The sequence below is a fragment of the Eumetopias jubatus genome, unplaced genomic scaffold, assembly GCF_037043125.1.
Source record: "Eumetopias jubatus isolate StellerSeaLion01/CBP00866 unplaced genomic scaffold, mEumJub1_p1.0 scaffold_1, whole genome shotgun sequence".
NCBI lineage: Eukaryota > Metazoa > Chordata > Mammalia > Carnivora > Otariidae > Eumetopias > Eumetopias jubatus.
The window spans coordinates 112,265,042-112,369,780 of NW_028274807.1; the positions used below are offsets into that span (position 1 = coordinate 112,265,042).

A 104,739-nucleotide genomic window follows, 5' to 3' on the forward strand; every position below is an offset into this window, starting at 1 on the left:
TACGTTTAGTGTGATTTAGTGAATGGAGTTGTAGGGAAAGGTAGTCAACTGCATTCATCTTAACAGGAACAGTCAAAGACTAAGAATGCATCAGAGGGATGTGTCTCCTGCACAACTACTGGAAGGTGCTCTCATTGTAATGATGAGTACTCATCATTTCAACAGAAATATTGTTAGTACAAAAAAATTTAAAAAAAGGAATATGCTTTAAGAATAAACACTCTTTTAGTCAAATTCTACACTTGCCAAGAAAATTTTGTTCCATGATATGATTTTCTAAGTAGATCTATATACAAATTTTTTAAAAGATCAATAATATATAGGGCACCTGGTTGATTCAGCTGATAGAGCATGCAACTCTTGATCTCAGGGTCATGAGTTCCAGACCCACGTTGAGTGCAGAGATTATTAAAAAAATAAAAAATAAATAAAAGACCAATAATATATACCTATTCTCCTTTACTTTTAAATGAATAAATTACTGTATTGACTGATTCTCCAAGTTTGCAAAATTCTCCAAAGGGAGCCCTCTAAACCTAATCATCTTTTTGTAAACTGACAAATGAAGGTTCTGGATCTGCCAACTGCCAACCAGACCCTGGCCTGAATACTTCCACAGCACAGAGAGACTGGGAAGCCCAGCCCAACTGTGGTCTGAAGCTGTGTTCTAATGCCCTCAGGATCATAGTGCATCTCTGGATGAGGGAGGCCAAACCTGAATTCTGGCTACTCCACTTACTAGTGGTGGGGTCCTTGACAAGGTATAAAATCTCTCTTATCCATAGTTTCCTCATCTGTAAAATAAAGATGATAATAATAATAATAATACCCATTTGTGCTATTCTGTAAACAAAATAACGGTCTCCTCCAAAGATGCCCTCATCCTAATCCTCAGAACCTATGGCCATGTTATTGTCCATGCAAAGGTGAATGAAGGTTGCAGATGGGATTAAGGCTGCTCATCAACTAACCTTAAAATAGGGAGATTATTCAGGGTTATCAGGGTGGGTCCTTAGCAGTAGAAGAGGGAGGCAGAAGAGGAGCAGAGTGATGCAATGTCAGGACTCGACCTGCCATTGTTGGCTTATAGAAGGGGATCACATGAGCCAAGGAATGTGGGCAGCCCCTAAAAACTGGAGCAGGCTAGGAAGTGTGTTCTCCCCTAGAGCCTCCAAAAAGGAATGCAGCCCCACCAACACCTTGACTTTAGCCCGGTGATGTAAGGGTCAGATTTCTGACATCTAGAACTGTAAGATATTAAATTTATGTTGTTTCAAGCTACTGAGTTAGTGGCGATTTGTTAAAGCGGCAATAAAAAAAATTAGAAAAAAACCCTAATATATCTGCCCAATTGGTTATTGTGAAGATTAAATGAAATAAAATTTATAAAGCTCTTGGCACTGCTCTGGCATACAGTAATCATCTAATTGATGTTAGTGACTGTTCCTATAGTTAACATTTATTCATTCTCTCGATTTTTATTAAGCTGTGTGTCAAGAACTATGCTAAGTGCCTGGGATTCAAGACAAAACAAGGCATAGTCATTGGCCCCAAGAAAGCCCAGTCTAATTGAGGAGACAGTCACATAAACAGATAATTCCAATATGAAATATGTATTAATCGTGTTTTTAATTTTCAATATTTTATCATGCTTTGACATCTTTGGGGACCTTGCTAGCTGGGAAAAGACTGCCCCTCCCAGAGCTAGCTAATTCCTAGAGATAGTGAACAGCTTGCCAGTGAGCCAGACTTTCATATGCAAACCAACCAATCCCTGAATCCATACCCCTAACCACCTCCTTTATGCAACTCACACACCAAGCCATAGTTCCTCTGCCCAAAATCAATCTGGAGCCAAGCACCAAACAACTAGAGACCGTTCCTATGCCCCAAAGCCCGCTGAGATTATTCAAACTAGCCAATCATAAGCTATTTACTCTGCCCTGCCTTGCCTTTCCTACACAAATTCCAACGAAGGTTGTGGCCTATGCTTCCCCCAGTATCTGCTTCTGCCTCCTCAACAATGCTGGCCCCGCAAGACACGCGTGCCTCTTGTGTCTAGGGGAATTGTAACTTTTCTTTCAATGGCATTGGCCTCTTTGTGTCATCACGGAGCCATCTTTTATAAATTAGGACCCAGGCACAAATCAAAGTGTTAAGAACTCTACAAAATGTGTTGCCCCAGCCTGGAATAAAAGCAAGAAGAAATGAAGTTAACCACAACAAGAGAGGAAGATGTTTCAAGAAAGTTGCACATTGGGGGTGCCTGGGTGGCTCAGTTGGTGAAGTGGTTAAACAACTGCCTTCTGCTCAGGTCATGATTCCAGGGTCCTGAGATTAGGCCCCCAGTCCAGCTTCCTGTTCAGCAGGGAGTCTGCTTCTCCCTCTGCCCCGACTCTCCCCTGCTCATGCTCTCTCTCTCTCTTTCTTCCAAATAAATAAATAAAATCTTTTTTTTTAAGTCCCACATTGAAGTTGTATGTAATCAAACTTGTGAACAGGCTATTCTTTAACCTTTTATAAAAATATTTCTACTGTTTGGGTTCCCTTTCATTGCTAACGAATCATATGCTTTGATTTCTACATTGTTCACAGTGTAAGAAAACAAGAATGGAGTAACTGGAATCCTTATGCCATTAAAAAACAAATCTCCTTTTCCGTTGTAATGTAGACCTCGACACCATCAAGGCTTTTGCTAGATGAGAGTCTAGGATTTTTTTTCTTCCCCTGTCTGCGACAGCTCTACCTGTCAGAATGTGCTGACCAGAACCTTGACCCATTAACAGGCAGCCAAAGGGGATGGAGCAACCAAAGACCAATTTGCGTGATTACCCCCTAAATAGTCATGAACTGAACAATAGAGAAGAGGATCAGCCAGGTTTGTGCTATACTAGTTCAAGTCAAGGCACTCATTATCAGAGCTCTGTATGTAACCACACTCACTGATAAAATTCCAGAGTTGCACAATTTCCTGTGAAAAAGATAGCATCGTGGTGGTCTGACTGGTCATGTAGAGAATGATCTGTGATTTTATACTGTTTCCTGCTGTCACAAAGTGAAAGACTGTCCTCGGCGGTTTGTTTCTTAGTAATTCTGACATATTATGTCAAAAGCCAGTTTTCATGGATCAACCAAAAAAGAAACTAGAGGGTATAAGCAAGAATAGTGGAAGTAAAGAGAGATTGAATCTTACCAGACAGAAATAAAGCTGAAACTTCCTTGATTTTAGCCCTTATCAGCCCCAGGATCTCTTTTTTTTTAAACCTTTTTTTTTGAAAGATTTATTTAATTGAGAGAGAGAGAGAAAGAGAGAGAGAGCACGAGTTGGGACGAAAGGGGCAGAGAGGGAAGCAGGCTCCCCGCTGAGCAGGGAGCCTAATGTGGGGCTCGATCCAGGACCCTGAGATCATGACCTGAGCCAAAGGTAGTTGCTTAACCAAATGAGCCACCCAGGCGCCCCCAGCCCTAGGGTCTTAATTGCTAAATGCAGCTAAGCCTCTCCAGAAATCTTCAAGACAACAAAGAAAAGAAATTATGGAAAGTGATTAAAACTTGTGGTATGTGACTCTACTCAGGTTACTAAACAGTTAGCTTGGCTGTGCAGTAATTATTTATAGCAAACTATAAAGGTGTACCCCAGAGTTCTGAGGTAGCAATCTTCTGACAGACGTAGTTAGGTGGATGAGCTATTTGGTCCCATCCAGGCTCCTCTCTTCTTTCTTGCGATCTCTAAGTCCGCTGAGCCTCTCCTGTGGGCCCCCTGCTCTTCTTGTCTCACCCCAGTTTATGCTGCTGTGACACATTTCTTGAGCACAGAAGGTTCTCAATTGCAACATTATTCAAAGTTCACTTTTGAGGTTCAACCCTGGAGTCACTGTAAGGAGGTTTGCCATAAACGACCCTGTCAATGGCTGGTTGCTTATTAACCCGCAGTGGCCTCTTATTGAGACTCAGATCATACTCCCTACTTCCCGCCATTCAGCAGCTATATGCCTTTTAATGGGGAGGGTAACTGTTACAAAACAGGATACTAATATGGACTTCATGACCCTTCCTGCATTGCAACATAAAATATTTACTCCCACTGGGCAGGGGTGTTACTCTTTAACCATTTCATTTCGCCCCCAATATATGGGATGCTATGGATATACATTCTGAAGCCCTCAGTAACTACCTGAGTGGTTTTTGTTTGTTTGGGTTTTTTTGTTTTGTTTTGTTTTGTTTTGTTTTGTTTTAGTGGGAGTGGGAGTGGGGTAGACTAGCTGAAAGAAGTGACAGGATTGTTGCTGCGATCAGATCACTGTCTTCACATCCCTCAAGGTTGAGTTTTGGCTTGGAGTAGAGGATGAGAAAAGAAGGAAACGTCTGGAAAGCTGCTGGCTCCTATAATGGCTTTGTGCCATTCTCCCTTTGGGAGAATGAACTGCTGAAAGATGTCCCCTCCAAGTAGACCATTTGGAAATAGGAGCCCCTCTAGGGCTCCAGTATTTAAAAGGAACAGCACCTTGCAAGGCACAGATTTTGGCCAGTAGTCCTCTCAGTGGGCATGAGGACACAGTAGTTAAATGTGGCTCTAGGAGGAGGTCTTGGGACATCCTGGGCAATGTGATTCAGTTGTCTGTATCAGGGCAATTAGTTAAGATTATTATGACCTGGTGAGAGAAGCATCTCTACTATGTGCCTTAACGTGGTGAGTCATTTTAATTACCATCTGGACAACAGTCCACTGAGACTGAGATTTTACAGGTGAGGAAACTGAGGCCAGGGTTAAATATCTTGTCTGATGTGACATGGTGCCATAGGATTTTGATTTTCATCTTGCTGTCTTCCCTGGCACTCATTATTGTCTTTCTCTGGTTTGTTTTTCTCCCTAGCACTTGCTGCTAATACTAGCTATTTCACTCTTCATTTATACATTGTCAGTCTCTCACAAGTAGAATGTAAGCTGATGAAGGTAGGGACTCATGTCTGCTGCATCCCCAGCACTTAGAACAGGACCTGGCGCATAGCAGGCTCTCTCGGTAACACTTACTAAATTAATGAATTGTACAAACATCAGGGTCCTTTCTCTTATACCAGTCTATTTTTATAAACAACTTCGGGCAAATAATAATGCATTGAAAGATTCTAGAGGAAAAGGTTATATTAACACAAAATGTGCAATGTTACAACCAGGATTTTCTGTTAATAAACTTCTATTTACTTCTGATAATAAACTTCTGTTCACTAAGACCAACCTTTGCCTTTGCAAACAGATTTACTTAGGTCTGATTTCTTTGATGATAAAACAGAATTATCAACCCCTGTTAAGCTGTTATTTGCATATGGTAATGCAGAATAATACGGTAAACTTTCTATGCAGATAAGTGCAGAGCATACAAAATAGATAAATCCTTCAAAATAAGATTCTTATTGTGGGGTACTTAAATCTGGCAAGCTAAATATCAGGTTTTGTATCAAGTTGCAACTAAGTATTGTTAGCCGTTTCAAAAGTAAAGAGTGACATGTTTTAAACCACTTTGCATAATTTCCTCCTGATTTATTAAGAGTTCACTGCGTGCAGGCCACTGTACTGTGGCTTATTGTTCAAGGAACAAAGGGAGCATTTAGAGATGATTTTTACCCTCCTGGAATTTACGCAATAAATGGAAGAAAGCAGAGTTATGCACACTCTAGTGGCTCCAACAGTAACTGTCGACTTTTTATTTGTCATCAGAGAAGCCTGGCAACAGAAAATTTTCTTTCTGGGTTTACGAGAACTGAGCTGAAGTGGGAAACGTTATTTGCTTTGACGAAACAATTTACTTTTGTGCAACATTAAGTTGTGTCAAACAAGCAAATAAAGGAAGAAGCTTAAAATTGCCTGCTTCTGATTTCACTTCATTGCTTCTCAGGCTCCAAGAGGAAAAAAAATGAAGATTTTGTGGCTGAGTATTTTTCTATTTTTACATAGTAACTCAGCCTGGGCGAAAGAGAAGCATTATTACATCGGAATTATTGAAACAACTTGGGACTATGCCTCTGACAATGAGAAGAAACTTATCTCAGTTGACACGTAAGTCACTATTTTTATTGCTTATAGACCAAATTTATAAACTATCAATTAAAAAATAAAGGCAATAAGATAAAATATTTTATTAATTTGTTGTAAATAGAAAGAGCAAAGTGTGGACTGGAAATCCAGGAAACTTTAATAAATCTCCTCTAAATTCCTGGGCATTTTTTGATGAGGGAGAAAGGCTGCCCTACTCCTTTCCCTTCGGTCCCAGGGGATCTGCGGGCGCTCCTTATTACCTCCTCTGGTTATTATTTTGTCTCTCATCAGGGTTGAGTCTTCTTGTCTGTTTATGCTGAGGATCCTTAATTTAAATAATGACAGTGTAAAATGTTATGTTTATCATACCATTTATTGATTACTAGTAGGTAAGAGTAAAATGTTTTTTGATCCTTTAAAACATCATTTATAGAAATCAAACACAATTTTAACAAATATAACTGTACCCAGTACTTGTTGGATGACTCCAGACAGTTAATTCAGTTTAATCGCTCTCAGCCTCAGCTTGCTAATCTGTAAAATGGAGATAAAGAATACCTCATAGGGTTCTTGGAAGAGTGGGTGCGTTTAAAGCTCTTAGTACAGTGCTTGGTCCATCACACATGTACAAAAAATGTGAGATATCTATTGTGATGGCCCCCCAAAAAACTCTGTGTAACTTAAACGTTTTCATGTTTTAGGTGAAAGCTCCCTTATTTCAAGCAATAATCACCATACAGAAAGGCAAGAGCGTAGTTCTCCTTGACATTTTTATAATGGAAGTTTATACTGAGGTCATCACTTTTAATAATGCTCATTAATTATTTATCACCACACTCAGTGTTCACTACTTCTAAAAATGTGTTTTAATGGTGATAAAGCACAAATGAACCCACTGACCATCAGCTGCTAAGATTATATCTTTAAAAATAGCTAAGCAAGTATGCCAATTTTCATAATCGTTGATTATGTTGACGGGTATATGCCATTCTCGTTCATTTTATGTATGTTTGAAATTTTTCACAGTAAAAAATAAATGCATTGCTGATAATATCTAATTGTTAAGTTATTAATTTAGTAATATACAATAAGAAAAGTTTCTGACCTAAAAATAACTGATTGTAAACAAAACTAATACACCTTGCAATAATTTTTTTAAAGCCTGGTTTTGAGGTAGAATTCTCTTCTTAGGAATATGACCTATTTTCATGACTTCACCAAGCTATTTTGTATGGTGGCAGTATTTTCCCTGATTAAATACAATGTAAATTATATGTGGTTTCTATAGGGAAACAAAACACTATACTCCATGCCCCCATCCACCATTCTTCTGCTCTTATTCATGATCAAAAATCAAATCAGCTTTACCGGACATAAACTAAGTGCAAGACATTGCCCCAAACATTCTTCAATAAAGAAGTCTGTAATTCCAGAAGTGAGAGAAGAGAGAGGGTGTTTATTAAGAATGGTTGGGGAGGGGAATTGGGGGACAGAGAATTCCTTTGGTTTTAAATGCTCTTGTGTCTTGTCTGGGCTTAGGGAGTTTGTACGGTTTGATAATCTGTGGTTTCAACAACAACCTAGAGTCATGCGAACTCTAAATGGCACTGCTCACTCTGCCGGTGATCTCTTTTTTTTTTAATATATCTGAACTGTGACTATTGAACACAGCTTTAGCAATTTCACCAATACTATACTAAATTTTTTGTAAAGATGAGTTTAGGTAGCAACTTGTTTCTCCCTTCTCTGTCTCTGATTACCAGCGTGTCCAGCAGTCTTAGTTTGTTCAGGCTGCTAGAGCAAAATATTACAGATTGGGTAGCTTACTAACAACAGAAATTTATTTTTCAGTTTTAGAGGCTGAGAAGTTCAAAATCAAGGTACCATCATGGTCATGTTCTAGTAAGAGCTCTCTTCCTGGTTCATAGCCTTTTCACTGTGTCCTCACATGGTGGAAGAAGCTATGAATCTCTCTGGAGCCTCTTTCAGAGGGCACTAATCCCATTTATGAGGGCTCCATTTTCATGACCTAAGCATATCCCAAAGGCCCCATCTCCTTATCCATCATATTAGAGGTGGTCTTAAAACTCCAGAACCCATACGTATGAAGAGCTAGCACTCTCATTGTCTATACTATATTCAATGGCACAGTTGGCTTTAAAATAGGGTGATGACTCAGCAAAGGAAACAGTCAACAAAACTAAAAGGTAACCTATGGAATGGGGGAAGATATTTGCAAATGTCTTATCAGATAAAGGGCTAGTATCCAAAATCTATAAAGGACTTATCAAACTCAACACCCAAAACACAAAAAATCCAGTCAAGAAATAGGCAGAAGACATAAACAGACATTTCTCCAGAGAAGACATGCAAATGGCCAACAGACACATGAAAAAATGCTCAACATCACTGATCATCAGGGAAATACAAATCAAAACCACAATGAGATATCACCTCACACCAGTCAGAATGGCTGAAACTAACAAGTCAGGAAACAACAGATGTTGGCGGGGATGCGGAGAAAGGGGAACCCTCCTACGCTGTTGGTGGGAATGCAAGCTGGTGCAGCCACTCTGGAAACAGTATGGAGGTTCCTCAGAAAGTTAAAAATAGAGCTACTGTATGACCCATCAATTGCCTTACTAGGTATTTATCCAAAGGATATAAACATAGTGATTTGAAGGGGGCACACGCACCCCAATGTTTCTGGCAGCCATGTCCACAATAGCCAAACTATGGAAAGAGCCCAGATGTCTACTGACAGATGAATGGAGAAAGAGGTGGTATTATATACAATGGAATACTACTGAGCCATCAAAAAGAATGAAACCTTGCCATATTGTATCTGAAGGTTGCCAGAGGGGTGGTTGGTGGTGGTAAGGGGTAACTGGATGATAGGCATTAAGAAGGGCACTTGATGTAATGAGCACTGGGTATTGTATGCAACTGATGAATCACTCAATTCTACCCCTGAAACTAAAAATATAGTATGTTAACTACATTGAATTTAAATAAATAAATAAATAAATAAATAAATAAATAAATAAATAAATAATAAAATAAAAATAGGGTGATGATCTGGGTGTGCCTAATCTAAACCAGAGAATTCCTAGGGGAAGAAGAGGAAGAAAAAGAGATTTGAGGTGATTCAACAAACTGCTGTTGACTCACATTTGGAAGAGGCCAATTGAGAAGGAATATGGGTGGCTGTGAGGAGGTGAGTAAGGTTCTCCACTTACAGCCAGCCAGGAAGTGGGGATTTCAATCCTACAACCACAGTGAACTGAATTCTGCCAAAAACCTGAATAAGTTTGGAAGTGGATTTCTCCAGCACTTCCAGATGAGTGCTCAGCCGCATCATCCGCACCTTGATGTCAGCCTTGTGATAACCTGAGCAGAGAAGCCAGTCACGCCGGGCCAGACTTCTGACCCACAGAGCTGTGAAATAATCAGTGGGTGTTGCTTGAAGCTGTTATGTGATAATTTGTTATTTGGCAATAGAAAACTAATGTTCTGTGTCTCCACTGATGAAGCCAAGAATCCAGAAACTTTTCCCATATATTACCCACATGTTAGTAATCATGTCTAAACATAAACCAAGACCACTCAAGTGCATTCTGAATTTATGGAAGGATGTAGCATTATTATTGTCTTACTAAGGCAGTATAAATTTTTTTAAAAATTCCACTACCATTAGAAACTCACTTCTGAGTGTGAATCTACCAGAAATTGTAAGAGTTGGCCACAGGATTCTAGAAGTTATTGGGGGTGGGTAAAAAAGAGGGATGTGATTACTGAGAGGGAGACAGTATCTATTGTAATGAGTTGAAAGGAGCATGTTACAATTGTCAACAGGAAGAACTACAATTAATATGAATTATCTGGTTCAAAGATCAACTATAATAGATTCTTTTGACTGAGTATCTGACTGTCAAACTTCCTGCAAACTGCCAGTAACCGACCCTTGTCCTCAAGCTGTGTTCTTGAAATTAAATAGACATCTTCTAATGACCCTTTGATATTCCTCTGGAGACAGAACATAATTAAATAGACCTCCTTTAGACTATCACATGATATGAAATATTTCCCAATTTGGTTAATTTTATTTCAAAAAAAAAGATAGGAAACATATTTCGCATATTGCTGTGTATATAAAAGGAATTCCAAATGTTAAAAACTCTGAATATATGTTATAACTTCAGTTCAATTATTTCAAAAGAAATTTTTGCCTCCCCCAAATCTCTGTGTACAAAGAGTGAATCCCGAGGCTGAGGCAATGCTCCTCCTGTATCAGGAGGTGATTAATACAGGGGAACTTCTGTGCAATGAAGGCATCCCACCAAAACTCACTGCATTTTATTGAAGTGGGATGGGACATGCCTCAAGTGTTTCAGAGTCACATTCAGAAAATAAAAATACACAGATTATTTGAGTGAAGCCTTAAAAATTTGAGGGCCAATGTAAAATGTGTATCAAGAGGGCATTTTAGAACATAGATTAGAATCTCGACTTAAATATCTCCAGGACAAACCTCCTACCACTAGGAGACACTGGAGAAAGTTTACGCTCAGACTTGGATGGGCCTGTGTAAGACTGAGTGCTGGGGTGACCAGAGAGGAATTCCATCTCCGCACTGCGAGCTGTGCTCTAACCGTGTGCCTGACTGAAATTGTACTCCCGTGAACCTCCACACAACAGTACCTTCTGGATGAATCTGCTTTTAATCTCAGTGGCCTTCAGTGCCTCAGAATTTTGCTGTTGTTAAAACATCTCCTGGGGTGCCTGGGTGGCTTAGTTGATTAAGTGTCTGCCTTTGGCTCAGGTCGTGATCCCAGGGTCCTGGGATCGAGCCCCGCATCAGGCTCCCTGCTCAGCGGGAAGCCTGCTTCTCCCTCTCCCACTCGCTCTGCTTGTGTTCCTTCTCTCGCTCTCTCTCTGTCAAATAAATAAATAAAAATCTTAATAAAAAACCTCCTTATTAGGACTCTTCCTGTTCATGTTAACGCTGCAGTGTTAGAGGAAGAATTCACCCCCCTGTCCGGCTGTTTTCCCATGCATTTTGATGTCCTTGAAGTCCCTCTGAGCCTTCCTGAATTCATTTTTCTATTTTATTCTAATGAAATGGAAACTCCAACACACAATTAGAAAATGAAAACAATCAGGAGAAATGAAGCAAAAGATGTCACTTCTTTGTGTTCTAACTTCCAGCTTGGCCCCCTTCCTATCAAAAGTGTTCATTTCTCAGTGAACAATCTGAGAATCCTGGAGTTCATGCAATCCGGGAAAAATGGCATCTTCGGTATATGGTGACAACGATGAGATACTCATTGTCAAAGTCCTCTGGTCAATCCAGGGCATGGTGTTCTGCTATTTGCAGCACCTGCTGCTGCTGCCCAAGCTCAGCCACCAGAACCACTGCTAAGCAGCTACGCTCACTGATTCCAGTACTCAGATTTAATCTGATGTCCTCATGCAACTATACCAACAGAGGTCTGGCCACTACCAGGCTAGGGTCTGGAAACAGAACCTGCCACCTTTCTGTCTCACTGTCCTAAGAAATCCCACTCCTTCTGGGATTAGGCAGCTCTCTTCCCCTTCACTTTGGAGTCTCCCATATTCAAGTTATCCATGGTCCAGCGCTGCCTGCCCCCAACAGAACACACCAACACACTGGGGTGTTTGTTAGTAACTACGGGTGCCTGAGCCCCAGCCTAGATGCACACCATCAGAATCAATGGGGCTGGGGCTCAGGAGTTTGTATTTCATCAAGGTCCTCAGTAGATTCCCATGCACATTAAAACTTAAGAAATATTAGGCTGCAAGCCTAGATTTTGGAAGAACTGGGCCTTTAAATTCTGCAGCAACATTAGTCCAGAGCTCCCAGAAAAGCCCTCCTCTTGTCTTGAAGAAAAGAAGGAAAAGTTTCTCTCACTCTTTTCAATGAGCTTACAGCTGAGGAAATAAGACGAAGTTTATTCTCCAGTCAGATCTTCCGGCTCCACGGGGACTGAGTAGAAACCGTAAGGCATCAAAGGTCACTGAGGGAAAAGCTGGCAAAACACACACACACACACACACACACACACACACACACACTCACAGGAAGAAATACAAACCTCAGATCATCAGCCTGAGCGTTAGCAGTTTTTTGTTCTACTGGAGGAGATCCCATTTGTGGTGGAGCTTGCCAAAGTCCAGGTTTTAAGTGGGTCCTCCAAATGGGCAGATGGTGTTACCCACAAATCGATCTCCCTGAGCTATTCAGAGCCTTCTGTTAAGGACTACATAAGAATCACTTTAAAAGTTTGAATACGAAACTCACTTCCTTCCTTTTCCTTTCTTGTCTTTCTTTCTCCTCTTCCCCCTGCTCCCCTGACCCAGTTATAATTTAATTTGCTCATATTTTTAGAAAAGTTTTGAGCAACTATGAATCAGCCACTAAGCAGAATGTAAACATTCAGTGTTCAAGTATTTTCAGTTGCAAAGGATTAAAAGAACATAAGGGTAATTTGAATCCAAAGGTAATTTTAAAACCCACATGTACTGCACGCATCAATTCCAATCTTGGTTTAGTGCTGCTAAAAGAAATACAAATGGTAAAATTAATTTAGCATCATTAATTTTATTTATATAGGAAAACAAAATATATGCACATGTTGAAGTCTCAAATATCCAGATTAGCTGCTTATAAACTCATTTTTTTCTAGTATTTGAAAGAGGTATACCATAAGTGAGTAATGTCTTAACAGCTTTATTTTAATATTTCACTTTAATTTTGTATTTTATTTCATAATACCTCTGGGTTTTAACATAAAAATCCTGCAGAAAAATACTCTGGTGGATCATAGGGGAAGAGAGGTAAAAATGAAACAAGACGAAATCAGAGAGGGAGGCAAACCATAAGAGACTCTTAGTCTCAGGAAACAAACTGAGGGTTGCTGGAGTGGTGGGGGGTGGGAGGGATGGGGTGGCTGGGTGATGGACACTGGGGAGAGTATGTGCTATGGTGAGCGCTGTGAATTGTGTAAGACTGATGAATCACAGACCTGTACCCCTGAAACAAATAATACATTATATATTAATAAAATATTATCAGACCACAGAAAATAATTAATTAATTAATCTCTAAAAAACCCCACAAAAACAAAAAAAGATAAATACTGTGGTACAATACACCATATTTTTATGGTGCCTTCACACATGATTCTCTACTACACACCTGATGTGGGACACCTCACTTAATTAAAATAGCAGGGTAAGTACCCGCTCACCTCTTCATTTTTTGGAAGCATCCGTACAACAGTAGGCAAACATTTAATGTGATGTGGTTATTAATCTCTCTTTAGTTACATGAGATGTTATAATTATAACGTTATCCCCCAAAATGATGGCTTCTGATAGAGTTGTCTTCTTTTCCTTTGCAGGGAACATCCCGATATCTATCTTCAAAATGGCCCAAATAGAATTGGAAGGGTCTATAAGAAGGCCCTTTACCTTCAGTACACAGACAAAACCTTTACGACAGTTATAGAAAAACCTGTCTGGCTGGGGTTTTTAGGCCCTGTTATCAAAGCTGAAACTGGAGATAAGGTTTATGTACACTTAAAAAACTTTGCTTCTAGGCCCTACACTTTTCATCCACATGGAATAACATACTATAAGGAACATGAGGGTAAGTTCAGCTCATATTCTAGCTGGAATTTCCTCTTAATTCTCAGTAGGAGTACTTTTTTAACTTCTAAGATTATGGCCTCCCTTCCTGGATAAGATCTATAACTTTGTCGTTTAGCTCTAAACGATTTTATTTATTAAGTATTCTGGTTCATCATAATAATGCTGAGTTTCTCTTGGTTGTGCTTGCTTGTGTGAAGTGTGAACGTGATGGGACTTCGGGGTAGACGGATGGAGTGAGTCAGGGGGAACTGGGACTTCCCTCCCAGCGCCCCCCACCGTGCCAGCCAAAGAGAAGGAGAGAACTAGGCAATGGGAATTAAGGCCTAGAAAAGGCAAACGTCCAGAGGGAGGAAACAGGACTTAAGATAAGGATCGTCTCACCTCTGAAGTTCTTACGTGTGAATATACCCTAGCCGCTGTCCCGTCCCATCCTAACTTAGGATACCCTGTCCCGGCTCAGGCAGTCTGGGTAGTCTCCTACATCAGCCAAATGGTACACATGGCTGCATGACCCCAGAGCCACAGCTGAGATACAATTAACCAAAAGGTCATTGGAATGTAGGACTTAGAAAACTTAAAGATGATACAGGAAGAACACAGATTAGGTTTGACGTCTCTGATTCATTTTTAGTATTTGATGACGGTAATGATAATGAAAAGAGGTGGTGTTTTGCTGTGGATAAGAGCAAGGGCTCTGAAAGTAATAGACCAAGTTTCAAGTGCAGCCTTGCCTTTCATTGGCTGCATGATCTTAGGCAAGTTACTTATATTCTCTGTGCTGCAGTGTCCTCACACATAAAAGAAGTACAATAATAGTACATAGTAATAGCTCAATGAATGTCAGGTATTATCATAAGCGAAAATGAGGAGGCCATGCTAATTGAAATTATAAGGATTAAGTCTAGAAATGAAGATTAAATCAGATTTTTTTAATTATTAGTTTTCTTTTTTAAGAGGTATTGCTTGAGAAGGTGATTGTTTTGACCATATATTTTTGTTTGTTCTTCTGAAACAAACAAATACCTTCATAGCATAGAAGTTGACTGCTGTCTTATTTCTTTTTTTACAATTTCATGTTATATTAGGGCATTACTCATTTTTAAGCTATGGTAGTTATACTGTGTTTCTGTTAAAAGAAAAAAGAGTTCTTATCCTCTAGAGGCACATATTCAAGTATTTATGAATGAAATGAGATGATGCTTTAGAATAATTCAATGGTGATGGAGATAAGAGTGGTGGGGGTAAGGATGAAACAGGATTGGCCTTGAGCTGATCATTGTTAAAGCTCAGGTGATGGGTACATGGAAGTTCATATTATTTTCTCAACTTTTACATGTTTTTGGAAATTTCCAAAATTAAAAGTACAAAATTTTAAAAAATCCATAGTTACTTCATGGGCAAAAATTTGATATCATATAAGATGTTTCAAATTATAAGAGAGAGTAGCCATTTTGCTCATGCTTCCATACCATGACCCCAGAGCAAAAGTTGTTCTTTAAATTGCAAACCAAAAGTCACTATTCTCTATTACTACTCCCTTAAGATTCAGTAAGTATAAAAAATAATAACTAAATTTTCTGTGAGGCTTCCAGACCCCCTAATCATTAGCCTCTCACTCCTTCATTCCTGTCTTTTCAAACAGTACATCACTACGTCCCCAAGGGGGCACATACTAGAAATTGACCAAATGTTTGCTGAAAAAATTAATAGACCATCTATTCTCTCATTTAAGTTCAAATACATTCACTTTGTAACTTTATCACATATTGCTTCCTAGGGGCCATCTATCCTGATAACACCACACATTTTTACAAAGCAGATGACAAAGTGTATACAGGCGAACAGTACACATACATATTGGATGCCAGCGAAGACCAAAGTCCTGGTGAGGAAGATAGCAATTGTGTGACCAGGATTTACCATTCCCACATTGATGCTCCAAAAGATATCGCTTCAGGACTCATTGGACCTTTAATAATCTGTAAAAAAGGTAAATTTTTTCATTGTTGATCTCAATGTATGACCAACAAGCAAGAGATGGGGCAGTTTGTTTTTTTTTTAATATAAGTCAAGTCTTCTGTGTTATGATTGAGTAGGTAAGGTTGAGAGGGAGTGAATCTAGAAAAAAGGAAAGAAAGAGCAGAGCAGGAAAAGAAGAAGGGATAAATGGAACAAGCATTCACACACATTGGTAAACTGCAAGAAACATGCTTTCCTGGAAGACAGTTTTGCTGTATCTAATTTCCAACAGTGGTGGTTGAAGAGCTGTGTGACTTTACTGAATGTGACTTCCTTAGCGGCACTCCGTGGTGATAGGTCTATAGTTATCTGTATTGTGTTGGTAAATATAAGATCACAGTATCTATTTCTAGCATCATGAAAAAGAAAACATAGCTCAAGAGCTTGAAATCTAATTCTTACTGGAATAATAATTTACCTGCAAAGACTTATTATCTCAGCTTATGGCTGTATGTACCAGAAGATATACACACAACTTTAGATTCCAACCTTCACATTTGCCAAAAAGTATCGAATAGTTATGTGGTCAGTGGACATCCAGATATATAAGGATCTCTAAGCCCAAGATACTGAACATAAAATTTCCTAGTATTTCCATGTCTGTAAAACAGAAGTGACTAATCCAGATTTGTGGTTTATAAGAAAAATAAATCTTTAAAGCTATAAATCACCTGCTAAAAATACACGCTAAAGATTAACTACTACTAAAATAGTAATTTTCACTTCAGATTCTCTGGATAATGAAAAAGAAAAAAATATTGACCAAGAATTTGTGGTGATGTTTTCTGTGGTGGATGAAAATCTCAGCTGGTACCTAGATGACAACATTAAAACCTATTGCTCTGAACCAGAGAAAGTTGACAAAGATGATGAAGACTTCCAGGAGAGTAACAGGATGTATTGTAAGATTATAGAAGATGTGTTAACTTTATCTTATTTTTCTTTATCCATTAAGTCTGCTAGGTTTATCCTTCACATAAATAAGTAGTGTGCTTCTTTATTTTTTTTTTAAGATTTTTACTTATTTACTTGTCAGAAAGAGAGACAGAGAGAGCACAACCAGGGGGAGTGGCAGGCAGAGAGAGAAGCAGGCTCCCCACTGAGCAAGCAACCTCATGTGGGACTCGATCCCAGGACCCTGAGATCATGACCTGATCTGAAGGCAGACGCTTAACCAACTAAGCCACCCAGGCATCCCTAAGTGATGTGTTTCTAGTCTGGCCTTGATAAGAAGGTATATTAAACATGCAACTTCATATTCAGCTAAACAGATCAAATCAAAACTCTGTGCCTGGTAAAACTGGATATACCAAATTGTTCCCAAACTAATAAGGAGAAAACACCATCAATTATGGTTTAATGTGTATGTATGTTATATTTATTTATACATTTGTTTATCCTCCAAACTCATTCCAAAAATTATTTGAGGCAGCCTAAAATTATTAAACTAAATGCTTAAAATTATACTTATATCATAAAGCATTGAACTGTATTTAGGAAAATAGTTCAAACCACTAGTTCTAAAAGGTATTTCTCTTACATTTTTCCTCTGCATCATTTTTTTCTATCTTTAATTCACTTTATTTCTTCTAGAAATGCTTTCTTTACTGCCTAGGCTTCTCCTCAATTCTTAATTGTGCCCCCAGACACAAAATAATGAGCTTAGTAAGGTTATCTATCACTCAGAATTTGCATAAGAAATCACATCTCTTAACACCAACTAGACCAGTAAGTATAGATTTTTGTTTGTGTTTAGCTTCTTCAAAATAATCTTTACTCAGAAATTGAGAATACAAAAATAACTACCAAAGCAGAAAAATAATTAATGAAATACAGTTTTTTTCCCCCTAACTTTTACTTATTTCTGGCTAGAAGGTCCTCTTTCTATACTTTAATCCTGCCTCTGTTATGCACTAATCAAAAATAGATGTTAGAAAAAGATCCTCAAACATCTAGTCTGGGTAGGTCTGGTTATACCTCTGTTGTATCAGGTGTATTCATGGTGCTTCCCAGAACCAATTTCCACCTTACTTCTAGGACCACTGAGTGTGAATAGTGATCCTAAGTTTCTTCAAAGGGTCTTAGATCATCCTGCTTTTGGACTTTTAGGGCTTTGTGGTTCTGGTACCAGTCTCTACTATCCTTCCCCTACATTTCTTCTTTCCTCCTTCACATCTCTTCTAATTTTGTCTTCCAACCCTTAAAAAAGAAAAAAAGAAAGCAAAAGCTTTCCTTGTGTTCTTATTACAAAGGTAATTCATAGTCATTGTAGAAAATTGGCAGAGTTCTGATAAGCAAAAAGAAAGCATTGAAATCATTCATATTGCCACTATCATCATGATACATGATTGATTACTAGATAACCTTCAGCCTTTAAAATTTATGTGTGTACATTTTGTATGTATGTATGTATGTATATATGCATATATATGCATGTATTTACAAATACACATACACATATACACATACTAATGTGTATAGCTTATAACAGAGAGAGAAAACAGGTTTCATCTTTAGTGTTGTGTTCATCTGCTAATGTTGTGTTGACAAAATTCCTGAGGCTGAATTCAGGTCTAAAATAAGAGTGCTGTGATTGATTAGCAATGTCTGATGTGGGTACAGAAGGGAAGAATAGCAGCAGGATGTATGCCAGGTATTTTCCATCCCAAAATCATTCAGTTTCTATAGAGGTGACTATTACTCTCCCAGGCACCAATGTCTGTGAGTCACGATCTCTGCTCTTGGCTTACAGCTGTGAATGGATACGCTTTTGGAAGTCTCCCAGGTCTCTCCATGTGTGCAGAGGACAAAGTCAGATGGTATCTTTTTGGTATGGGTAATGAAGTGGATGTGCACGCAGCTTTCTTCCACGGCCAAGTGTTGACTAATAAGAACTACCGGATTGATACAGTCAATCTCTTTCCTGCTACCCTATTCGAAGCTTTTATGGTGGCCCAGAATCCTGGAGAATGGATGCTTAGCTGTCAGAATCTAAACCACCTGAAAGGTAAGGCATTTTTACCTAAAATGAGCTGTCAGCTGAAATAAGCATCATGTCTCAGTTACACCACTAATGGGGTGATTATTGGTAATCAGGATATAAAAGTTAAATATCTTTAGAATAATCTGAGCCTTGAACTGGTAACTTAATTTCATTCCTATGACAGTATGCATCGTAATGTAATAAAAAAGACTGAAAGACTGGAATTTTATAAAGTAATGAAATCTGAAAACATATTAATTTTGGGAAAAGAACAACTGGTTCTGAATGTGTAGTCCTGTCCTAAAAGTATAGTTTTGTATATAACTTCTCAGCTTTGTAAAATACACAATATTGTAAACACCAGAAGATTTGCATGTGGTGTTGAAAAGTAGCTTTTTTTTTTTTTTTTTTACTTGGTTCCATCAGATATAACTAACTTTGTTCATGGAGTCTAGTTACTCCTTGGTTTAACTTGCTAAGTCCCTCCTCCATCTCTTCAATACAAGAACATTCTTAGTTCTTGAAAAAAATATTAGTTTGTAATATTGATCTCCTGAAGAAATTAACTTTAATCTGGGTCTTTTGGTATGTTAACTCTGACCTTCAAACATAACCTCACCTATTAAATATGACCTTGGCCTCAGAAGACCCAACACGCTGGGTGAATAACCATTTTGATTTTGTCTGAGAACAATAATTATGTATGCTCTTTCCATTCCTTCTCCTCTACTCCACCCTGCCCCTTAAAATATGGCCAAAGCCCTCTTCATTAATTATCTATTAATGTGTCTTTTTTTTCTCATCAGAAGACCTCCCAAGTGAAACTCCACAGAACTTGGTACCACATTTTTAGAAATACTAGTGTTTAATATCTCTTCTCTGTGCCATATAGAGAAGTTTTACTGCTTGAATTTTCTATCAGTAATTTATTTACAACTGTTTACTATAATTTGTAATATTGTTTTTCACTATTTCTTCAATTTCCATCTGTTATTTCACCAGCAATGTTTATGAGGCAATCAGAGGGAAAAACCATTGGCTGCATTAACTCATGTCTCCTTTCGTGTGGTTTTCAGCTGGTCTCCAAGCCTTTTTCCAGGTACAAGACTGTAACAAGCCTTCATCAGAGGACGATATCCGTGGGAAACATGTTAGACATTACTACATTGCTGCTGAGGAAATCATCTGGAACTATGCGCCTTCTGGAATAGACATCTTCACCAAAAAAAACTTAAGAGCACCTGGAAGGTAATTCAGAAAAAGGACTATTATTTCAAAATAAGACTCCTTAAAGAAAGAAAGAAAGAAAGAAAGAAAGAAAGAAAGAAAGAAAGGCCATAAAAGATGGATTCAGCAATTAACATTTTAATTGGTACCTGAAACTGAGTAACAATACTGCTAAATATTCATTAAGGTGTTTGGTATGAGTCCCAGTTTGAGAAATATGACTTTTGAGTTCATGAAAGAAAATGGTTTTAAAAATTATCAGAGGCTCAACAAATTCCTCAGAAAATACTGAAAACAACTAGACTGATCAATGCATTAGCTTTCCTTTCATGAAAACACAGCAATATACCTTGGCTAATTGAATTAAAAATAAAAAATAATTAATTAATTAAAGAGAAAAGAAAAGAAAATACAGCATTGTGCAATCCAGCAGCGTTAAGTACATTCACAAAGTTGTACCGTCATCCACACTATCCATTTCCAGAACTTTGTCATCATTCTGAATAGAAAGTCTGTATCCATTAAACAGTAGCTTTCCAATCCCTGATAACTTCTACTTTCTGTCTCCATGAATTTGCCTATTCTGGGCACTTAATACAAGGGACATAATGCAGTATTTGTCCTTTTTTGTCTGGCTTATTTCACTTAGCATCATGTTTTTACGGTTCATCCACTTCGTAGCATTCGTTCCTCTTTGAGGCTCAATAATATTCCATTTTATGCATTACCGTGTTTTATTTATCCACCCGTTGATGAAAATTTGGGTTGTTTCCACTTTTTGGCTATTGTGACTAATGCAACTCTGAACATGGAAGGACAAGTATTGTTTACATCCTTGCTTCCAATTCTTTTGTGTACATACCTAGGAATGGAATTGCTCAGTCATGTGACAATTGTATTTTTAATTTTTTGAGGAACAGCCTTACTTTTTTCCACAGTGGCTGTACCATTTTACATTCCCACCAGTAATGTACAAGGGTTCCAATTTCTCCGCATCCTTACCAATATTTATTTTCCATTTTTTTATAATAGGCATCTTATTGGGTGTGAAGTTGTATCTTATTGTGGTTTTGACCTGCATTTTCCTAATTAGTGATGTTGAGCATCTTTTCATGTTCTTGTTGGTGATTTGGCGAAATATCTGTTCAAGTCCTTATCCCATTGCTGAATTGGGTTGTTTGTTTTTGTTTCTGCTGGTGGTGGTTGTTAAAGTCTATGACTTCTTTATATATTCTGGATATTAACCTCTTATCAGATATATGGTTTGCAAATATTTTCTCCCATTCTATAGGTTTTCTTTTCACTCTCTTGATAGTGTCCTTTGATTCACAGAAACTACTCCTGTCCATGTCCAGTGCCTTCCAGAGCCTCCTAGCCATTCTTCCCTGCTCAGTCTTCCTTTCCTACTGTCCATCCTCCATAAAACACCCAAAGTAAGCTTTCTGAAAATGTTGATGAGATTATGCCACAGCCCTGCTTCAAATCTCTACTCAGACCTCACCTACTAAGAGAGCTATTTGCCACCCAGCTACTTGGAAAGGTCAGGTAACTGACTCAATGACACACAACTGCTCAGTAGCTGGGCCTGTGGTTTTCAGCTGGTCTCCAGGCCTTTTTCCGGGTACAAGACTGTAACAAGCCTTCATCAGAGGACGGTACCCGTGGGAAACCTGTTGGAATCACAGCTGGGTCTGTGAGTACTGAAGCAGAAATTTAAGTCCCAGTCTACACTGACGTCCAGATGCAATGACTCCAAAGCTGCATCTCAGCCCAGAAGGCTCTTGTAAATTGTAGATTTGCATTTCAAATTGCTTAAGAGACACCCCATTTGGATGAGGCCCTCTAAATCAGTATGTCCAAATCTGAACCTATGGTCTCCCCCCAGATAGCTGAGCTTCCTCCTCTCGGTGGATAGTATCACTATGCATCATCAGTCAAGCCCAAAACCTGAGTAACATCCCTGACTCCCCACTTCACCACTCCCTCCTTCCCTCCTTATCAGGTACTGCCTCATCGTATCCTAAATGTCTCCAACAGTTATCTACTTTTCCCCACCTGAGGGATGATCCTGAGTGCTCACATCTTTCAAAGCTTTCCTACTGCTCTGGGATGGAGCACTGAAACTTTAACTAGGTCCTGCTGCACGCCATCTCCCCAAGCCTCCTTCTCTCTCTTCTGCCTCTTTCTCTCTTGTTTGTCCTTCCCTGTACACTATGCTCCTGTCATATTTTGTAAAACGTGCTGTATTCACTCTTTCCTCCAAGCCTTCCATAGGGTATTTCCTCTTTGTAAACACCCTCTCCATTCTCCCCACCACATATACTTCATCTTTTTTAACTTGACTCTCCTCTAGATAATTTTGAAAAATCACTTTCTTTGGAAAGCCTTTGGGGCCTCTTCCCACCACTTCCTCCAAGCCCAGGAGAACTGCTCCATAATGCCCTGTGCTTATTGCATGTTATTATGTTGATCGGTTCATAGACTGTCTTCTCTGATTGGTGTAAAGTCCTTGTGGACAAGGATGGGTCCAGCTTGCTTATGGTTATGCCATCGACATGTAACAAGTTTCCTGGCAAAAAGCAGGTGTCCAATACATTCATCAATGGGAGAAGAGATGAATGGAATGACTTTGGCAAGTCAAATGCCTTTCTGAAATTTAATTTCTTCATTTGTAAAATGGGGAGAATAATGCCAACTTTGTTGCCTTATCATGTGAGTTTCAGATAACAAATGAAAGCTCCTAAGTACCTGACTGGTGCTGATATGCAATAAACAGTAGTTACTGTATTTTTAAACATTTCATAATTTGTTAAAAAGATTCTATTGTAGAACAATTAATAACTATCAGGAGTTGACATGGGCCATCTTACAATTTTTCACTTCACTTGAAAAGGTGAAACCTCCATACCATGATACCCCACTCATTAATTGAACATCCTTCTATGACGTGCCTAATACCATCTGCTTCCATTTGAATATTTGGCAAATCATAAATAAGAATTACCTTTGAGCACTGGCCATAATTTTGCTCTTAAATTTGTCCTATGTGAATGCCTGCTTTCTGTTCTGCTTTCAACTCCAGTGATAAACCCTTTTTCTTTTGGCAGTGCTTCAGAGGTATTTTTTGAACAGGGTTCTACAAGAATTGGAGGATCTTATAAAAAGCTGGTTTATCGTGAATACACAGATGCTTCCTTCACAAATCAAAAGAAGAGAGGCCCTGAAGAGGAACATCTTGGCCTCCTGGGTAAGTCCATGCAGAATATTTGTGACTGTTGTACCCTTGTCCTGTACTCTTTCTGTCTCAGAAAGAACAGAAACTTCAGGACCCGCAGTATGATTTCGACATAGAAACTAGGGACGTGGAAGGTCATTCAATAACTAAAGGTAGCAGCTAATTAATTTTCCAGTGTAAATTACCAATATTAAATCTTCATCACTGAAAACTCTGCTGACTTCAAATGATGTTTTTTTTTTTTTCTTCAAGAGGTAAGGAGAGGGGCGCCTGGGTGGCTCAGTCGATTAACATCCGCCTTCGGCTCAGGTCATGATCCCAGGGTCCTGGGATCGAGCCCCACATCGGGCTCCCTGCTCAGTGGGGAGTCTCCTTCTCCCTCTCCTCCTCACTCTTGCTCTCTGTTGCGATTTCTGTCTCTCTCTCTCAAATAAATAAATAAAATCTTTAAAAAAAAAAGAGGTAAGGAGAATTGTGTTTATGGCTTGGTTTAAATAGACAGCAGAGGTGTTAGCCTCTATTCTTAGCTGAATTACATTCCCCTGGAAATAAAATCCAGGCTACTAATGAAGAAGGCTGGGTCAATCTTAGAGCCTTGTGCACAGCCCAGAGACCTGTTCTCACTCAGACCTTCAGACAGAATATAGTGGGTGAGCACACAGAGTCTGGCTTCAGACTAGCCTCACTCCTCACCTATTAGCTGTGTGACCTCTGAGTACTTAGTTTGCTATGCCTGTTCTCTTTCTGTAAAACGGGAACAATAATAACAATAACAGTCCTGGGGCACCTGGGAGGCTCAGTCAGTTAAGCGTCTGACTCTTGGTTTCGGCTCGGGTCATGATCTCAGGGCTGTGGAATCCAGCCCTGCATTGGGCTCCGTGCTCAGCGGGGAGTCTGCTTCTCTTTCTTTCTCCCTCTGCTCCCCTGCCACGCGTTCTCTCTCTCTCTTTCTCTCTCTCATATAAATAAATAAATCTTTAAAAAAATAACAATAACAGTCCTTAACTCATAAAGATGCTGTAAGGATTAAAGGAGTTAATACACATAAACACTCAGAAAAGCACATGAGAAGCTCTCAATAAATATCATTTTATATATTCCATAAAATATGTACTATATATCTATGTTTCTATTCTATATTTGGTAACAATATTGATTTTTGTGACGGAAAATCCACAAAAATGTTACTCTTCACATCCAAGACCATTTAACTTACCCTCTTTGGGTGCTCAAGGTTTAACTAGCAGCCCCCTGACTCCTGGGACAAATATCACACTTCTGGCCAACAGAAGGCTAGGGTAAGGAGAGTATAGACGCTGGATAGTTTCTTGTCAATGTATAAAGCTGGTGAACCGACTGGGATCAAAATGCTAACAAATTTCCTTAACCTGAAGTTAAATCAAAAAGCCCTTCTTATCTCTTTCCAGCTTTGCCACGTCAAGTTGATACCAGACTTCAAAAAAAAAAAAAGATGTTCCATTTGCCATAAATAAGATGTTGCTTCCAGCAGTTTCTGCCAAAGGACAAGCCAAACAACTGTCTTATGTATTCTGTATGTCATATACCAAGGAAGACTAACAATGCTCTCTTTGTCCCTAGGTCCTGTCATTTGGGCAGAGGTAGGAGATACGATCAGAGTCACTTTCCATAACAGAGGAGCATATCCCCTCAGCATTGAGCCAACTGGGGTGAGGGTCAGTAAGAACAACGAGGGCACATACTATACCTCAGTTCACAACCCCCTGAGTGGAAGTGAGTACCACCTTCTGTAACCACACAACATTTAAGAATCCACTGTGCTGGTCAGCCAGGGAAAACTGCCCTGCAAAAACTGAAGGCGGGAACTTCCAAGGAAACCGCTCGTATATCATTCTTAGACATCACACCAGGAAGCAAGGACACATCTTCTCCTTCCATTTCCAACTGGTGTATGGAATTTTGTCCTGCCTTAATTGGATGATCTTTGACAATGCTGGTAGTAACTTATTGGGATTATATCAATTATACATTTCTGGAGTACGATTTGGGTGACTTTTAGATTTGAAAAATGTTCTTGCAATTACAAGATTAGATGCTCATTTTAGAATATTGGAAAAATATAAAAAGGTACAGCCAAAAATATTATCTACGGTTCTATAGATAACCCCTATTATATTCTTATATAACCCCCCACTCTTCCATCTGTGTACATGTAATATATATTTTGAATGTAGTTGAGAGCATAGTATATACTACTGGTCATTGTGTTTTTGTACTGAGTTTGCTTCCTTAGCATTATAAGCATTTTAATATAACTTTAATAACACAAATATTCCATTTTATGCATGCATTTGGGTACTTTTATATGTCAGGGTGACCGACGAAGATGAGTGCCTTTGCCACTTCTTGCAGCGTGACTGTGGGCAAGTTATTCACTCTTTCTGGTCTCAGTTTCCCCAAGTATAAAATCAGGATATTTGAACAGGATCATGTGCAGTTTCCTTCTAGTTCTGCAGTTATTTTCAATTCAGTTGTGTTCAATAGAAAATGTATGGATTACCCCCTCTTTTCAGGTGTTGTTCTAGCAAAGGAAATATAGAGACAATGCTTGCTTCAGGAAGGTTACGTTCTATTTGTGGGGAAATACACATAATCTAACATGAAAAGTGCTGGGGACATCATCAGGGACTGTGAGAGCAGCCCTGTCTTAGTCTGTTTGGGCTGCTGTAACCCACAGACTGGGTGTCTTATAAACAACAGAAATTTATTTCTCACAGTTTTGGAAACTGAAAGTCCAATATCAGAGGGCCAGCATGGTTGGATGAGGACGCTTTTCTGGGTCTCAGACTTCTTGCTGTGTTCTCACATGATAGCAGGGGTTAGGGAGCTTTGTGGGATCTCTCTTGTAAGGGCCCTAATCCCATTTAGGGGAGCCCCAGTCTCATGGTTTAATCACCCCCCAAAGACCCCACCTTCTAAGACTATCTCATTGGGCATTAGGATTCCAGTATGTGAATTCTAGGAGGACACAAACATTTGGACCATAGCAGGCACCAACCACAGACTGGTTAAGAGGAGGCTTCCTGAAGGAAATCACACCCATCCGTGACCTGACACAGGAGCACAAGGGGATGTCATTCAAGTAGGGTTTCATTCTAATTCATAAAAAGGAACTGAGAAATGGGTTGTCTCAGACGAAACTCAGTCCACTTGGTGGCTCAACTGACCACATTAGAAAGCATACTTAACCTCTCCAATGTGACATTTCTCACAGGTGTGCCTTCTCCTTCAGCTTCACACGTAGCACCCAAACAAACATTCACCTACGAATGGACTGTCCCCGAAGAAGTGGGACCCACTTACAAAGATCCTGTCTGTCTATCTAAGATGTATTATTCTGCTGTGGATCCCACCAAAGATATATTCACTGGGCTTATCGGGCCAATGAAAATATGCAAGAAAGGAAGTTTACATGCAAATGGGAGACTGGTGAGTCCAATGAGGGAAAATATAAATGATTTCCTGATCCCTTTGAATTATCATTATTATAAGGAAAATTCTGGGTTTTGAGACAGTGAGGATTTAACACCCATACTGTTTATTACAAATTTTTCTCCAGCTCATAAGAGCTCTACTATGCAGAGGTTCTCTGGCTAACATGATTATTTCAAGATGAGTTGGAACAGAGTTTCCTTGAAACCCAAGGTCTTTTATGATACATTTAGACTTCAACACACAAATAAAAAATAATCGGTCCCTCAACATTCACTAAGGAAAGTATTGTTTAAAGCATTTTTAGAAAGGAGGAAATGACCATTTGACTAGAAAAGAGAAATACTTAACTCCATCAAGTTTTTATCTCTAAGTATTGTAATATGGGCCTTTAAAAGATAAGGGCTCTTTAAAAAAATGCCTTCAATATAATTATCATACCTTAGAATCATCATCATAATAATGTTAGTATCATCAATTTTTAATCAAATTTTATCATCACATTTCCAATTAATGTTTCCCTTTTCCCAGCTGCCTCTTAATTGTTTCAAGTTTGTTGTTTGAATCAGTACCCAAAAAATGACACTCATTGCAACCAGTTGTTGTGTTTCTCAAGGTTATTTCCTTGCGTTTTTCTGTCTCAAGGGTCATCTATCCTATGGAAGTTTCCCACACCTGGATTTACTGTTCGTATTCCTGGGGTGTCATTCAGCAAGAAAGTTTCTTCCTCTTTCTCTCAATTTCCTATAAATCAGTAGCTATATCTATAGGTCTGATCAAATTCAGGTTAGATTCTTTTTTTCAATACTACTTCATGTGTAGTACTGGGTACTTCTATCAGAGAATATATACTATATAGTTGGGAATGTTGTCAGCCCCTGAGAACCATTTCCCAGATTCATAAACTAATCAGGGATTGCACAATGGTAACATCCTGATCTCATCATTCTTCTTTATTTATTAGCCAGTATACTTCCTTAAACAGAAACTTCCCTTAATGGATTATTTGGTTAGCCTGAGGTACATATTCTATAAGAAAGGAATGACAAATGCTTGATTCTTTCCCTTTATTTACAAGTTTTCAAAGTAATAGTTCTCTAACATACTTCAAAGATTCTTAATAATTTATTTTTTTGTTAAGTGCTATTGTGACCTCATGGATTTAAGAATATTTGGTGTGTTTGAATTCATTGACATTATCCCTATTGATGCCCCAAATATCTTACCTATTTTTTGCTACTAAGAGGATTTGTTCAGGTTGATTCCTTCATTTTTACATGAACTTGATAGTCTTTGAAGCTTCCTTGACTTTTGGTATAAAAAGCTATTTTAAGTTCATATTACACACTTTTTGAGCCAGACCTGAAATCAGCCATTTCTCCCAAGAAGCCCTAGTTCTTTTCAGGAAGAAATTATTTTTAGAACAACAATCTGGGCACTATGGGTACTCACTCATTTCTATTGGCTTCATCATTGTTTCTAGGCCTTTTCAATGGACAGAACTGGAGAAGGAAATTTTTTAAGATAAAATTAATCATGAGTTCATACTGATACCTTCCATTCAAAGGCAGGTCTAAGGATTCTTATTGTTTTTTACTTAACTTTATTAATCTTACATCTGTATCTCCCTTCAGCTACACTGAAAAATCTTAGTTCTCAATGATACCAACATAAACATTCACTCAATTCATCACACAACATACATACAACAGCCTCAGAATCACAATTACAACACTACAGCCAGCAATATAATTACTGAAAACAATTTAAGATTTGTTGGCAGCCCTTTTTGTCCTTAGAATAGATCCCACTAGGGATGTTCAGTCAAATTACAAAGTTAAAGTCACTGGGAATAGTTCCTCTCTGTGTAGTTTTGCCACCCACCAGATACACAGGTTTATTTAATTAATTTTATTTCTATTTCTTTTAGGGATTGCCTTTAAAATTGTAATATTATTTTATAATAATGTAAAATATTTACCTGGCTCCAACATCAAATCTACAAAAAGAGGCATATTCAAAGAAGTCTAGCTCCTATCCTTTCTCCCCTGTCACCTATTCCCTTACTACCAGCACCTTTCATTTTTAGCTTTACAGTTTATTTTTAATTTTTTTCATTATTATTTTTGTCAACTTAATTTTTCTGAGCACTTTAAGGTTAACAGCAAAATTAAGAAGAAAGTAGAGATTTCCCATATATCCCCTACCCCCCACCCCCCCACCCCCCTCCACCCCCCACCCCCGCTCCACCCAGCCTCTCCCAATATCAACATTTCCAACAGAGGGGTGCATGTGTTACAACTGATGAATCTACAATGACAGATTGTTATCATCCAAAGTCCATAGTTTACACTAGGGTTCACTCTTGGTGTTTACATTCTATGGGTATAGACAAATGTATAATGAAAGTATCCACCATTATGGTATCATATAGAATATTTTCACTGCCCTAAAAATCCTGTGTTCCACCGGTTTATCCCCTACTCCCCTAACCCCCGGTAACCACTGGTCTTTTTAATGTTTTATAGTTTTGCCTTTTTTCCAGAATGTTTTATAGTTAGAATCATACAGTATGTAACCTTTTCAGACTGGCCTCTTTCACTTGGTAATACACATTTAAGTTTCCTCCAAGTCTTTTCACAGCTCAATAGTTCATTCTTTTTTAGTGCTGAATCATGTTCCATTGTCTGAATGTACCAATTGCTTATCCATTCACCTACTGGAGAACATCTTGGTTACTTCCAAGTTTTGGCAGTTATGCATAAAGCTGCCATAAGTACCCACGTGCAGAGTTTTGTGTAGACATAAGTTTTCAGCCCCTTTGGGTAAATACCAAGGAGACCAATTGCTAGACTGTATGGTAAAAGTGTATTTCATTTGTAAGAGAACACCAAACTGTCTTCCAAAATGGCTATACCATTTTGTATTCCCATTAGAAATGAACAGGAGGTCCTGTTGTTCCACATCTTTGCCAGCATCTGGTGTGGTCAGTGTTCCAGATTTTGGTCATTCCGATTGGTGTGTAGTGGTACCCCACGGTTGTTTTAATGTGCATTTCCCTAATGATATATGAAGTGGAACATCTTTTCATATGCTTGTTTTCCATCTGTGTATCTTCTTTGGTGAGGTGTCTGCTAAGATCTTTGCCTATAGGTTAATTGTGTTGTTTGTTTTCTTAATGTTGAGTTTAAAAGTTCTTTAGTATTTTATTTTTTTTTTAAGATTCTATTTATTTATTAATGAGAGACAGAGAGAGAGGGAGGCAGAGGGAGAAGCAGGCTCCCAAGGAGCAGGGAGCCTGATGCGGCACTCGATCCCAGGACCCTGGGATCATGACCTGAGCTGAAGGCAAGACGCTTAAACATCTGAGCCACCCAGGCGCCCAGTTCTTTAGTATTTTAGATAACAGTTCTTTATCAGATGTCTTTTGCAAATATTCTCTCCCATTCTGTGGATTGTCTTCTCACTTCTCTGGACATTATCTTCTATGGAGCATAAACTGTAATTTTAATGAAATCCAGCTTATCAATTATTTCTTTTATAGGTTGTGTCTTTGGTGTGTATCTAAAAAGTTATCGCCAAGGTCATCTGGATTTTTCTTATGTTATCTTTTAGGAGCTTTATTTATTTTACGTTTATTTTATTTATTTTACATTTAGGTTTGTGATCCATTTTGAGTTAATTTTTGTGAAGAGTGTAAAATCTGTGTCTAGATTCATTTTTTTGCATGTAAACATCCAGTTGTTATGTCACCATTTGTTGAAAAGACTATCTTTGTTCCACTGTATTGCCTTTGCTCCTTTGTCAGAGATCAGTTGACTTAATTCATGTGAATCTACTTCTGGTCTCTCGATTCTTCCCATTGATCTATTGGTGTCTTCTTTTGCCAATGCCATAGTGTCTTGATTGCTGTAGTGTTGTAGTAATTTTTGAAGTTGGGAAATAGTCTTCCAACCTTGTTCTTCTTCAATAATATTTTGGCTATTGTGGGCCTTTTGCCACTCCATATAAACTTTAGAATCACTTTGTTGATAACCACAAATAATTTTCTGAGTTTTTTATTGGGATTGCATTGAATCTATAGATCGAATTGGGAAGAACTGACAACTTGGCAGTATTGAGTCTTCCTATCCACGAACATGGAATTTCTATTTAGGGTAATGGGATAGTGAACAGAAATCCTAGTTTAGATAAGGTGGATGTAATATTTGAGGTGAGATCTAAATTTTAAGGAGGAAGCCTTGCAAAGATCTGGGGGAAAGGGGAGGGAATAGCTAGTGCCAAAATGTATAATTTTATTTAAAAATTTTATTTAAAAATTTATTTAAAAATATTATTTAAAAAATTATTTTATATCTTTTCTCCTTTGACCTGTAGGCATGACCAAAGACATTAAGTATTTCCTAATGTTGAACCAGTCTTGCACTTCTGGGGAAAAATGTTACTTGAACGCCGTGGGGTTTTTTGTTTGTTTTCAAATTTTTATTTAAATTCTAGTTAGTGAACATACAGGGCAATATTGGTTTCAGGAGTAGAATTCAGTAGTTCATCACTTACCACAACACTCAGTGCTCATCACAAGTGACCTCCTTAATACTTATCACCCATCTAGCCAATCCCCCACCCACCTCCCTCCAGCAACTCTCAGTTTGTTCTCTATCATTAAGAGTCTCTTATGGTTCGATTCCATCTCTATCCCCCCAATATGTTCATATGGTTTGTTTCTTAAATTCCACATATGAGGAAGTCATATAGTATTTGTCTTTCTCTGACTGACTTATTTCGCTTAGCATAATACACTCTAGCTCTATCCACGTCATTGCAAATGGCAAGATTTCATTCTTTTTAATGGCTGAGTAATATTCTGATATAGGTCTATCTATCTATCTATCTATCTATCTATCATCTATCACTTATTCTTTATCCATTCATTAGTTGATGGACATTTGGGCTTTTTCCATAGTTTGTCTATCATTGATAATGCTGCTATAAACTTCGGGGTGCATGTACCCCTTTGAATCTGTATTTTTGTATCCTTTGGGTAAATAACTAATAGTGCAATTGCTGGATCATAGGGCAATTCTTCTTTTAACTTTTTGAGAAATCTCCATTCTGTTCTCCAGAGTGGCTGCTCTAGTTTGCATTCCCACCAACAGTGTAGGAGGGTTCCCCTTTCTCTGCGTCCTTGTCAACACCAGTTGTGTCTTGTGTTGTTGATTTTAGCCATTCTGACAGGTGTGAGGTGATATCTCCTGGTGGTTTTGATTTGTATTTCCCTGATGATGCGTGATGTTAAGCATTTTTCATGTGTCCGTTGGCCATTTGTATGTCTTCTTTGGAGAAATGACTATTCATGTCTTCCGCCCATTTCTTAACTGGATTATTTGTTTTTTGGGTGTTGAGTTTGATAACTTCTTTATAGATTTATCAGATATGTCATTTCCAAATATCTTCTCCCATTCTGTAGTTTGCCTTTTAGTTTTGTTGATTGTTTCCTTCACTGTGCAGAAACTTTTTATCTTGATGAAGTCCCAATAGTTCATGTTTACTTTTGTTTCCCTTGCCTCCAACAACGTGTCTAGTAAGAAGTTGCTGCAGCCAATGTCAAAGAGGTTGCTGCCTGTGATCTCTTCTAGGATTTTGATGGTTTCCTGTCTCACACTTAGGTCTTTCATCATTTTGAATTTATTTTTGTATATGATGTAAGAAACATTCATTCTTCTGCATGTTGCTGTTCAGTTTTCCCTTCCCAAGACCATTTGTTGAAGAGACTGTCTTTTCTCCAATGGATATTCTTTCCTGCTTTGTCGAAGATTAGTTGACCGTATAGCTGTGGGTCCAATTCTGGGTTTTCTATTTTGTTCTATTGACCTGTGTGTCTGTTTTTATGCCAGTTTAGTACTGTCTTGATGACTACAGCTTTGTAATAACAGCTTTAAGTCTGGAATTGTGTTGCCTCCAGCTTTGCTTTTCTAGATCAGGATTGCTTTAGCTATTTGGGGTCTTCAGGGGTTCCATACAAATTTTAGGATTATTTGTTCTAGCTCTGTGAAAAATGCTGGTGGTATGAGCACTGTGGTTTTTTAAAATATTTTTTCACTTATATTTGTGTATTGAATTTGATAGTGTTTTATTTAGAATTTCTCACATAGGCTGTAAGTTATATTATTTTAGATTCTGTGTGCTTTCTTAGGTCTTATATCATAGTTACACTATCTTCATTAAATAAATTGGGAAGAGTTCCATGTTTTGAATACTCTGGAACTGTTTAAATAAGTAGGAATTATCTGCTCCTTAGAGATTTGAAAGAAATTGCCTGTAAAATTATTTCAACAGTGTGACTTTTAAAAAGAAGTAGTTAGGGGTTTTACTTTTTCTTTTTTCTTTTTTGTCTATTAAAATATGTTTTAATCACATTTTATTTCACCTATGGATATTGGTCTATTTAGGTACCTTCTTATAAGTCAACTTAGAAGAATTATTATTATTGTACATAATGATCTTTTTTTCCTTCCCCATATATGTGGTTATATTCCTTTCTCAGTTCTATTGTGGTATATTTGGGTTATCTCTCATTTTTCTTTTATTAGACTTGCCAGAGATTTGTGTATTTCATTGGTCTTTTCTTTTTTTTTAAGATTTATTTATTTATTTGAAAGAGCGAGAATGAGAGAGAGAGTACATGAGAGATGAGAGGGGGGAGGGTTAGACGGAGAAGCAGGCTCCCCACTGAGCAGGGATCCTGATGCGGGACTCGATCTGGGGACTCCAGGATCATGATCTGAGCCGAAGGCAGTCACTTAACCAACTGAGCCACCCAGGCGCCCCTCATTGGTCTTTTCAAATAATACATTTTTAGGTTTAACCATTTTAATTTGTGCTCTAATTTATTAAAAAGTTCCTCTTTTGCCTTTATTAATTTCTTTCTCCTTTTTTTATTTTACTTTTCTAAAATTTTCAGATATTTACAAACATTTATTTTTATTTGGTTTTACTTAAAATAAAAAGTATTTCTGGGGCACCTGGGTGACTCAGTTGGCTAAACAGCCAACTCTTGATTTCAACTCAGGTCATGATATCAGGGTCATGAGACCAAGCCTCAAGTCAGGCTCTACACTGGGAGTGCAACCTGCTTAAGATTCTCTCTCCTTCTGCTTCTCCCCTCCCCCCACCCCTGTGCACACGTGTGTGTTGAGCTCTCTCTCTGTAAAAAAATTAAAAAATAAAAGTATTTCAGACTCTCAGTTTATATGTTTAGTGTATTCCATACATTATGCCTTGTTGTCATGGACGTTGCTTACTAAATACTTAGTAATTCATGTTTGCTTCCTCTCTAAGAGTTATTAGGATCAAATATGATCTTCCTTTATTAGTACTTTTTAGTTTTGTTGCATTATGATCAGAAAATATGACCTGTAAACTTTTCACTGAAGTTTTCTCTATAGATCAGAATACAAGTGACTGTAGCAGTCCTCTATTATAATCCCTACACATGTGAGAATGTATTTTTGTTGTTCTTTGCTAGGTATAGAATTTTTTATCGTAATCTTTTCCCCTCAAAAACATAAATGCTACTCCATCTTCTTCTGATATTTATTGTGCTACAGAAGTCCAATGTTTGTGATAACACTTTTAGAATGACTTATTGTAGAGATTTGTCTATGTCTGAATCTGAAAAATTTTGCCAGAATATTTTTAAGCATAGATCTCTATGACTACTTTTACCTTGTTTTCAGTGAAGCTTTTGAATCTAAATTTTCTCTTCATGGTGGTAAACATTTCCATTATTATTTATTATCATTATGTTTTCCCCTTTTATAATTTCTCTTTTTCTGAAATCATTACTGTGTACATATTTTTCATCTTTGAATCTTTTCTTCTGATTTATGGGAGCTTTCTTAAAATTATCTCCATCACAGCGGCCCCTGGGTGGTATAGTCAGGTAATTGTCAGATTCTTGGTTTCAGCTCAGGTCATGATCTCAGGGTCATGGGATCGAGTCCTGCATCAGACTCCATGCTCAGCGCAGAGTCTGCTTGAGACTCTCTTTCCCTCTGTCCCTCCCTCTGCTGTCTCTAATAAATAAATTTTTCAAAAAATTATCTCCATCACTGATTCAGTTTTCAATAGGATCTAACCTTCAGGTCTCTGCTTTTGTTGGATTTTAAAAAATTGATAATATTTTTCTTCTGAAAGAAAAATCTATCTCAGAAAAAAGACATGCAGTAATCTCTAAACTTTTCTTTGAGGGAGGATCTAGTTTTCAGGGGCTCATATGCTTTGATTTCTTAGACTGATTGCCTTCTTCTGAACTACTGAAACATTTCAGTAGACCGGACAGCATCTCTGCTTGCTTATGTTTCACCAGGGACAGGGGAGAGGAAGTGAGAATGTTTGTCCAGATGACTGGCAGGAAGGTGGGGAGAGGAGTCAGAACTTGTAGGTGCAGAGAGAAACTTAGATCATGTTGAACCAAAAACCTACTACACAGATAGTAATGAAAACTCTGGTAACCAACTGGGCTATTTCATGAGACCCATCTACAAAGAGGAATGGAAAGTTCTTATCCTTCCTTTGGTGAGTTTGTGCCCAAATAGTATTGTGTGCATGGAAGTCTTTCTACTTCACTTATCCTATCTTCACCTCATTGTTCTTGTTTTGATTTACAGAAAGATGTAGACAAGGAGTTCTACCTGTTTCCCACAGTGTTTGATGAGAATGAAAGTTTACTCCTGGATGAGAATATTAGAATGTTTACAACTGCACCTCATCTGGTGAATAAGGAAGATGAAGACTTTCAGGAATCTAATAAGATGCACTGTAAGTATACACCATCTGCCAATATTAAGTTACTCCAGTACTGCTCATGTAATGCTTTTAATGAAACCAAAATGCTAATAGCTTTGCCCATTGATTAATTTTCAACAAACGATTAAATACAACTCTGAGGGTAATATTGATATTTAAGGTATCAGTCAATTATTCTTCATTTTGCTTAATCTAGAATAATAAAACATATAAAATATATCAATTAGATGCATGGTCCTTAAAATGTTGTCCCTGGATCAGCAGCTTTAGCATGACGCAGGGACTTGTTAGAAATGCAAATTCTTGGGCCCCAACTCCTACCTACTGAACCAGAAACTTTATGGGTGGGGCCAGCAATCTCTATTTAACAAACCCTCTACGTCAGGTGATATATGCGTAAGTTTGAGAACTACTGGATTAGATGCTATTCTCTGTGGTTTAATAGCGACAGCCTCATTTTATTATTCAAAATGAAGAAAGATATGTTCTCTGTCGTCAATGAACTTCAATGATTCTCACCCTTGACTACAAATTAGGATCCCCTGGGTGTCTTGTTAAAACTGCTAAAACTATTTTTTAAATGCTCAGGGCAACCTCCAGAAATTTTTATTTAATTGAACCCGAGCATCAGATTTTCTCTTTTGTTTCCAGTGTAATTCCAGAGGTTTAGAGACAGTGAGCTAATTGTTCAAAATACCCACACTGCTAATGGACTGCATGTGAAAATCACTGTAGTAAGAGGAAACAAATGTAAAGTTGTGTTACAAACTGATGTTGTTTTTTAATTGAATCAATACTAGTAACAATCATGGTAACATTCCTTTTGAGTTTGCATTTTTTACATTTTGGAGAAGTCAAGACTATTACCTATTAGTAACAGCAGTGAGAGAAAACTTCCTGCATTCACTCCTCCCCATGATTCATGATGAATTGGAGAGTTTTCCATCCAGAGCAACAAACATGTGTCCAGTCTACAGTGCCCAGGAATAACTGTTATTATTCATTCATTTGGGTGCTCATAAATCTGACTCTTGAGAGAACTAAGAAGTGGCTAGTCCGCTTCCAGCCAGGGACTGCTCTGGGGGTGCTGGGTACAGCAGAGACACTCCTGACAAAGGGGAGGGGAAGGCATGAACGGGTCTTTCAAAAATTAGATCAACAAAGTTGGTTCTGGAAAATCTGGGAGGTTGTCATGTAGGAGGACAGATGATAAACCACTTTCAAAATACCATTTCCCAACTTTTACAGCCATGAATGGATTCATGTACGGGAATCAGCCTGGTCTCAACATGTGCAAAGGAGATTCAGTCATGTGGTACTTATTCAGTGCTGGAAATGAGGCTGATGTACATGGGATTTACTTTACCGGAAACACATATCTGTCAAGAGGAGAAAGAAGAGACACAGCAAACCTCTTCCCTCAAGCAAGTGTTACACTCCTCATGCAGCCTGATGCTGAAGGTGCATTTCTTTAAAGTCAAGACAAGTCTCCATTGAATGGATTCATGTCATTTTGGTTTAAAATCCTGTGTTGGGTAATAAACTCATCCCTTCCCCAAGCCCCCAAGTGTGTGCCCTTCCTTCGCTTGAAGAGCATGTCCGGGCCACTATTAGCTAAGTGTGTGGCAGATAGGTCTGTTTCCTGCCTATTTGCGGGGGGGGGGGGGTGGTGTGACAGGTGAAGAGTAGACTGTGGTTCCTCCCATTTCCACATAGTAGAATCCTCAGGATGCTCTCTTTTTAAGTTATGGTCCTTTTAAACATAGCTGGCAAATCAGACTAGAAAGGGAATGACTTCTGTAACAGCTCTGTCATCTCTCTGTAACCTTCATGTAGTGTTGGCTTGTTGGCTGTTCGCAGTTGAGTGTCCTATGCTAGAAGGATAGCCATGCAACCTCAGAGATTTCTGCAGGCCTGGTTCTGAGGGAGTAAAACAAACTGAAACAAAAAAGCAAGAACTTTAACCAAAACGTGAAACACACTAACTTGCTTCCGGCTTTATCTGGTTCATCATATGCCACTACAATGTAAGACAAGTCCACTGTCACCTCTTCCTTTATTCATTAGACAAGTATAAATACAACAGTCACCAAAAGACATAAAGCATCTGTTCTTGTGAAGTAGAAATTCTAACGCAGGGAGACAGACAAGCAAGTATACATATATATATATATACATATACATATATATATAGTGGTTATAAGTACTATAAAGGAAAACAGGGCAGGAAAAGGGGCTGGAAACTGATGGGGGAAGGTGGGTAACAATTCTCTGAGATGGTGACAATTAACAAGAAGCTTGAATAAAGTGAGGACATGAGCTATGTAGCTATTCTGGGGAGGAGTGTTCCAGGCAGAGGAAACAGCAAGGGCAAAGGCCCTGAGGCAGGCACACACTTGACCTGTTGTAAGAACAGCAAAGAAGCCTCTGTGACTGGAGCAGAGTGAGTGGTAGCTGATGTGATCATCCAGGTGAGCCACGTTAAGGACTTGGGTGTTGATTCTGAGTGAGTTGAGGAGCCATAGAAGGTGCTGAGCAAAGGAGTGATGTGCTTTCTTATTTACCATCCCAGGGACTTTTGAAGTTGAATGCCTGACAACCGATCACTACACAGGAGGCATGAAGCAAAAGTACATGGTGAACAAATGCAAGCAAGAGTCTGATGATCCAAGCTTCTACCTGGCAGAGAGGACCTACTACATCGCAGCAGTGGAGATGGAATGGGATTATTCCCCAAGCAGGGAATGGGAACGGGAGCTGCATCTCCTACAAGAACAAAAGTAATTCTCCAGACTCTGATTCCCAGTTTTTGTTTGTTTGTTTTTTTTTTAGTTTTCTCTTTCAGAGAATTAAGAATTATGCTAAATTTTAGAAAAACAAACAGTTGCATTAAACAGTAACAATGGAACAATAACAAAATGCTTCCCAGGAACCTCTCCTCATTAATTTCTGTTCTCGCAATTTTCTCACAGGAAAATTTCCATCTGTCTCATTTGATTCTTTGTAGTCACTCATCTTCCTTTCTTTTCTGTTGGATTGTCTTCTTATATTCACGTGCCCTATCTTGCTATTGATTTTCAAACTTGAACAAAAATTAATGCCTAAATTCAAAGCTAAAATATTATTTTCCTTATCAGCCATTTGCTGCTTCTCTTATTTTTCCTCCAGAGTTCCTTATCAGTTCAGTAATCTGTTCTTTCATATTCTTAAATCTATTATGTGTGAAGAATATTTTAAATTCTTGAGAGTAGGAATGCCTGCGTGGCTCAGTTGGTTAAGCGTCTGCCTTCAGCTCAGGTCATGATCCCAGGATCCTGGGAACGAGTCCCGCATTGGGTTCCCTACTCAGCAGGGAGCCTGCTTCTGTCTCTGCCTGCCGCTCCCCCTGCTTTACTCTCTCTCTGACAAATAAATAAATAAAATCTTTAAAAATAAAATTCTTGAGGGCAGTATAGTAGACATGGTCTCTGTTCTCTAAGAACTTATAGGAAAATACACTTCAAAACCACCAATAACGTGGACATTATGGAAATGTAAAAAATAAGTTCATTGTGAATAAGTATAAGTAAAGCATCATTGTTGAAGCTTCAGATACTGCATGTAAAGCAGTATCACCAGAGACTTCTTGAAGACTTTTCCAACCACTTTGCCCTCTATCATTTCACATGTCCCACACTAACCTTTCATGGATAGGATCTGAGAGATCAGGATGGACATGTGTTCAGATCTGGGGTGCACAACATCTCTGGTAACCTACAGCTAAGCAAAGCTTAGCTGGTTAGTTTGACTTCAATGGGAAGTATGATTTGCAGTATAAAGGAGTAAAAGGTTATTTTAAGAGGGGGTGGGGGGTAAAATAGTCAACAGATTACAAGAGCTGGGACACCTGGGTGGCTTGGTTGGTTGAGCAGCCAACTCTTGATTTTGGCTCAGGTCATGATCTCAGGGTCCTGGGATCGAGACCCACTTCGAGCTCCATGCTCTGTGGGGAGTCTCTGGGATTCTCTCTCTCCCTCTCCCTCTGTCCCTTTCCCTGCTTGCAATCTCTTTCTCTCTCTCTAAAATAAATAAATAAAAATCTTTAAGAGGAAAAGAAAAATGTACAGGGGCCATGAGGAGTCATTGCAAACTTAAGATAAAGGGAGTGGCTGAAAACACTGGGCCATTTCAGCTCTTATGAACCAGAAACACTGCAGGAATCAGAGAACACTTCATCGATGAAATCTGGGCTCAGAATTTTAGGGCTATAGAGAAACTTTAGAGATCATCTCATCTCATACTTCATTTTGGGGGTGAGGAAACTGAGGATCCACCAGGCAATGACTAGCTGGAGGTCATTTTAGCTAGCGCCAGTCAGCACAGGTCTTGGATGGCTTCACTCCCAGAAAGGAGCACTTTCTACCAGGTCTATCTATTTCTAAAGTCTTATTCTTTCTTGCTGGAAATCAATAGAATGCTATTAAAAATCAGCATAATTACTTGAGTGAAAACTATATTTTTATTCAAAATTTAAAACTCAATTTCCACTTTCATTAAGATAAGTACTAACCTTAGTTGTGTGTGTGTTTTGTTGAAGTGTTTCGAATGCATTTTTAGATAAGGAAGAGTTTTACATAGGCTCCAAGTACAAGAAGGTTGCATATCGGCAATACACCGACAGCACGTTCAGAGTTCCCGTGGAGAGAAAGGCTGAAGAAGAACATCTGGGCATTCTAGGTACGCTAATCATCGGGTGTGGGGTAGTGATGTGGGGCTATGTGCAGTGAGAGTACATGTCCAAGGGTTTAATTCCCGAGTTCATAGTCAAAGGTATTCAAACAAAAATAAAAGTTATGCAATAAAAACGAGAAGCCTGTGTTTACTGAAGAATATGACCAAAATATTGCTTATTTTTCTCAGAAACAATGTATTATCACACATACTAATGAAATTGTATGTATTTGGTGTTCATCAAATTGATGGCTGTCGTTTCGGTGAAATTCCTAGAAATTAGTTCTGATGAAAATCTTCACCAAATTCTCCCTGTTATTCCACCTTTCTCCCGGCTCCCGAATCATAGCTATTTGCTTTTAAAATTGCCATCTAGTGATTAACTCCAAGAGAAAAAAAGGTACACATAGACAAGGAAATAAAGAAAGAAAAAAGTGTTACCATACACAAGGCATGGGAAAAGTTGCTTTCGATTTTTCAGGAATCCTTTTAAGAGAGAATGTCTAAGAACCTGACCAACAGTGGTCTTGGGAATTTTCTTGAAAATCATCAAGTGCAGGGGACTTCCCTCCCAACCTCCCTGTATTTCCATACTAACAGAATACCTTGGTGTGTGTTATCCTCAGCCCCTGAAATAAGACACCCAAGGGGGAATGGCATTGTTGCTGGGTTGTAGAAATTCTTAGCAGCAGACAAGCTAAAATTGGCTAGAGAAGAAGGTAGAAATGGAAGGGGTGGCCCCACCCACCCTTCCAAATGCCACAAATTCACACTCAGGAAGGCCTGGAAGTCCAAATGCAGAGAAATGAGAGCAAGTGCTACCCAATGACTCTTGGCCAGGGTAGGGTCACCGCTGACTCACCAGGATTAGGTCATTGCCCTGCAGGGCACTTTCAGGCCAAAACCTCCCATAGGACTCTTGATGAGAGATACACCCCTGGTTTCCATTTATAGAGACAACCATTCCTCATACTTTTATTCTGAATCCTCCGAGACCGGGTATAAATCCAAGAGTAGTATAGTATGAAGCACACACACACTCCTGCCTTCATGCTAAGAAAGTTACCTGATCTTTGCTTCTATTACTGAGTTAGAACTTCTCATCCAATAGGTATATAAACCACTCTTCTTTTTTGCTCTTCCAGGTCCACAACTTCATGCAGACGTTGGAGACATAGTTAAAATTATCTTTAAAAACATGGCCACAAGGCCCTACTCAATACATGCCCATGGGGTGAAAACAGAGAGTTCTACAGTTACTCCAACTTTACCAGGTACTTATGGTAGGGCAGGATGGAGAGGGGGTTGGTATTTTAATAGACTTTACAGGCTTTCCACAAATGACTGTTATCAGAGACATATTCCTTCCAAATGAGTGTCTTAAGGAAGTGAAGAAGGAAGTGGTTAAGATGGTTAAGGTGCCTGGGTGGCTCAGTTGGTTGAGTCTGCCTTCAGTTCTGGTCATGATCTCAGGGTCCTGGGACTGGCCCTTATGTCGGGCTCCCTGCTCAGGGGGGAGTCTGCTTCTCCCTCCCCCTCTGCCACTCACCCCCAGCTTGCACTCTCTCTCTCTGTCTCAAATAAATAAATAAAATCTTAAAAAAATAAAAGAGGCATGCAAGGAGGTATATCTGTGTATACTTCTCTATGCACAAATAAGGAAAGGGAAGGGAAGGGAGAAAGAGAGAGAGGGCGAGAAAGAGAGAGAGACCCACAGGAGAACTGTAAGGAAAACATCTGCGAGTACTGGACATATACAAATACTCAAGATGGAGTGAGCAGAGATGATCTCTCCATGCCCAAACAACATTGACCGCACATTGTGTGTGGTTGAATGTTTCCATGACTGTAGCTGAAGGCAGGGTCCTAAGGGCAGAGACTGCCACGTGGAATTTTAAATCCCCCAATTCTAGCCCAGTATCTGGCATGTACTAGAAACTCAGTAACTTCAATTAACACAGTGCAAAAGCTGGAAGAGGTTAAATAGACGTGTGTATTTCCTTTAATTAAAACTATATTTTTCTTCTATTAGTTGGAAAGTTGGCTTCTAGGAAAGCACCATTTATTAGTAATTTAGCAGTTCCCCAATATGGCAATTGAGAAAAAATGGGTGAGAAAAAATAAATTACGCCATAAAGTTGCTCGTGTCAATTCAGGGCATTAGAAATAAAAAGCCCTGCCCTTGTGACTCACATTCTTCCAAAAGAGATAAACAAATTACATAGTATTAATTTATAAACAGTCCTATGAAAAAGATTAAAGCAGATGAGAGAGAGGAAGTAACAAGAGTGCTATTTTAGGTAGGGTGATCAAGAGGGCTTCTTTGAGGAGGTGCCACTTGTGAAGACACCTAAATAGTAAGTCATGAGCCACAGGGAGTTACGGGGGAAGAGCACTGCAGGCCTGGAAATGGGAACAGCAAAGAGGCCAGAGGCCAGAGCAGAGCAAACAGGGGACAGAATGTGAGATGAGATCCAGGGAGGGCAGGGGGCTGGATACAGTAGGAGGAAAGGGAACCCTCGAGGCCATGGTTAGAACCTTACATTTTATACTCTTAACCAAGCTGGAGGTTTATGATCTGAGGAACACTTTATAAAGTCCTCTTCTGGTTGACGTGTGGGTAAGTGACTGCAGGAACAGGTTAGAATCAAGGAACAGTTAGAGGACTATTGCAATAATCTGGGTTAAAAAAATGAGACGTGGACCAGGGTAGAAGGAGCTGGTCTTTTGGTGGTAAATTGTCATATCCTGGTTGTATTTTAAAGGTGGTGCTAACAATCCCTGCTGAAAGATCAGGCATTAGGGAACGTTAGGGAAGGAGGAGTCAAGGACAGCGCCAGGGTTTTGGACATCCACCATGGGTGGCAGAGCAGGTGGGGGAATGGAGAAGAGAAGGAAACATTATTTTTTGGCTTATGAGATGAAGAGTGTAGATGAAGAGATGATATGTTCAGGTGGTGAATCTACGCTTTATACTCTCAGTGAAAGATTCTGCTTAGAAAAAGGGTGACAGTGTAGGGGTGGGTAAGATGGAGGACTTGAGGAAAAAGGAAAAAGTCTACCACATCCCTTGAGACCATCCCTCCTGTCCTGCTTGATTCCCTAGAAAAGGTTTGTCAGAGTCTGGCTAATGAAAGTCTGACAGCATATGTAACAGTGAGGTCTACATAAATGGAGTGGATGGTGAGTGGCCACAGCTAAAAGTCAAGGTCTGGTGAGCTGCTGGACAGGAAACCCTGAGGTGACTGGAAGCAGAGATCAGCCCGGGCAAGAGCCCAGAGCACATGGAAGAGGGTCAAGGCCTTGGCAAGTTAGGAGGGTAGAGCAACTGGCTACCTTCAAAGTGTCAAGTTCCAGGGTGTGACAGTGTCCTGTATGTGACAGAGCTGGGACAGAACAGCGTATGGTATGACAGAATGGGACAGACCCAAGAAGAGGTCATTGTGACAAGTCAGTGACCCAGGAGATCCCAAGAGCTAATGGCTCCTCACCAGGAATTCTGGAATCACTAGGGATAATGGTAAAAAAGGAGAAAAGGAAGGCCAAGTTGAGGCCAAGGGAATGACACAGGGCATGCAGGTACAAACACAGAGAAGGCTTGGGGAAGGTGCTCACATTGGGGGAAATCACTTGACGGTTGAAAACAGTGTTTTACAGAAACAGACTTCAAGCTAAAAAAAGATCTGTTACAAAGTTCCTTCAAATTGTGATATTGGTATTGCCACATCCTGGCTTGGTGGTATTGCCTGTGTGTGTCGTGGTTAGTTAATTCATAACTGACAAAGAAGATCTAAAAGTATGTCTTACAGTTTGTCTTAACACTAAATCCCTGAAAACAATTTTGAGTGCTACTATTTTTAACACTAATTACCTTGACATTTCCAGTTTCTAGGTCACTGGTTATTAAGACTTAGTGTGTTGTCTGTGTGTGTATCTCAAATATATACCAAATATAACCAGATACATTAACACTTGATTTATTTAGGTGAAATTCACACTTACATATGGAAGATCCCAGATAGATCTGGACCTGGAATAGAGGATTCTGCTTGTATTCCATGGGCCTACTATTCAACTGTGGATCAAGTTAAGGTAAACTTTAAATCATTTGTTTTGTGAAAATCCCCAAATTAGACATGTAGTTGAAGGAAGATGAGATTAGAGTTTTCCTGTGATCCAATTCTATCTTAAAATCCCAGGAAAGGAAGCTTCTCTACAATTCACTTTGGTTTCATTTTTTGGTTTGTTTCTTTTTAAGGATAGAGTTATAAGTGTGTTAACCCTATGACTGCTGATTATGGGTAACACAGAATCAAATATTAATAAGTACAGTGTTTTATCTCCTTTTTGACATAAAAATACATTAAACCCAAAGAACTGAGGTACATGATCTCAGAGCTCTATTAATGATAATAAAAGTGTTGATCTCAGTACTAGCACAACTAAAGCTATTTTATTGAATATTTCAAAGCCAACAAAACACACTCAACAACTGCAAATCAGAACTTGTTCCAAGATTCTTTTGTAGAATTAAATCTCGAGTCCAAATCTCCCTCCTGAGCTCCAGACCTGTTTATATACCAGCCTACTGAACATCTCCATCAGCATGTCCCACCGGCACTGGAAACACAGCAACTCTAACATGGAATTGAGATCTTCCTCCACCTCTTGTATTTCCTATTACAATAAGTGGCACCACGAGTTCTAAATCTACTCATTTGTTCAAGCTAGAACCCTGGGTATTAGGTATCTAGTTCTTCCCCCCGGCTCACACAGGCGATTCACCCACCTACAGAGAGCTCAGTTTATTTCTTCTCTCTGTCTCCATAGATCGGGTCCTTGTGATTTGCCAAACTACTGCAATGGCCTCCCACACTCCAGTCTCCTCCTCCTTCAATCCTTCCTTCACTCACCACTAGGATGACTGGTCTAAAATGCAAATATGTTGCCATGCCATGTTCAAGTTTTCAATGGCTCCCTATGACCCATATGATAAAGTCTAAAATTCCTGAACATGATAGAGCTCAAAGACCCTTCCAGACCTAATCTGCCATTACTGACACCCCGCCAAACCAAATGTCTCATAGATTTGTCAGTTGTGGTCTTCCTCCTCTGCGTTCATTAGCACCTTATGTACCTCCATTGCAACAAGTGATGCATTTCTTCCTCCTCCACTTTTTCTCTACTAGACTGAGTTCCTGGAGGGCACGGGCTTTGTTTGATTCATCTCTGGATTTTTAGAGACTAGCACAGTGCTTGATTTATGGAATAGGCCAACCAACACCATTTGTTTGGGGTTCTTTTAAATTGCTGCTCATTTGCTGAGCCAATATTTGGCCCCTGCACACACTTCTGTTACTTCAGCATCACCCATTTGACCTACCTACTACTCACCATTAGTCCAACTTATCCACAAGTGTAAAGTGACTGACCTGACAGCACCACATTAGGCAAAGTCTACGACTTAAATCAGTCCCTCTGAAATTCCCGAGGTCCCAGTTCTCTGAAATGCTGACTTCTATCGCAAAGATGACCAAAGGTTTTGCTTGTTTTCAGGATCTCTATAGTGGATTAATTGGCCCACTGATTGTTTGCCGAGGACACTACACGAAAGTATTCAATCCCATCACAAAACTGGAATTTTCCCTTCTGTTTTTTGTTTTTGATGAAAATGAATCCTGGTACATAGATGACAACATCAAAACATACTCTGAACACCCTGAGAAAGTAAACAAAGACAATGAGGAATTCATAGAAAGCAATAAAATGCATGGTATGAGACATTTATTTCAGCCCTATGTTCCCCCTTTTCTTCTTTCAAATAAAATTAGTTTGGAGACTATTCATTTTATAATAAACCAGTTCTGCCTCACGCTGTATGTGAGGTAGACTTCTGTTCAAGGAAAAACCACCTATTAACTTCTCTCCCCATTCCAAAGTCTCATTCTCTTTTAAATTCACAATTAGGATTACAGCTTTTGGTGCTAAAGGACTAGAAAAGCAGTGTGATCTTATTGACCCTAAAGTATTCATTTCCCTGTCTATAGTGAAATAACTTCCAATACCTCAAAAAGATTCATATATTAACCTAGTAATCATATGCTCAGTGAAACAGCCATTGATTTAAAATATCCTTAAAAGTAATTTTAAAAAAAATCATGTGATTTCCCCAGCTATTAATGGAAGAATGTTTGGGAACCTGCAAGGCCTCACGATGCACGTGGGAGATGAAGTCAACTGGTATCTGATGGGAATGGGCAACGAAATCGACTTGCACTCGGTACATTTTCATGGCCACAGCTTCAGGTACCAGGTAAGAGTGATCCACGGTCATTATTCTTGCTCTATTGGAAAATGTTTTAATACAAATGAAGAAAATATTTCCTGAGACTCATGAAAAAAAAGTTTCAAGAGACAACTAAATTATTTTCAAAGAGTGTGCCACACAGCAATTTCAGTTGCTGTTACCAACCTTTGTTACAAATTGGGCTCTACATTGGATTTATAGTTTTAGTGGGTTTTCGTGGAATTCTGCTCACATATTGCTGGCCAAGGCATTTGAATAGAATTGTTAGCAGAGAGGTTAGGTATGTTCACATAATGATGGATCAGAGAGTAGAGTCAAGACTTCATTATAAGCTTTACCAGTTCTAACTTCTGAATCTTAAACAGCCTGAAGTGAACAAGTTTATCATTTTGGTGTCGGGCAACTGATCAGTCTCTAGATCTCGACGCTACTTCTGCTTCTCACCCAGTGTCGATTTCAGCAGGAGTCAAAAGCTCTTTTTCTTACCTTTGAGTTAATGTAGAAAATTCAGAAACTACCACAAAGCCCATTGCAGAAAAGGCCATTTTGTTATCTGTATTTGCTTTACGTAGATGTTATATTCTTAGCGGACTTTCAATTCTGTCCTTGCAGAAATACCCCCCAACTACTCTGTGTCTAGTCTAGACTCGACCTGAACTGCCTCTGGTTCTGGCTTCTCCATGGGCCTCCTTTCCTGCCCTGCGTTCCCCTCCCTGCCACAAAGTTTCACAGACCAGCTAATCTAGAAGAGCTTCAGCAAAAGTGAGATAGGACCAAAACGAGGCCACAGCTAAATTCCCTTGTGTAACTCAAGCACTCTGATAAAAGACAAACTGGATTTGAAGTGTTAGAGGGGCCAGGTGGTCCTAATGGATGAATGGACTCTCATCACATCTCCCCTTCACACCCACTTCGTGGCCCCTCCTGCCAGGCATTTAGCAGTACCAAGACCACATACCTGTTTGTTTCGGACACACAAATGTGCGGGGTCTCTCTCTCTCTTTTTTCTTTAACAGATGCATCCACTTTTCCCAATATCCCTGAGCTGGCCAATGAAAGATTATTTGAATGAACTCTCACATATAATAAACATTATATAATATTTGTCATTTTTCTAATTAAGCACAGGGGCATTTATAGCTCTGATGTCTTTGACATTTTCCCTGGGACATACCAAACTCTAGAAATGTTTCCAAGGACACCTGGAATCTGGTTACTCCACTGCCATGTGACTGACCACATTCATGCTGGAATGGAGACTACTTACACGGTTCTACCAAATGAAGGTGAATATCGAGTTAGTAATTCTAGAAGTCACACAGCATGACTATAATTAAGATGCACTACTTTGCCTAAATACTTCCCCCAGTATGAAGCATTCGTGAATTCACTGCCCTCATTTCTTCCTTTCCTACCTCCAAATAGGAATTTTTTTTTACTGCTAAATGGTGTGGGATACTGCTTATCCTCCAAAAGCTGGTACTGATAACAGCACCAGAAGTCTCTCAGCTAATACAAATGACACTAATTTAAGGCAGTGCAATTATTCCTAAAACTGATATAAGGGAGTGGTCGTGTCATTTACCAAAAGACTAACAAAAGACACATTTAGGGTTTAATTTCTTTCTTAATAGAAAACATTTAACTTTTTTCTAGGTCTGGTACACAAGAAACTCCTCCCCCCCCAAATCAATATAATTTTAAATAGTCAATCAGCAGAAACAATATCTTTCTCTACTTCTAGGGGTGAGGGGAAGTATTATTGATTATTGTTTGTCAGAGATTGTCTTAGTCCATTCAGGCTGCTCTAACAAAATATCGGACTAGGTAGTTTATAAACAGCATATACTTATTTTCACATTTCTGGAGGCTGTTAACCTGAGATCGGGTTGCCAGCATGGTTGGGTGACAGCCCTTTTCTTGGTTACAGACTTCTCATTTTATCCTTGCATGGTGGAAGGGACAAGCTAGCTCTTTGGGCCTCTTTGACAAGGGCACTAATCCCATTCACAAGGGCTCCACCCTCATGACCCAATCACCTCCCAAAGGCCCTACCAAGTTGCTGTCAACCATGGGCAATAGGTTTTCAACATAGGAATTTGGGGGGACACCAACGTTCAGACTATAGCAAAGATCCAGGAAAAAAAAATTGAATCTAAATTCCATGTTTCCCCCAGCCCAGCAATAATACTCCCTCCTGAAGCACAGGAAACACAGGAGAAGGAACAGCCCTTTCCTGGGTAAATAGTCACAAAATGTGTTCTACAGAGTGAAATCCTGCTGTGTGGTTGCAGGCTTTGGTGTTTCTTGGGTCTTCTGAGTTCAGAATTGTTGGAATTGGCGATGGCCAATCCAACAGGGGGAAATGATGTAGAGAAAACAATGCCTTTGTTTTAAATGTATTTCCTCTTTAAAACGGGCATTAAAGAGGACATATAAGTGGAAGAAAATATGGAAATAAATCTCTCAAAAATTAAAAGTCACTCAAAGATCAACCGTGAGTGCAAACGACAAGTTTTCATTTCTGCTCCCGGGTTTTACACAGACACCTCATAACGTGAAAAACGGCTCTCTTAAAGCCTTTATTACAAAGAGGGGGACTGGGAGTACCGGAACGCCAACGACTGGCAGAGGTAAATAAATCGCTGGGTTCAATGCCAGTCACTACGGAACAAGGTGAAGAGTCAAACATGAGAAAGAAAACTGCAGTGTTTAAAGAACATCAGCACACACGTAAGCCACCACACAAAACGATGGATCCTGCTCTGAGGGAGCACTGAGGGAGGCATTCTGGAAATACATGTGTGCAAATGCCTCATGTGCAGAGGATGCGGCTGCAGGCTAATCATGCACACCCGGACACTGTCAAGATTCCTCCTGGGGAATTAGCCTGGAAGGAGAGGGAGAGGATTGCTTGGTTAAGAGAAGGGAGATTGTTCTTAAAGCCTTAGAGAAAACTGTAGAATAAATCGCAAACGGGAAGGGAAAACACACATTGGGGAAAAGATTAAAGAGAAATCGACTTCTACAAAAGGAAAAGGTATTGTATAGACCGCAAGAAGGGGTAATGAACAAAAAAGATAGCTTGAACTATAAACAGAAAGATGGGGAGCCATGTTTACCAGTCTGAATTATCTTTAAATGAAAGTTTGATAAAGCTTTGGGTAAGTCTACATTAATTCTGAATCTTAGAAAATTTTCTGTCTACTCTGACACAGAAAAGGGAGCACAGAAGGTTAGAGTAAAATTGTTCAATATTATGCACCAGGAGACAGGCAATTTCCACCACAATGAAAAAAAATCACTAGAAAATAACTGTAGATATCCTGATATACTAAATGTAACGCTTCATTTCCCCTACCAGAGGAAGCGTAATAAAGACCTTCTCTGATAAATATAAAAGGTACTTTTTTTTAGACTGTGACATTTCTACTCCAGTCAGATAACATTTTAGGGGGGTCGGGAGGAAAAAAAGCTTGCCTAGCTTTCAGGTACTTTCAGGCAGGGACTGTATATTCTGTATTTCTAGTAACTACCCCAATCCAATCCAATACTCTGCTTGGTAAATATCTAACCACCTGTTAATTCAATGAAAAGGAATTTTTGAACTTTTTTGGACATAATTTCAGACTTACAGAAAAGTTGTGAGAATAGTACAAAAAATTCCCATATACCCTTCACCCAAATTCTCCAACTGTTAACATTTTACATAGCCATATTTGCTTCCTGTTCTCTCTCCTATCTGCCCCCGACCCTCTTCCCTCTCTAACACACATACAATAGTAAATATACATATATAAAGTTATATATAAAGTTAAATAAACATATATAGTAAATATATATTTCCTAAAAATAAGGGTATTGTTATATAGAAACATAATACACCTATCAAAATTAGGAAATTAAAGATGATTCAATACTACAGACCATTTTCAAATTTCACAAATTATTCTAATCACATTCTTCACAGAAAAAGAAAATCCCACTCATACCTTGTGTTCAGTTGGCTTGTCTTCTTAGTCTGGAACAGTTTCTTTGTCTTCTATAACTTTGACTGTTTTTTCAAGATTTACTTATCTATTTGAGAAAGAGAGAGCTGGGGCCGGGAGGAGAGTCAGAGGGAGAAGGAGAGAGAGACTCTCAAGCAGGCTCCCCACTGAGCATGGAGACCGACACAGGGCTTGATCTCATGACCCTGAGATCATGACCTGAGCCAAAATCAAGAGCTGGTCGCTCAATGGACTGAGCCACCCAGGTGCCCCAACTTTGACATTTTTAAAGAATACAGGGCAGCCACCTTGTATAATGTCCTTCAATTTGGGTTTCTCCAATGTTTCCTCATAATTAGATTCAGGTTATACATTTTTTGGCAAGATTCTTACAGAAGTGATATCGTTTTTCTCTGTACACATGTCAAGAGGCACAAGATGTTTTTTTTCCCTTACTGATTATGTTAACTTTGAGAGTTTGATTAAGGAGATTTCTGCCAGGTTTCTTTACTATAAAGTTACTATTTTCCCCTTTATAATTAATGAAGATCTTGCAGGGAGCAAAGTAAATTTTCTTTAAATAAAGCAGTACTAAAATGAGACATGTTTTTAAATATATAAAAAAATGGACATTGCTGCCAGGTGTCCATCGACAGATAAATGGATAAAGAAGATGTGATATATATATATATATATATATATATATATATATATATATATATATAATGGAATATTGCTGAGCCATCAAAAAAGAATGAAATCTTGCCAGTAGCAGTGATGTGGATGGAACTAAGGGGTATTATGCTAAGCGAGATAAGTTAGTCAGAGAAAGACAGATATCCTATGATTTCACTCGTGTGGAATTTAAGAAACAAAACAGATGAACATAGGGGAAGGGAAGGAAAAATAAAATGGGATGAAATCAGAGGAGACAAACCATAAGAGACTCTTAACTATAGGAAACAAACTGAGGGTGGCTGAAGGAGAGGAGGGTGGGGTAAGTGGTAACTGGGTGATGGGCATTAAGGAGGACACTTGATGTAATGAGCACTGGGTGTTATATGCAACTGATGAATCACTAAACTCTACCTCTGAAACTAATAAAACGCTGTATGTTAATGAATTGATTTTAAATAAAAAAGAAAACTAAAAAATGGAAAAACAGAAATGAATTAAGAATAATTAAAACAACTAATATTTAAAAATGAGAATACATTTAAACCGTATGACATATAGAGTAGTCACCCCACTTATCCATAGGGGATATGTTCCAAGATCCCCAGTGGATGCTTGAAACCGTGGATAGTGCTGAACCTATATATACTATTTTTTTCCTGTACATACATACCTATGATAAAGTCTCATTTATAAATTAGGCACAGTAAAAGATTAACAACAATAACAAAACAGAATAATTTTAATAATATACTGTAATAAAAGTTACATGAATGTGGTCTCTCTCTCTCTCAAAACATCTCATCCTGATCCTTCAGGATATAGTGATCCTTCTTGTTCTTGTTATGGTGTGAGATGATAAGACGCCGACATGATAAGATGAAATGAAGTGAATGACGTAGGCATTGTGACACAGCATTAAGCTACTATTGATCTGAGGAACACCTGCCCCTGGACTACATTGACCATGGGTAACTGAAGCCGTGGATAAGGGGGGACCACTGTATTGTTTATAATGGTCTTAAAATTTCTTTTTCTATAGAGACCAAGTCTGGCTGAAAGAAATAAATTGGTGATAAGTGGAAAAAAAAAAGAAAAAAACAATGATTCATAACAATGTACGTGAAAGTACTGAAGAAAAAGTTTACTTTGGAATGGCTATAAGCATAAAAAAAAAAGACTGAAAACATACACTTTCATGTATTTGTGGCGGAAACTGTTACTTTGTTTCATATGAAAAGATCAACAGACACATGACTGACTCTAACACAATTATTATTGATTTACATAAGTCCTTCATATCACCACCAGGACTTTATAAAACTGTATTCTCCACCCCCACCCCCAAAATCTGTGACCAGATGTTGTCCTTGATGGTTCTTCAAAGATTGCTATTAAGATTCATTGAAATGTTTTCAACCATTGGCTTCCCATCAATCCCTTTAACATGGTGCTGATATCATTCTTAATGAATCAGCGGACATGAGGGCATAGGTGTAGAGAAAGTAAAAAATTATTTTAAAATAATAAATTAAAAATTAAATTTTTTAAATAAAATAAATTTTTAAAATGAAATAAAACAAGGTAAAATAAAAAATTAAAATAATGCCAATCTATCTGGATTTTGTGAACCCTTGAAGAGATGGTCAAAAGGAGAATAATCTGGAACTGAAGAAAGGCAAAATTGACAAACAATTGTACAGATTAAATCCTGGTAAAGATGAACACTAACATCAGGAGAAAAGTTTGAAAATACAGTTGTGGCAGATGCTGGGTGAGTAGCTTTTGGCCAGTCTTAAGTAAAGTCAAAGCACACTATCAATGAGCTGAACTTGGACTCAAAATTGTTTAATAAGAGGCTGAAAAAGAAGACACAATTGTGAATACAATGATATATTTCTTTATTTTCACATATACTCTAGCTAAAAGAGAAAAAGTACACCAATAAAAAAAACAGAAACAAGGCTTTGGCTGAAAAACATGCATCCAACAAATTATGTTAATGGCCAGACAAGAAGACAACTAACTTTGTAAATTTCTACTTCATTGATTCAGGGAGAAACCACAGCATGAGTTTTAAAAGTAACAGAAAAGTAAAATTTGAAATCTTACTGTGGGAAAACATTAACCTCTTTCTCAAAGAAAACTATTCAAGAAGAAGGAGGAGAAGGAGGAGAAGAGACCTAATTGAGAAATCTGGAAAAATCAAGAAGACTAAATTTGGGACCACTTGGAGTGACATTCTTTCAAACATACCCACCAAATGTTTCTTTGTGTTTCTGGGGTGAAAAAGATTGTCACTTCTCTAACAACACTGATTTGATGTTCCTTGGAATAAAAGTCAGTGTCTACTTCTAAAAACATATGCCTTCTTTGAGAAAATTCTTAAGTTTTGTAGCTTTTTTTTTTTTACATTCTGGATGCAGGTCATAAAGTACCAAACTAATAATACCACTTCATGGTAACATAAGCAGCCTGAAAGCATCTGCAACCAATGTACATATTTGATATGAAAATCCTTTATTTACATTTTTACTAGACATTCAGTTGTTTCAGTCTTCCATGGCATTGTGGTATTTTTCAAATGATAACTTCAAGTCAATGATTTTTTCTTTCGACTGCAATAAAGAAGATATGGCAAGAAAAATGCTGCAGTGCCATCTTCTGGGAGGACATTCAGGAAATCCCTCAGTTCTAGCTCCACCGCAACAACTGACAACGTTTCTGTTGGTAGGACAGTATCTGAGTTAGAACTGCAAGCCTGTCTTTCATTCAATTTTCTTATCATTCAACCAATTGGAAGCGAGGTCAGGCAACAAAATGTTATAACTACAACAGGAAGAAAAAAAAGATTGGTCTTTTAAATCCACAGACTACTTCTTCATTCTTTCTAAAATGCTCTGAATTTTATTTTATATTAGATCCATGCAATTTTGATTTACTGCTTCATTGCATTATTTTTCAATATGCTTTTATTAGCCTCTAAAGAAAACTAAAATAATTTGGACACTGTCTTTAATGTTAGGGCTACACTGCAGCTAATTTATAAAGATTGCTGGGACAGGAGACACTACTAATTGATGGATGACATTTTCCTAAATCAGTTCCTCTCTACTATGAGATTTCATGGCCATTTTTTTCAAACTGTAAAATAAGGTACTCTCGTGTACATCCTCAATTACTAAGGGATTTAGGAAACATTTTTATAATTTTAATGATTCCACTGCTTCTTGATACATACATGCTGCCCTCTGCTGGGAAGAGAGGGGGTGACACTTAAGAACAGTGTTGGCAATAAACACCAGCGCCATTCCCTGTGTGATCCTCACCTGCCCACCACTTACTCTATCTGCAGAGTGACCAAAATATAAAATCTCTTGCTCAGATGTGTGTGCATCCATCCAAAGTCATCTCTCTAATATTCAGCAACCTAAAGCATCCCTTACACAAAACATGCCCATGTTGCTAAAAAGTTAATGAATGGGTCAGCCGTGATGTATGAGAAAGATCCCGAACTCTGGAATCAGACAGATTCTGTGACTTTAAGAAAGTCACTTAAGAGTCCCAGTTTCTTCAACTATAATGAGGGGGTACCAACTGCTAGCTTCTAGAGTCCTTTGAGAATTAAATAAAATACAATGATGCATATCTAAAATATTAATAGAAACAATAAACAATGACTACTAAATAGTTTGCAAAACTCGTATGAAAAACATGAATTATCAATACTTCCCTATCAAACCAGTTTATTCTTAGCCTAAATGTGGAGTCTATAAATAGTATCATAAGTTTAAAAAAACTGAGTTGGGGGCCAGTATTGAGGTTATAGAGGCAACAAAAATCTTGCCACTGCCCAATCCTCCTCTTCTGCCAACCAGTGAGGGGCTAATATAGGTTATAACTCCAAGAATAAGGTCAATATCTTAAATCTGTAGAGGAATTTAAATCCTCCAGTGTGTCTAGAAAATATTCATCAGATGATAAAAATAGTTATGTCTGGCTGATGGGATTTTAAATGACTTTCCAAACTTCATTTTTGTAATTTACTACAGTAGTAACATTTTTAATAATAAACACAGTCCATTACCACAAAAACAGTAACAAATATTTCCTGGAAACAAGCCAATCACTAGCCCCAGTTTCAATGGCTCTGCATTCGTGCAATGGTTCTCAACCAGCATGATTTTGCTCCCCAGGGACATCTGGAAATGTCTGGAGACATTTTTGTTCATCATAACTGGGGGAGTGCTGCTGGTATTTAGCGGCAAGGAATGCTGCTAAACATCCTAAAATGCATATACACAAAAGAATTATCAGTCCAAAATGTAAATAGTGCCAAGGCTGAGAAATGCTGTATTAGAGAGATAAGAAACCCAAGTTCCTAAGCATATTACATAGATTCCCAACCTCCATCTCCAATCTTGCCATCTTACGATTTTGCCTAACGTTTATTCTAGAGTCAATTCTGAACTTCTCATTAGTCTCAGGATACTAAAACATTGACCTGCTTCTGGTCACTCAGTAACCAGGTCTCCAGACTCTAGTCCTCGTCTCCTCTCAGTGCACTACAACTCCCTTGAAAATGGACCTGAAATTATTCAGGTGTCTTCCCTTCAAATCAATAAATAGAGAATGCTTCCTATGGACAGGCATATTGCTGGTAAGGTGGGCACAACAGGAAAAATGAGTAAAATGCTATACCAGCTCTTGAGGTTTTGGAGTCTAGTAAACATAAATCTCACCCAGCACTTAGTCTAATGAGCCACACACATCACACACATACATACATACATGCATATGTCTATGCACATGCACTGACATAGTTTGATGATACAGAAAAATGGAACATTTGGAGGAATGATTATGGGTAGGTTACGGGTAGAGAGGACATGGATATGGATGAGGAAAGGATGAAGTCCTTTGACTGAGATAATGGTGCTACTGAGGTATGAAGATGTGGGATAGCTGTTCTGCAAAGCGATCCACCCACACAAATAATCGGCTCCAAGTTATGTGACAAACGTGACGCAAGGGGGACAAGGACATAAAATATCTGACATTTCCACCTTCTGAAAAGCAAAAATTCACTCAGGGAGATGAGTAGGACAAAAAGTTAGTATCAAATCACAACATCTTCCCAGTCACAAGCATGCAACTTTACTTAAATGGGCATCTTCAGAAAAACACCCTCCTATGGCCACTGGCTCCGCCTAACACTTTAAAAACCAATCACGTCAGCTGGAAAACACAATTCCAGCACTGTCAATTTCTAATCTTTTATGCACAATGAGATCAATATAACCACACCCTTGGTCATCAGGCCAACAATTATCTAGTGATATTAACACATAAGACTAGAGAAATTGATAACCAAATTATAAGTGACTACAAATTATGCAAATTCAAACAATACCTATGCTGCAAAACACTGCATAATTTATAGTCAACTTTTATTTATTTTTTTAAATGTTTTATTTATTTATTCATGAGAGTCAGAGAGAGAGAGAGAGAGAGAGAGAGAGAGAGAGGCAGAGGCAGAGGGAGAAGCAGGCTCCCCGCCTAACAGGGAGCCCGATGCGGGACTCCATCCCAGGACCCTGGGATCATGACCTGAGCCAAAGGCAGACGCTTAACCATCTGAGCCACCCAGGTGCCCTGATAGTCAACTTTTAAATCCTTGAGAACCTTGTTATTCCTCAATACTGGCTTACAATTATAATTAATAATAATAATAATCTTAATTTTCTATATGAAATAAATTAAGCACTCAGATCATCAATAAAAAATGCAATTGGCTATTCAAGTTTTTAAAATACTGAGGTTGTGAGTTTCTATGACTATGATCATTTGCTAAGTGTTTGAAAAGATTGACTTAAAAGAATCAGCTCCATGGGCTAGAAGAGATAAATGAATATCCAACATGATGGGGGAGCATATCAATGCGGAAATAAACCCTTAAGATGATTCTCCTAAGACCCTCTTCACCTCATTTGAGAACCTCATGAAAAAAACAGAGAAAGCAAGCCTTTAGCAAATTATGGAAACGAAAATTAGGACTCAAATTTATAATCAAGCAAAAATGATCATTTTACCTTTTAATGATGACAGGTAAAGCTGACCTTTCTCTCCACCACATTTTATTCTGTGACAAAGTTCAGGCAGCAGTTTTTTCCACCACAAAGTCTATCTTAGGAAAAAATGAATACATTTTAAGTTTGATGCATTTTACATTCAAATTTCCAACGAGAGTAAGATTGTGCAGGAAAGCACAGGGCAAAAATACATCATGTTGGTTAAGGTGCCACACTTTGTGTTACAACAGAAGTTATATCAGCAGCCAGTCTTCTGTTTAAACTATACCATAAATCAGGTTTGTAACTTGAAAATCTAATGATATGTATGCTGTGCATATGTACTTTGTTATTCTCAAGAAGAAACACAGACATGTCCTGTTATCATCTTAGGTAACAAGAAGGAAGGGAGGAAGGGAGGGAAGGTGGGAGGGAGGGAGGAGTACTAAAGTTTAAAACTCTTCTAATTTCTAAGCTAAAGACCATATAGCCCAGAAAATATTTTCCCATCATCCGTTGTTTCCCAAATCTTCAGGTAATATCCTGCTTTATTTCCAAATGAGGTTTTTAATTGAAGATAACATACAATCACCACATATTTTAATAGCCTCTAACAGTACACAAAGCACGTAACATATTAAAACATATTTGCTCCTTTGCCCCATCCAGACCTGTGAGGTTGGACTGATAGAATTTGTCCCTGTTTTGCAGATAAGGCAACAAGATTATCAAATCTGATTATCACTAATCAAGCTTAAAAGACATAAGCTGAAAAAGCGTACCCGATTCTCTTCTTTCAGCTCGTGATTAGCATATGGAATGATCGCCTCTGGGCATCTTTCTAACAGTGTGTCTATACATTGTTCATACTCTTTCAAACGTGTTTGACACAGAACATGGACACTGAGGCCAGCGATAGTGTCTTCTGAGAGTGGCTCCAGGAATGGAATAATGGAAGCTATGTCAAATGAAGGACCACATATAAGAGACTATGAACAGAAAAGTGAAATGTTATGGAATGAGGCACCCAAAAAACTAAAGCACAATATATAGAATACAATTTTTTTTAAAAAGACCAAACAGCACTTGCCAAAAAAAAAAAAAAGGAAACAAAAAGATGAATGAGGTTTTAGAGCACATGCATACAATATTTATAAGTCTAAGTAGACTGAAGTATTAAATAATCTTGAAACCACCTCTAGTTTAAAGAAAAAAAATCCGTTTAATAGAAAGCAATCATTTCTAAACTAACATATTTTAGTTGCTTTGGATAGATGGCAAATTAAAACTAATGGGAATGTTTTAGGACTCTATCCTAAGGAAATAATCAACATTGTGGTCAAAGATTTATGTCCATTTCATTTCAGGAGTAATTGTGATATTGAACAACTAGGATCTATGTTAAATAAGGGATAAGTAAATTATGGTACATTCATATGGTGGAATATTATACAGCCATCAAAATTACTTTCAGAGGCTAGTTAATGAGCAAATGCTCATAACAGAATGATGAGTAAAAAATGTCAATACAAAATTATATTCAGAGCGGGATCAATTTTGTACAATCTACACAGGTACATACATGTACATATATGAAATGCCTTTGAAATTTGAAACAGAGATCAGCTCATTGGATGGAAGGACAAAGCCCACTTTTTATTTTTTCACACTTTCCTGTATCTTCCAAATGTTCTATAATAAACATGCACTACATATATAACCAAAAATTTAACATTTAAGAAAACTAAAGCAATTGTTAATAAACTAATAATTTGTATCAATACTATTTGCCACAAACTGAAAGACATAGAGTAGGTAGTATTTGAGTATTCAGAACTTTACGAGTGTTTTACTTTTAAACATTTAAACTATAAATACATTCCACAAAAAAAAAAAAAATCTCTGCTTTCCCTTTCTTCTGGATAAAGATGAGATGGTCATTTCCTGATTTTTCTTCTTCCTGTATCCTTTTTACTACAGCATCTTCTCAGACGCACAAGAGGATATGGAATGTGACCTATTCATTTACAGTCAGCTTGATTATTTTATTCCAAATATCTACCAAGGAATGGCTTGGAGTGTAAGGTTGGTCCCTTTCCTTCCTGCAAGTTTAATAGTCACCTTCATCGAAATAATTTCTGACAACAAGAGAGCAAACATGAAAATCTACCACTTGTAGGATCTCTCACATGAAAGAAAACACAGATTATTTCTATATTCCACTTTTGATTAATTTGGATAATGGGCAGGGTAGGAAGGATCAAGGCATGGGTAACCCAAACCATGGTTAAATGAAACTACTCAAAGTTTGGTACAAATTGATTACCCATGAACTTTCATTTAGTTTTATCCATATCATCAACAAGTTTAAAAATAAGAAACGCCAGACAACACATATGTCACTGAATTTAAAATGGCCCAAAGGTTACTCTTTAAATTACTCTTAATGTTACTTAGCAGAGTGCTCCTTAGCAGAGTGCTCCCTTTGTTTTCAGTATTGGAAATGGGCTCCTTTCCACACCCAACACATAGACATTTATTTCCTTCTGTGATCCCTCATTCTCAGCCAACTCTGCATGGCTGGAACCCACAGACTCTATCTTCTCCACCTACACAATCTAAGGAGTGGTGGTTGGCAAGGAAGTGGGGGAGGGGACCATGATGATTATGGCAAAAGGCAGGGCATTTACTAGTTACTGTGTTTTTCCAAATAGCAGCTTTTTGACATTAGATTTATAGATTGTTTTTATTTTAAGTTTTGCACAAATATACTATAACGGTGATTGAGGATAAGAGACAGACACTCATATCAAATCTGTGTGGTGATGGTGGGATGCGGGGCAGAGGGGAATCATACAATTTTGGAAAAGTTGTCCAGGTGATTCTGAAACTCCTATTCCTCTGGGTGAAAACAAATGAGATTTTTGTTTCTTGATGGTTATTTTTTATTTAATGACAACCCACAGATAATCTAGAAAAAGATACAATTAGGAAAATAATTTTTTTGAATTTTTATTTTTTTATTATGTTATGTTAATCTCCATACATTACATCATTAGTTTTTGATGTAGTGTTCCATGATTCATTGTTAGGAAAACAATTTTTAAAAGTATAGGTTGACTATATTTCTATCCTTAAACAGCAAAGATTCCCAGAAGAAAGTATTCTTTTTAAATACTTTAAAATGAATTTTAAAAGGTCACTCAATTATACTTTTTCAAGCAGTGATTATAAAAATTCTGTAAAGCTCTATCCGGTAAGATTAACAGCACTAGTTACAATTGTGATTTTAAATATGTAATATATCCTGGGAGGGCAAGGCCCTGCCTGGCTTATCCAATGCCACAGACCAAATTTACAGCACCTGCTTGAGGAATATTTGTTGAATTAATGTATCTGAGGCTAAGCCCTAAGGAGCCTCTGTATCATAAGGGTACTAGAGATATGAACCAACAAGAATTTTCTCCAGCAATTTTTCATGAATGTAAGTAACTCCATCTCTGGATTTATAACTCAGGCCTGTCTAAAGCCTGAGTCTAAGCAATATGGGCTTTTGAGCTTCCCTCCTTGACCCCATCCCCAACTTGAGATTTTGGTTTCTATAAGCAGTAACCACACTTATACCAGTTCCCAGGGTAAATCAGGGGTTGCAAACTCAAAAGCCTAAACAGGCCAAAACAGATTATGGAAATGAATGAAGGCAGCTGGGTATAAGGAAAATGGACACCAGACACCATATCTGGACCAGGCAGACCCAGAGATTCGAACTGTGGCAGACAGGACAACATGAGCACTGACCAAGGAGGGAAATCACTAGTTCACTCCAACTCTAAGGTCTCAGAGGCAGTGAAAGCCCAGGGTTACCAGTTCTGCTGAATTTTTCAAGAAAAAAATTGAAACTCAGAATTCTTCATTTGAAATTTCAATTTGTATATGTTGGCACTATATTGAGCAGACCAAACAAAGCAGATGTGGGGTTTATATTCAGTCCTTGGGCCACAGGACTACCTGAAATAAAATCATATCCACATCTAGCCCAGATTGGTCCCCCAAGTCAAAGGTAGACTTTATTTCTCATTTGTAGCAAAAACACTGTCATGGTCAGAATTCTTGCAGGATGATCTACATTTTCTGATCATACTTACTTTTTTTTTAAAACTCCTTCTGAGGAGCCAGATAAACTGGCTATTTTAACCTACTTTCTATAAGACAGATAGTGGTGGCCTTGGGCTAGAGGCCTAACATGAGTGAACACTAAACAAAAAATAAATGCCATCAATAAAAACACCGCTAAGCATTTGCCATACTTCCATTTCACAAAGTGTTTCCAAGCACATTCTGAAAATGAAGCAAGTCAGTCACGTGACCTGGTGAACTCACTCTCTGCAGGCAACAAAACCAGCCTTGGGGAGCCGGAACGGGAGCCGCCCGCCTCTCTGTAGTTTCAGGCAGAGGCAGGAATGTCCTCCAGAGTATGCCTAACTGTGGATTTTACCCACCCCCCAAAAAGTATACACTCTAGATTAACAGGACACCTGAGGTTTTACCAAATTTAAGTCTGATACTATATTGTAATATGCATATTCATAAAAAAAGGAGGCATTTTTATTTACCTGTAATTTTGAAAGGTCTTCTGTATAACTTTTATCCGCTAAGGAATCGGATGATATTAAGACATTAACCCATGGATAGATTAAACCATAATGACTACAGGCATTAATCTAAAATGTAAAAGAAATTTATCATAAACAAAATACAACAAAACAAGATTCTCTTCATCCATTCCAAAAAGAACAAGCAATTGCTAATCTTCTGCCTTGTCACAGAGTTAGGTACACACTTTCCTGGGAATGGGAACAGAAGTCTTTTAAAATATATGCCCCTGGAAAAGTCTCAGCCTTGCTGCTTCTCACTGAATAAAACTGCACCAAAAATGGGGGGAAAATGCACTAAATATTTCTTTATATATATTTTAAATTTTTTATTTATTTTTTTAAGGTTTTATTTATTTATTTGAGAGACAGAGAGAGAGCACATGCAGGAGTGAAGGGGGGAGCCCAGAGGGAGAGAGCAAGCCAACTGACTCCAGACTCCCCGCTGAGCACAGAGCCCAACAGAGGGCTCAATCCCAGGACCCTGAGATCATGACCTGAGCCGAAGTCAGATGTTTAACCGACTGAGCCACCCAAGTGCCCCAATAGTTCCTTACATTTTAAATTTTAAAATATTCCTAAGAAACACTTTCTAGCAAAAAAAGCAAAACTGCTTTTAAGCTAATTTTACTCAAAAAAAGTTAACAGTAATATTGGAATTTTTATTTCTACTACTTTCCTTGTTAGGCAAAATCTCTTCCATAAGTTCTCAAGACAATTCCCATAAAGCCCCCTTATTCATGAAGTCGGCAACTTTTCCAGTGAACCCACATTAGGTGTGGCATCCACGACAGGCATTAAGGGCTAGAGGGAGAAGGGGACAGGAAGTGGTAAAGCAGAGTTGTTAAGGCTCCTGCAAAGGCTACAGAATAGCTCTTGTGTGTGCAGCTGACAGGAAATGAGTCCAGTTAGAAAGTCTCCCTCCCACAAGACTTCTGCAGTTCCTCTCCCACCAGGGAGTCTGCAAATGTGTTTTTTCTTGTGTTCTACTTTGGAACTATCCCCTGAGGGAGTGCAGACATGTTTGGAGGGAAAGCCCCTCCTCTATGCTTTGTCTACTGAGGTACCACTGCAAGTAAGTAATATAGGAGCAGTAGGGGGCAGTCATTACAAAACAAAATTATTTAAAATGCAAGAAACTTTACTCATGGACAAGATTTAAGTGTATTTTTCATTCCTGCTTATAAGATATCTGTTAATATAAATTAGGTTTGATTCTAAGCCATTAAAAATCACAAGGTACACTACTATAATGTGTAGTGTACAAGTTTAATTTAATATATTATTCTATTCTCTCACCAGATCCTCTGATGTTCGCAATGGTATGGTGTCAGGGGGCTGCCTCTTGGATAATCTCCAGATGTACTGAGATGTGAGCTTAAAAAAGAGTTCCTGGAGAACCACATCTGGAAGACCTGCTACGAGCTGAGCTTCCCAAAGGTCTACCAAGAGCTGCGGGATGATATCTTCGTCCTTACCACAAAGCACCTTGAAAACAGTGAAGCCGCCATATCCCAGATAAATATATTATTGATCAAGTTATAGCTAGTCTGAGTAGCACTCCATCATGTAGGCCATGCATTTAATAATTTATCATTAGCATTAGTGCCATGGCAAAATAGATTGAAATATTTTAACAGAAAACAGATTCTAGGTTGCATGAATGGAATTTTTCTAGATACATCCTTTTAATGTGTACTTTTATATATTTGTTACGTGTCTTTTTTTTCAATAAACAAATGAAAACTCAGTCTCTTATTCTGCTTCCTGTCCCCCCACCAATTTTATCAGCCTACCCAGAACCATTGCATTTTGAAAGTGACAAACCTTAAAGAAGGAATCTGCTTCTTCAATTCCAATTTTGTTGTTCTTCTGTAAGCCCAGAACTGAAGCCACAAGCAGTCCAGGCTGAGTGTCCTTCAAGTGTGCTGCAAGCTCAGTTGGAACAATCTGTCCCTTTCTCTGTTGAATCAATAGTCGAGGTTCCAGAATGAAGCCACATACCAACTTCATCTTCAGATAAACAAGAAATTTAGGATCAAAATATACATTGTATTCATCTTGAAAATACATGCCAGTGCATTCAAGGTTCATGGGTAAACTATTAATACTCAATCTCAATTTTTCTTTAACTACAAGTTCTCACTCTAAGCGGGACATCATTGTTAACTGTCTTTGAAGAAGTTATTAATATTTAATTAAGCATCAGGATACCCCATTTTTGTAGAGAGCTTTATATTTAAGTCTACTTGTTTAAAAATAACATACCTATGGTGATTAACATAACAATAAAAAATTAAAAAAAAATAAAAATAACATACCTTAAGAATATAAAAAGAATATATCTTAAGAAAATTCATCTTTCTAAAACTGTACTCTTCAAAGCAAAGGAGACCTCAATGTTGACTCGCTCTCTTCATCTAACAAAACATGTCATTTGTACAATGATAAAACACTTCTGCTCTCTTGTTTTAGAAACTAACATCATACTGTGGGCATTTGTCCACAGGCAACAAAACAACAGAATAGGAGCACAGGATGAGAAGCCATATTGCCTGCTCGAAACCCTGGCTCAAACACTCACCAGCTAAGTGATCTTGGACAACTCATTTATCCTCTGTCTTAGTTCCCTCATCTTTATAACAGGTATAATAAAAGCATCTAACTTATAGCACTGTTGCAAGAATTAAATAAGATAGCATATACAAGGGGCTTAGAATAGACCTGGGACGTAATACGTGCTCAATTAACATTATCTTTTAATTTCCTCCCCTAATGATTAACATCTTTGGCTCATGACTCTAAATGGGCTCTCTTCGAAAGAAAAGCTACCTTTTCTTTGATATCATTCAAACGCTAATCTTCCATAACGTAATTTGTGATTTTCCCAAGTGCAGGCCATTTCCTCCACTACTAGACTCCTAAGGCTCATGGTTAACATCCCACTTGCTGTACTTGAACACACATCACTCTGTTCTGTTTCAGTGGACATACCATATCCCTCATGCTAGATCAGCCTGTCAGCTCAGGATAGAGCCTGTATATTCTTTAGTACCAAGTACTGTGCTCTAAAAGTACCTGACGCAAAGTTGAGAGGTCTTTGGATACCCATTGCTACCACTGATCATTCTTATTTTTTTTTCATTTACCAGATCCAAAGCCCAAACACTCCCACTTTGGGTCACTTCTTTTCTAACATTAAGTCTATTTTCCTTTACGACTAAGAAGAAATGAACTAGACAGAAGCCAGAAGAAAGCTAAACAACGTAGGACTACCAGGTCCTGTTTCAGCCTGCTGCTAATACCAGGCAGGGCACTGTACCTCTGGATGGCTTTTCATTTCATTTCTATGCATGTCAAGATCCCCCATTTTCAGAGCCATTGCTGCTTTGGTCAATGTCACTAAGATTGATGAAAACCCAGAAGTATCCAGCTTGCTTAGATAGCTCATGGCAGTTAAAGGATTAATATTCTTCATAGAAGGACTACAGAGAATATGGGGCAGTTGCTTTGGCTCAGCCACGTGGAACATCTGGACCACTTTTGCTGCTAATTCCTTTAGTGAACATGAATAAGAAATAAAAGGTCAGTTAACCAACAGAATGCAACAAAATCAGCAAAAATGAAAAAAAGAGATATAAAAGATATAAACTTCCAAATGAGACAAAAGTATAAGTATGACGTTTAGGTTAAAAAAGACAGAGTTCACGGTGATAATGTGGGAGACCTGAGATGACCTGAAGTGATCTCTTTGCTGAGGTATAATGAAGAAAAAACAGTGAAAATATGTACTGAGTTGTGGCTAGCATTTCTCATTTTAACAAGAGTTCAAAAGAAGACATTAAAGATTTGATTAAATTACACTTAAAAGTCCATTTAAAAATAACAGCTTAGGACAAAATATACTTAATGAGGTAATGTATACAAAAAAATTTCTTTTCTCTCAAAATCTTAAAACATTTGGTCTCCCAATGTCCAGCTTTGCATATTTGCACTCAATTCTTTTTAAAAATACATAGGGGCTAAAAATAAGGCTTAGCAATGTCTCAAGGTCGCTGGGTCAGGACTTCGTAAGTGAAGCTTTGGACACTTGGAATTTGGGAGAACTAGGGTTGTGCAAAGGGCTGCGGATGAGAAGGAAGGGAAGGCCCTGGGGTGGTATGTGTGTCATTCTTCTAAAGATATGCTCCTGTCACACTGGGCAGGTCACTCAACCACAATGGACCACATTCTTCTATCTATATAATGAGAAAGTAGGAGAAGGTGATTGATTATAAGTTATTTTCCAAGCTATAATTCTAGGATTATTAATGAAGAAAAGGACACATTCATTACCTTCTTAGGAAAAGAAGAAAATAATTCCAAAGAAAAATATTTGGAACCTGACTTCTAAAACAGTATCACATGAAATAAATCGCTAACATGAAAAGTTACGAAGGTTGATATAAGTAAATAGAAAACTATATTAACTTCACTTAATTCTTCATCCAGGTTTTCATAAAGTGAATGATTAATGTAAAAGATTAATCCCCTCTCGTATTTCTGCAATCCATCCTCTAGTACCCAGTCCGCTCGGGTTAGAACTTCGGCCATAGACAAACCAGACATCTTATAGTATGGCAAGGCAAGGTGGGAATGCTGGGTGTCAAGCCTAAAGGGAAGGAAGTAAAAAAACCTCAAATTTGTCATTTTTAAGCCTGGATGCCTAACGCATTTGATAATAAAACAGATAATGCTTTCCGGATGACATAAATCTCAAAATACTCCTACTTCCATTAGTAGTTGGAACAAGTTCTAAGTTTTATTCTGTAAAGTCATTCTAATTAATACAGTTTCTTTTTGTCTGCTCATAACAAAAATAGAAAAATAATTCATTAAGTGAATTTTAGGATTTTTAATGTGGCTCTAAAATAATGGTGTTAATAGGCACGAAAAGTCTGTTTTATTAATTTATAATCATTCCCGTGGGTCGAGTAAGCCTTTGAAATAATCATACACAAAAAAATCTATAAAGGCCATCTCAAAAAGTAAAACCACTATTCATCCCAGTCCTTTTCTGAAATCATAAAAGCACTGACTACTAAGATTAAAGTCACAGGGGCGCGTGGGTGGCTCAGTTGGTTAGGCGACTGCCTTCGGCTCAGGTCATGATCCTGGAGTCCCTGGATGGAGTCCCGCATCCTGTTCCCTGCTCGGCAGGGAGTCTGCTTCTCCCTCTGACCCTCCCCCCTCTCATACTCTCTCTCTCTATCTCATTCTCTCTCTCAAATAAATAAATAAAAATCTTAAAAAAAAATAAAAGAAATAAAAAAAAAAGATTAAAGTCACAGACCGACCAAACGGTATCTCCCTCTGAAGGCAAACAGGCAATAAACTAGTAATAACGGCTGTCTCTGGGATTTTCATGGTCATGAGCAGGCCTAGAAGGCCTGAAAGAAATTTAATTCCTAAATTAAGTGGAGGGAGACTCATGAACTGGAGAGTCATTGTTCATCTAATAAATTGTAACTCCTTTTGAAGGTAGGAAACCGTCATGTTCATCTTTGTGACTCTAAGCTTAGCACAGTACCTGGCACACAGTATGTGCTCAACAAATGCTGACGGAATAAATGAATAAATGAATCTCCTCCCCTCATTCATTCCCCCATTCATCAGGTAGCTACCAGAGATGGAAAAGCTAGTACCTACACCCAAAGCTCAAGATGGCTTCTCTAACAAGTTTCTAAGAAGCATCACCAACCTGCTGTAGCAGTCTCCAAGATGCCCACAGCTTTCTTTAAATGCTTCCAAAAGCTCTGTTTTTTCTCCAGGTTCCAACTGACTGGCATCCATCAAGGCAGCCCTCACTAACAGATGAGCCTCGCTAAGAAGGTGGATGCAGCTCTGGGTTTTTGCAGTCTTGTAGGTATTACTGTAGTCTACCTGAAACAAAAAAGGCCAGCAGCTAATATTGCTGCAGAAACACACCCAAAAGTTTCCTGGTTCTTAAGAATATCTATATATTTTGTTAGTAGAGTTCATATTTATACACATTAAATCCTAAAAAACTAAAAAGTGGTTATTTATCATTCTGATAGGTCCTATCATTCTGATAGGACCTATCATTCTGATAGGTTCTTTTCCCCCACAATCCATGAGCCAGCTTAATACATACATGACTGTAAACATTCCCTTGTTAAACAGTGCTAAGCACTAGAGAAGGTACAAATAACACTGTAATACTAATAACACTGTTAACTTAGCAATAATTTGTTCATAGTTCAATAAGGCTAACAAACATATGTGAAACAGTTAACTTTTTTCAGTTCTGTGATTTAAATCTTAAATTCAGACTGACTATGCTTCCTTTATTATGCTTCCAGTCAGTAAATTTAGGTTCTACTTGGCCTATTTCTATAACCCACAGTGAGCTTATTAAAATTATCACTAGCTAATCTGAGTCCATCAGCATTTTCAGATTCCAGCAAGCGAATCATCTACATTAAGTTTTAAGACTTTCAATTAAGCAAGATTAAAAGGACAGGGCAAAGCCAATATAATTATCAGCATTAAAATGCCAGGGACAAATCAGGCAAAACCTTGACCTGATGATCAAAATTAACATCACCAATGAGGGGCACAGATATCATGTGCCTCCTGATGTAACACCCTGAAAAAGACACAACGTCACCTATGTAATGTTCTGGCTGAGAATGAGCATACATAACCTGAATCTAAACAAGAAGAAAATAAATAATAAAAAATTTTAAAAGGTGGAGGGGCAAAAATTTATTTTCAAAAATGTCTATGCCATAAAAAATAAAGGCTATGAAGTTATTCTGGATTAAAGGAGGCCAAAGAGACATCATAATTAAATGCCCTACCTGATGTTAGACTGGCCCCTGTACTGGAGAAGGGAGATACTAGTAGGTCATAACTGAGTCAACTGCAACATTGGAATATGTGTCCTGTTAAATTTATTAAGCATTTGTCGGTACTTCAGTGATGTAAACAAGTACCCGGATTCTTAGGAAACATACAGTGAGGTATTTAGGGGCATTAGGCTCTGAAGCATGAAAATTACCTTCCAATGGATCGTGGCATGTGGGCTGGGGCGGGGGGGGGGGGGGGTGGGGGGGGAGGGTGTGTGTGTGTGTGTGTGTGTGTGTGTGTTTAGAAAGTGCAAAAGCACAAAAAAAGAGAGAGAAAGAGAGAAGCAAAAGGGGTAAAATGTTGACTATGGGTGAATCTGTGTGGAGAATATAACAGGGTTTTATTTCTACTATTCTTATCCTTGCAACTTCTCTGTAAGTTTTAAATTATTTCAAAATAAAGAGTTAAAAAAATTGCAAGTAATGAATTGGCAGCTGTCACTCTTAAAAAAGGAAGAAGGGTGCCCCCCTCTGGGCCACTACCCAACAGACAATGCTGCAGGTGCGCAGGCCCTAAGACAATCTGCTAATATTTCATAGAGTGAGATGGGGATAAATGATCTAAGATTTCTTTCAGCTCCATTTCCTGGTTCTCTTTGCTAGGGTTCAAAGTAAAGGTCAAAGGCTATTTATGCTTAGACTGGTTAATCTGTCCTCTTTGGAGGGTGGGTATGAATAAGGAAGTCTTATTTTAGTGAACGGAATTTCTACTGGCTCCTCAAATGTCAGGAGCTCTGAAAACGAGAAGGTGACTAAAGATCCACACTCTACTGCCAGACGGAGCTTGAAAGTTGGTTGGCTGTGGCACTCTGAATGTGCGATCATTAGAATCAATATGGGGGCATTGCTTTGACTCTAAATTTCTACAAATAAGAATTGGAAGTCTGAAAGGAGTACCATTTCTTTGTACAGTTGCACTGGTGAGATCGTATCCACAATATACAAATTCCACCCAGCCTCAGCTACAGGAGGTGTTTTAAGCTTACCACTGGTTCCTTTTCTAGAACTAAAAGCAAAACAAAAGATAAGAATTACAGGATAAGACACAGAATTAATAAATGGCAATCTTAAATGGTAAATATTGGACACCTATAAAGATTTATGCAATCATTTTCATTTAGTATTTTCTTCAGTGATTATCTGTACAGTGGATTTTTATACAACATTAGTTCACAATGCTACATAGGCCTACAGCATTTAAAATTCAACAGCTCTCATGTACTGACAAACCAATTGCTTCCAATTTATTCCACAAGAATTCTTAAATGGGCAAAATGCTCAAAGAACAGGCAAGACCCCTCAAAAGGAAGAAAGACTTGGCTGTGAGAGTGTCTGTGCCCAGTATCTCTCGTGCACATGGCCTGCAGGAGTCCAGCACGCCTATGTCACCAATCTAAGCAGAAGCTGCAACAGAACACGAGGCAAAACACTCAGGGTTGCTGGGAAAACACGCAAGACACATATAACCATGGGTTCAAGCACTCTCTTATCTCTTGCTTTCAATATGTGATGCATTTTCTTTAGTATACAATCTTTTAAAATGTAGACCTCTGACCAAAGAAACTTTCAAATAGGTTAGGATTTTTTTTTAAATCACTTAAAAATAGAATTTTTTAAAATGTCCAATTACAATAAAATGTCAATAATTTGCAAGATTGCAAATTGTTCTTCCTCTTGCCAGAAAGCTTTTAGAATCAGTCAGTCTCAGGCCATCCCGTGCATGCTCTGAGTGACCAGTTACCCAAATCAACCTCTGATTATTCCTGTTGGTGGGACAAAGCACAGGCACAAAAAATTTAAAAAAGCAAAAACTTATGTTAAAAATAAAAACCAGTTTGACTAGAAATACAGCTCTTCCTTGACCTACGGTGAGGCTACCTCCCAATAAACCCACGAAAAATTGAAAATACCATAAATCAGATACACCTAACCTCTCAAACATCAGAGCTTAGCCGAGCCTACCTTAAACTTGCTCAGAACACTTACAGTAGCAATCATCTAACACAAAGCCTATTTTATAATAAAGTGTTGAATATCTGACGTAATCTATTGACTACTGTACAGAGTGAAAAACAGAATGATTGTATGGGTACAGTATGGATGTAAATGTATTGGTTGTTCACCCTCACGATCACATGGCTGCCACTGCGTAGCATCACCAAAAAATACCATACCACATGTGGTATGACAAATTCAAAATCCGAAGTACAGTTTCTAGTGAATGGGTACTGCCTTCAACACCGTTGTAAAATCAAAAACTTGTAAGTCAAACTAACATAAGTATGGGACCATCTGTACACTAGCTGCTTCTCTTCCGCAGACGGATTTCTTTCCTGATTAAATTATTCATAGGAGAACATACAAATCATCATCATCATTATCATTTAATTCCTACTCATAAGTTCACAGAACAGAAAATGTTGAACAAAAGCATAACTAGTCTGGAACTAAGTGTTCTATCCCAAACAACGTAAAAGCAGAAAATCCGAGAGAGTCACCCAGAGATCAGTGTTATCAAAATGCAATTTTATTTTAAGATCGATCAGCACATATCTATATATCATGAATGTACTTCAAGGTAAGAAATGCATTATTAATGTCTTTTGAATTGAAATACCAGAAAATAATACTTGGATAAAAACATAACCACTGAAAGGTCAAAGAAAAAAAGAAAAAAGTGGTAAAGAGCCTTGTAGTTTGGATTAACATTAGAGGCTCTGTCTTTCCTATTAATTACACTTTAACTTCTCTAAAATTACACAGATTTTTATTGGAACTACTTTATAATCCATTTTCTTCTAAAATTCCAAGGTTAATATAAAGGATAGTATGGAGACCACTAGAACCTTCTTTTCCTTCTCTGGGAAAAAAAAAAAAAACAACATAGACAAACCATCTAATCATTCAAAGTTTTGTTTTGATTTTTAAAAAGATAAACTAGGACACGCACAAAATATACCAGTAACAGTTCTTTCCAGAAACGTTGGCAGGAATGTGTGGAAGTGTGGGGATGCTTACAGAAGCCTCTTGGGTGATTCTCTTCTCTCTGGAATGGCCTCAGGGTCTGCCTTGGTCAAAAGTATCAGGTGGTTTTTAAAGTGACAAATGGCTTTCAAGCCTATGAAAAGCTGTATTCTTAAAGCACAGACATCCATACTGACAGGTGGGCAAGCCTAGTAAAGGAAAAATCACAAATTTAACCAAGGAATAAATGTACATGAACTTTAACCTTCAAAAACCAGTCTGTTTATTTGTCCTGCTCCCCTGTCCACCCCCCTCCAAAAAAAAATCTGAATTCCTAACCTTATTAGAGCAGGAGGTTTTCCTGTCTAAAGTTATGTAACCAACTACCTGTTACATATGTGCCTGCCGAAGAGCTACTCAGTATTTGCTGACTGAGTGAATGCAGATAGCAGGTGCACTTGAGCCCCTTGCAGCTGTGGGAACTCCTGTGTGGCTTAGAGAGTGGCTCTCGGAGCACACCTGTGGGCTGGTAACCTGCACCTAGAGAAATCCCCACTAACAGTGGGCTGGCTCAGGGATATGGCCCAATGTGGTTTCTAGGAAAAATCAGACACTATAAAAGGTCATTCTATGGCACAGAGAGAACATAAATCGTTTCTTAGTGGATGGGTGTACAGGGAAGAGAAATGCTTGCATGTTCAGATGGCCCGACTGTTAGCTCCTTAGGTGGAAACATTGCCTGGAATGGATGACTGGCTGGGTATGTCAGGTAAAGGGGAGGAAATCCTGGCCGAGGAGCCAGGCTCCTGTCCCTGTAAGGGAGCACTAATCAAGTATAATGGATAAGGTAAGAGAAGAGCTGTTCCTGAGAGCTCACAAAATGATACTGTCAGGCCTCTCTTCCATTAACACTATTTGGGTTCTGAGGTCATCTTCACTGTCCTTTTGTGCAAAGCGATTGGGGCAACATCTCCATCTATTTTTTCATTCCTAAGAATAGATAAGATGGCCTTAGCTAGTGCTGAGGAGACAGAATCTCAGAGGAAAGGGAGGTAAGATGTACACTTTGGACCACATTCTGAGGTTGTAAAATCTTTCTCAGACGCCATGGCTCCCAAAGTCTGAGTCGGCAAGAGGGCTAAACGTGTGCTGGTTCAGGTTGTAGCTAGGATTTCAGAATGGTAGAGTCCCAGGAAAGGGGGAGCCATGAAGTGTGATCATCACTGTCCTTCCCTTTGCCACCTTCAAGAGGACTGGCCTCAAGGGCAGCATCCCCCACCAGCTAGCTGCCCATCTCTCTTCTTATCTCCCTCCCTCTCTTCCTTGTTCCTTCCCTCTGGTTTTAGGAGACTCTGAGAAGACCTACAACATGATTTAATTTCAAATGCAGATTGAACCTACCTCAATCTATTATGTATCCCTCACTGCAGCATCACCACCTATGTAAGCCTATGTCTTTCTGAGGTTTGAAAAACAGAAAACAAAAAAGCAAAGCAAGGTGTGGGGAGAAGGAGAGAGGGACAAAGAATCTGTTGGCTTTCCATTTTTACTAGGGAAATAACCTTTATTTCTAAAATACGCTCTTGAAAAGTCTATGTGTGGGGGTGCCTAGGTGGCTCAGTCATTAAGCGTCTGCCTTCGGCTCAGGTCATGATCCCAGGGTCCTGGGATCGAGCCCCGCATCAGGCTCCCTGCTCCAAGGGAAGCCTGCTTCTCCCTCTCCCACTCCCCCTGCTTGTGTTCCCTTTCTCGCTGTGTCTCTCTCTTTCAAATAAATAAAATCTTAAAAAAAAAAAAGGCTATGTGTGTATCTTAAACACAGATAGAAAGGCATGGGGAAGCTGTAAGTTGGGTTTCTTAAGAGGCTGAAGGTAGGCAGTATGCCTGGTCGGCAACAGAAAGCTACAGGCAGGCCATTGCATGAGTTACTGAGAACTCAGATCACGGAAAACACTATCACATGTCACAACTTGGGTGATGGTGATAGTGGAAGAGGACTTCAGACACATTAAGCACTACAAAGTGCTGGCTTATTAACATAACCATCAGTAGTGAACACTTACTTTTCCAGGAAAAGGTGTTCCAGGTGCCAGACAGACATAAACTAACTTATAAAATATAGGCCATCATGGGGCGCCTGGGTGGCTCCGTCAGTTAAGTGTCTGCCTTTGGCTCAGGTCATGAACCCAGGGCCCTGGGATCGAGCCCCACTTCTCCCTCTCTCTGCCTCTGCCCCGATCATGTGCTCTCTCTCTCTCACTCACTCACTGTCTCTCAAATAAATAAACAAAATCTTTACCAAAAAAAAAAAATATAGGCCATTATAATCTGGGAGTTTCCTGCAGCATGTAACTTTATATCAAACATCCATTCAAGTAGTTTATACCTGAGAAGTGGAATAGCATATGATGAATATCACACAAAGAATCGGTATATTTCTGAGAACAGAAATTCAAGATCAGAAAATACAGAATTTCATCATAAAACTGCCTATGGTTATTTTGTGGTCAAGAGATTTTCAGAGAATAAGCATATTACTTCTCACTCAAAATGAGGTTAATAACCTAGCTCATCCATTAACTCTTAGATTAAGACTACAGAAATACATTATAGACATATCTGATAAAACAAAACAAAAAAATATAAATAAATCATTTTCATGCATTTGTGTTCTTGAACACACCGATTTCTATAGGGCTTTGTTAATAGTTATATACAAGTGTCACCACTGTTTCCATTAAAAAAGAATAAAATTGTAGTACACTATAATTGTAAAGTACTCTCTCTGAAGTTCCACTACACATATTCTTTTTTTTAAGATTTTTTATTTATTCATCAGAGAGAGCAAGAGCACCAGTAGGAGGGAGGGCTAGAGGGAGAGGGAGAAGCAGACTCCCCACTGAGCAGGAAGCCCGATGCAGGGCTCGATCCCAGGACCCCAGGATCATGACCTGAGCTGAAGACAGACGCTTAACTGACTGAGCCACCCAGGCGCCCCTACACTACACATATTCTTTACCAAATTTTAAAAATTATGCACTACACCTAAATTCTGAGTGAAATGTTTTCAAAGTAATCTTAAAAATTGTCATCTAAACCATGAATCACAAAATGTTCACTATTTTACATCCAAAAGTTCTATTTTGATAAACAAGATCTTAAGACCTTTAATGTTCACCAATTTAGACCCAAGAGCAAATCTGCAAGCATTCATGTATCCCTTTTTGATCTTAAGATTTTGTTGTCATCATAAACCAGTTCTAACCTTCAGGGTGGTGTCCACATATGGGTCCTCCTCACGAGCTGCCGCCGCACTGCACCGCACTGTGAAACACTGTAGGTTGTTGCTAAGGAAGAGGAGAGACACCACTGAGCAAAGCAGAGGCCAATAACCAACATGCCCATAGTTGGGAGGATTTCACAGAAACAAACAGCAATGGTGGGGAGGGAAGACTCAAGTATTTGTCAAATGCTGATGATTAGTCTGCTTCTTAACAAAGAGAGCACCTCAGAATCCCCGTGGCGTGTTTGTAAAAATATACACCTGGTCCCCACCTCACCCATACTGAATCATAATCTCTAAGAGCTGAATCTAGACATGTATATTTCTACAAAGCTCCATGTGTGGCTCTGCTGTACACTTCTAGTTAAGAACCATGGATCTGGGTCAATATCTCACAGACAAAATGATGTTCCTAGGATCTGTTCAAGGTAAAAAGAGGTGATTATCAAAGCCAAGATTAGAACCTAAGTTTCCTATTATCTCTATCCCACTCATCTCAGGATGTAATTGAGCCTAGATTATGCTGGACAACAGACTTAGATTATGCAAACACATATCCAATGGTAGAACAGAAAATTACAGACTATCTGAAGGAATCTTGAGAATTATCTACTCCAGAAGCTTGTTTTAAAGATGAGGGCATGGAAGTCTTATGACTGGTCTAAGACATCTCTGGAGGATGGAGCCAAATTAGATCCTAGGTCTTCTTACTCCTCACACTCCTCTAGCTCTTTACACAACCCCAGGCTGCTTCTGCACTGGAAAATGACCCAGAGACCCCACAGTCAGTGCACAATGGATGCCTGGTGACTAGTGGATAAGTCAACACTCCAATACCGACATTAAAAGCAGTTAACTTAGAAATTGCTACAAAACCCATCTCGTAGTAGATTCACAGGACTAAATAATTTTTATTTTTTCCCCACAGGAATAATTTTTAAAAGCAAATTAAAAAGTAGGAGAATTAAAAATGAACCATGTTGAAATAAAGCAAACCTAGCATTGATCTTATAATAGAAGAAATAGTTCTTGGGGCACCTAGGTGGCTCAATCAGTTAAGAACCTGCCTTCAGCTCAGGGTCATGATCTCAGGGCACTGGGATCAAGCCCCCTCGTCAGGCTCCCTGCTCAGCAGGGAGTCTGCTTCTCCCTCTCCCTCCACCCCTCCCCCCACTTGAGCATGCACACTCGTGCTCTCTCTCTCTCTCAAATAAATAAATATTTTTTAAAAATAGGAGAAATGCTTCTTTATAAGGAAGGCATTCTGACATTTTCATAGTTGGGAGATTTTGCACAATGTAGGGTAAGAGGTATCACTCAGGGCATTCTCCCTCTGTTTTGGGAGGCTTCCATTGCAGCCTCAGCCCATTGCCATCTCTGTCAATTTCCGCAAGTCCATTTCCACAAATGACCTCTGGAGTCGTGATAATCGCTGGAACAGCAGCACCACCACTTAGAAATCTAGAATAGAGTTAGCACCAGGAAGTAAAATGAGTAGAAGGGACTCGGAGACAGTGAGAGGCAAAAAAGCACCTGTGATGGGGTCAGAAGGAAAGGTGAGAGTAGCTGTGACAATAAAGATAAATGACGGTCAGGCTTCAGAGATAAAAAGGTGGTCCTCTGGATCCCTTCCACCTATAGTAATCCAGCTGTTGGCTATCGCTGGGATACTAAGCAGTAGTATAAGAAAAGAATAAAATGAACTGAAACGTGTTGGCATGGAAAGATGTCCAGGATATGCTGCCAAGTGAAGCAGCAAGTTGCTGAACAGTGGACATCATATGATCCATTTCTATGAAAAACAAATCATAGCAGTAAATGTACTTTTTTTTTTAAGTTGGATGAATATGCACCAATTTTTTTTAAGATTTTATTTATTTATTTGAGAGAGAGAGAGAGAGAGCATGAGCAGGGGGGAGAGGCAGACAGAGGGAGAGAGAGACGCAGACTCTCCGATGGGCCCGGAGCCCGAGGATGGGCTGGGGTCCCGGGACCCTGGGATCATGACCTGAGCCGAAGGCAGACCCTTAACTGACAGCCACCCAGGCGCCCCGAATACACACCAACTGTTGCCATGGTTGACTCTGAGGAGTAGGATTATGGGGGGGCTTTCCCATTTATGTATTTCTATAAGGATGACATTTTACATGATTTTATATTGTTCTTAGATTCTTTAAAAAAATTTTTCTATTGCTTTTTTTAAAAAACGTACCAGGCTTCAAGAAACTTTTCAAAACAAACTTATGGGTCAAGATATTTCTAAAACATGTATTTACTGGGTAAAATAATATGTAAAAAGTTCAACCAATATAGGATTTTAAAAATAGGGGTGGGGATCCTTATTAAGAATCTGAACTTACATATAACAACTGCTATTCTAACGTCTAGTGCTTCCACAGTCAAGTTAATGATGTCAGAATGTAATTTGGTGCTGATATTAAGAAAAACTTCAATAATTTCTTATCTGGAGACAGGCAAAACCCACACATTTTAAGTCCCTTCAAATTCCCATAACTGTGTTTTCAGGACTCTACATTCCAAACTAATTCATGACTTATATTTAAGACAGACACTAAATTCTCAGTGCCCTTTATGCAACCAGATAAAGATTAATAGTCTTTTGCATCAATATTTTGGGACAGAAATTAATGTTTTAGGGGTGCCTGGGTGGCTCAGTCATTAAGCGTCTGCCTTCAGCTCAGGTCATGGTCCCAGGGTCCTGGGATCAAGCCCCACATCAGGCTCCCTGCTCCGCGGTAAGCCTGCTTCTCCCTCTCCCTCTGCCTGCCACTCCCCCTGCTTGCATTCCCTCTCTCGCTGTGTCTCTCTGTCAAATAAATAAATAAAATCTTAAAAAAAAAAAAAAGAAATATTTTATTCTTTCTCCCTCTAGTTTTCCCTTTGTTTCTTTTTCTTTTTTTTTTTAAGACTTTATTTATTTATTTGACAGAGAGAGACAGTAAGAGCAGGAACACAAGCAGGGGGAGTGGGAGAGGGAGGAGCACTCCCACTGAGCTGGGAGCCCGATGCGGGGCTCGATGCGGGGCTCGATGCGGGGCTCGATGCGGGGCTCGATGCGGGGCTCGATGCGGGGCTCGATGCGGGGCTCGATGCGGGGCTCGATCCCAGGACCCTGGGATCGTGACCTGAACCACAGGCAGACGCTTAACGACTGAGCCACCCAGGCGCCCCTTTTCCTTGGTTTCTAAGATGCTGTAGTTCCCTAGGTTCTTTCGATTCTTGAAAATCCTTCTGTTCTTTCTCTCCCTTCCTAAACATGACCTTTCACCAGAGTTTAGTTTTCCAACTACTTTTCTCTGCTGCACACTCTGGGGGCCATGCTCCCTACTTCGACAGCTCTTTTTTTATGGTAATAAAACATCTACGTTTTCCTTTCTTTTCTAATCTTCAGTTCTGTGTCCAAAAGCCTACTTAACATTTCCCCTTGATACTCTCTAAGCGCCTCAAACTTAAATGCCTAAACCAAACTTCCTTTTTGCCCCACACTTCACCCTCCTCCACTCTTTCATAAGAGCAGCCTCAACACTCTGGCAAGGTTTCTCATGCCTCCTGCATTCCCACCATCCCAGCAGACACCAAGTCTTGTCATTTTCTTGCCGAAGCCTCTCCCATCTATTCTTCCTTGTCCTCTCTCTGCTACAACCCCTGGTTATCCTTCCCCGAACCATTTCAGTAGCTTATTTACCTGTGTTCAATCCATCCTGCATAACAGCCACCACTAATTTTCTTAAAGCAGTGCTCTTATCACATCACTTTATTGATCAAAACGTTAAAGAAGTCCTTAATTTTCAAAGCCCTGAGCTCTCTCTTGAGCATTATTTGCACCACTTCTCTGCATTTCAGCTTCTTCCTAAAGAACATCACTATGCGCAACATGTTGGAAATTGAGACTAGCTACTTCCACAGTGTTCACTTAGGAAACACACAACAGCATTTCTCCTTACATCAAGACAATGGGGGGAGAGGGCAGCAACCACACTATGAGTGAGTAGCAGAACCTTCAGGTGAGTTTTATGCTGTCTGAATATATTCCAGCACCTACTGTAGCTTCTGATACTATCACTCATTTGAAAAAAATTAAAAATCACTGTCCTATGCAATTAATTATTAGATGCTCCTACAAAACTAGACATAGCCTTTGTTTATTGTCTTCCCCGTATCTATAATGCCCTTCTCTTCTAATCTACATCTGTAGACTCTAACCAGCTTTTCTCACTTCAAGCACAAAAAACTTTCCTGTATGACTCAGCCAGAAGTAATTTTCCTCCTTGAAGTGCCTACACCACTTTCACAAAGTCTAAAGATATTTTTCACAAATCCCCTAGTGTTTGTGCCCCATGTATGTGTCTCTGGCCTTCTTTCACGCTGTTGCTTTAGAAAGCAGATGGTGTACCTTATTCACGGTTGCTTGGCCAGAGGGCCCAATGCAGTGGCTTGCACATAATCTAAGCTCAAAAAAACAGGAAATGGAACCAGAAGCATCAGTTACTGCTGAGATAAAAGGAAATGAGATTAAAAGCCTATTCAGGAACCCAGGTTACATGCCAGCATATTAGGGTAGGGCAATTCAAAAGGCATCTGCCACCAATTAGGCGCATGACCTTGCCAATGCCAACCTCTGGATTATTTCCCCATTTGTACTAATCACAGGGTAGTCTTTCTAGCTCCTTCACAGTTCTAAACCATTATGAAATAACGCAACTCATATAATGGATAGGACAGCACAGAAAAAAATTAGGAAATCTAAAAAGAAATCCAGAGATGTCCTGACTGGCCCCACTGACTTTTCATTAAAATTCCCTACGAAAATTTTTCCTCACAAAGACCCCTATCCAATCTAAGAAAATAAAACAAAGGCAAAACCAGAATCTAAGTCTTTGACATTGAAAAGGTAAGTATGGACCATCAAAAGACAAATATACACCATTAATTTACAATATTATATACTGGTTCACACAATTCTCACTGATTTTTTTTTAAGATTTTATTTATTTATTTGTTTGTTTGTTTATTAGAGGGGGAGCGACAGGCAGAGGGAGAAGCAGACTCCCCGCTGAGCAGGGAGCCCAATGCCGGACTGGATCCCAGGACCCTGGGATCATGACCTGAGCTGAAGGCAGACACTTAACCAACTGAGCCACCCAGGCGCCCCCACACAATACTCATTTAAAGATTTAAGAAGCACCCCAAGGATTTGCAGAAGAATAAGTGACTCAAAGTCCAGCAAGTAACACTGTAACATACCTTGCGATGACATGTAAAAATTGTGGTGTGAGCACCGCCTGCTGAGACTTCTCAGGATACTGGTAAACTGACATTAATTCAACAGATTTGACAACCATGTACAGATAGCCCACATGAGGCAATGAGAAAAAACAGAAGAGGCTCAGCAACTCTTTTTCCTGAGACAATTTTTTTCTACCAGAAGTAAAGGAACCTGCATGAAAAAAAGGAGGGGGGGGGAAACCCATGAAACCAGTAAAGGAAACTGACATCTTAACTTTTCTAAGCAAAAAAGTCTCTCAGTGTGGATAACCAAAGTGTTCTTTAGAAAAAACTGTTCTTTATTTTTTTTAAGATTATTTATTTATTTATTTGACATAAAGAGCACAAGCAGGCAGAGCAGCAGGCAGAGGGAGAGGGAGAAGCAGGCTCCCCACTGAGCAGGGAGCCCGATGGACTCGATCCCAGGACCCCGGGATCATGACCTGAGCCGAAGGTAGACGCTTAACCAACTGAGCCACCCAGGCGCCCCATGGAAAAGCTGTTATTTATAGAGGAGTGCCAGGAAGATATGAAAAGGGAGTGATGTAATTAAAATATCACCATTTTGCAAGCCCTAATAAATTAACAGATCTACGTAATAACCATCACAGAGTCAACCAGATTCCATGTACCTTCCAACAGAAGTCAGCATTACTTGTGCTACTAAATCATCATCTTCATAATCATCACCACCACCATCATCTAATCAAGACTTAGTCTAGACCAGCATTGTCGATAGAGATATAACACGAGCCACATATGTAATTTAAAGTTTTCTAGTAATAACATTTTAAAAAGTAAACAGAAACAGGCAAAATTTTCATAGTATATTGTATTAACCCAATATATCCCTATTACCATTTCAACAAGCAGTCAACAAAAAAATTGAGATATCATATATACATATATATATATTTCTGTACTAACTCTTCAAGATATGGTGTGACTTTTACATTTAACAGTGTATTTCAATTTAGATTAGTCACATTTCAAGTGCTGAGCAGTAGCAGGTGGTTAATGGCTACCACAGTGAGCAGTACAGCTTTAGATCAAACCACTAAATCACAGGGAAATACAGGGGATACAGGAACACGTTAAATGACACCGTGGGGACTCAATTAGCAAAATTCCAATTACGGGAAATTCTACAGTATTAGTCCAGCTTCTTGCTAATGCAAAAAAAAAAACAGAGAGAGAGAAAGGGAGACACCATTAGATAGTTGTCCCCCTAACATGGCTCTGGGCCCTCTCTGGTCTCCAGTGTTGTCTCACAACCCTCTCTGCCTTGCTCTCTCAGTCTTGCTTCTCTCAGTTCCTCAAATATAAGATTCTCCCTCTACCACAACGTCTTTGCTGCTTCCTCTGCACCAACCATATTTCCAAATCAGTCCTGATTCACTCTTCAGATCCTCTTTCCTAAGAAGCCTTTCTTGACCCCTAAATGAGGTTAATATCTTTGTTACAGGCTCTCAAGGTAGGGTTCTTTTCCCACAGAGTGCTCATTTCGGTGTGTAATTGTATACTCCTTGAAAATAATTGAATGATTATTCGATTAATGTCTGCTTCCTCCCCCCCAAGACAATAAGCTCCACGAGTGCAAGTACTTTGCCTACTTTTGCTCATTATTGGTTCCCTAGTATTCAGCACAATACCCAACATAGTAGGTAGTCAATAAATGTTCACTAAGAAAGAAAAAAATAAGGGAGGTTTATTAAACATGTTTAATCGGAATAATATTTATATTGTCTCTAGGCAACATCTAAAGATGGTAGGCAGGCCAGGACTAAGTACAAAACCCGATGGCAAATTCTCAATCTTGGCTGCCCATTAGGTTCCAGGGGAGCTTTTAAAAAACTACTGATGCCCAGGCACCATAGTATGTAGAGCCTGGGCATCAGCATTTTTAAGCATCCGAGTAAGCCCAATGTGCAACAAGGTTGAAAACCACCGCTCTGAATGAATTTCCCATTCAGTCAATATTTTCCACCTTGCTCACAAGGCCATCATATGAAGCTTTGCCACATACCCAGGTAAAAAAAACCCAGCTAGGACAAGGCTCTAATTTCCCTTTTCGGGCCAAGTAACCATTTCGAAAAGGGAAATGTGTTTTGTCTGTCATGTCCTCTCCATGGCTTCTCCTAGCAGACACAATTTCTCTTTCGAGTGCTCACAGGAGCACCATTTAGCATTATTTGCTAAGGAACTTGTCCAGGGTCAATGGGAGACTCAGTAGAAGAACCTAACGTATTACCCACATCGGTCTCCCCTCCCAGCCCAGAGCCCTTTCACCTCTGCACTGTAGCAATGCCATACTTACTTACCTGTTTGGTAAATAGGTAGCAGCTGAAGTGAATGTAACTTGACGTCATCAGAAAAGACACAGAACGAAATATCAGGAGCAAAACGTCTGAGAGTTTAAAAAGAGAAAGAGGAAGAGATCTAATTTCCATGTACTTCTAAGCGGGTAAATATATATTAAATGCTGGTGAATGAAAAGCTTTGTAATACTTATAGAGCAGGTGCTGAACGTGGTAATATTTTGTTTTTTCATCAGCTAATCCTGTTGACTCCAGTGTAACGGATACTCCAGATTGGCTACTTTTTTCACCGAGAAGTTCCATGGGCTTTTGACAGATAACAAAGTCATCTGACTCAAGCTGCAAAGTTTCATGACTGACATCTTAAAAAATAAAATTTGAGAAAAGAATTTAATAACTCCAAGTACTACTTGAATGAAAATTAAATTTCACAACATCCCCAGACCAATTAAACAGACATATAATAATTTTATTTATTCATACACACAGACATCTCACATATTTGCAAAGCACTATGGTTTTGAAAAGCCTTAGCACTTCCTCATTTATTCCTCACCACTGATAAAGTACAACAGGATATTATCATCCCAATTTTACACACGAGGAAATTGAAATTCAGAGATGGTATTCCTAACCCAAGGCCATTCAACTTATGAGATCTGGGACTAGAAACTCCTCCTAGCTCTTCCGTATTTCTATTGACAAGTATATGCTGAAACACACTGACATGTTACAGAGTAAGATATGGGCAGCCAGATCATAAACCCAAATCCCATGTATCAGGTATAACTGAATCTACAAACAATGTGGCTTGGTGATTGCTATATATTAGCACCCTTCAGAGACTGCCAGAAGTAAGGGTTTTCTCTACACCTAAGATAAGAAAGCAAGCTCAATTCATTATTTACCTTCTGTCTGTTTCATTGGATTGTCGGTCTTACGTGGCTGGTGGTTGACACTCTCTCCACTTTTAGGGTCTGACTCCAGTTTTAGGATTAAGACTTCTAAGTCTGACATGAGAGCAACATAACCAACACAAAAAGAAATTTCAACAGGAATGATATTATCTATGTGTATAATTAAAGAACGTTCAAAGTCCAATACTGAGAATTCTTCATTAATGACCTGATACTTCAAATTAAACAAGACTAACTTATTGGTGCAACCAACAAGAAGGTCTCCTTTTACTGGGCAACAGGAGATGCACAAGGGGGCCTCAGAAAGCGGCATTTCAATAATAGACATCTGGTCTTTGTAGGTGTCGCTGAAGGGTGCCTCCACATTATGTCCAACCATTCGGATACACACGCGACAGTTTTCAGTCCTTTTACTTCTCCAGTTCACATATGCACGTAGAAACGTAGCTTTGTTTTTCTCTTCAATTGCTGCCAAATAGTCTCCTGAGAAGGAAATAAGATTATACTTAGAATTTGTAATTAGAAACAACCACTTACGTTGTGCCATGAAAAGGAACTATTAGGGAATCCTAATGTGAATGGTTGAATTAAAGATTGACGAGAACAAAACCCTAATTAATAGGATCTTAGGTGTATTTTTAACTGACATTACGCATTTAGGTTCTGAAATAAATCTCTCGCCATTATGTCTTAAGATAATCCATTAATTATTCATGCAGCTTACACAGAAATTGTACATTTTATTCCTTATATTAGCTCTGAGTGTTTCCTATAGCTCTGAAATCCCCCTTCCCACAAGTCACACCTTCATGTCAACTCTGAGAAGTAGGATAAAGCTATACATATTAAACAAAACCTAAATCCAAGTTAATTTTCCCTCACTTGTTGATTTTATTATATTGTTTAAATTACAAAGTAATTTTATAGTTACTCTCTGTTGTGAGAAATCAAAGCAGTAAAGAGATGGCAAATGGAAAGCATAATCTCTTCCCTGCAGTCTGAGCCGGTGGTAACACACATAGCTTGGTACGTGTCCTTCTATACTTTTCTCTCATATAAACATAGACCGTAGACTAGTGTTCTGTCTTTTTTTTTCTTCACCAAAATGGAATCTCACTGAATATACTTAACAATCTACAACTTCTAAAAATTACCAGTAAATCTTAACTCGCCATGTCAATACATGGGTATCTAACATCGTTTTATTGAAAATTACCTGCATATCCTATGTATACATGTGCCATAATTCATTCAACAATTCCCCTATTGATATATATTCAAGTTTTTCTGCCACTATACTTCATACTGTAACAAATAGGCCTATACCTATATATTTATTTCCTAGGGGTTTGTTTCAATGGCATAGATTCCCAAAAGTGAGAATGTTGGGCCAAAGGGCAGGTACGTTTTAAATCTTAAGATATTGCCAGATTCTATCACAATTACGTAATAGGAACTCGTGTTGCCAGCAGTACTGTTTGAACATGCCCGTTTCCCCATATCCTCACTAGCACTGACTCAGTGTGACAGGGAAACCAGGACTCTTATGCTTATTATAATGTATATTTTCCAGACCATTTCTAAAGCTGGTCATCTTCTGCTATGTTTATCAGCCATGTATGATTTCTCAAGTTATCTACTTTATTAGGATGTTTGGTTTGTTTTTCTAAGAAATAGCCGCTCTCTGGATAAAAGTGATATTAATCTTTGGTTGGTCATGAATAGCAAATTGTTTCTGGTAGTCTATTCTTTGATGTTTGATTTCACTTATGGCATCTTTTACCACAGTAAAAGTCGTCAGATATGTATGTAGTCAGATATATATCATTTCCTTCTTGGCCTAATTTCCTAATTTGCTTAGACAGTCTCCTATGCCCTCCAAATTACATAACTATACTGTTACATATTCTATTTTAGTGGCTTTTTTAATTTAAATTTTTAATCTTTAGAACTTTGAGGGGAAGATAAGTCAAGGTTTTTCCAAATGTAGAACTGACTATTGACTAACATTATTTGCTAAATAAGCCCTTTTCCAATGAACTGAAATTGAAACGCCGCTGTTAGCATAATGACTTCCCATATACAAAAGCAGCAAGCAAGCAGCCCCTTTCAGCAAACACTCGCTGGGCTGGCCGGGTTCCCTCTGTGTCCGAAATGAGCCAACCTTCCAGAAACGCAAGCCTTCTCTTGATGCTGGTCCCTTTGATACCACAGAAACGGAGCTTGTACCTGTTCATTCCCTGGATATCTTCACAGAATGCCTAACCATACCCTACAGGCTCCATAAATGTGCTCACTCTGTTCCAGAGAAGCAGTTTGGATGGAGTTGCATCAAAAGATGCCTTGTAGCCTCCATCTTCCTAGAATTTCCTCAGTAAATTATCTTTTTCAAGTTTTTATTATGGTAAGATATACATAATGTAAAATTTACCACTTTCACCATTTTTGAGTACACAGTTCAATGGTATGAAGTATATTCAGATTGTTGTGCCCCAATCACCATCATCCCTCTCTATAACTTTTTCATCTTCCTCAAAACCCTTAAACAATAACTCCTCATCTCCCCCACCCCCAGACTCTGGCAATGACCATTCTACTTTCTTTCTGTCTCTATGAATTTGCCCACTCTAGATACCCCATGTAAACTGAATCATACAATATTTGTCCTTTTGTGTCTGCTTTATTTCACTTAGCACAATGTCTTCAAGGTTCATTTGTGTTGTAATGTGTGTCAGAATTCTCTTTCTTTTTAAGACTGAATAATATTCAATTTTATGTAAATACCACATTTTATTTATTCATCTGTTTAAGGACACTTAGGTTGTTTCCATGTCTTGGCTATTATAAATAATTCTGCAATGAACATGCAGGTACAGATATGCATATGCCACATTTAGTTTATCTTTTCTTCAGTTGATGGACATTTGGGGTGCTTCCACTTCTTGGCTCTCATTTAAAAATGCTATGAACATTGATGTACAAATATCTGCACAAGTGTCTGCTTTCAACTACTTTGTTTATATACTTCCAAGAGTGAAACTGCTGGATCATATGGTAATTAATTTTTTGAGGAACACCATACTGTTTTCCACAGCAGCTCTACCATTTTCCATTCCTGCAGTGTGCAGGGGTTTCAATTTCTCCACATTCTCACCAACATTTGCTATTTTCTTTCTTCTTTAAATAATAGCCATCCTAATGAGTATGAAATGGGATCTCAGGTTTGGTTTGCATTTCCCTGGTCATTAATGATGTTAAGCATCTTTTCATGTGCTTGTTGGCCATTTGAAGAAATGCCTATTCGCCCATTTTTGAAGTGGCTTTTGTTGTTGTTAAGTTATAGGAGTTCTCTATATATTCTGGATATTAATCCCTTATTGGATATATGCTTTGCAAGTATTTTCTCCCATTCTGAGGATTGCCTTTTCAATCTGTTGTTAGTGTCTTTTATAGATGCATGAAGGTTTTTAATTTTGATGACATCCAATTTACTTTACTCTTTTGTTGCCCGTGCTTTGGTGCCATATTCAAATTAGTAAATGAATTTTAAAACTAAGAATATTTGTTTGGTTAAATAAAATTGTTTTATTCAGACATTTATAAACATATACCTATTTCACAGCGCTCACCATAGCACATACCCTCCCCAATGTCTATCACCCAGCCACCCCATCCCTCCCACCCACCCCCACTCCAGCAACCCTCAGTTTGTTTCCTGAGATTAGACAGTTGAATCAAAGATCTGTACCTCTGAAACAAATAATGCAATATATGTTAAGAAAAAAAAAAAGAAGAAGATAGCAGGAGGCGAAGAATGAAGGGGGGAAATCGGAGGGGGACACGAACCATGAGAGACGATAGACTGTGAAAAACAAACTGAGGGTTCTAGAGGGGAGGGGGGGTGGGAGGATGGGTTAGCCTGGTGATGGGTATTAAGGAGGGCATGTTCTGCATGGAGCACTGGGTGTTATGCAAAAACAAGGAATCATGAAACACTACATCAAAAACTAATGATGTAATGTATGGTGATTAACATAACAATAAAAAATTTAAAAAACCATATACCTATTTCACTGATAAAAGTCTATTTATCATTTATACATAATCTGCAAACTGTAGATAGTGCCCATACTATCTTGTATGTTTTCAGATTAGTTTTATAATGATGAACTAGAACTTGCTAAGTAAGTGTTTATCTGACAAGCATTATGATCAGAGATTTAGAGTTCTCTCAGTTAATCCTCACAACAAACCTTTAAGATATTATCTCATTCTCCATTTTATAGATCAGGAAACTGAGGCTGAGATAAGCTAGGTAACTTGCCTAAGGCAACACAGCCAACAAGCTAGAGCTGGGACTTAAACCTGGATCTGTTTAGCTCAAAAGTCGATGCTCATTCCCCAATTATGCTATTTCTCAGAATGTTAAAAAGGAGATATAAGTCTGGAGGATTCTGTGGAGGTTAATAGCTCTTTATGAAAGAAAGTAACTAAACTTTTTAAAAATTTTAATTTATTTAAACAAACAACAACAAAAAACAGTTCACCTATTTTTCCCACTGCCCCCACCCCAGAACCAATTAGTTTTGGGTTTTTTGTTTTTTTCTTAGATTTTACATATAAAAAATCATATGGTATTTGTCTTCCTCTGACTGACTTATAAACTTTATTAGGCATTATGCATATGGTCAGAGCTTTACTCTACTTACTTTACAACAGCTTCTGTCTTAAGTAAATTAAAAAATCATTCTCATCTTTATTCTTAAACTCAGATTATTGGTTTTTTAAAATAATAAACTTCCTTTTATATAGGAAGATCATAAACCTGGTTAATACTAATACACGATTAAGGAAAAGGCTGCTCCTATGACAAAACTGACATCAGAAGGCAGAAATAATATACGATGCATCAAAATATGTTTTATGGCTCTGGAAATTGAAGAGACGGTAAGGTTTGGGGGGTATGTAATAGACAGACTCATTTAATACACCTGTGCTAAAGAACAGGCAATGAGAGCCATGTGATCTTGTCCTCCCTGCCCCACTACCTTCAGACACCCCATAAACAAATGTCCTGCACCAGAGCTCCCCACACAGCACTCAACCCTGGCCACCAGGTCTTTCTCCATTGAGAGCAATAAATTCTCATGTCTCCTTTTCCACTCCATACACAAAGCCTAAATTAAATTTCCATTACCTATGATGATGTTAGGGCCCTCTGTCCTTCAAAATTTCTACCTACTTTCTCCCTAACACCCCCAAATTTTATAAAGGGAGAATAGCATCCTGCTAACTAGAGATTAAAAAAATGAAAATGTTGGGCATCTGGGTAGCTCAGTTGGTTAAGCGTCTGCCTTCAGCTCAAGTCATGATCCTAGGGTCCTGGGATTGAGTCCTGCATCGGGGTCCCTGCTGTGCAGGGAGTCTGCTTCTCCCTCTGGCCCTCCTCCCAGGGGGAGGGCCTGTTCCCTCAATCTCTCTCTCTCAAATAAATAAATAAAATCTTTAAAAAAAAAAAGAAGAAAAGGAAATGTTTTCTACTTGGGCAAGAGACCTGCAAAGCACTTATAATAAATAGAAATGGCTGATACAAGATTCATTTTGTTTCTGACAGGAGGAGATTTGCTACAGAGAAAGACAGTAGAGCAGGAATCCCCATGTCTAAATTACTGTGAATGGGAGGAAAGAGACCAAAAGGAAAAAGCAGTGAAATGGAAGAGAAGTTATCTGGATATCAGCATTAGCTAGGAGTCAGCTGTGTGTGGGTTAATAGAAGCTGTACCCAGGGACTGTACCCAGTCTTCAAGCTGAGGACTGAAAGTTACCCTTGAGCTATCTGACCCAGGCTAATGCCATAGCACATGACTCCTGAACTTTCTTTAGGAACGCTGGATTATAAAACTGGATTATAAAAAGTCTTTGTTTTTCAAGGCCTCATTAATAAGGTTACCATGCTACTCAATGCCTACAGCAGCCAGTATGGCACTAGGACAGTGATTCTGAATCTTGGGTAAATATCAGACTCACCCCAATGCTGGGGCATAGCCCAGGAAACTGACAGTTTCTCTGAGGTTGTGGTGCAGGCATCAGCATATTTTCAAGCTCCCCCAGGTGATTCTGAAGCACAAGTAGTGACATCAAAGATCCCAAGAACCACCACTACTGACAGGGAAGAAAACTAGAGGTTTACATGATGCCTGCCACTTTCAATTCTAGAATAAATGTCCATTTGGAAGAATGGGGGCAGATCACGTAAATATGTCTGTTTCTGCCTCTCTTTCTCTCTCTCTCTCTCTCTCTCTCTCTCTCACACACACACACACACACACACACACACACACACACACTTGAGACTGGTGGGTTTGCCACTCAGTAGAGCTCTTGAAAGTAAGAATTTCCATGTTTAAAAGGGGGGTGGGATGGGGAAAACCACCAATATTGAAAAATGATTGAGAAATATTTCTACTAAATTCCAAAATCAGAATCTTCTGCTGAAAGAGAACATATAGATCCAATGAGTGGTTTTCAAACATTATCTGTGAACCAATGCAAGCTTCTGTTGATGTCTTCACTAGTCAAAAAGAAAAAATAACAGCATAGTAAGTTGCTCATAAAGCAAAGATATCCAATGTTTAGGGCTAAGTGCTCTTTTCTCTTCTGGTTACAGTAAATAGTAGGGCTTTTCATTTTTAAAAATATGTATTTTTACTGGACAAAATGAATAGTCAGATACTAAGTATGATGATAGCCCCATCATGGACCCACAAAATCCCAATGCCTGGAAATCACTGATCTAGTAATTTCAACTTAAAAAAAAAAAAAAGAGAGAGAGAGCCTGAGATCCAAAAGTTTCTATAAACTCACACCCAACCAGTAGCAGAAAGAGATCCCCAATCCTCCAAGTTCAGGCTCTCTACTTCATTTGTAAGCCCCTGAGCCATGGGCTTTTCTACCATAAATACTGCAATTTATACCTTTACACCCCTCTTGAGAAGCAGGAATCAAACTTTAAGTGCATTAGTAAGCAGTTAAAAGAAGCCGATGGCAAATCCTTCTGTAATCTTAAGTACCACCTATTTTTAAATGTTGGGTTTTTCTAAAATAGAGATATACCCACATAGTACCTCCCTGGTACTGCTTCACATTTTGTTGGAAAAAGGGTAGTGGATGCTGCTGTGCTGTTTTGGGTGGGAGGGACGAGTTTATGACTTGAGTTCCACTTGCATAGATTTAAAAACCAGCATATAACGTGAGCTTCCAAAAACCGACAAGTGGATAAAGGTACAATGTAAAAGGACTGGCCATGAGTTGGCATGATTGTTGAAGCTGGGAGTACCTGGGGTTCAGGATACTATTCTCCCTGCTTTTGTAATGTGTTTGAGAGAGTTTGGGTTTTTTGTAGTTGTATTTTTTGGTTTTAAGTGTCTGGGCTGAGTGGAACCCAGCCACCCAACCACAGGCCTTTCCGGTGAGCGAACGAGACAAGAAAGAGCAGACAGCGTCCCCCGCCCCCGTGAAGCAAGCGCTCACCTGCGGTTGCCACGACAACCGCACAGCTCTGCTCTCCTTCAGTAATCAGCTGCCAGACCCCGCGAGACCCCAGCAAATTCCGGGAAGTCTCTTCACCACCCAGAGTGCCGCCGCCGGGGACGTTCAGTCCTCTAGGAAGGAGGCCCCAAGCCGGGATCCAGGCTCCCCCTGGCCGCGCTGCTACTCACCCGCCTCGCTGTAGGCCAGGCACAGCACCCTGCCTAGCGTGGAGAAGGCGCACCTCGGCTGGCACAGCTCCTGTCCAGTCACGGCGAATGCCTCCACCTTGCAGCCTGCCGCCACGAAGAGAGCGTCGCGTCCTCCGCCGCAGAACCGCTCGGGCTCCAACTTGCAGGGCACCACCTGCTGCGACCCGAACGGGTGCAGGTTGTATAGCTGCACCATTCTGACCACCGGCTCCGGGGCAGCCCGGCGGTGCCCGCTCAGGCCTGCACGCCCCGCGGGGCGCCCAGAGACCCCGCTCCGGTCGCAGAGGCTGGACCACTTCCGCCAGCAGTTGCACAGAGCCGAGTCACGTGAGCGTCACCCGGGCCGCCTGCGGCTCGCCTTCTTAAAGAGGCTGTTACGGGTCGAGGCTGGGGTCCTAGGAGCTGTCACCTCCGCCCGGTGCGCCTGCGCCCCGCGGGCCTCTTGTTTGGGGGCCTTGGACCCGGCCGACCGGCGCTGGCCACACCTCCGCGCTCCGTGGTTGACCGGCGCAAAGACCGCTGTGTCCTTTTTTTTTTTTTTCGTCATTTCACGTTACTGCTTTGGGCTAGACGAGATGTTTAGGCCCTTGAATACGTCTCAACATTTGATTATCTGCTATCTTGTACCATTTTGTACTTACTTCAGGGGCATCCCTTATGTCTTCCCGATAGCCTCTGAGCTTCGGGAGGATAGGGCTGCGAAAGCTGAAGTGCAGCGCACGCGGCTCAATACCGGGCCGAACACACTGAAGAGTTGTTACAAAATATTGGAAATTCTAGAATGATTTCATTGGAAATAACACCTAGAATATGCTTAGCAAAAAGGAAGGAGGGAAGGAAGGAAGGAAGGAAAGAAGGAAGGAAGGAAATTTTATATATATAAATAATGCTGAAGAACCGTGGACATAACCTAGTGAACTCCAGGTATTTGACAAAAAAATTAGTTTGAGTCCCAGAGGATGTAATCACTAGGGGTGAAATCCACTAGTTCTCAGTCCAGTGTTCCTAAAACTAATCTGTATCCTGGTGGATACAGGTGGAGCTCATGGTTACAATCCCAATTTAAAAACAAAACAAAACAAAACAAATCCACATGAGCATTAGAGCTACTCTTTACAATTTATCCAGAAAATAACATATGTAAGTATGACTTGTGGGATTTCTCTTACTTTCGGTGTCCCCTTACTTGTGTGGGGACGAAACTAAAAAGAGCATTTTTTTTTAAAGATTTTGTTTATTTATTTGACAGAGAGAGCACAAGCAAAGGGAGCAGCAGCAGAGGAAGAGGGAGAAGCAGGCTTCCTGGTGAGCAGGGAGCCCTACGTGGAGCTTGATCCCAGGACTCTGGGATCATGACCTCAGCCAAAGGCAGACGCTTAACGGTCAGAACCACTCAGGTGCCCGGAAAGAGCAAATTTTCCTTTGGTCGGTTTCTAGTTCTCACCCTCATGAATCCTTTCTTAGAAGAATTTACAAATTAGGTGAAATTGGTTTGAAGTTAAACCTACCTCCGTTTCCTTTGCCATCTAGATGAATAAAGTACCCCTTAGTAGTATCCTACTGTCCTTCACCTAACCCAACCAATAGGGACTTTTTGGGATTACAACTATTCACCAAACTAAGTGAGGCCAAGAACTGGACAAGGACCTCAGCAATAGGGTTGAAAACTCATAGAAAACAAAGACCCTAACCACTGCTTAACAACTAACTCATTCAGACACAACACTCATGAACACCCCTTTCTCCACAAATATATGCCATATGTGTCCTTTTTTTATTTCCTCCCTCAGGACTGAAAATTACAATTCCAGTACTAAATTAAAATTTCAAGACTAAACTTACAATTTTATTGTAATTTCACCTACATTGAAAATGTCTATTTTGGAGAAACCAGTGATACTTGTTCACAGCCTGGAACCCCAGTCCCTTCTAGAGATAGGCCACCTCTCCCTTAAATAAGCCTGGCTCCTTTAAGATTCTTAGGGAATAGACATGCTAACCAAGGGAAGGAGGAGGATGTCTCTGGTTTCCATGTATGTCAGTAGCCATAAGGAGGAGTTGCCTGCTTATATTCCTGTTACAAATGCAGGGGCAGCCGTAGGCACACCCTAATTTCCTTATGGGAGGCTGTGTTAGTCTGCTAGGGTAGCCATAACAAAATAGTGCAGACTGGATTGCTTAAACAGAATTTTTTTTTCACAGTTCTGGAGGTCAGAAGTGTGTCTGCAGTTCTGGATTTTTCCTAAGGCCTCTTTCCTTGGCTTGTGGATAGCCACTGTCATAATCCATTTGGGCTGTTATAACAAAATACCACAGACCAGGCAGCTTATAAACAACAGAATGTTTTTTTCTCACAGTTCTGGAATTGGGGAATTCTGAGATCAAGGTGCCAGCATATAGTAGGGTTAGGGTCCTTTTTGAGGTTGTAGACTGCTGACTTCTTGCTGTGTTCTCACTTGCTGGAAGGGGCTAGGGAGCTCTGTGGGATCTCTTACATAAGAGCACTAATCCCATTCATGAGGGTGACCTAATCACCTCCCAAAGGCCCTACCTTTTAACACCATCACGTTGGGCATTAAGATTCCAATAGATACTCAGCAGCATAAGTCCTTAGGGAAATGCAAGTCAAAACTACCATTAGAGATCACTATACATTTATTGTATTAATAAAAAATTAAAAGACTGATCATAACAAGTGTTAGTGAGGATATGGAGCAACTGATGTGGCTGTAAAATGGTATAACAACTTTTGAAACAGTTTGGCAGGCTCTTACAAAGTTAGACATACACCAACCATATGTTCCAACCATTCTACACCTAGGTGTTTACCCAAGAGAACTGAGGCATGTATCCTTAAAAGGATTTGTACATACATTCTCATGGCAGCTTTTTGTGTAACCATCAAAAACTGAAAACAACCCAAATATCCATCAACAGATAAATGGATAAACAGATTTTGTTTTATCCATACAATGAAATACTACTCAGCAATAAAAAGGAATGAACTATTGATACATAAAACGACATGGATAGATCTCAAAATAATTATGCTGAATCAAAGAAGCCAGACAAAAATAGAATGTACTAGTTATATAAATGATTCTATTTATATAAAATTCTAGAAAATACAAACTATAGTAACAGATAATAGTGGTTGCCTGGGTCCTAGTGAGGGGCAGAGATATGACAGATTAAAAAAGAGCATGAGTAAACTTTGGGAATGATGGATATGTCCATCATCTTGATTTTTTTTTAAGATTTTATTTATTTGAGGGAGAGAGCTCAAGAGGGGGAGGGTCAGAGGGAGAAGCAGACTTCCTGCTGAGCAGGAAGCCTGATGCAGGACTCGATCCTGGGCCTCCAGGATCATGACCTGAGCCGAAGGCAGTCACTTAACCAACTGAGCCACCCAGATGCCCATTATCTTGATTTTTGTAATGGGTTAATGGGTGAATACATATGTCATAGCTTATCAGACTGTGTACTTTAAATATGTGGAATTTTTTTAAAGACTATAAGACTACTTACCCCAAATCATATTGCTAATTAGGTAATTGCAAAGTAAAGCTCATTGTATGAACCTCAATTATATAGAAGTTACTTCATAAGTATTTAAGAATTTAAAATAAGAGAATAACTGAACTCTAAATCTGAAACTAATGATACACTATTGTTAACTAATTGAATTTAAGTAAAATAAGCTAACGAAAAAATAAAATATGTAATCCAAAAAAAAAAGAATCTAAAATAAGAGTGATGTGGACTGGAGTTCAATGGTAAATAATGTGTTCTAAGATATTTGCTATGTTCAGGAAAATATTTAAAAATTCTAAATGATTTTTAGTAAGGGAGAGAAAGAGAAGCAGTGTCACTTTCATACTCAAAGCATTCCAGTTGCTTTCCATGCTATTCAGATCAAAACTAAAATTTCCTGGCTTGGCCTGCAAGGCCCTATATTATCTGGTCAACCTCACTATCTCTCTCCAACTTCATTTCCTACCACTCTCTTTCATTGTGCCATAGACACAGAAGCCTTCTGTGTTCTCTAAAAATTCCCTGCTCATTCTCTTAGGATTTTAGCACTTACTTGCTGGTCCCTGTGCCTAGAATTGGTTCCCAGATCTTCCGATAACTTACCGTCTTGCTTCTTTTTAGGTCCTCTCTAATATTACTTCCCTGACATTTGTGTAGCGTACCCTGCAGACCATGTAGACTCACTTTTCTTCTTTATGGGTTTGCTTTTGAAAGCAAGAGTAATAATCACAAATGTAACTCTAGAAGACATATTTTGTTTGTTTGTTTTAGAAGAGGAGAGAGAGAGAGCAGAGGATGAGATTTCCTCTAAGATCTCGTCTCTTCTAAGTTCCAATTCCTCACTGAAAAAAACGTGTAGGGTCTTTCACATTGTTTTCCTTAAATGGGACATTTTATATCAATAGTTATTTTATTCATTCAATTTAAAAATATAGAAGTCAAAAAATACTGTTCATGTTTTAAAAACATGAATGTGCAGAACATCTTTGAGAATCTTCACTCAGGAAAACTTATCTAAAGAAACAAAGTATCCCAGCTCAGAATTTCTTACTGATATATCACCTCATGTCTTTTTGCGGGTTTTTACTTAAAGAGCCCAATTCATTAGGGCAAAAGGCAGGGTGGGCAAGCCATTCTAGAAGTGTAAATTACTGAAAGTTATTAAAGCAGAACGTGTGGATTTCTACAGCAACCCAAACTATACTGGTGTCCAGAACTTGTGGGCTTTAAAGAAAGGGTGAATGATACTTAGTTTAGAATGCCAAGCAGCAACTGCTTGTATGTCCAAGTTGCCACCAAAGCCAACCTTTACGCCCATTTTCCTAACATCATGCGCGGCCACAAGAGGACATCTGCATGGGCTCTTTGGTTTGTTCATGCCAATGCCTTCCCTGAGGCCCAGCCAGACCAGTGTTGTCCTACCCTTCCCTTTGGGAACTCCCATCCCTACCCACTCTAGGCCTTGGGATTCCTTCTCCCACAGGACTACTCCTAAAATCAATCTTCAGGTACTCTGAATTTGGAATATATTTGCTCCAAACTAATGCTAGGAAAACAAAACAAACAGGCAATAACAGTAAATAACAAAATGGGTAAATGCCAAAGGTTACAGTTTCTCACAAATTTCTCAGACTAGTCCTCTGGGCTACAGGTCCCAATTTCCTTAAAGAAAGTAAATTTCTCCTTTACCCAATGCCATACACATGTGCACGCATGCACACACAAACACACCTTTCCTTCCCTACCTTTTCACTCAATAAAGCAGGGCTAATGGAATAGATGCCTCCTTTGCTCAAAGGGACAGTTTACATTTCTGGTGACTTCCAGGCTGGGTTATGCCTAGCTCACTCAGTTTCTATCTTATTCAAGAGTGGCCCCCTCTGGAATTTCCTTATATAAAATGACTCCTAGCTTGAAAGAATTGGTAGCATCCTCTACTGATCTAGGTTATTGCTGAAATTGTATGAAAACTTTCCTAAATAATCACAGAGCTCTCAGATTCAAACATTCTAAGTACATATTCCCTTTTTCCCCACACAGGCAAACATGTATAAATTAACTATACCTAGTATAAATATATCTATTTCATGAGTTAACATTATTTTTCTATGAACTATGAACTAACAGAATATTCTATGAACTACCTCTATTAATTTTTTAGGAAGATGTACCTGTTAAACACATAAACTTGCAATTACTGGCTTTGCACTGCTTTTGTCACGAGAGTCTAATCCTATATCTTTTCAGAACGATTTATTCTAGAGAATAATTTTATGGTAAAAACAGGGTTGTTGACAAAATACTTTCAGTGACCATTTTCTTATATCTGGGCCAGACAAGTCCTAATCAAGGTAATATATAAACAGGATATCTGATTTAAAAAAAAAACATACAAAATCTTTAGAGTCTTTTCATTGGTTATATATTTCTTTTTTTATTTAAATTCAATTAATTGGGCGCCAGGGTGGCTCAGTTGGTTAAGCGACTGCCTTCGGCTCAGGTCATGATCCTGGAGTCCCGGGATGGAGTCCCACATCGGGCTCCCTGCTCGGCAGGGAGTCTGCTTCTCCCTCTGACCCTCTTCCCTCTCGTGCTCTCTCTCTCTCATTCTCTCTCTCTCAAATAAATAAATAAGAACTTAAAAAAAAGAAAAAAATCATCTAAAAAAATAAATTCAATTAATTAACATAAATGTATTATTTGTTTCAGGGGTATAGGTCTGTGATTCATCAGTCTTACACAATACCCAGCACTCACCACAACACATACCCTCCCTAATGTCCATCACCCAGCCACCCCATCTCCCAACCCCCTCCCCTCCAGCAACCCTCAAGTTTCTTTCCTAAGATTAAGAATCCCTTATGGTTGGGGCGCCTGGTGGCTCAGATGGTTAAGCGTCTGCCTTCGGCTCAGGTCATGATCCCAGGGTCCTGGGATCGAGCCCCACATCGAGCCCCACATAGGGCTCCTGGCTCAGCAGGGAGCCTGCTTCTCCCTCTCTCTCTGCTCAGGCTCTCTCTCTATCTCTGTGTCTCAAATGAATAAATAAAATCTTTTTTAAAAAAATCCTTTATGGTTATATATTTCTTAAACCAAACAGACACTTCACACTACACCAGTGGTTCACAAACCTGACTATGCATCAGATATTCCTGGAGGGCTTGTGAAAACACTTTTTGCTGCGCCTCACCCCCACTTTCCAATTCAGTAAGTCTACAGTAGAGCCAGAGAAACCGCATTTCTAACAAATTCCTAGGCAATGTTAATGCTACCGAACCAAACTTTGAGAACCATTCAGTCAGCTATTTTTTTCAGTAAACTATTTTATTCATTCATGGCTGCATGAATCTGAAATCTTACTACAACCAAGAAATTATTTACTGTGGTAACTACCTCATGAAATAGTTCCAAGTCTCTACATATATAATGTACCAATCACAATACAGGTCATTTTGACATTAAAAAACATCAATTTAAAAATCAAATATTTATTGAGTTTGGAAGAGTGCCAAGAGCATTCAGCTGATAGTCAATGCTAATCCCAAATTTACAACTAACTGTGGTTTTGGTGCCAACACTCAATCTCCCTAGACCTGAGTTTCCACATGTGCAGACTGAGGGGAGTGGTCAAGATGAGGTATCATCCATATCTAAAAGCACCTGTTGATTCTTTGCTTCTACTACATACAAGCCAATGTGCTGAGTGAAGTGAGGGAGTGTGAAACAAAGAGCTTGCTCCTTAGCTGGGAACACAAGATACATACCCAGAAAAAGATACCAGCCCAAGCCAAAGGGAAACCCCACATAATGGTGCTTCAGAATTCTATCCTGGTGGAATGACGTTAGGAAAACCACCTCTTCACTCAAGTTCAGACTAACGGAATTTGGACCTGTTCTATAATATTAATAATATCTTTAACAGAGAAACCTCTTCCCCCTTTTTTCCCCTCTTTCCCTCCTTCCTTCTTTCCTTTCTTTCTTCTTTTCCTCCCTTTTTCCCTCTTTTTGATAAATACTTGCTGGGACCCTGGGAAGACAGATGGAAATGCCCTGAGTAAAGTCAGGGCAAACATCCTGAAACCAAGCCAAAGAGCTGAACAAGTTTTTTTTACCTCACCAAGCCGATTTCTTCAACTGCAACACTGTTATTGTAAGCCTCATATGAGATAATACATATAAAGTTTTTATTGAAGGGCCTGCCACATAGTGAGAAAATTTTATATCCTAGTATCTCCCCAGAGTACACAGTGTTATGTAGGGCTAGAAACTTGAGTAATTTGAAAATGAACAATGGTCAGAAATGTAGGCCTTGGAGATGAGAGTAGAGAATGAAGGAGGGGTGAAAATGGATGTGAACACTAATGGAGGGAATATAGACCAAGTGGGGAGAAAGGAAAAAATTCACTATTTGTGGATTAGGAAGTAGAATAGCATGGTGATTAAGAGTTTGTGCCCTTGCAGACAGACTATCTGGATTTGAACCCTGGCTTTTGCAATTTACTAGCTGTATTGTGTGATCCTGGGCAAATTATTTAACCATTCTGTGACTCAGTTTCCCCATGTATAAAGTGGAAATAATGATAGCTTCTAGCTTTTTATTCTCAAGATTAAATGAGCTAAAACCTGTTAAGGGTAAAACATGCTTGGCACATTATAAAAGCTTAGTAAGTGAAAGCTGCTATTATTATCAATTTTCAACTTAATTCTCTGGGTCACTCCAGTAAGGCTCTTGTTCTTGGAAATACCAAATAGCACAGAGAGGCTAGCATTGTTTCCAGTTGGAGCTGCATCAAGTGCGTTCCTGGAATTGCTTTTCTCCCTGAAGTTGATAACATATAAAGTTTAGATCAGGCTCACGCTCCTTTCTTAAAACTGAGCAGAGAACTTAAGGCCACAGTTCCCAAATTTTACTGCACATTAGAATCACTGGGGAGCTTTTAAAAGTACTGATGCCCATATTGGGCCCCTTATCAGTGAAATTAGAATGTTTGGAGACAGGGGCCAGGAATCAGTATCTTTTACTTTTTTTTAAAAAAGATTTTAGGGTCGCCTGGGTGGCTCAGCCGTTAAGCGTCTGCCTTCGGCTCAGGTCATGATCCCAGGGTCCTGGGATCGAGCCCCACATCAGGCTCCCTGCTCAGCGGGAAGCCTGCTTCTCCCTCTCCTACTCCTTCTGCTAGTGCTCCCTTTCTCGCTGTGTCTCTCTCTATCAAATAAATAAATAAAATCTTTAAAAAATATATTTTATTTACTTATTTATTTGAGAAAGAGAGAGGGACAGACATAGTGAGAGAGAGCACAAGTGGGGAGGAGAGGGAGAAGCAGGCTCCCTGCTGAGCAAGGAGCCCAACTTGGACTCTGGGATCACGACCTGAGCCAAAGGCAGATGCTTAACCAACTGAGCCACACAGGAACCCCAGGAATCAGTATCTTTTAAAGATTCCAGTTTGAAACAAAGTTGGGAGCCTCTGGCTTAACAGACTGGTTTTCCTTCTGAGTTTGGGGTGCTAAATAAATCAATGCCTTTATCTGGGACCTTGTTTCATTTTTCTAAGTAATGTGTGTAAAAACTGTAACAGTAACAGGGCTTTTGAAGTTGTAAACGAAAATGCTCTTCAGACAGTCAATAGTGCCCTCTGGTGGTGTGATTTGAACCTAAATTAATCTACTTGGGATAAGAATGCTTTAAATACAGGGAAAGGGTGTCAATGAAGACTATCCCCTACCTCTGTGCCCCTCTACCACATACACATATATGTAGAAAGGGAAATTTAGGTCTAGGGAGTAAGCTAACCAAGAGCACACAAGAATCATTGATAGCTGTGAAATTGAAATGTAATTGGTCCTCCAGCTTCCCCTTCCTCTCAAAGATATCCTCCCCAGAGTGGCCTCATCTTCACAACTTCCCAGTGTGAGCACCACCAGAAGAGTAATGATCTCTTTCTTCTATGGCCTAGGGTTTTGTTTCTTCTTTGGGGTAGAGGGCAAAAGTTGCACTGCTGGCAACTGACTGAGCCTTCTGCTTAAGGATAACTGTCTCCATTTTACAAATGAGAATAAGGCATAATGTAAAGTTTGCCATCATCAGTAGATGATTCATCTTGATACATCTCTTCTTTCTGTACTGAATCCAAGCGGCTTCATATCAAGTGGGGAAACCAAAGATCAAGTACAGAACTGTTCTCACCAGGCTTCTGAAAGCCCTTGGCTAACCTAGAGCCTCAGCCTAATAGGGCACTAGAGATGTACACTCTCACTATGAGCTAACAATAAATGATGCTACAATACTAGCAAAAAGCATGGGACTGTAGGGTCTGAAAGAAAAGTAGGACATCAGTGTTGGAGGGTAGAGGCTGACGATTTAAGGACTGGGGGTGGGGAGAAGGCGTGGGGTGGATCCTTGCACGTAAACTGGCAGAGTTGAGTCTCTGAAGCAGAAATGGAGTGGAACTGAAGATCAGGAACACGGGAGAAGGGAGGTCTGGGTCCCGTTTAGGTAGTTTCCCTGGAGACTGAGACGGAGACGGAGACGGAGACCAGCCAGCGGCTCCATTGCCCCTACCAAGGCTTCTGCTGCAGACGTCTGGTGGCCACCACAGTGTGACTCCCAGGACACGGGTCTTCTGGGGACCAAGATACCATCCCGGCCAGTGTGAGCTGGAGAAGACCTAGGGGTCCTAAGCCATCTGCCCTTGCTTGGCACAAAGCGGGGTCGGGCGCAGCTGTCTCCCCGCCCCCTTCCACTCCTTCCAGAATCTCGATTTTTTGGAACTTCTATTGACACCATGGTCTAACAAAATGTGACAAGCCTAAAAGAGGGTTCGCTGACGCCATCCCCATCCCGGGAAAGCTAGGTATTGCCTCGGCGGCTCCCGCGCCAGAAGAAACATACCGGTTAATCCCGCCCTTTGTATTCTGATGACAGAAAAGCTTCCAAACACCGACTGAAACCCTGCGGGGCTTTCTGGGAAACATAGTCCTGGATAAGGAGGATGCATTCCCAGAGGATTCTGGGATTAGTAGTTTTTGGTCTCCAAACACACATGCCCAACTCCGCCTGCGCATTGCGCTCTGGACCTTGGTGCTTGCTCTCGCGCTAAGTGGGCACGTGCTGGGTGTCCCCAAGGGGTGCAGCTTGAACGTGCGGGCGCGGCGGCTGTTCGTCCCTCTGCTTTTTTTTTTTTTTAAGATTTTATTTATTTATTTGACAGAGAGAGAGAGAGACAGTGAGAGAGGGAACGCAAGCAGGGGGAGTGGGAAAGGGAGAAGCAGGCTTCCTGCCGAGCAGGGAGCCCGATGCGGGGCTCAATTCCAGGACCCTGAGATCATGACCTGAGCCGAAGGCAGTTGCTTAACCAACTGAGCCACCCAGGCACCCCCTCTCTGCTTCTTTTGATCGAAGTTCTATCTGACCTTCCTACAGGATAGGGTTTTTTCATTCCAGAGCTCACAATCTGGGAAGGGTTAACCAGCAAACTGACAAAATAGCTTGAGTAAAAGGGCGTGTATTTTAATTGCTGTGTTGAGCAGAAAGGAGTAGGTGAGGAAGGTTTCCAGAGCGACTGAAGTTGGAGATGAAACGTGAAGGACTGACTTTAAGGCAGGGGCCCGGCAAGGAGTACGGTCAGGGCCAAGGCTTCTGGTAGAATATAACGTGATTTTAGTTTTCTGCTTCCACCTGAAATTTTTACCCTATTTTAATAAACTTAATTTCTCAGGTACTTCCTAAGATGTCCATAGTTTTACTAAAGTAATTTTTTGTGTCTTTAGCTAAGTTTAACCTGTTAGTGTGCTACTACTTATAGTTTTTTGTTTTTGTTTTTTTTTTGCGTTTTGGTTTTTTTTTACTATTGATTTTTGTGTGACTTTTAATGTCTTCGTGTATATTTTCTGTTGTTAGCTTAAGTTGTATGATGTGAGGAAGAGCATTACACTAGTCTTGGAATCAGGAAATGAGCATTTAGATTGTAGGCCTTTGGGATAATTAATCCTTAGGAATGAAGGAAAATATGTAATTTTATTGAGTTCGTTTTGGGACTTTGAGCTACCTCAGGGATAGAAATCTAAAGCGATAATATTTGTAAGGGTTCCCTAGCTCTCTGAATGAGAATGTTTTGTAAATGTGTAGAAGCAGGAGGAGAACAACGTCTGGTTTTATGGTAGTAGTACAGTAAGATTTTTAGGTTGATGTGGACTTTTAGTGTTTGTGTGTTGTTTAATGTGGAGGGGGTTAGGGAGAAAATCTTTGGGGCACAGGTCAATTATGAGTGGTTAAAGAGACCTGTGATGGTCTCTTAGTTTTGTTTTGGATTTGTGTTTGTTTTGTTTTGTACTGTTACAGTTTTACAGACAATCCCTGACTTACAATAGTTTGATGTAATGATTTTTTCTCTTTACTATGGTGCAAAAGCAGTATATGTTCAGTAGAAACTGCACTGTAAATTTTGAATTTGGATCTTTTTCTGGGCTAGTGATACACAGTATGATACTCTCTCATGATACTGGGCAACAGCAGTGAGTGGCAGTGAGCCACAGTTCCCAATCAGCCACGAGATCACAAGGGTAATCAACTGATAATGATTTACAGCTGTTCTGTTTCTCACTTTCAGTACAGTATTCAATATATTATATGAGATGATCCACACTTTAGTATAAAATGGGCTTTGTTTTAGATGAGGCCCCCCCATTGTGGGCCAACAAATCTGAGCATGTTTAAGGTAGGCTAGGCTAAGTGATGATGTTCTGTAGGTTAAGTGTATTAATTGCATTTTCAACTTAAGATATTTTCAACATAGGATGGGTTTATCAGGATATAACCCCATGAGTTGAGAAAGATCTATAGTTTGTTTTGGACAGAGATAATATCCATTAAGGAAGATTCTTGCTAAGTGTGGCATTGATTGCAAGGAATTCCCTGGGTGGGTTGTGGACAACAGGACAATCCCTTGGCTAATTAACATCAATAAAAACATGTCAAGTCTTAGAGTTTAGGAAAATATTTACTCTCTTGTTATTTTTGTAGTCCACACCAAATTCTATATTAAATTGATATTGAGAAATACAGAACAGCATTCTTTGGAGATTTAGTTGGATGAGATTTTCATTTCTCTGTTTTATACAGTCTCTTAGACATTCTTTCACCCACAATAAGCACTTCATCATATTTTAAATGGGCAGCTTCTCTGACTTGGTGTTTTGTTGTTGTTGTTTTCTCTAGCTTTAAAGGCTCCTTTGCAACACACCCATTGAAATTGTCATTCTCCAGGGTGCCTGGGTGGCTCAGTTGGTTAAGTGTCTGGCTCAGGTCATGATCCTAGGGTCCTGGGATCGAGCCCTGTGTTGGGCTGTGCACTCAGTGGGCAGTCAGCTTGAGGATTCTCTGTCCCTCTCCCTCTGGCCCTCCCCCCTGCTCTTGTGCTCTTGTGTTAAAATAAATAAATCTTTTTAAAAAAATGAAATTTTCATTTTCTTCCAGCTTAGGGGCTTCCTACTTCATGAAGCCTCTGAACACCCTTCCTAGTTCCCAAAGCACAGTATTTTTATCTCCATTACTCTGCTTTGTTAATTTCCCTTGCAGTTTAGTAATTTGTATCTTGTTTACCTTGCTGCTTTAAAAAACCGTGCAAGACATGCAGTATTTTCTTTTGTGCATTTAGAGACCATATATTTGTTATCTTTTATTCTTTTTTTCTTTTTTAAGTAGGCTTCATGCCCACTGTGGAATCCAATGCAGGGCTTGAACTCACAACCCTGAGATCAAGACCTGAGCTGAGATCAAGTTGGATGCTTAACCAGGTCATCCAGGTGACCCTTTTATTCTTTTTTATTTTTAATATTTTATTTATTTATTTGAGGTAGAGAGGGAGAAGCAGGCTCCCCATTGATCAGGGAGCCCAAAGTGGGGCTGGATCCCAGGACCCCAGGATCATGAC

The 104,739-nt window shown here is 39.2% G+C and overlaps 2 protein-coding genes across 9 annotated transcripts; one reads left to right on the forward strand and one right to left on the reverse strand.

Moving 5' to 3' along the window:
- The first annotated feature begins 5,748 nt into the window (after window positions 1–5,748).
- Window positions 5,749–63,582, forward strand: LOC114208972 (ceruloplasmin). Of its 4 annotated transcripts, XM_028103031.2 has the most exons (20): window positions 5,749–6,055; window positions 13,459–13,706; window positions 15,486–15,698; window positions 16,456–16,629; window positions 18,480–18,734; window positions 19,787–19,958; window positions 23,045–23,184; window positions 24,772–24,924; window positions 26,426–26,640; window positions 35,313–35,463; window positions 36,700–36,912; window positions 38,024–38,231; window positions 40,028–40,167; window positions 41,307–41,435; window positions 44,147–44,253; window positions 45,718–45,934; window positions 46,335–46,474; window positions 47,592–47,754; window positions 59,184–59,288; window positions 63,158–63,242. In XM_028103031.2, the coding sequence occupies exons 1-19, from the start codon at window positions 5,913–5,915 to the stop codon at window positions 59,285–59,287; spliced, it is 3,285 nt and encodes a 1,094-aa protein (XP_027958832.1). In that variant the 5' UTR covers window positions 5,749–5,912; the 3' UTR covers window position 59,288; window positions 63,158–63,242. The 4 variants fall into 4 exon arrangements, 3 of the variants coding, with proteins under 3 accessions (XP_027958832.1, XP_027958835.1, XP_027958833.1); XR_003609202.2 differs by lacking the exon at window positions 47,592–47,754; XM_028103032.2 differs by lacking the exons at window positions 59,184–59,288; window positions 63,158–63,242 and adding an exon at window positions 52,175–53,495 and having other exon boundaries at window positions 5,751–6,055.
- HPS3 (HPS3 biogenesis of lysosomal organelles complex 2 subunit 1) lies at window positions 53,636–91,660 on the reverse strand. Of its 5 annotated transcripts, none has more exons than XM_028103035.2 (17): window positions 91,253–91,655; window positions 83,526–84,017; window positions 82,808–82,979; window positions 82,621–82,706; window positions 80,279–80,471; window positions 74,996–75,077; window positions 71,785–71,939; window positions 69,664–69,772; window positions 67,596–67,777; window positions 66,326–66,506; window positions 65,178–65,411; window positions 63,683–63,868; window positions 63,155–63,343; window positions 61,817–61,924; window positions 57,986–58,192; window positions 57,225–57,315; window positions 53,636–53,856 (listed from the first exon to the last, which is right to left on the reverse strand). In XM_028103035.2, the coding sequence occupies exons 1-17, from the start codon at window positions 91,467–91,469 to the stop codon at window positions 53,726–53,728; spliced, it is 3,015 nt and encodes a 1,004-aa protein (XP_027958836.1). In that variant the 5' UTR covers window positions 91,470–91,655; the 3' UTR covers window positions 53,636–53,725. The 5 variants fall into 5 exon arrangements, 3 of the variants coding, with proteins under 3 accessions (XP_027958836.1, XP_027958837.1, XP_027958838.1); XR_003609204.2 differs by having other exon boundaries at window positions 53,770–53,856; window positions 57,225–57,319; window positions 91,253–91,658; XM_028103036.2 differs by lacking the exon at window positions 53,636–53,856 and adding an exon at window positions 53,864–53,961 and having other exon boundaries at window positions 91,253–91,658.
- Between the last annotated feature and the right edge of the window lie 13,079 nt (window positions 91,661–104,739).

Bases quoted from the DNA above. Each gene is read 5' to 3' on its own strand.
- HPS3 (XM_028103035.2), bottom strand. From the start codon at position 91,469: ATGGTGCAGCTATACAACCTGCACCCGTTCGGGTCGCAGCAGGTGGTG. The intron at 84,018-91,252 runs GTGAGTAGCAGC...TTTCCTTCTCAG, and splicing joins CCTGGCCTACAGCGAGGCGG to GAGACTATTTGGCAGCAATT. The intron at 67,778-69,663 runs GTACTCCTTTCA...TTTTTGTTTCAG, and splicing joins TGCAACTGTACAAAGAAATG to GTAGACTACAGTAATACCTA.
- LOC114208972 (XM_028103031.2), top strand. From the start codon at position 5,913: ATGAAGATTTTGTGGCTGAGTATTTTTCTATTTTTACATAGTAACTCA. The intron at 36,913-38,023 runs GTGCATTTCTTT...TTACCATCCCAG, and splicing joins CATGCAGCCTGATGCTGAAG to GGACTTTTGAAGTTGAATGC. The intron at 40,168-41,306 runs GTACGCTAATCA...TTGCTCTTCCAG, and splicing joins AGAACATCTGGGCATTCTAG to GTCCACAACTTCATGCAGAC.